Raw genomic sequence first — 144,179 nt, 5'->3', positions numbered from 1 at the left:
CCATGTGAAATGCTGTATTTACAAGGATTATCTATTTAATTCTTACATCTACCTATTTACTAGGTATCATTATTAGTTTTATATTATGGATTAATCAACTGAAGCACAGTTTTGTAAATAAGTTGTTCAAAGTCAGACCGCTATTAGTAAAGATTAAAAATCTTGGAAGATTGGCACTAGAACCATAATAGTAGCATTACCTTGTAAAAAGCATTTGAACTAAAAATCAATAGAGGTGGATTCTGGTTAAAAATTAATAGCAATCATATATTCAGCTCAAACCAGTAAGACAGTTGTTATCATTTCCATTTTAATAGACAAGAATACTATGGATTAGTGGGTTTACATTAATTGTACAAGGCCACACAGCTTGGGATTTGAACCCAGGTCTGCATGATTTCAAAGTCAAAGATTTTAACCATTTGGAAATGTTCCTCCTGGCAGCTCTTGTATTAATTTATTTGAATGGCTTATGACTTTAAACTCGGAGGTATCAACTCTGCCTGGAAAATGATAGAATTGGACTAGGTGGCATCTAGGACCCCTTCTGCTCTGCAATTCATGCTCTAAAAGCATCCCGGAGCCCTTGTTAATTTCTTCCCTTGTCATTCACCTTCACTGCTTTGTGTTGGATTTACTCCCTCAAATAGTGAGAGACATATAAATAAAAATTGTGACCTGAATAAGTAGCTTACAATGTAAGCATGGAGCAGAGTGCAAAGTGCTGGAAACTGGAAACTAAACAAGTAAATGAGACGACGACAAACCTGAAGCCAAGCTCCATACCACCAAAGTATTGGAGGAGAGCACTGGGGAAATGACCACAGCATTTCAAGGTCACTCAGAGGCCCAGGCAGAATCCTGAGGGAATAATAAAACGTATGTTAACCAACTAGTGCATGTGTCAAGTGTGGTGTAGGGATAGGGCTGAGAATGGAATTCAGTGAGGAAAAACCGGGACTTAGTTGATAGTCTGTAGAGACAACATTGTGTTGGAAATAAAGGCAGAAAAAAGCAGGTCAGTTAGGTGACACCTGATCAAGGCAGTTTGTCTAAAATGGAAAGATCACATGCCATTCAAGGACATTTCCTGGGAAATGAGTTTGCAGAAAACCACGCTTTAGTGGACAAATAGCTGGGAAAGCTTTCAGGGGAAAAGATGCAGGTCATGTTTGTGTGGCTAATTACATCATATTTATTTGAGACTTTGAGGGATGCAATTAGTAATTTGCCTTCTTAGGGTTTTCATGTCAGGAAGACAAAAGCATAAAAGATGAGAAAGGGTCAGGTTTTAAGGGAGTGTAGAAAAAAAGGCTTAGTTGGCACATGATAAGGAAAAAAAAAAGTAGGAAAATAGAAACCTTTGTTGTGCAATCCATGTGCAATACAACTGCAACAGACCATTAGGAAGGGAGGCCCCATTCCCAAATGCTGCAGGCCTCTCTAGAATTGCTTAACTGTCTCTGTCTGAAATATTGAGGCAAAGTTATAAAGAAAATGAGTTGTCACAGACCCAGAAACATTCTCATACTGGAATGCTTTCCAGTGTTGTAAATTTGATGAGATTCAGTTCTTTTTAGTAGGGTTAATTTAGTCAAATTTTCAAAACTAAGGACTGGTGATTAGAGATACCCATTTCATTAGCTTTCTGTCTAACTTTTTCCACATAGAATGAGTTTCATTTAAGCAAGGCACATTTACCATATACTAAAGAGACAGAATAGTGCCCAATTAATGTAAAAAATAAAGACGGGAGACATACTGACATGCAAATAAAGGGATAGAAAAATAAAATGTACACTTCTAGGGTCCCAGATGCTATGAGATGAAGTTCTAAAAGTGTGACCTAACTGTGATGGTGACCTAACTCACCAAACCTCTATGTCACAGCTAAGAGTCTTTGAGGATAAAAACAGGAATAACGAAACTGCTTTAGTATGAGTGGTGATATAATGTAAATAGTTCTCAAGAGATAAATATATTAATAAGGTAGAAACTTGAGACACTTCACAGATGTTTAAGTGTTTGGGAAAAATATGGAACCTTCCTTAAGCAAAGTAACACATGTAACATAGTGCCTGATATTTAGTAGATTCGCAGTAAATCTTCCTTTTCCTCCCTTTCTCATCTCTAAAGTAGTGAACAAGGGAAAAACGAGACTGAGTCTCCTTATTCCTCCAATACTTGTATTGGACTGAAGCCAGGTTTGCATAAAGCCACTGTAGGGAAGAGCACTAACACTTAAAGAACCAGGTCTAACACTTTCAGGAATGGGGCAAGCGAATAAGCATATAATATTTATTGAGCACCTATTTCATTCCAGCCACTTTATATCAGAGATTTCATTTATGCTTAAAACAATCCAGTTTCCATTTTGAAGATGAAGAGCCAGAGAATCAAAAGTTTAAAAATTTGCCCAAAGTCAAATAGCTGCAAAAGTGGCAAAGTTGCTCACTGTGTCCAGTCCAAATTGTGCTGTTTCTTAAGCCATGCAATTCTTAAAATTGTCATATAAGCCCTGAAAGGGCAGAATGATCACCTGACTGTTTTGCCTTAGGGATGATATAGAGACATTAATTGCTTTCGCCCCTACATGCCTTTAAGTAAATAATGATATTATTTTTCTTCTTGCGAAGATAATACTAGTTTAATTGCAGAACACTTAAGCATATGAAAAAGTAAAAAGAAAAAAATAGGTCATCTAAATCTTGTCACCCAGAGATAATCAGGGCTAACATTAGGTATCTCTCTAATGCTTTTTCTGTGGTTATATATTTGTAGATATTATACAATTTATGAAATACATACAAATATATACTTTATGAAAAGTGATCATAATGTACATACTTGATTTGCAAACTGATTCTTGCTGATTCAAACAGATTACATATGAAGAAAGTTTTTCTAACTTAAAATTATGAGAACTGGGTATTATAGCAATATTTTGATAAACAATGCCATTTGCATTAATGAAAGTGCTACAATATTTATTAAATTTATTGAGAGTGCCAGAGGAGGAATAAAACCAATAAGAATGTTGAAGCCTTTGTATACCTACTAAAATAATACTCATTATGTGAAGCGTAATAGCCTAATCTCACACAGAATTGATGTCCAATGCTAATATCAGTGCTGAAAGTAGGCAAAGTCCAACTGTATCTCCTTTGAAACTGGAAGTTTTGTATACCCTCAATCAGCAATAGAGAGCACCAGAGTAACTTACTTTCAGACATTAGGAGACTTCAAATTACCTATTATTATACAAGCCCAACTGAGAGAAATAATCAGAGAATACTAAGTGACATGTCACTTACCTACTTCTCTAGGGTACTCTTAAGTTTTATCCTTGAATCATATAAAGTGTATAGGCTATAATGTGTTTAAACATCTTGATTTCACTGACCTGAGGATCCCTGCAAGAAGCAGGTATGTGAAATTCACTCCTACATTTACTGTAAAACTGCTATTGAGGGTAGTGGTGCCACACCACTTAATGCCCCCAATATTAAACTCTTTGAATTTGTTTTAGATTTCAGTACCAGGAAAACATGTCTTGCTGAGAAACATATATGCTTCTTCCTTCATCATCATAGCAGCAATTTTAATGATTGCAATTTCTAACCTCTTCTTCCCCAACCAGGAAGCTTAGAGCCAAATTTGAAGGCAAATCATAAAAATTATGTTAATTCTTAATGTTGGCATCCTCCCATGTTACTCTTTCCTGGTTTTGTTTTCTGTTTTCTTTTTATTACCCTCATTGTTACATTCGTATATAAAGGACGATTCTTCCTTGTTTCTTTTCTCTCAATTTAGAAAGTGAAAGCAAACATCTTTTTTTGTTAAAGAAATGTAGCATTTTCATTAGAAATTTTATTTCACTAGAAATGAAAATACTATTTCACCACCTGATTACTTTGTTCATCTCAATTTGTGTAATCTTGTAGGATTTTTGTCTTGACCCTTGAAATTTAGAAAGTACAGCTAGCTGCAGCACTCTTTTTAATCTTGGCGGCCCCTTAGTGAACCCTTTTGACCTAATGACTCTGACCTCTTTTCAGTTGAGAGAATTTTTCTTCTATTATTTCTTTTATGATGATTGCTTCCCCTTCATCTCATCTCTTCTCTCATGAAGATAATTAATTCTTGGAAATAAACACTTTTAAGGTGGCCAATTCGCCTGATTTGCTTGCAACTTTCCCAGTTTTAGCACAAACCAGATGGTTGGTCACCCTACACTTGGCTAAGCTATCGAATCTCTGAGGATAGTGGTTTTCAAACTATTCATCATAAGAGCAGAGTTTTATATATTTTAAAATCTCCAATCCATTGTGGACTGATATTTTTGAAAATACAATAAAAATAAATACAACAAAAATGAAATAAAAAATATATAAAAGACAAACCCAATTTTAAAAAGTATTAGATTCAACAGAATTACAGTTACTCTGTCAAATTGCTCTGAAAATTTTAAATGAGGACTCTCAGTTTCTATTGGTTGCTTGTAAAATCAGCAGTCACCTAGTGGACAAAACTTTGAATAGTCCCACTCTAGGATTTCTTTAATCTGCTCTGATAATCCCTTGCATCTTCTCCACCCCACATTCCCTTCTCTGCAGCCTGTGCTAAATGCCTCTTTTGTGTTTACATACCCCATTACAGTAAGCTGTGTACTTCCTGAGGAGCAGGGATGAAGTCTTATTTATCTTTCTATGCCCAGCACTCAGCACACTGCCAGGCAAGGAGTTTCTTAGACTGTTGTATATATTCAATCTTTATTGAGGCTAGAAGAAATTACAACCAAGTTTCAGTTATGGTTGTTTTGGGAAGAGTGGGACTGTGAGGACTTTCCTTATTTTTGTACTTTTCAGTATTTTCTAAGTTTTTCTAACACGTGTGCTAAAAATGGGAAGATTTAAGGATTATTTTAACAATTGATATTGTAGAATAAGTGACATCTACCTCATCATGACTTGTGGTCAGTAAAAAGTCCCCTTTCACAGTGTAGTTGACTTGTAGGACAGAGCCCAGTTTGTGTGAGAAAAAGAAAACAACACTAAACAATCCTTGTCATCATTGAGGAACAGGATCCTACTCTCATCCTATTTAGATTAGGAAAGTCATCAAGAGATTAAAATTACTAATTTTGGAAGACAGGGAAATTTTGTACAAAATTCCTCCTAAATATAGAGGATAGAAAGTGTTTCCTTTTCACACTGGGTTCCTTTTCAAGTGGACTGTGATATTGTGAAGTTCGATAACTACCTTGTTTGTATTATTCAGATGCTGGAATAGCTGGATGTGATCATTTAAACTATGAGTGATGGGGTCCTGACTTCCTTACCCAAACAATAGTACTATTTGAACTGGCAGTTAGTCACAGCTTTTTTAAAAGTGACTTATCTGTAATATACAATATGACTAATTTAGCAGCTAAGCAATTTCATTGTGATCTTGGTGTCAGTGGAATTCCTGTCACCTATCCAACAGTTAAGTCATATTGCATAACTGTGGGGTGACATCACCATGCTACAAGATTATTGGCTGTAGACAAGAAAAAAAAGTTTCCTGGACTGTAAGCCTTTCCGGTATCTGAACGAACGACTTGTGCTGTTACTGCGGTACAGCCAGAGAGAAAAGTAAAAAGGGATTTATAGTGGCTGGCTTTTGGTGTGTCATTGGAAATCACAGCCTGTAGCACACGGGGAGATTCTCCAATGTGCCTAATTATGAGATCTCTTCCCTTTGTGTCATATTCCACAGTATCGGTCATTAAGGTATGGAGTGAGACAGCCGACCCAATGGCATTCTCTTGTAATTAGAGCATTTTATTTTTCTAAGAACTTTGTAGTCTTCCCTTTAGAAGCAATACTTTTAAAAAAATGCAGTCCACCATCTGCTATACACATCGAAACTGAAGAGATGGTCAGCTGGGACCCAGCTGAAAACCTTTTATGGCTGAAAGCCCGTTTATTTTCCAGGGAACTGGTAGTACAGGTTAATTACCACATAATACATACATTTTAAGTTTATTTAATTGTATAAAATATCAAGCTTTAAAACTACCCACAGAAATGCCTAAAACCTGGAGCTATAGCTGACTGAAATTTGAGAATATAATGGCTAACATTTATTGTTTACTATTTATTGTTGACCATCACAGTTCTGGCTAAAATTTATTGTTTACTATTTATTGTTTACCATCACTGTTCTGGCTAACTATTACTGTTTACTATTTATTGTTTATTATCAGGTTCAAAGTAATTTAATATATTAATTCATTAAATCCTGTGAAGGCAATACTATTATTATTCCCAGGTTAAGGATGAGGGAACGGAGACGGTGAGATCACAAAACTGGAAAAGAGTAGAACCAGGATGTGAATCCAAGTGGTTCAGTACCACGGCACACAGTCTTAACTGTTGCCTTCCACTGTATCTTTTGTAATAATAATAACAACAATTATTACTACTACTGCTGTTGATACTACCACTGCTACTTTCATCTACTGAATGCTTTTTATCTGACAGACTCTGAATTATAACCATCATATCTCTTTATTAACTCTATGAGGTAGAAGCTGTACTATTATTATCCCCACTTGGTAGATTAGGAAAATGAGACACATAGAAAATCAGTCACACAGACAGTAGGTAACGAAGCAAGGATTCAACCCCTGTCTAGATCCAGACTCCATGCTTTTAACGACCATACTATGCTGCTTTTCAATAGCTGCCATTTATTGAGTACCAACTAATGTGTAATCTTCACAAATATCCTGCATTGTAAGTATTATTAGTCCTAATTTATAGATGAGAAAATGGAGGTTCCAAGAAATCAGGTAACTTGCCAGTTTCTAAGCAGCAGAGCCAGAATTCTTCCGACTTCATTGAACACCACTACACCACACTACCTCTAAAAACTTGAAATAATTCTGATGCAGGATGACAGAATATAAGTCTGTAAAGGGCTGGTATCTCAGGAGTCACTTAGTGCAAAGAGTAGTATCTTGGTCTGGGCATCCCCAAGGGTGGGGCCTGGTAAAAAGATGCTGGAAGTGTCTTACAAGTCAGCAGTCACTGAGGGATGGTGCTCTGATGGAGGGGCAGTCTTCTTGAGTGCACCCTGTTCATCTGTGAATTCTGGATGATCCTCTGAGTGTGGGCAGATTCCTCTCTCTCCCGTCAATTCTCTCTTTCTTTTTTCATTTCCCTTGATATTTCCAAAACGGCACTCCTCTGCCCTCCTTCGTTTAGTAAGGAGTCTTGCACATGCTCAGTTCTCTTGCCTTGTAAGGGTTTCCTCCCCACCCCCAAGCCTCCTCTCCTTTTCTAGCACATATTCAGCCCTCTGGAATGCGGCCACCCATAAGCATGACACACATTTTCAAAGGGCTTTAGAAATGCATGTGATTAGTGAATTACATTTTGTTAAAGGGGAAGTGTATCAATACTGCACATATGTAACCTGTTAATTTCACAGTATGGGCATCCTGCCTTCAAAAATATAATAATTTTAAAAATCTGAAATCACAATAAAAAGCAAAACAAACAGACAAAGACTGAAAAACAGTTTGAATTTTGCAAGAGAATTTACTCCAGAGTTTTTAAGTATAAAGAGCCCCTGTGGTTTATTTAAATTCTTATTCTATTAAAGGAAATCAAATGTATTCATTTATTCTTGGGGACACAGAGAATAAAAATATGTATGACACATCCAGCATGTACCTAAATACTTAAAAAGTGAAGTCAAGGCCAGGTGCAGTGGCTCATGCTTGTAATCCCAGCACTTTGGGAGGCTGAGGTGGGCAGATCACCTGAGGTCAGGAGTTCGAGATCAGCCTGACCAACATGGAGAAACCCTGTCTCTACTGAAAAAAATACAAAATTAGCTGGGCGTGGTGGTGCATGCCTGTAATCCCAGCTACTCGGGAGGCTGAGGCAGGAGAATCGCTTGAACCCGGGAGGCAGAGGTTGCGGTGAGCCAAGATCGCACCATTGCACTCCAGCCTGGGCAACAAGAGCACAACTCTGTCTCAAAAAAAAAAAAAAAAAAAAGAAAAGTCAAATGTCCTAAGAGTGAAACAAATGGTAAGACAGGGTTGTTCTAATAAGGAAGCAAATCCCCTGAAGCAAATTATCAGGGAATCTTCTTGAAGGAGGAGAGACTTGGCTGGAGCTAAGAGAACTGGTAGAACAACAAAAGGTTGATATTAGACGTTAAGGAAAGGACAGCCCATACAGGGAATTAGAGTGATACAAAAAGACAAGAATAAGGGATGAAGCCATGAATCCTCCTTGAGGGTAAATAGCTATTAAGTAATATAGAATATTTTATAAAAATATGCAGGGATTTGTTTGCTTTTATACCAGAGAATAGGAAGTAGTGTGAAAATAGGTCCCATCTTAAAATTAGAAGGGGAAAAGTTTAACATTTTAATGTGCTATGAACTGGCCATCCCCTGGACCCATGCATTTCCCTCTAATGAAGATAGAAGTAGACTCAGCATTATAAGCAACTCAACAGTCCCCAGAAGGTGTACTCCTCTAAAGTTCACTCTGATAACTCTCAGTGGGCAGGGAGTCTACTCCTGATTAGGACCTGGGCCCTAATCAGATGACCTCCTAGGTCATCTGATCTTCTCAGTGACCTCAGGTGAATCATCCCATTTTCCCTGCTCTGAGTTTAAATTCCTGAAAAATCACAAGGTCCTTGTATTCAGATAGTCAGTAAATAATGTGTGGGAACCTCTCTCATGTGCTGTTTGTGGTCCTAATCAGTGTCTGGGGATGGATTTTTATACCCAACACTTCTGCAAGATAAATGAGTTCACTTTGGTTCTTCACTGACAAGTGCTTTGGGATGTGGTCCTGAGGAGATCACTTCACTCACTCATTCAGATGTTGAATGAGTGCCGACTGTGGTAGTCAGCCTCCGAGATGGCCCCTGATGATCCCCTCCTTCCTGGTATGCATGCTGGGTATAGAGCCCTTGGACATTTGTCAGTGGTGTTCTGTGGGTCCAATAGAATATGACAGAGTGATGGTATGTCACTTCTGAGATAGATGATTGGAGAAATTGTGGCTTCTGCCCTGTTCTGTCTTGGATCACTTCCCCTGGAGGTAGCCAGCTGCCATCTCATGAAGACATTCAGTGACCTATAGACAGGGCCATGTGGAACTGAGGCCCTCCGCCAACAACCGAAGAGAATCCAAGGCTTTTTGTCAACAGTTCTGTGAGTAAACCAGCTTAGAAGCAGATTCAGTGGCCTCAGCCAAGTCTTTGGATGATGCAGCCCTGGCTGGCACCTTGAATTGAGCCTTGTGAAAGACTCTGAGAACCCACTCATTGAAACTGCTCCTAGATTCCTGACTTTCAGAAACTGTGTGACACAATTAATATTGGTTGCTTTAAGCTGCTAATATTTGGGGTATTTTGTTAACATAGCAACAAACAACTAATAGACCTACCATTTGTCTGTTCCTGTGTCAGGTACTGGGAATGAATATAGTTTAAGAATTGCCTTCTAGAAGCTAACAGTACTCAGGGAAAAAATAAAAGTCAAAACTAAACAAACCAAAACAAAACCCAGGTGTATAAGTACCTACTTACAACACAGTACAACAAATGCTGCAAGGGAAATCCCTACACGTGCTATAGGAGACAGGAGATATATAATAATGCACTCTATTTGGAGAGAGAAGGGGTACAGAACAGCTTCACAAATAGACACTGGCAATTAGTCTCCATGAAAAATCAGGACTTTTCCAGGCAAAAAAGAGAGAATAAAATATACAAAGACCCAGAGGTGGGAGACCCATGGTGTGCCTTAGGGAATGTGTTCAATTCCATATGGCTATGGCTAAGGATTCGTATGAGGGTTCCCTGCTAGGGAAGATCAATTTATCCTAAGATATGAGAAGCCATTGACAGATTTTAATGAGGAGATTGACAGAATCAGATATATGTTTTAGACCAACAGCTGGTGTTGGATCACAAGGAGGGCCTGGTAGAATTAGAGGCAAGGAAAGATGGAGGCCATATAGAAAACTACTGTAGTTCTTCACAGTAGCTACCCATATTAGAGACTAGTGAGCTTCTGATGTGATTATATCACTCCTATTTTTCACTGATCATATATATGTGTGTGTGTGTATATATATATATATTTTTATTTTTACAAAGTCTCACTCTGTCATCTAGGCTGCAGTGCAGTGGTGCAATCTCAGCTCACTACAACCTCCACCTCCTGGGTTCAGCGATTCTTGTGCCTCAGCCTCCCAAGTAGCTGGGATTACAGGTGTGCGCCACCACGCCTAGCTAATTTTTGCATTTTTAATAGGGATGGGTTTTGCCATGTTGGCCAGGCTGGTCTCGAACTCTGACCTCAGGTGATCTGCCTGCCTCGGCCTCTGAAACTCTGAAAGCGCTGGGATTACAGGCAGGAAGCACTGCGCTTGGCCAAGACATATTTATTATGTAGTATTTCATATTCAGACATAATAGTTTTATTTTCATTTTCACTTTGAAATGATTTCAGATTTATGAAAGAATTTCAGGAATACTGCAAGGAATTCTTATATACTTTTTACCCAGCTTTCTCAAATGTTAACATGTTATATAACCACAACATAATTTTAAAAATTAGGACACTGACTGGGCCCAGTGGCTCACACTTGTAATCTCAGCACTTTGGGAGGGCAAGGTGGGAGGAACACTTGAGGCCAGGAGTTAAGAGATCAGCCCAAGCAACATAGGAAGACACCATCTCTACAAAAAATTAAAAAGTTAGTTAAGCATAGTGGTGTGTGCCTGTAGTCCCAGCTACTGGAGGAGAGGGTTGAGGTGGGAGGATCACTTGACCCTGGGAGATTGAGGCTGCTGTGAGCCATCATCACGCCACTGCACTCCAGCCTGGGTGACAAAGTGAGACTCTGTCTCTAAATAAATAAATAAAATCAGGAAATTAAGATTGATACGCTTTTAATTAATCAACTGACTTTATGCAGATGTTCCTTGTTGTCTGATTAGTGTACATTTTCTGGTTCAGGATCATACCTTGCTTCTAGTTGTCACGTCTTCTTAGTCTCCTTTAATCAATATCTCAACTCTTCTTTGTTTTTCATGACCTTCACGCTAATGAAGACTACTATCCAGTTATTTTGTAGAATGTTCATCAATTTGGGTTTAGTTTATCTAATATTCCTCATGACTAAATTTAGTTATGCATTTTTGGCAAGAATACCATAGAAATGATGTTATGTGTTCTCAGTCCATTGTATTGAAAATCAGATGGTATTGATATGTCTCATTACTGGTAATGTTAATTTTGATAACTTGGTCAAAATTTTTTTGCCCAGGTTTTACACTATGAAGTTTTACACTATAAAGTTATTGTGATTCCTTTGTAACTAATACATTTTTTTCATATTTTTTGAGAAGATACTTTGAGACTATGCACATTTCCTGTTTCTCATCAAACTTTCACCCACTAATTTAAAAATTATTGAATTAAAATTACTTTATTGATGCTTGAATTAATAATTATTTTAGTGCTTGCCAAATGATGAAAATCATGAGATTTTGAATTTTTTGTCTGGTAGTTTCGAAATGTATTCATAAATTCTTTGATATTCTGTCTTTTAAAAAAATGGAGCCTAACTCCCCTTTCCTTGTGTGTGAGTTGTACAGTAGTTGGCACCTCTTTTCTAGTGAACAGTATATAGCTGAAGTGGCTTCCAAGGCCAGATCATAAGAGGCATTGTAGTTTACTTTTTGATCTTTCTCTTGGATGACTCACTTAGGGAGAAGTCAGCTGCTATGTCATGAAGACACTCAAGTAGCCCTATGAGATGCCCATGTGAGCAGAAATTGAGTCCTCCTGCCAACAATCAGCCATAACTTGCAAAACACGTACATGAGCTACCTTAGAAGAGAATGCTTCGGCCCCAGATAAGCCTTCAGGTGACTGCAGCCCTGGCAGACATCTTGACTGCAACCTCATGAGAGACCCTGAGCCAGAACCAACCCGCTAAGACACTGCCCGATTCCTGACCTACACGCATGGGGGTGTGAGATAATGTTTATTGTGTTAAGCCACTAAGGTTTGCTATAATTTGTCATGTAGTAATAGATAATGAATTCATGCTGGCAGGTAGGAAGGAAATCATCAGAGACATGTTCAGGAGGAATTAATACTAGGAAAGAAAGTATACCCCCATCCCCCAAAAAAACCATGGATATGTTTTTATGCATTTAAAAATGCATATTAAAATTATAATAAGATTCTACTTTTCATAAGATCAGCTAAAATTGAAGTCTGATAGTACCAAGTGTCTCATACACTGCTGTCAGAACATAAATTGGTACAATCATTTTCAGAAAACAGTTTTGCATTACCTAGTAAAGGTGAAGTTACACATACTACCAGATAGATTATCAACATCCTACCCTTATATGTGCACACACCAGAAATAAGTGCACATGTACATCGAAAGATATGTATGTCAATGTTCATAGCAGTATTACTCATAAAAACCAGAAACAAGTATCCCTGAATGGTAAGATGTATAAGAAAATTGTGGAAGATTCATTCACTAGAATACTGTACATAAGTGAAAATCAACAAACTACAGCTACAGACAATAATGTGGATGAAGTTTAAGAACAATGCTGAGTGGAAAAGGTCCCACGCAAGAGAATATATATTGTATGAATCTATTTATGTGAAGTTCAAAGGGAGGCAGAGTTAAGCTTTTTTTTTTTTTTTTTTTGAGACGGAGTCTCACTCTGTTGCCCAGGCTAGAGTGCAGTGGCGCGATCTCGGCTCACTGCAAGCTCCACCTCCCGGGTTCACGCCATTCTCCTGCCTCAGCCTCCTGAGTAGCTGGGACTACAGGCGCCTGCCATCGCGCCCGGCTAATTTTTTGTATTTTTAGTAGAGACGGGGTTTCATCGTGGTCTCGATCTCCTGTGATAAGCTATTTTTTTTAAGGGATGATTACTTAGGTGGTAAATCCATAAAGAAAAGTAAGAAAAGTGAATACCGTAAATGTCAGAATAATGGTTTCTTTAGGGAGGAATATAGAGGTTGTGATTGGAAAGGGAATATGGGGTGGGGGCTTTCGGAGGTGTTTACGATATATCATTTCTTTTTTTTTTTTTTCTTTAAAAATAATTCCTATTGGCCAGGCATGGTGGCTCACTCCTGTAATGCCAGCACTTTGGGAAGCCGAGGTGGGTTGATCACTTGAGCCCAGGAGTTCAAGACTAGCCTGGCCAACATGGCGAAAGCCCATCTCTACTAAAAATACAAAAATTAACTGGGCATGGTGGTACACGCCTGTAATCCCAGCTACCCAGGAAGATGAATTACAAAAATTGCTTGAACCTGGGAGGAGGAGGTTGCAGTGAGCTGAGATTGAGCCACTGCACTCCAGCCTGGGTGACAGAGACTCTGTTTCAGAAAAAAAACAAAAACAAAAGCAACAACAAAAAAATCATTCCTATTGAAATTTAACTTACATTTAATAAAATTAATGTAACATTATATATATAATGTAAAATATATACTTATATATTATATATCCCTAATATATATAATACATTGTATGTGCTTATATATTATATATAATACATCTTCTAATATATGTATGTAATATATAATGTAACCTGTGTATCAGTTACACAGATGTTAACTTTACAAAGTTCATTGAACCATACATTTGTATTCTATGCACTGTTTGTTATATATTACAGTTTAAAAGGTCAAAAGTAGAGTATAGCCAGGCACAGTGGTTCATGCCTGTAATTCCAGCACTTAGGGAGGCAGAGGCGGGAGGATAGCTTGAGCTCAGGAGTTCAAGACCTGACTGGGCAACAGAGCAAGATGCTGTTCTCCACAGAAAGGAAAAAAGAAAAGTAGAGTATAAATATAGCATAGGATCTTGAAAATCAGACTGGATCAAAAGGTGAACATGAACTAGCAATTAGGGTTCTGTTTAAAAACAACTAACACATGTTGGGACATAAGAATTAGGGTAGCCCACAATAAACTATCTCCTGGCTTATTTTTTTTTAAACATCACTGGGTGGGTCAGTAGTCTGAACCTGATTGCCAAGACAGTTCCTAAACCTGAGGAGTATGACTTATAAGTTTTTCACCTTGACAGCAGAAAGCAGTTGGGCCCAAGAGAGGGTAGGCTTGATGCCAGCAAAATTATGAAGATGAAGCCTTAAGTAACTTATCCTGTTTGTGCTTGCCCCCTGCTCTGCTTCTCTACACCTTTGGATTCTCAGCAGTCTGTTGCTTTTCTATACCTTTGGATTCTCAGCAGCCTGTGTACTTCTGTACGTATCCCTCTTCCCTTCCTGTCATCTACCCATTTCCAAAGCCAAGGCAGGTCTAAAGTCCTGCTTTGTTGACTCCTGGTTTAGTCAGGGGTGTTTCTATCATATCACACTGGTTGAAGGTATTTGTACCTTAACCTTGATCTCTGATTATGAATGAAAGGTTTTGGGTTCTATTAAAGAAATTTTCATCACCAGTAACTGGTTGTTTGAGGTGTATTTTGGGTGAGGTGGGCCTTGCTGCCCCTGTGGTAGCACCTTGTAAGCTCTGGTATGGTATGCCCTGGGGAGAAGGAGTCAGCTAACTTTTAAAAATCACTCCAGGTGATTCAGATATGACAACCTGTATCCTGTAAGATAACTTGCCTTCTCTCCACACCCTGTCTCTCAATGAGAACCACCTTTTACAGGAAGGCCACTCATAAGCAGATATATCTATTTATTCATTCATTAAACAACTATTTCTTGAGCTCTAACTATGTATGGCTATGGGCTAGCACTGGTGACTCAGGGTTGAACAAAAACAGGCATAGGCCATGCATGGTTTAGTGCAAGACACACATTAATCAAGTCAAGCATATAAATGTAAAGTTACCAGTCAGGTAAGTGTCGTAAGTCTGGGTTTACTCAACATAAAGACAGGTGAATTGAGAGGTAGCTTAATAATTATGATTTTCAAGTATGAGATGAATAAATTATGTAGAGGAGAATATTGTACACTGTAAAAAAGACATAAAAAAGGAAGTTTGCTGTAGCATAAAGAATTGAAGGTAGTGGCTACCATAGTCAGAGGACCTGCTCTGTGCCAAGCATGGTATTATTTTATTTAATTTTTTTATTTTTGAGACTGAGTCTCACTTTGTTGCCCAAGCTGAAGTGCAATGGTACAATCTCGGCTCACCATAACTTCCGCCTCCTGGGTGCAAGCAGTTCTCCTGCCTCAGCCTCCCAAGTAGCTGGTACTACAGGCATGCACCACCACACACGGCTAATTTTTGTATCTTTAGTAGAGACGGAGTTCCAAGTGAGCCAGGCTGGTCTCGAACTCTTGACCTCAAGTGAGCCACCCGCCTGTGCCTCCCAAAGTGCTGGGATTACAGGCCTGAGTCACTGCACCCAGCCTGGTGTTATTTTATACATTAAAAAATTTACATAAATATATTTTACATATTTTTATATTTTTATAAAATGGTGATTATATATTATCATTTATTAAACTCATATATATTGATAAAGCCTCACAGAACTCTACAAAGATAAAAAAATCAATACTTAGAGATATTAGATAATCTGTTCTAGGTCACACAACATATATATATTTAATAACAGCTTTATTGATATAAAATTCACATACCATAAAATTTACCCTTTTAAAATATAAAATTCAGGGGGTTTTAGCATATTCACATACTTGTAAATTACCACTATCTAATTTTAGAACATCTTTATCACTCCCAAAGAAGTCCTGTATACATTAGCTTCTACCTTTCATTCCCCTCATCCCTGCCAGTCCCTGGTAACCACAAATCTACATTCTTTGTTTATGGATTTGCCTATTCTGTAATTTCAGTAATGTTTTCAAGATTCATTCATGTTATAGTGTATATCAGTACTTTGTTTCTCTTTGTTGCTGAGTAATATTCCATTGTATGAATAACCTCATTTTGTTTATTCACTCTTCAGTTGATGAACATTTGAGTTGTCTCCACTTTTTGGCTATTATAAATAATGCTGCTATGAATATTTATATACAAGTTTTCGTGTAGACATATGTTTTCAGATCTCTTGGGTTTATTTCTAGGAGAAGAAATGCTAGATCATGTGGTAACTCTACGTTTAACATTTTGAGGACCGCCAAACTGTTTTCCAAAGTGGTTGCATCATTTTACAATCGATCAGCAGTGTATGAGGGTTCCCATTTCTATACATTCTTGTTAACATTATTTAAGCTATCCTAGGAGTGTGATGTGGTATCTCATTGTGGTTTTGATTTGCATTTCCTCAGAGCTGAAATTCATGACATTCATAATCAAGTTCAGGTCCAAAGCCAGAGTTTTAGCCACCGTGCAATACCATCTCTCTCATGCTCTTAGAAGTAAGGAAGAATATGTTGATAAGATTGTAACGCACTGGATTGAATTTTAATTATCATCTGGGTATTCACCTCTAGAAGCTTTTAAAAACAAGGGCTTTTTTGTTGTGGCTGGTTTTTTGTTTTTTTGAGACAGAGTCCTGCTCTGTCACCCAGACTGTAGTGCAGTTGTGTGATCTAGGCTCACTGCAACCTGTGCAATTCTCATGCCTCAGCCTCCCAAGTAGCTGGGATTACAGGTGCGTGCCACCACACCCAGCTAAGTTTTGTGTTTTTAGTAGAGACGGGGTTTCACCATGTTGACCAGGCTGGTCTCAAACTCCTGACCTCAAATGATCCGCCAGCCTCAGCCTCCCAAAGTGCTGGGATTACAGGTGCAAGCCACTGCACCCAGCCCGGTTTTGTTTTTAATCTAGGATATAATAGTTATGGAGTAAATTCAGTGATGTGCTGGTAAATGGTTGACAACCAATTAGGGGTGCCACAGTGGGGTGGGGGTAGCAGGAGGAGCTCTGATTTGTAGCCGTTGCTTATTACCATGATGTGAATACTCCCATCCATTACCGATTTCAAGCTACCGACTTGATGTCTGTCAGCCAGTTTGCAAAAATCCTGAAAATGTAACAATCAGCTCTTGTGAACAGTATGAGCCTGAGCCAGCTCCAACACACAAATTCTATAAATTCATTAAGGCACTTTTTGAATTACAAATGTCTTTGTACATAAGAGAAAATGAAATGGTCACTGGTTACAGAAGATATAATTACGTATGTAGAAAAATCTAAAGTAATTCATGTAAAATTAAGCAATATGCAGTTTCAGCAATGGGACTAGATAAAATAGTTATACAAAAATTATCTTCTCCCACAAAAATAATTAGTTAGCAAATGTGATGGTGAAGATTTCCCCATCATAGTAGCAATGACACAATAACAGCAACAAAGCCTTAGAATACCTGTTAATACATTTAATAAAGAATGTACAGTTTCTATAAGAACAAACACCAGAAATTCTTCTGAGGGGCATTAAAAAACTTTGAAAAAAAAGGGAAAGATGTATGCTGAGATCTTACAGGAAGACTCAGTATTATGTAATTATTATTTCTTCCTGAAATATTTTAGAAATCAAATGCAATCTCAATTACAATCCCAACAAGATATATTTAGAAAATCAATAAGATGAATAGAAAGTTCGTTCATCTAAAAGAAAAAACAAAACAAAAAGAGGTGAGGCTAGGAAAATTTCGAAAAATAATACAAGAGAAGGCTAATTTTTAAAACAACAACTACATTTCTTTTACAATCAGAAAAACAAAATACAGTTAATTGAAAAAAAAAAAAAAAAGAAAAAGCAAACAAAGAGAGGCCAGCTCAACTCTGGAGTGCAAGAGCATTCCTCAGCCATGTGTTCCCTTCCTTTGTGTCCCAAATGGAATGAAAGTGTGGAGGGAGGGTGTTAAGTGACTTTCTGAGCTGTGTTTTGAAATGTATTTCTCCTTAGTAACAATGTTACAAACAGTGCCGAGATTCCAAGGCTAGCCCAGTTCTGTCATAGGTTAGGTACAGGCTTCTAAGTCATATTTTATAAACTCAACTACCAAATTTAATATGGATCCCACTGTATGGGTTCTAATCTCCAACTTTTGGAATGCATCATTACAGTCAGTAGGGAAATACTTAGACAAGTAAGTATAGTGAATAAATGAAGTATTTTGAGTGTCAATGTGGCATGTTATGGCAATATGTTCAATGTTTTTAATTCTCTTTCACCATGGAATGTTTTTTTGATTTCTCATTTGCTTATTTGTGTAGCTTATAAGACAATTACATATTTAACTTAGCATTGTGAGAAACAAAATTGATAACATTGCTTTAACCTCCTGAATGTATAATATGTTCTTATTTCTGAACAGATAAATTTTTCAGAATATGGAGGAAATAAGCAGTCCAATCTCCACTGAGCTGTATATTTTTTCAGATGTTTATTCTGGAGTGAATACTTATGGGGTAGAATTTCTTGAAAATAAGACATGTCACATTCTTGTTCATATGTAACATTTATTACAAATGGCAAGAAATGGTAATTTAAAACTAACTTTAAAAAATGAGTTCAGAACAGGTGCGGTGACTCTTGCCTGTAATCCCAGCACTTTGGGAGGCTGAGGCATGAGAATTACTGGAACCTGGGAGTGAGAGGTTGCAATGAGCTGAGATCGCACCACTTATCTCCAGCCTGGGCAACAGAGCAAGACTGTCTCACATGCGCGTGCGTGCGCACACACACACACACACACACACACACGAGTTCAGGGAAGTTTAGTTTAGAACTAATTTATAGCTTGAATACTTTGAGGTAATATTTAGATTAATTTATTATTCACTAATTTTGCTGAAAATTTATATCATGACTATTCTGATTCCATCTCAAGGCACAAGGTTACTCTCAGTGGATAAAAACTCAGCTATAGCTGAGGTTATTGAAATGCATATAAGCATCCTGGTTCATTTTCAATTTGCATATGTATGTGGGTAGGGTGTGTGTGTCTGCACGCGTGCACAATCCTTAAAATTACGTGGAATATTAACAAATAATATCCTTCACATCTGATGTTTGTGCAATAATATTAGAGAGAGAGAAGGTTATTCTCTGAGACCCTCCAAGCATCTTGCTGATAACTAGTTTTATCCTTTGACACCACCGTTTGAGGCCACAGCAGCTTGCTGACACTCAAACAGTGAGTTAGTGACAGGCTCTGCAGAGAACAGAGCACTTCTCTGTCCACAGAATTCCGGGCACCAGGACGAACACATATGCACTGTAGACTTTGAGTATTTTTATATGACAGTATAAATGTATACATTCATAGCCTCATGAGCGCATGTCTGAAAATATGGGGTCTCAATAGCTTCATGCATTTTCCTCACTAGCCAGTGAGTTCTCTGGCATACTTAATCAATCCTCTACTATTCTTGGATAGGAAGTACTAAATTTCTGAGATTTTAACAAATACCATATTTCACTTAGGCGTGTAGAAATTATCCCAGTATAAGTGCATTACTATTTTTATGTTTTTGATTTTAAACTTCTATTATTTTTAAAATAACATACATAATGTATATTCATAATGGAAACATACAAAATGCAGATAAGTAAAAAGAAAAATATACCTGATCCCACCATGTGGAGATAATAGCAACCATAATAAATTTGATGTATACCTGATTTAGACTTTTTTCCATGCACTTATATACATGCATAGAATTTTTCACAAAAATAAATCATATAGATGTCTTAAAATCTTCAAACCCTGCTTTTAAATTTAATATACCATAAATACCTTTCAATTTCCAACATAATATTTAATGGCTGCAAGCCAGGAATATTTTAGCTGAATAGGACCAGGAATTCTTTGCCCCGAAGATCTTATATTAAATTGAAACTTAATTATCCCAGGGCCTGGCCTCCTGAGGGTAAGTTGTACCACTGTGACATCAAAAGGTAGTCAAAGGTCACTGTTCAAGTCTGCTGGGTGTCTAGGTGAGTGTGTGCATGTGTGTATGGTACTTCACAGTGTGGAACTGAGCTGGGGATAGAAAGAGGTGTGAACTACAGCCCTGGGCCAGGAACCAAAGGCCAGTGTCTGGATAGACCCACATTGCCACTGAGAATTCTAAATTTAATCCCATCTTCCAGATAATTTTGAAGCTTACATTTTTTAAGGAAAAAAGAGAGAATATTTTTTATTTAGTAGTTTACTTTCATAACTTTAAAACATTTTGGCACGTGATAGGTGTACTGTCCTTCATTTGTACTTGAGGCGGCCCCTAAAAATGTCAGGACCAGGCCTGAATACACAGATTATATACTTTCTAAATTTCTAGAATGTATAATAATTATTTTATATAATAATTTACCTTTCTATATGAATGAAAAGGAGTATTACATGAGTGCTCATTTATTGACTGGCTAAGGTTCAATTTAATATGATATTATTGAAACTTCACCATATACCATATTCTACTGGGTACAGCATGAGAGGCAAAATACATAGGCCAGACCCTTACGGGACTCCCAATCTTCTGGGGACCTCAGACATGTAAAATAATTATCCCACAGAGTGATAAATGCATCAGACAAGTGTGAATATGGTACAGAGCCACAGAGAGAAAAGAGTAGATAACTTTAGGGTCAGGACCCTGGATCAATTAATTTATCTGGATAACTATAGCCTCACAGAAATCTTAAAAAAGCTGTATAAACCATTCCATCCAAGATGAATTATTGTAAACCTTTGAAATAGTTGAACATTTTAAATTTTTGATAAATTTGGTAAGTTGGTCACTTGACAAATTGATCATTCAGGAATTCACTTTCAGTAGATGATTTTCACCTAATCAGCCTGTTTTTTTGAGGGGCTGATCTCAAGGTACATTCATAGAAACTCTGTCCATGCTGGGATTTAAAAAACACATAGGAAGGCCAGGTGCATTGGCTCAGGCAAAGTAATCCCAGCACTTTGGGAAGCCTAGGTGGGTGAATCACCTGAGGTCAGGAGTTCGAGACCAGCCTGACCAACATGGTGAAACCTGGCTGTACTAAAAATACAAAATTAGCTGGGTGTGGTGGTGCACACCTGTAATCCCAGCTACTTGGGAGGCTGAGGCAGGAGAATCACTTGAACGTGGGAGGCAGAGTTTGCAGTGAGCTGAGATTGTGCCATTGCACTTCAGCCTGGGCAAGAAGAGCAAAACTCCTCAAAAACAAAACGAAACAGAACAAAGCAAAAAAACACATAGGAGTTTGAGTGGGAAGGAATGTGGTGAGTTTATGAGGAAAGATACTCTGTGAAGAGGGAACAGCACATGTGTCAGCTTGGAGCACATCATGGAGTGGCACATTCTGAGAAGAGTAGGTGGTTAAAAGTGCTCAGGGAAGAGCCTGTCATATAGAAGCTCTTAATACATGCTAGCTATTATTATTAAAAGATAATATAATTATTATGTTTAGGAGTTCAAAAGAAAGATAGTGATGGTCAGGCAGTGGAGGAGGGTGTGAGAATAAGAAATATAAGGAGTAGATCTGACAGGCCTTTTTGGTGATAAGATTCAAGATGAGGAAGACAGGAGCAAGAACAAGTGGGATGGTGGAAGAGAATTTTGCTTTGGACATGGTGAGTTTTAGATACTTTTGGGTCATAAAGGATATCCAATGAACAGATTGATATGTAGGCCTGCAGCTCAGTAAAGAGATGTGAAGGCCACATAAGCAAAATGCCAGGGTAAGAGACTGATCAGAAATAGCTGCACTGATGTACAAATGCTATTTCATCTATTTGGCCCTTGATGCATGACGTCTGTTAGTACTCAGAAGAGAGGGCACCTTAATAGCTTTCTCAGGTGCAATCTCCACTTAAAAGCTTTGCTTACCAATCCAACTGGGTAGGGCTTCTTTACTCTTACACTCTTTGTTATGGACTGAATATTTGTGTCTCTCCCACCCCACCAAATTCATATGTTGAAGACGTAATCCCCAGTGCTGTGTTATTTAGAGATGGGGCCTTTGGGAGGTAATGAGGGTTAAATGAGGTCTTGAGAGTGGGCCCCTGGTCCTGTGGGATTACTGCCCTTATAAGAAGAGACACTACTCTCTTTACTTGTGCATACACCAAGGAAAGGCCATGCGAGCACACAGTGAGAAGGCAGCTGTCTACAAGCCAGAAGAGAGCCCTCAGAGAAATGATCTGGGGCTTCTAGCTTCCAGAACTGTGAAAAAACTTTCTGTTGTTTAAGCCACCCAGTCTATGATATTTTATTTTATTATGGCAGCCTGAGCTGACTAGTATAGCCTTGTATGAGGGATTCTTTGTATTCCTCCTATGGGTTGGGTCTTTTGTTTCACTCTCTTTATTAGTGTATGTTTCTTTTCACTCCTTCCAGATTATAGGCAGCTTGAAGATAGGTCTTTCCTCATACGTATGTTAGCATTCCCTGTGGTGCCCTGTACAAGGTTTTGCCCAAAGGAGATGTTCAATAAACATTTGATGACCTCAAGATAATGCGGCAATTTCAGTGAAGAAGGTCACAGATAATAAGCTTAGAGCAGGAGACTAGGCAGCATTCAAGACTTGGGCTCAGGTAGAAACAGAGAAGATACAGGATTTCAGTGTGAAATTTGGAGATTAGCAAGGACAGAGGTTCTCAACAATGATCAGTGAGAAGAGTGAGATGGCCAACATGTCTCCATGTAAGGCATATTCTTTTTTAAGTATTTTGTACTATGCAAGCCATTATGTAAAATTATGTTTTGGCTTGGCTGCTTCAAATTGGCTTTGAAAAAAACATTGTTTTTGAGTTAGAGTTTGTCTAAAGCAAATGAGTTTAAAGGCTAAAATCGAGAATGGGTCATGTCCATGATAATTTTATGTAGTAAAAAATATTTTTAAAAGAACTACCAATCAACTAAAAAATCCAAAAATCGAACAATGGCAGCCACTACCCCCCAAAGAAACGAAATGAAACAAAACAAGCAAACAAAAAATATTCTGTTTATTGCACTTCAAACTCTAGTTTATTGGGAACCACTTAAAATTGACATAATATTCTTAAGTGGAGACTCAGGGATGATGATGTGATTCTGTGTATTTTCTGCGGGATGCCAAGTGTGTTTTGGGGGTCATGGTAGAAAACTGAGAGGGACTTTGCCACAAATGTCTCAAGATATCCCTCTGTGAGGATTGAAGAAGTGGGGGAGATTTATTTATTTATTTTCTCTGGAGCATCTTTCATTGCCATCTTGCTAATCTCCTAAGTGCTACTGGAAACAATGACTCATATTTTCTTTTCTGAGCTCTGACACCCACTCTAGGTAGCCCTAAGAAAATCGTTTAAATCTCCCCAATGTCTCAGTTTTCTCATCTGTAAAATAGAGCTAAGAATACCAGCCTTCCTCAGCTATTCAGTGAGAATTAATGTTTGAGATCTTCAGATAAAAGACTCTCTGGATGTGCAGAGGGCTATTACACAAACAATAAAACTACATTTGTACACCACTGGGCATGATTCATACGAGAAGAGACAAATTCCTGTAAGCTCTGCATTCTGTCAAGACCAGGATGTACATCTGTCCATTGGTGGTGTTAAGCCTTAGACTCTGTCCAACAGAAATACAACATAACTCATATATGTAATCTTAAATTTTCAAGTTACCAAATTAAAAAAGGAACAAGTATATATGTTTTAATAACATATTTTTAGCTTAATATATACCAAATGTTATTTCAATGTGTAATTATTAAGCAAATATTAATGAATTATTTTACAGTCTTTTAACTGTTTTTGAAATCTAGTGTATATTTTACCCTCACATCTCAATCTCAGTTTGGATTGACCAACTTTCAAGTGCTCATAGCCAATTGTGGCTCTAGTGGCTCACCTGTTGGAGAACACAAGTCTTAAGAGTTTGCTCCAGGCTGTGACATCCATTCATCCACGTGCTGGTTTCTCTTAGGTGGATAGGTTGGTAGAGTCAGCTTTACTCCATTTTCATCCTCTGTAGTGTTGGGCTTCAGCGCTGATGATACTAGAAAGTCCTTGTTTCTGACCAATCTCTTACCCTGGCATTTTGCTTATGTGGCCTTCACATCTGTTTACTGAGCTGCAGGCCTACATATTTACCAGCAAATAATACCTTTTTTCTCCAATCAGGTGAACTCCATCAAGGTAGGAACCATGCTTTTAAAATACTATTAATATTTCCAACTCGTAAAATGCTGAATGTGCAGTGAATATTACAAAATAGTACAGTAATAGTCATTGTTATCAGATCTAATACCTTTTGGCATTAACTATTAGATAAAGTACAAAAGTGGAAAATACATGGTCTTTCTAATTGTGTGCAATTTTTCAAATTTTTGAGGGAGGGAATCATTGTTATCTCTTAGTTTGAAAGCAGACAAGTAAATCCCACCTTTGATTAGTTCACTTGTTTTTAAAATTTCATTTCCTACTTTGAAGAGAAGACATTGCAAGCAAAAGCATGTTGCTCTAGATTTGGATTCCAGACTGGCAGAGGAAGGACGAAGCTTTGAAACTCTGGTACTCTTACTAACATTCTTCTGTCATCTTCCACTTGTGATATAGATCTCCTTTTATAAACTCAGGCATTAGAGCTTTGGTGAGTGAATTTTCTCAAAAGAGGCCGTCTTTATCCAACTTAAGTAGGGAAGGGAAGGCCATAAGAAACACACATCAGGCTTTCTGGACAAAAGCTACATGAAGCAGTTTTTTTCCCCAGTCTTCACATTTTTTTTTTTTTTTTTTGCACTGTGTAAGAAAGAGAATAAAATCTACTACAGCCTATGATTACATTTCATTTGATTGAGACTGACTGTCAATGTTACTCTAAAATACTGGGCCACTAAAGTGTATGAGTTTAGGAGTAGAACTGGGGAGTTACAGAAACCATTCATTCATTGACTCAACAAAGTGTATGTATCCTGTATTATGTATTCAAAAAAATTTATCACAAATGCATGAGTGAAAGATTTCTCTATCTCCCTAATTCTGCTCCTTCTAAAAATCATTTGAATAAAGTCTATTTTCCACGAATGGTTGAAGGACGTTAATTTTTGCCAATACACAATTGTATATACAGGGGAATATGTTCATATAATGCCCTGTTTACTTTCATTGCTGGTACAGTTAAGCCTGATCAGTTCTCAGTATATCATCTTGTCCTTGTGACAGGAAATATGACTAGAGTGCTGAAAGGTTTTTAATTATACTCAACGTTACCTCAAATAATGATAGTCTACTTGTGGGCACATGTCTTCGAGGAGAATCATAGTCTGTGCTTTGTGCATGAGACAGATTCCTTCATTTCCTTTGCTTTTTGCTTGAACCGGAAAAATGGTTCAGAGAAATTCATGCATACTGCCCTGCCGTCCCCACCCAGCAATGGTGAGGCTGACGCATGACGTATAAGGCAGTGTGAGGAGAGTTTCAATATCTTTGGTATCTTTGATACTCCAGGCTCAGGATGGAATAGGGGTTGGGGAGGCAGGAGTGAGTAAATGACCCCCCAAGGAAAATGCTGCAGACTCCATCTTAGAAAATCCTCTGCAATGCTGGGTGTGGTGGTTCACACCTGTAATCCCAGAACTTTGGGAGGATCACCTGAGGTCAGGAGTTCGAGACCAACCTGGTCAACATAATGAAACTCTGTCTCTACTAAAAATACAAAAATTAACTGCGTGTGGTGGCACACGCCTGTAATCCCAGCTACTCAGGAGGCTGAGACAGGAGAATCACTTGAACCCAGGAGACGAAGGTTGCAGTGAGCCGAGTTCATGCAATTGCACTCTAGCCTAGGCGACAGAGCAAGACTCCATCTCAAAAAAAAAAAAAAAAAAAAAAAAAAAAAGAAAAAAACGGAAATCCTTTGCACTTGATATTTTTATTCCTTCAATGCTACTGAATTCCACTTTTGTGGTGTGAGGGTGTGAGGGTACAGGGAGTAGGAAGGGTGAGGTAGGGGAGATGATATATGCATGTTGAGTCCTTTAAAAACTTCACCCAAATGGTCTCTGCAAATCTCATTGGTCACCATTTCCTGCCATTCAGTTTGCCCAGATGTGTTTATTTTCTGTTGTTGCAAAGCCATTCAGCGCCCCACCACCAGAACAGTGTAATATTGATTCTAGCACATCTCTGTTGGCAGAGAAATCAGGAAGACTTTGAAAAACAGGGATGGTTTAACTTTGCAGTATAATGGATGGTTTTGTAGGCCTTTTTAGCTGACTTTGAAGTTGAGATCTTTTACACAATTAAATCTAGTTGTTATGGATTCATGCCAGTGAGAAAGCATGAAGAGTTATGTTTTTCAATACCTGGAGGAAAGAGGCAGTCATTGCACGGATTGATGCCTCAGAGCCCTATAGTCTAGAAAAAGGTCTATAAAATCAGACTATCTTCATTCTTTCAGTAACTATGCTAAATCTGTAGTAGCTAACCTGCAAGGAAGTATTGTCTGAATGACGGCTGAAGAGACAGTGGGGAATCATTCCAACTTGAATATGTATTAGTAAAGCCTATGCAAAATATAAAAAATTTAAAATGATGATACATTGAAGTCATGAGAATACAATCGTCTTTGAGCAGAATTAATGAATCGATGCCATTTCACAGCAGGAGAAGTGGGGAAGGTAGGGGGAAAATAATAGACTAATGGAATTTCAGGATGTTAGGAATTCAAAAAGCAAATGCTTCCCCTTCTGATGAGTCCTCTAAGGACAATTCCTGGAACATGGCCCGCAGAAATTCTGCACAACCACAGTCCTCTCACTTCTCCAGCAGCAGCAAGACACCGCCAGGGCAAGACCATGGCGCTTTCTGCCCAGGCTCTAATTCATGCCTGCAGAATAACAATCTGCTCTTGGTGCACCAAGCACAATGCAAGCCCTCTAAGCTGCCACTCATGCAGGGCCTGCTAACACTCCCGGCCCTTGTTTCTAATTCTTGGCATTGTTGGGGCAGGGAGTGTGGGGAGAGTCACACACTTCCATGCTGGGAAAGGCAGGGCCCCTGGTGGCCCAGCAAGTCATCAGACAGCCTGGGCAATAGCAGCAGCCAGATGAGCTAGAGGGCAGCTTGCACCTCTTGGCAAAGTTGCCAAACATTGAGGAATCTGGGGACTGTGGTTCCAAAAAGTCTGGTCTCTTTTGGAACCAGACTGAAGCATGAATTTGAGTTGGGGACAAGGGATCCCCCAACTCAAAAAAAAAAAAAAATCCACCTCATTAAAAATTCTTTTGGCATGGCAGATTGCTATAGAGTCTGATTGTAGTGCCAATGTCTTTCTAACACCCTTCAAATGACAGTGCTGACAAATTCCCAAGCAGCCATCAAATTGCATGATCTTGACCTGGTTGGATAAAAAGTGGTGCTAGCAAAAAGGTGATTGATTGAAGATTATGACAGTCAGACAGATGACACGGTGAATATTGGAAGTATTAATAGCAAGCTTATTTCTAATCTTTACACTGTAGGCAAAAGAAGTAACATGTCAAAAATATCACAGAACATTTTTATTATGGGAGGAGGCAAAATGTTCTTAAGCTTATAATGTAGTTGCACCTCATAAGTAAGCCTTAAAGCCTCAAAGCTTTGCTTTAAAGCAAAGACTGGTGTTGATTCTCAGTCAATTTGAAGGGTGAAAAGGGCTGTGAGACTATTTTATGGTAAGAATAATAGCTACTACTTTTTGAGCACTATGTTACAGGGATTTTAAATATATTAGCTAATTTAAGCCTGATGGCAGCCTTGTCAGGTAGGTAGCTTTGTCTCCAATTTATATATGACTGCTAACTCTGAGACAAAGGATAGTTAGAAAGTTCTGCCTGATCCCAAAGCTAGCACACTTCAATTCACTGCAGTAAGCCACCTCTCTGCAGCTGAAAGGAGACACAAACCTAGGGACATGAGATAAATGGATTTTTTTCCCCTAAAGAATTGCCAGTTTTCATGATCTTGGATAGAGTTCTATCTTGAGAAGTAACCACAGTTGCTCTTCACAGAAAACATACAGCAACATCTAATATTGAGAAAAACTGTGAGCATTTCCACTTCTGATTAATGAATCGAAACTAAACCAATAAAGTCTAGCCTTTGTGACAGTTCTTTGTCTCCTCCTTGGCCAAGAATTTCTGCACACACTGAGTCAGAGTGTCAGCACTCTCTTGACTTGGCACACAACTTGACATGAGTCACTAGAAGGATTTGAAACTTAGGGTTGGAAAAAGCCACTGCTGTTAAGTTGGTACAGACAAAAATATTTGGGTGTCAACTCTTGTGTTCCTGGATATAGCTTGCTCATTCATCTACGTGTTGATTCATTCAATAAATATTCTAATGTACCCAATAAAATACAAAATACTAGGTAAAAAGTTTAATTAGTAAAAAAAAACCAGTGAAAAGCAAGTGTCTCACCTCAATGTGCTAGTTTCTCTGCTGAGGGACAATCACTGCTAGCAGTTTCTTGGAGGATCCTTCTAGAGATATTCTAGGCATATATGTGCCTTTCGCTTGGTTTACATAAGTGTTATCGCATCCCTTCAATAGCCTGGGCACTGGTTTATATAAAGTGATGATCAAGACTTGGGCCCTGTCCCTGAGGAGGAAATAGAACATAAACCAACTTCCACCTTATGATTGACAAGTTCCCTGATTGGAGGTACTTATAGGCGGGGTGGTGGTTTGACTGAATCAGGATTGAAATATCAATGTGTCTTATCAGCTGTCACAAGTAAATTGTTGTTATTAATAGTGAAGTGCCAGTATTTGAAAATTATTTTTTAACATCGGATAATATGTATTCCTATGATAATCGACCTCACTTGCATCCTAATTTGCTTATAACTGAGACAGAAAGGTGTGGAGATTAAGCTGTTTCACTGAGAACTGTGCATGACACTGGACACATCTATGGTAGATTCTCCTGTAAATGTGATCTGGTGCATATCCCAGGCAGTTGAACATTTTGTACAATCAGGGTACAAGAAGAGCATAATTTCTTCATTTTCTGGGGGACCACTAGAAAGTTTTCCCTAAATAGTATATGCTTCCCATTTAGTGGGGTATGGTTTTCCTAGTTGCCTGGTTTCAAAATATTCATTCTTACAATGGAAGGGAAGTCAGGAAGTGACAAAGCCTCCCATCTGGATTGAATACAGTTTGGGACAGTAGTTTGTGCATGGTGAGGCAGATAACACTTTACAGATTTAGTAGACAGCTGAGTCTGATGCATGTGGATGCAAGCTACTGGTAGAAGACTTGGAGCAAATCCTTTCAATGCAGCTTGGATTTATGGGAGATTTTCAGGCGCCTGTAGGCTTGGAAGAGGGGTGTACAGTAGTATGTGGTTCACAAAGAGTTCACGTTTACTTCGGTTCACCTGGATTCTCACTCCCAATTGAGTTTTACTTCCAGTATGCTTGTAAACCAACTTCAGACTCGGATGCAAACTCGGCTCAATGTCTGATAGGGAGTTAAAGAGAGAAAATAAAAAATGGCATAAATAAGTTTCACATGATTTCCAGTCCAAGCTATGAGCTGGCTCTGGCTCGCTCAATCAGCCAGGAGCAGAAAAAGTTTTGCAAACTTCAGTGACCCTTGCAAAAAGCCTGGTCTACATCCTGCCATCAGGAGAAAACCCAGAACCGGTTAGATGTGCCCTGTTTTGGTTTCTTTTACAGCTTGCCTTGCAGTCGTCCTAGGAGAGAATATGGCCCAAGTACATTCTCCTCTTGATCTTCCAAACGTGCCCCTCTAAGGGGCAAGAAGGTTTGCTTTCATTATGGCACATAAGGCAAAAATGTATCTTGGAATGAAGTACAGCTGAATTGCTGAGGGCAGGACTATAAAATACAATCTTTCCCAAGGATTTTCTTCCTTAGGAGCTCAAATAGCAGCCTAGCTTGACAGCAGGGGCTCTAGGCTGACTTAAGTTTTTATATCATGTCAGAAAAATATAAATATAATTATCTTCCTTCATTAAAGAACCCATAACCCAAATTTGTACAGTCAGCCAAATTTCAGTTGGAAAAATACTGAAATATGTTATTATCCTTTTAAAAGTCATCTGTACAACACTAGGATATAGGGCATAAGGTTTGAGAGGGATTTTTTCTTCCTTCCTTCCTTCCTTTTTTTCCTTTCTTTTTAAAAGCCATATGAAGCAGAACTAGATCTGAGTGAAATCTTGCCTTTTCACCTAGTTTTTTCCCCTAGCTAAGTTAAATAAAGCACAAAAAGAGTGCATTTCCCAAGTACGTTATGAGATCCTGTCAATTTGTTTCTTCCCCTTGCTTTGAAAACCACCCCTAAAGAGATAAAATTACTTGCATCGATTCTTACAGAAAAGCAGCCAAGGTTTTATTAAAAACATTGTCCTTCGTACTCTTGCATATTTTCCTTTTCTCCCTAACATGGAAGGACATCAAATATAAAAGAAACACAAATGTACAATACTGCCTCTTTCATCTTTGCTCAATTTCCAAAATCTTCCAACCCATTGCTTTACTTTTCTTTATTAAATTTTAAAGCCGAGTGAGTGGAATGCTGCATTTGAATTGTGAGGCCATGGGGGACGTTGGTGAGAGACTATCTGCCTTGTTTCACTCATTCAATTCTCACAAGCTCTTCTCACCCTATATTGGGATTGGCAAAATATTTTTATATCTTGGGGAAGATGATCAAGCTAATTGGTTTCCTTTAGAACTCAGAATTCTGGAAGTTCATGATCCTTGATGTGACTGGATTCTTTAGTAATTAAAAAAAAAAAAAAAAGATGAAAAAGTGTCCTGGATACCTGGTCGAATATACAAACTTTAAGAACAAGTTCAGAGTTTCCTCTCTAATACATACAGTGTATTACAGAGTATTCCTTGGAAGAGCAATCCTCTGAAATACACATGAAAAATAATTTGATAATTAAAAAATCATTTAATGAAAAAATGTGTGATGATCTGGATTTCTTGCTTTTTAAAATTACCAGCTTGATAAAGTTCACTAAAACATGTCCCTGTGAGAAGTGATCTCTAAAAGCCATAGTTGTAAAGCAGACTCTATAGCAAAATAAAGGCAAAATATCTGTGATAATAAGTTAAATGAAAAAAATCCAAAATTTTATCTTTCTTTTTAAAGACTAAAAGGAAACACATCAAAAGAATAGCCTAGAATTACTTGTTATATTTTTCTTTTTTCTATTTTCATTCTTTCTGCAATTTGGAATAATTACCTTTCTAACAACAATAATCGCCAGATCAGCTATAGTCCTTATATTTTCAGTGGGTCTGATTTATCCTGGACTGCCCTGTGCTTAGAGATGCAGACCTCTGATTTTTAAAAAATATGTGCTTTAAACACAGAATAGCTTATCAGAAACTGTAATTGTGTTAGATAAAATCTCGGCCCTAAAAGAAAACACAACTGTACGTGCTGGGATAAGCATTTTGAAACTAAATGAATAACTGAGGTTATTAGTTCAACGATGAGCACACCTGAGTTTTGAGATGTATGACCCAATAGCATATGATGAAATCCTGGATCCACAGAGAGTGTCTCATATTCACTAAACTCATCAGAATGAGCATTTAGTTCCTCTAAAGCAAGGTGCAGTAAATCAGGGGAAAGCTGCAGATCCAGTCAGACCTGTTTGCATTCCTTTCCCCTCAGTGATTCCTTAGTTCAATGGGGTTCATCCTTTGGGAATGTTTTAACACCCTTTGGAAACAGTGCCAAAGTCCAGGGCTTTGACAGCTTGATAAAACCTTATTTTAGGCTGGGTGCGGTGGCTCACGGCTGTAATCCCCCAACACTTTAGGAGGCCAAGGCGGGCAGATCACCTGAGGTCAGGAGTTCAAGACCAGCCTGACCACCATGGTGAAACCCTGTCTCTACTAAAAATACAAAATTAGCCAGGCATGGTGGCACATGCCTATGATCCCAGCTACTCAGGTGGCTGAGGCAGGAGAATCTCTTGGACCCTGGAGTCGGAGGTTGCAGTGAGCTGAGATTGCACCATTGTACTCCAGCCTGGGCAGCAAGAGAGAAACTGTGTCTCAAAAAAAAAAACAAAAAACAAAAAAACAAACAACAAAAAAACACAAAACCAAAAAATCACACCGTATTTTATCCTGAGATGGAGAAAAATGTGCCTCTGGGAGGGGCTAAATTATCAAAGGCAATGCTATGTAGCAGCAGTAAGTTAACTAGCAGATCTTGGAGAGATGAGAGCCCCTTTGAACTTGCTGGGAAGTTTAACAGCGAGAGTACAGATTCCTGGGAGAAGATCTGTTACCAAAAGACGATAAAGAACTAGTAAGTAGCTTTCCAGCTGGACAAAAGGCAGGAGACAGAATCCATCCAGCTGCAGATCCGTGTTTAATTCTTGCACTGGGGGAGGGAGTGAATGCATAGAATTTATGGGATGGTGTTGAAAATATAATAGATGCCCAAACAAGAAATCGGGCAGATTCATTTTTCTTTTGTATTATGGACCGGAATTTAAAGTGTCAGTTTGAACAGGGAATTAACTGGACTTGCTGGGATGACAAGTCATGAGCCATTAGGGAAACTGGTCATTTACCGATGCCAAGGCCAGCTCTCTTCCTGGGGACTCTCTTTGAAGTCAGGAGATGTTGAGAACACAGGGGGTGAAGGAAGGAATGGAAATTAGGGTGAGAACGGGCTTTGTAGTGGTATCATTTCTCCAAAACAATCTAGTGCTTTTCCCTTCTTCATTCATTCAGCAAATATTTCATGACCTCTCTGTGCCTGGCACTCTGCTGGCATTTGGGATTCAAAAATGAATACAGGAGAATTCATCTCTTAAAGAGTCTGGAGGTAATTTCAAACACTGACAAATTTCCTCTTCCTATTCTTATTAGGAGGAGCAGCCTGGAAGACGCATTGCCCCATATTTCTATAATCTTATGTCTCTAATTTAAAGACATTTCAAATTTCATATAATTTTACTCTTTTTAGTAAAGGCAATTCATTAAATACATAAGATGTTATTTGAAATGCTTTTTTTTTTTTAAACCTAAATAAACTCATTTGTTAAAAAAGAAAATTGCCCCAAGTCAGCCAGAGTTTTCATTCTGATTTTGTTGTTGTTGTTTTGGTAGAGACCAGGTCTCACTATGTTGCCCTGGTTGGTCTTGAACTCCTCAGCTCACGCAATCCTCCCACCTCAACCTCCTAAAGTGCTGGGATTACAGGCATGAGCCACTGCGCCCAGATTCATTGTTGTTTTTTAACAATTTAGTTTCTGTATTGATTTCATGAGCCTCCTTTTCCATCTGTTGAAATCCATGGATTGTATTAGAAAGACATTCAACCTATTGGGGGAGATGGATTATTATTGTTTTTAAATCAATTAGACATCTAACTAGGCTGAAAACAACCATGAAAAGGTTTTTGTTTGTTTACTTGTTTTTGCCTGGCAGCCACACAACCAAAGTATAAAGGCTTGTTTAAAAAAAAAATCTGTTTTGCCTATCTAAACCTTTCTAAAAGGAAGGAAATAAAATTTTGTAACTTTCCAAGAAGTGAAAACCAATTAACATTTTAAAGTCACATTACACTCATAACCTCTAATACATTGTTTTCAGAAGAGCTATTTCTGCTGAGTCAGAATATAAAATAGGATTCAAATACCTATTTCTTTGATAAGTTTAAATGACTGTGACTAACAATCTCAATATTTCTTGTTTTATGGAAAAATTTTAGTTTCTCAAGGATCCCGTGGGGATTGGACATGATGGTGTTTAAAGGCCTCTAATGATCCCTGCCTTGGATATGTGTAGTCCCCTCCCGCACTGCATCAGGATTGGTCTGTGAAAACGGCAGAAATGATGGTATGACTTTTCCTAGGCTAGATCACAAAAGACCTTGTGGCTCCTCTCTCTCTTTCTCATACATACGCACATCATTCCATCCAGGGGAAGCCAGATGCTGTGTTGTGAGGACAGTCAGGCAACCCCATGGAGAGGCCCATGTGGCAAGGCATTGAGGACTTCTGCCAATAGCCATATGAATGACCATCTTGGAAGTATGTGCTCTAGCCCTGTATAAACCTTCAGATGACTGCAGCCCCTGCTCAGAGCTTGACTGTAACCCCATCAGAGACCCTAAACCAGAGACACTCAGCTAAGTCACTCGTAGGTTCCTAACCTACAGAAACTATTTGAAATAATAAATGTTTATTGTTTTAAGCAGCCAAGGTTTGGGGTAATTTGTGATGGAGTAATAGATAACAAAGACCCTTTCAAAGTGAGATTAATTGATTCTCTCATTCTCATGCCACACTGGTAATAGCTGCCTTGTGAAATATTCTTACTGGAAGCCATGGGAAGTTTTAAACCTCTCTGGATTCCTGCACATTGCTTGCATTAATTAATACATATACATGTGTGTATCCATATATATAAAGTTAATGCATTTTTTCTTAACATTTTTTGAAATTCATTTTCCATTTTAAAGACAATATATGCTTATTAAAGAAGATGTGAGGAAACGTTAAAAAAAGTTACTGATAGTTCTAACACCGAAAGACATCTATAGTTAGCACATTTGAGTGTACTTCCCCATGTTTTCTTTCAGGGTGTTTAAAAAAGTAGTTGTGATCATGTGCTGTATAACCATATTTTCACCAAGTCAAATCCACTTCCTTAAATAACAGAGCCCAATAATGTGCTTTGCTCATCTTTGTCATTCAGCCCCCTGCTCCGAGTGACAGGTTCTCAGAGAAATCAGATGCAACTATGTCCTGAGCGTGCAGATGGCTCATGAGGGTGTCGTGTGTTTGGAGCCAGGCCCTGGCAGGGAGTGACCAGTGCCGGGGATGCCAGACACATGGAAGATGATTTACATCAACAGGCAGTTTCCTCTGTGCATATTCTTTTTATTTTCAGTACTGACATGTGTGTGAAGGGCCAACCCCTGTCCCCCACTAACTTATATTTATATCCACAAATTTCTTAAGGAAATCAACACTTCCTTATTCTCTGCTCTTCATATAAGGCTGCAATGCTGGCAAAGTGTAGGCATCAGGACCCTCTCCAAGGCCCTGAGAAGGGTTCTATAAAATGTTCAGAGGGTCATACGTTTTTGTAAAATTTGCAAAAATAAAAAAACTTGAATCACAATAGGTTAAGACTGCTACATCTTTCCACTCTGCCCCACCCGCCAACCCAACACACATACACTTTCCTTTTTGCAGGGTGGTGCTGAGTGGTCATGTGAGGGCATTTTATTGTTATAATTTTTTTTTTTTTTTTTTTTTTTGAGACGGAGTCTCGCTCTGTAGCCCGGGCTGGAGTGCAGTGGCTGGATCTCAGCTCACTGCAAGCTCCGCCTCCCAGGTTCACGCCATTCTCCTGCCTCAGCCTCCCGAGTAGCTGGGACTACAGGCGCCCGCCACCTCGCCCGGCTAGTTTTTTGTATTTTTTAGTAGAGACGGGGTTTCACGGTGTTCGCCAGGATGGTCTCGATCTTCTGACCTCGTGATCCGCCCGTCTCGGCCTCCCAAAGTGCTGGGATTACAGGCTTGAGCCACCGCACCCGGCCCTAATTTTTTTTTTTTTTTAAACAGAGCCTGAAAAATTGTGTCAGTTCCAGGACCTAAAAACCTGGATATACCTCTTCGTCTCTGAATTGCAAATATATAGGTAATATATTTTTAATATAAATAGATATCTGTGTGTATTTATATATATATTTTAACAGTTTTTTAATTCTTTGTACAGTGAACATAATTTATTTATTATTTGTTAGCCTTATTTGTTAAGTCAGAGGAAATTTCAGAGCCGTGAGGGTTACAGAATGAGGGATTTCTAATGAGTTCAATGTTCTAAGTGGTTTTATGTGATTCCCAGGGTTGTTTAATCAGAATTCATAGGTTCTCAAGAGGTGCTCCTCCCTGTGTTCACAAAACCCCACTTACTGACTCTGTAGATACTTTTTGCAGAAAATGGCTGCCTCTTCAGTTGTCCACTGTGATCCTTCAACTAGGAAAGAACCAAATAGATTTAACCTACTCAACTCGACACTTTTGAACAAAAAAGAATGCAGAATATATAGCACCAACCAGGTGAGAGTTCAACTCTATAAAAAAACTGTGCTGCTCCCTGAATGTTTATTCACTTTACTTGTTGATAGAGGAATTTATCCTTCTTTTAAAAAAACTTTTGAAATTTTAAAATCAAATCAATGCCTGCTGTAGCAACCAGGAAAATATGCTCTTCAGATGTCCCTTTAAGAGGACCTGCGGCCGGATGCGGTGGCTCACGCCTGTAATCCCAGCACTTTGGGAGGCTGAGGCAGGCGGATCACGAGGTCAAGAGAGCGAGACCATCCTGGCTAACACTGTGAAACCCTGTTTCTATTAAAAATACAAAAAAAAAAAAAAAAAAAAAAAGAAAGAAAGAAAAAAGCCGGGCATGGTGGTGGTGCCTGTAGTCCCAGCTACTCGAGAGGCTGAGGCAGGAGAATGGTGTGAACCTGGGAGGCGGAACTTGCAGGAACTGAGATCGTGCCACTGCACTCCAGCCTGGGAGACAGAGCGAGACTCTGTCTCAAAAAAAAACAAAAACAAAAACAAAAACCTGCTGTGGGGCACATAGCAGAATGATGCCCCTAGCTGCCACATCTTTGGATCTACTGCGACATTCATGCTGAGCCATAGCCCTCTGGGCTGCTCCCAGCCAGTGACTGAACACTGCAGTGGTGCTAGGGTGCAAGCACAGGCCCATCCCGCCTGACACAGAACTCTGCTAATGGGCAACTTTTGCTTAGACAGTCCCTATCAGCCTGGCAAGTCTTTCTCAGAACTGCTCTGGGTTCCCAGGCTATTCCTATCCAGCCTTTCTTTGCCTCTCTCTCTCCACAGGTGGCAGACCTGATCTCAATCCCAGCTCTCTCCCTGTCTACTCCTGCTTCCTGCTTCCTGCTTCCTTTATCCTTCACAGGCTAACCATTAAACATCAAGTAAGTAAACATCAAGTCCCATCTAAGCATGTACTTCTCTGAGCATCTGAACTGACATACATACTCCCTGTTAAAAATGAGCAAATCTGGAAGGGCTTACACGAAGAAGCAACAGTTCCTCCCCTCATTCTGTCCTTCCCCGCATTTCCTCACATGAGGAAACACTTTCAACAGTTTCTCTTATAGCTCTTTGGCAGTTACTTCCATACTCCTAAAATAATAAGTTTATGCCATGTTTATTATTTATTTGATATATATTTTAGATATTTGTTATATACATATAAATATATGTAATATGTTTGTTTCCATAATATGTTTATGCCATATCTTTCTTTTTTAACCATTGAAGTATAATGGACACACAATAAACTGTTTATATTTAATGTGAGCAGTCTGATGAATTTTGACATTTATATATGCCACAATCAAGCTATTAAAAAGGGCAAGGGAAAACTTTCGGGGTGAGCACATTCATCACCCCTGAAAGTTTCCTCATGCTCCTTTTAATACCCCCTACCACCTCTCCATACTCTCTGATCTGTTTTCTGTCACTATAGGTTAGTTTTCATTTTTCTAGAATTTTAAATAAATGGAACCTTACAGTATGTGCTATTTTTTCCTGACTTCTTTCACTCAGCATAATTAATTTGAGATTCAACCATGTAGTTGCATGTACCTAATTCATTCTTTCTTGTTACCAAGTAATATATCTCATTGTATAAATACAGCATGATTTGTTTATTCATTCATCTTTTGGTGGACATTTGGGTTGTTTCCAGTATGGGGCTATCACAAATAAAGTTGCTATGAACATTTTTACACAAGTGTTTGTATAGATTTACATTTTCTTTTCTCTTTCCTTTCTCAATGATCATTGTACTTTATCATGGGGTATCCAAAGTCTTGAGTGCCATTGTTTCATATATTTTATCTGGTATTTTAGTTGTTTCAGGCAGTATGGTAAATCTAATCCTTCTTATTCCACTCAACTGGAAGTGGAATTATCACATATCTCTTTAGCTAATTGTAATCTCCCTTTGAGTGATCCAATACCACTTCATGTATAGTGTATGAACCCCCGGTATACCTGTTTTTTCCCTCCCAGCCTTTGTGCTATGGTTGCCATATATTTTGCTTTTACTTGTTATAAACTCTTCAATACATTATTATTACTTTCCTGTTTCTTTAGTCAACAAGTTTAGACATTATCTGCTGATTTCCATAATGTTGGCTATGGATTTAACTCACTTGTCTTTCATCTTCCAAATCTGGCCTTTCTTGTCTCCACTTCCCCATAAATTGCCACTAGTTTTAGATGTTTTCTGCTATTAACAGTTACCTTTGTAACTACCAAAAAATACACTCACATCCTTACTTCTAATTCCATCGACCATTTGACAGTACCTCTTAATTCTTTGATTTGTGAGGTGAAAGTATGAAAGCTCTTACCCTTTCCTTCATTTCTTGATTCCTCCTAATCTCAACCAAATGCTTAATTTTAACTTATGTTGTCAAGAAAAAAGAAAACAAAAAACGTGAACCTCATTCTGCAACTACCCGTAAGTCTTCCTTTTTAGGCTGACCCTGTGGGTTGATTCTAAGAGTTGAAAATTGATCAGCAGTGATTATAATGTTATGACTATGGAAAGATTGTTCACTGCTTAGCTGCATAAGACACTCTGATTTGATGTCTTTTTTTTTTTTCATAGCTTTGTGATTGTCTTGGAATTTCTAATTATTTCCTTCTCTCCATCCCCATCTTTTGCATTGCTGTGATTTTTTTTTACAACTTGATATTCCAATTTCTTAAAGATAGTATCAAATATGTGGATTACTTCAGGTCATATACATTTTTTCCCCAGGTACCTGCCTTTCAAAGCCCTTGTCCCACCAGCTCCAAACTGGACTGTTCTTCTCTAGATTTATTGAAAAACTAAAACTGAAGAGACAATTAAACCATGTCTTCCTTCCATTTTTCTCCTGTTTGGCTTGTTTCTTCAACTCCATATTTTTCCCTTTTTTGGTTTACTCTCTTGTTTTATTGGAACACATTCTTGAATCACTTCTTTAAGAAGGTTATATGAGAGGTAAATTTACTGAGTCCTTCCACGACTTAGAATAACTTTATTCTACTCTCCAATTATATTGATAATTTGATTGAATGTTGATTTTTTCATTTAAAATCATTTTTCCTCAGAACTTTGAAGGCAATGTTTCATTGTCTTCTAGAATTCAGTATTGCTGAGAAATTAGATGACAATCTGGTTTTTTGGAAAATAAGGCAATTTGCTTTTTTCACTTCGAATTTTTTTGGATAAAAAATCTTGCTATTCTTAAATTTCACCATTCTAGGTCATTTTTCTTTCATTTTGTGTAGTATTCTACTATTTTTTTCTCCTTTTTTTCTTCAGTCTAGAGACTCATGTCTTTCAGCTCTGATAAATTCCCTTTTAAAAATTTGTTTGTATTCTCTCATTTTGTTTGTTCTTTTTGGACCATCTATTCACTGAACATTAGCCTCCTGGATTTGTACATTACAATTTAGCCTTTCTTTCGCATTTTTAATCTATTTGTATTTTCTACTTTCTTGGAGATTTCCTTGATTTTATCTTTCAATCAATTTATTAAAACTTTGCTTAAATCACTATACTTTTAATTTCTAAGAGGTCTTTCTTATTTTGGGTCATTCCTTTTTTATAGTATCCAGTTCTTGAATTACAATCTTAATATTTTAAAAATTCTGTCACAGATAATTCTGATAGTTAAAATATCATTTTCTAGTATGTATTCTTAAAATGTGCAAATTTGTGCATATCTTGCATGGGTAATGAGTGTGGATATGTCCATGGACATACATTTCTCAAGGGTTGGTATTTTAAAAATCTACTAGGAGATGTTATTTTTCCCTTTAGTAGAATGCAACTTTCTTCAGTGTAAGTTGAATTTTCAAAATATGGAGTTCACATGTTCAGAGTATGTACTTTCTCACTGACCTAGACCAGCTGCTGCATTGAATTTGCTTTAGAGAAATTTGTTTTTCTTCTTTCAAAAATTTGGGAGTTCTTTTCTTTTTTATTGTATGTTTATATCTCACATGTCAGTTGATGATCTGAAGCCAAGGGACCAATACTGGGTAATGTACGACCAGAACCAGATGAGAATACTTAGTAGCTGGGACAGAAACTCTTGCAAGTGTTTAGAAACTGATGTCCTCTCAGAGTCATCCTGGAATGTAGATGCAGTGGGAGGGCTGGGGAGAAAGATCATTAATCTGGAAATTGACCCTTTCAGCATCTGCCTTCCTCCAGATATACTAGTTGGGTGATCTAATTGCATGGTTGTTCAGAGTCTTAAAAGTATATGCAAATTGATAAACTATGCACCAAAATAGTAGCCATGCTTATTTGTGGGTTTCAGGATATGGGGTGTTACCTTTCCTTTAAAAATATATATATATGCAGCCGGGCACAGTGGCTCATGCCTGTAATCCCAGCACTTTGGGAGGCCAAGGTGGGTGGATCACGAGGTCAGGAGTTCGAGACCAGCCTGGCCAACAAAGTGAAACCCCGTCTCTACTAAAAATACAAAAAATTAGCCGAGCATGGTGGTGGGAGTCTGTAATCTCAGCTACTCAGGAGGCTGAGGCAAGAGAATCTCTTGAACCTGGGAGGCAGAGATTGCAGTGAGCCAAGATCGCGCCATTGCACTCGAGCCTGGATGACAGTGCAAGACCCCACTGCAAAAACAAAAACAAAAAAAATTCCTTATTTCTAAATTTACTACAATGAACATAATTTATGTAATAAGAAAATAATTTATTTTTAAAGTGTATATATGAATTCTTCTGAATCTCCATTTACTATGTTGAAAGCAGCAAAAAAAAAAAAAAAAAAAAAAAAAAAGCAAAAAAAAAAATTTTAACTCTAGAGCTAATGACCATAGCTGAGATGAAAAGATTAAAATCCTTCAATGGAAAGGGCCAAGAATGTGATAGATAAAGGGGAAGGAGAGTGGGTAAAAATATTGGTGGGGAAGATATAGAGAAGGAGGTGGGAGCAGAGAGAAGAGGCCTCAGGTATATACTCTTCTGCCCTCAACGCTCACAAATGATGGAATCATGGCTTTGGATATAGTCTGGATTTGCAGATGGCATATAATTGAAATTGGACATCTGAATTTTCAGTATTACTGTGGTGGAAACTCATGAGGTAGGTTTCTGCCCTAGTATAATAATTCAGAAATAAGTTATACATGTGGTTGGATGGTATGTGCATCACTGACTGCCCATTTAAACAGGCAATATTCAGATCACCCATACCACCCAGGCAGCCTCTGCTTTGAAGAGGGCTTTTGAGAGAAGGCTGGCTTCTCCCTACTGAGGATCTATTCATTTGTAAAATCAACAAATGCAATGGGACCCGTACTGAGATTTTTACTCAGAGCCCAGAGTTTAAAATGCTGTCAGGATTGAACGGAATGTGAAAACCACATCACCACAGAATTGCATTAATGAATGATCTGGAAGATGGACTGAAAGTAAAATTTTGATGTATTCTCAAGAGAATGAGAGCAAAACATCGGAATACAAAACTGACTTTTGTATTCTCTCTTTGTTAAAAGGAGGATAAATGTTATCCATTAGAAAGAGTCCATTCTTTTTGGGAATCCCTATAATTCAGGAATTTGCATCCATGGGCATTATTGAGAAATGCCAGTGTTTAGAAATCTTGTGCCTTGAATGGCTTGTTGGGCTATATTTTAGTATGTTTGAGTCACACAACCACCAACTGGCCTAAGAGACTTACTTTAAAATTCTAAGCCTGGAGTATCTAAGAAGACTTTGAAACCAACCCCTAACTTTAAGAGAGGTCAAATTTAAGAATTGCAAAATCAAACTACAATCTTATATTGTATAACTGACTTAATGATTATTGCTCAGAATGAATTAACAATACCTAACAATAAATCAAAGGACAAACACTAACTGTGATATGTCTCTCAATATACAACATACCTGTCAAGTTGAGTCATTTTCAAGCTTATGATGAGTGCAATGACTTGTTATGTCTTGTCATACGTTTTTAAAAAAATATATTGTCAGTGTCAGGTACTGTGGCTTCTTTTGTTTTTCTGTATTCTGAGAGCAAGGGTTGCAAACCTCCCACTCTCCAGCCACTCCCCCAAAACAAACAAATATACTCAAACAGCGTAATTTTTATTGGCTTATTCTTAAGGGCGATATCTTAACATCTTGGTATAACAAGAGTTTCAGAAACAGAATAACACCAGCTAATGTGTTTGTGTGCTTGCAGCATGCCAGACAGTCTTCTAAACACTTTACTTGTATTAATTTATTTAATCCTCACAGCAACCTGATTAGATAATATGGTCATTATGGATTGAATTATGTCCCTCCCCACACACAAAAAAAAGATATGCTGGAGTCCTAACCCCTCAATACCTCAGAATATGACCTATTTGGACACAGAGCTTTTACAAGGGTAATCAAGTTAAAATGAGGTCACTAGGGTAGATCAGGCACATGTAGACGGAAGATGACCAGAAGAGATACTGAGAGAAGATGCCATCTACAAGCGAAGGAAAAAGGTCTAGAACAGATTCTTCCTTCATAGCCCCCAGAAGGAACTGACCCTACCTACACCTTAATTCAGATTTCTAGCCTCCAGAACTGTGAGATAAACTTCTGTGAAGTCATCTAGTTTATGATACTGTGTTACAGCGGCTCTTATAAACTAACATAATTGTACTATTATTATTGTCCCCATTTAAAAGTTGAGGAAACTGAGGGCAGAAAGGTTAAGTAACAAGACTGAAGTTTGGCCTGGCATGGTGGCTCACACTGGTAATCCCAGCACTTTGGGAGGCTGAGGCAGGTGGATAACCTGTCACCTGAGGTTGGGAGTTTGAGACCAGCCTGGCCAACATAGTGAAACCCGATCTCTACAAAAATAGAAAAAAATAGCCAGGTGTGGCGGCCAGCACGTGTAATCCCGGTTACTCAGGAGTCTGAGGAACAAGAATTGCTTGAACCCCGGAGGCGGAGGTTTCAGTGAGCTGAGATCGCGCCACTGAACTCCAGGCTGGACGACAGAGCAAGACTCTCTCAAAAAACAAAACAAACAAAAGACCGAAGTTTATGGCTAGTAAATGGGATGAAAACTCAGTCTGCTTCCAAATTCTGTCTTCCTAAATGGCTAAGGTATTTGACCTCTCTAAATTCAATTATTGTAGATACTGCTCTTGGTTCCAACTCTCCCTGCCAACCTCTTTCCACCCAGTGCAGGGCACAGTTATGATGAACCATTGATTAAAGTGTACCCGAAATGAAACAAAACAAAACAACAACAAAATAACATAACAACAACAACAACAAAACATCTAATACATATATTGAGCCCTAGTATCAGGCACTTATTATGATCAGGAACTGATAATATAAAGATAATATTATTCTGGTCTCTGTCCAAGACCTCACACCTTAGAAGGGGAACACGCTCTTTACTTAGGGTGAGGGAGCCCCACAGGGGTGCATAGCAGAGATATGAGTCAGTTTCACCTAGGAAGAGGCAAAGACCTCTATGGAAAATACCCCATGTAGGAGATAACCTTTGAGTTGGGCCTTGATAAGTGGAAAGAATTTGATAGATGGCTAACATAGAGAAACATTTGGAAATAGTTTCATTTTGGTGAATGTAGTTGGATACGTAGGGTTAGTAGCTCTAATTTTAAGAATATATGAATGAAAAAGCAACATTGGAGCTCTAGGCAATTGCTTGGCAAGGCTACTTTTATCAAATGAGAGAAGAGCTGCAGACAGTAGATAGTTTCTACTTTTCACAGTTATACTCCAAAGGCCATTAGCTTAAAGTTTAATAAACCTGCGTGACCTAATGGAAGAAAGACTTGGGAACCTTAATTGGATTTTTCAGGGGCAGTTGAATCTGTACCAGTTGAAACTGGGACCAGTAAGGGAGGCTGATTAAAGTCTCAGGGTCAGGGTAATACTGAAGCTGGAATGTAGTCTGGAATATAGTTTGACCTTCATGGTATTGGCTAACACCGAATGAATAGCTTCCTCATAATATTAAAAATTTCTGTCTTCTCTTAAAAATATAAATCAAAAGATCTGGCAATATTGGGCTTGCATTTCTATAGGGGCTTCCTTTGTGTATTAGTCCAGGCAGGCTATCCTGTGTTGTCCTAACAACACACCCAAACCTGTAATAAATCATCAGAGGAATACATTGTTTTTTATTCATGTCAAAATCCATGTGTTAATGTAATTTCGGTAGCTTTTCTTTGAGTGATGACCCAGGAACCTAGACTTCTAATCTGTAGCTTTGTTCTATTCATCACATGGCTCCCAGGATCTCCTAGGGTAGCTTTTTCACTTCAGTAGGGGGAAAAGAAAGAGTGAATAATTGAGTGGGAGATTTTTCACGGACCAGGCCTGGATGGAGCACTCATTCCTACTATATACATTCCATTGGCCGGAACTCAGTCACATGGCCCTAACTAATTATAAGGAAAGCTGGGAACTATACTCTAGCAGGAAGAAGAGGAAATAGAGTTTGTTAAGCACATAGCAACCACATATGTACTCTGCAGCTCACCATAGCTCCTACTCAGACTTCTTCACTAATTTATCTACCTAGCTTCTGTAGGCATTTGAGTTTGCAATCCCCAGTTTAGGTATTGAGAGTTGCAGTAGAAATTACTCAGATTTGGAGTTAGACAGACCTGTTTGAAAATTGGTTGGCCACAGTATTGCTTAAGATAATAATGCCTTAAGAGAGACCAAAACATAGTTGCTTAAATGAGATAAAAGAAATACTCCCCCACATAGAAGTCCAAGTTGATAGTTATTCTAGAATGGAAAGGAGCCCTACCTCTGAGGTCATTCAGAAATCCAAATTCCTTCTATCTTGATGGTCTGCCACCCCTAAAGTGTGATCCTGGTCCATGTGATTGGACCAGGTGGTTTACCTTCAACACTAATGGGAAGAAGGAAACAGGAAGTGGAGGGCATGACCTGGAAGTTAATCACATCCTGTCCTTCTGTTCACATTCCATTAACCAAAATACAGTCACCTGTCCCACAAAGCTGCAAGGAGATCTGAAAAATGTGACCATTTGCTGGGTAGGCATGCATTAAGCTATAATTTGGAAAATTCAGTTACTAAGAGAAGAATGAGGGAAAACTATAAATAGGCCACAGCCATGTACTATTTGTGTGGCCTTGAAAAATAATAAAAATAAGCAGAGGTTCAGTTTTCTTATATAACAAGAGATCCGAAGGTGGGTTTTTGTTTATCAGGCTAACGATGTTAGGGAAAATATGATCACTGAATTTTCTTTTGGCTTTTCTCTCATGATTCCAAGATAGTTGTTCAAGTTTCAATCATCACATCCAAACTCAAGTAAAGAGGAAGATGAAAGATATACCAGTTGCATCTTTCACATTTATCAGGAAAAGCAAACATCTTCCCAAACTCCCAGGCATTCAGTGAGTGATAAATACATATTATCTCAAAAGAGTTACTTATTTATTCTTTTTTTGTTTTCTTTTTAGTTAACATGTAATTTCACATATTTATGGGCTAGAGAGTGATGTTTCAATACATGTATACAATGTGTAATGATCAAATTATAGTGATTAGCATGTCTATTTTTAATCATTCTGAACCTCAGTTTTCCCATCCATTATATGGGATGCTAAGATCTATCTCATGGAATTGTTGTGAGAGTCAATGAAATAATATTGTTGTCTAGAACACTGCCTAACATATGATAGATGCTCAGTGAAGGGAATAACTTATTATTTGAGGCAGTGAACCTTGACAGTTCTGTGTTTGAATCCACATGACCTTGATTAAGTTGCTTACCTTCTTTGAATCTGTTTCCTCATCTTGAAAGATGGGGATAATTTTATCTTCTTTTTACAGAGCTGTTGTGAAGATTAAGTGGAATTACATATATTAAGCATCCGGCTTATAGGAGCAACTCTTTTAAAGGTTAAGCAGGAGCCACCCTGAATTTACTTGGGGTGAGAGAACAGGAGATGCTGGGTATATGTTGCTGAGATAGCTTCTCCCAGCACACTCCCAGAAGAATGGGGCTGTGTAAACATGATGAACACAGCAAAACACCAATAGGGAGGGATGATGGGAAAGCCAAACACAGGTCAGGTCAGTAAAGGAAGCACAAGTCCAGGGGCCAGTTCAGTCTTCTACCTGAAGCAGAGACAGCACCAGGCGAGTTTCAACAGGGCTCTGGTTACCTTCCCAGGTGGAAGATCAGGCCCTTCTCACTTGTACAGAAGTGGTGAGCTCTGATGGTCTGGAGATGATCAGCAAACTTTGACAGGTCTCTGTCAGTGTCATCCCAACAGCCAGTTCTTAGGGCAGCAGAGGACCCAGGACAGGTCTCTGAAGGATGCCTTCTTCAATGGGGTGGCCAAGCAGCTGCATTGGGACAGGAGTTCATGCAAGCAGATATGGGCGGGGTTAGCCTCATGAATTACAAAGAGGCTGAAAATGAAGGCTTCATTCCTGGGGGCAAATTTGGCCAACACTAGAAGGAGGGCCTTTCCCCTTCATGACTCTTGGGAAGGGTTTGTTGGGGGAAAGAGACATTGAGGGGCAAGATTAAATAGCTCAGTGTTTACCCCAATCAGTTTGCTCCCTACTCTTTGTCTTTCTTTCTCCCTCCATACTTTCCTTCTTTCTTTTTCTCCCTCCTTCTTTCCTTCCCTTCCTTCCCTTTCCTTCCTCTCCTCTCCTTGCCCCTCCCCTCCTTTCCTCCTTACCTCTTCTCTCCTCTTCTTTTCTCTGTTTTCTTTCTTTCTCTTTCTTTCTTTCTCTCTCTCTTTCTTTCTTTCTTTCTTTCTCTTCCTTCCTTCCACTTTATTGAAATATGATTTTTGTATCAACAATATAATTCAGTGGTTTTTAGTATAGTTGTATGTGCAACTATCACCAATACCCACTTCCAGAACAATTTGATCACTCCAAAAAGAAACCCTGTACCCGATAGCAGTCATTCCCTATTCCTCTATCCCCAGCCTCTGGCAATCATTAACTACTTTATATCTCTATGGATTTGATTATTCTGGACTTTTCATGTACTTTTGTGGCTGGCTTCTTTCACTATGTTTGAAAACCTTTGTTTTCAAGGTTTATTCCTGTTGTAACATGTATCACTCCTTCATTCTTTTATGGTCGATGATTTCCCCTCATATGGCGATACCACATTTTATTTATCAATTTGTCAGTTGATGGACAGTTGAGCTCTTTTCATCTTTTTACTATTATGAATAACAACGCTAGAACATTTGTGTACAAGTTTTTGTGTGGACATGTTTTCATTTCTCTTGGGTATATGCCTAGGAGTAGAACTGCTGGGTTATGTAGTAACTATATATTTAGCCTCTGAGGAACTGCCAGACTGTTTTCTGTAGTGACTGTACCATTTTGCATTCCCACCACTGTGTATGAGAGTTCCAATTTCTCCACATTCTCTTTTGTTGATTTGCAAAAGGAACACTAGGTGTCTGAACCAATACTTGTTATTGTCTTTTGTATTATACCATTATACCCATCCTAGTAAGTGTGAGGTGGGACCTCATTGTGGTTTTGATTTCCATTTCTCTGATGACTGATAATGGTGACACCCACACCTTTTTTTTTTTTTTTTTAATACACAGAGTCTCACTCTGTTGCCCAGGCTGGAGAGCAGTGGTATACTCTCAGCTTACTGCAACCTCCACCTCCCAGTTTTAAGTGATTCTCCTGCCTCAGCCTTCTGAGTAGCTGGGATTACAGGCATAAGCCACCAGGCCCAGCTAATTTTTGTATTTTTAGTAGAGACAAGGTTTCACAATGTTGGCCAGGCTGGTCTCGAACTCCTGACCTCAAGTGAACCATCCACCTCAGTCTCCCAAAGTGCTGGGGTTACAGGTGTAAGCCACCATGCCCAGCCGCCCCCACCTTTTTTTAAGAGTAAGCTGAGTGGCTCCTTTTGTGGCAAACAGCATGAAGATCATACAGCTTTTGGGGACGACCCTACCATATCCCAGAATGAATTCTGCAAAGACACAGAGCTTGTGCTCAGTTATTTAGAGAAGGGCCAAGAAGAATTGAGAAGAAGTGTTCTGAGGTGGCTGACAATTTGCTTCTGTTCTCCCAGCTTGGATTACAGAGATTTTAGTTCTCTCTCCCAGGGCTGAAGGATGGTAGCTCCAGCTGTAAGTGGAAAGTTGCTCTAAAAGCCAAGATGGTTAATATAGTAGAATATTCAATAGTGTTAAGCAGCTTCATTTGACTTTGCTGGAAAAAAGGTTTATGAACAAGGTCAGGAATTCATCAAATGCCCTAGCAAGCCTTAGGCAGAAAAGGACTTAGCATTTAGAACTCTGGTTCCCAGCTGCTTGCTGAGTTCTCCTTTTCTATGAGCATGAACTGGTAATTAAAGACCCCAAATTGCTGAAAGTAAAGAGTTTCGTGCCCATCTCCGTGGAGCTAGATGAAACTGCTCCCTTCTCCTCTTGTACCTGGACACCAAGGTCGTGAACAGGCTGCATCAAGTCCCAGGGAAAGAGAGGAAATGAGTTATTTCACATTGTGTGCCCCGGTTTTTTAAAGCACTAAATTCACCTCTGCCTTCCTTGCCCACAATTCCCACTTCTCCCCAACAACCATACAATAAAGCAGTAGATCTGAGAGCTTATGAAATCTTGCCTAAAGTGCTCTTCACAAGGAATATTCTTTGAGTTAGCTCATGGGAGTAGGAAGGAAAAAAGTCCTCTCCCTCTGCTTGGACAGATGAAAGATGGGAAAGGCGGGAATGCCTCCATCGATGTCTGGTAGGGAGGAACATCACAGGAAGAAGTAATAGTATGTTGATTGTGTTTGAAGTGGGAGAACCTGGTATTTTCTGAAGCGCCACCATTTCAAACAGTGTTCTCATGACCCTCTGATGGTGTTTAAAAGGAGTTGAGGGGATAGAAGCTGGTTTGCAAAAGGAATACCAGGTGTCTGAATGATCTGCCCCTTTGAAATGTCTGGAATTTTCCTCTTCAAAGAACTGCTAAGTGGAATCTGGCTTTCAGATACTCTGAAAACGTCTCCAGACTTCAACAACTTTCCCGGATTGTGTGGAGAGCACTTATGTACTTACAAAAATAATAATCTGTAATATCTATTGTACTTGGTGTCTGTTTTGGGTAAATTCTCAGCCATGAAAAGTACAAGCCATGATCTGTGGAGAAGGGAATTGGTTGTGTCTCTTTCTTGGTCAAGGATGAGGAGTACAGGTGGAAGGGGTGTTCTTAACAGGGAAGGAAATGAACTCATGCACATGCTGCAATTGAGAACCAAGAGATTTCCTGACGTGCTGTTGTGCGACTTAGGATGAAATGTGCTTGTAGTGGAAATTAAAAAAGATCACCCCTGTAATCCCAGCACTTTGGGAGGCCAAGGAGGGTGGATCACGAGGTCAGGAGATTGAGACCATCCTGGCTAACACAGTGAAACCCTGTCTCTACTAAAAAAAAAAAAAAAAAAAAAAAAAAAAAAAAAGGCCGGGCGCGGTGGCTCAAGCCTGTAATCCCAGCACTTTGGGAGGCCGAGACGGGCGGATCACGAGGTCAGGAGATCGAGACCATCCTGGCGAACACGGTGAAACCCCGTCTCTACTAAAAAAATACAAAAAACTAGCCGGGCGAGGTGGCGGGCGCCTGTAGTCCCAGCTACTCGGGAGACTGAGGCAGGAGAATGGCGTAAACCCGGGAGGCGGAGCTTGCAGTGAGCTGAGATCCGGCCACTGCGCTCCAGCCCCGGCGACAGAGCGAGACTCCGTCTCAAAAAAAAAAAAAAAAATTAGACGGGCGTGGTGGTGGGTGCCTGTAGTCCCAACTACTCGGGAGGCTGAGGCCAGAGAATCGCTTGAACCCAGGAGGCGGAGGTTGCAGTGAGCCGAGATTGCACCACTGTACTCCAGCCTGGGCAACGGAGTGAGACTCTGTCTCAAAAAAAATAAAGAATAAAAAAAGACAGGAGAAAGTAGTTTTCTGGAGTGTTCTTGGGTGGGTGGGAGGTGAGGTGGAGAAAAAGGACACATGGTATTATGAGACTATATCTTTGTTCTAATGACTAGTATTCTGATGGAGAAATGAATAGCTCAATCCCCAAACTAGTGTCAGTGCTATAAATTTCCCTAGAATCAAGAATTCATTTTTGATCTAAATTAAAATTTTTTTTTTTTTTTCCCAAACATGTTCCCCAAACACCAACAGTTGACTATTCTGTGGTGGTGAAGGGATAGAAGGAGAGGCAGAAGAGGCAGTGGAGAGGCAGTTTGTTATGCTGGTATAGTCTAGGAATCCAGAAATCAAAGACTTTTCTGGTTATACCTCTATTACAGTTAATTCTTTTGGATTCTTAGAAGGATTAAGATAATCTATATGAAAAGGTTTCTTTATCAAACTCACCTTGTTAATCTACTTGCTGGAGGGAATCCATAGTCTCATTAAAAGTTAATAAGTTCTTAGGCTAAAAATTGGAGTGTGTGTAACATATTTGTAACATTTAGCAGAACCGGCCGGGCGCGGTAGCTCAAGCCTGTAATCCCAGCACTTTGAGAGGCCGAGACGGGCGGATCACGAGGTCAGGAGATCGAGACCATCCTGGCTAACACGGTGAAACCCCGTCTCTACTAAAAAAAACAAAAAAACAAAAAACAACAAAAAAAAACTAGCTGGGCGAGGTGGCGGGCGCCTGTAGTCCCAGCTACTCGGGAAGCTGCGGCAGGAGAATGGCGTGAACCCGGGAGGCAGAGCTTGCAGTGAGCTGAGATCCGGCCACTGCACTCCAGCCTGGGCGACAGAGTGAGACTCCGTCTCAAAAAAAAAAAAAAAAATTTAGCAGAACTATGTGGGAGGTTAGAATGCTGTAACCATACTGATTCTTTAAAAATAAAATGATTTACATGCCAAGTTGATATAAAAAGCATTCCTCTGCATGAATAAAAAAATAAACATGTAGTATTCTATGTAAGAAGCTGTGTAAATGTTTGGTAAATAATTTTTTTCACTGAGGATAGAATCATCAATGTATACATTTTCCATTGAAATCCAAGCCATTTTATTTGGAGGTGAGTTTTGAAAAATTATACAAATTTATATAATTGCCAGTTTATACTTAGAAATAATAAAAAGGAATATTAAATTGCTTGTATGTGTTAATTATAACTATAGTCAGTGACCATAGTTTTAAAATCAAAAGTAGGGCACATAGTTTGCCAAATAGTCTTATACAATCATTAATTTTGAATGCATTGCTTGAATGTCTACTGTGTGCCAGATACCGTATTAGTTTCTGAGCATACGACAATGAACTAGAGTCACACGTGGTGATCACAGAGCAGAATATTTCAAATTGAACTGCCTCAGAAAATCCAGGTTGAATGATTGCTATAGTTATAAATCATGCCTAGTTGCATATTATTACATCTTTTCATTGAATTTAATGAGTAATTTATTTCATGTGACAAAATGTCACTATTTGTACATAAATTTCCACACAAGGTATAAAATAGGGTACATAGGCTGTCGTTTATGGGCTTTTGTTAGTGCAAAGTCCCTGAAGCCTACAATTTAGAAGTAGTTTACATTCCAGAAGTTTGTTTACAAGTCACTTGTTCAATGGTTGGTTTCCAAAGCCGATCAGCAAAAAACCTATTTAACCTATAAAGCAGCTGAAACCAAGCACTTGTCTTATAATTAAAACTAACCACTAGGTTTAGCAACGTTTCTAAGGTTGAGGGCATTTAAAGTTCAATTTCAGGTTCTATCCACAAGCACATTTTTCCTGGAAGCAGTATGGAAATGCAAGTGGGAACATTTCCCTAATTCCAAGATAATCAAGGGAGCTACCACCTAAGCAGGGGCGGGTCCAGGCTTTGTGGTGGCCTGAAGATTAGACAACTTGGGGGGCCCTCTTTAAGAAGAATAATACAAAATTAGATATGAGACCTTGGAAAGGGCCCGTGCCAGCTAGGACACCCGAAGTTTAAGCTTCACTGGTATCCTTGGTAAATCTGCCTCTTTAGCTATGGCAGGGTCAGGCCAGGAGTAACAATGGATAGATGGGTGGGAGATTTGTCAGAGGAAGTTGAAGCTCTGTGGGGAGCAGTTAAAGGACTAAGAGAGATAGACTCTAGGCCCCTAACATAGCCAATGTAGAGGGATGGGACATTCAACAACTATGATTGTTCCCATGTCAGAGATGCTGTTACCCTGACCTTTAACGGTCAGAGTCAAGGGCATGTTGTTGGAGGGACAGGACCTTTGGGGTGGCAGGATGGGGCCATATGTGGGACATTAACAGGATTGGTGAAAGGATGGGTGAGACTGCTTCAAAGTGAAAAGTAGAGGGATGGGGATGGGGCAGATTCTATAGCTGAGGTGGGATGGGGCGTAGGGTTTAGGTTAGCTCCCCATTGCTGTGATTAGCAGGTAGAAGGATCAGGCCAGCATTAGAAAAGGGGATTGTGAGGGAACAAGGGAGGTGCATTCTCACCTGCAGCAGATGGAGGAAAGAGGCCACAGGTACAGGGGTGGTAAGAAGGGGTGGAGTCCCCTTGAGTTCAGAAAGGCATGATGTAAGGGACCATGAATAAGTCAGAAGCCATGAATGAGACACAGCCTGTAATTATGAAGAAGGATAACACTCACCAGGCCAGAGTGTGATTTGGATGCATATGAATTGAGAAAACCCAATCATTTCAGATGAATTAGAACAATGTGTTAGCAAACCCCACAGGAACCTATAATCTGCAGTAGTTAGGCTTAGGATAAATTCTGGTGAGCACTCTGTGGTGACAAGAGATAAGCCCATGACTTTTAAATAAAGGCCACTGGCTTGGTTGAGAATAATTGTCTTTCCTGAGGAACAAGTGAAATGAGATTTTGATTTCTTACACCAGAAGAGCTTGAGACAAAGCCAGTTAAGAAATGGTAGAGTCTGCGCATGAGCACCACACAGTCATTTTCCCCTAAAACCTGTGTCTGAGAGAGACTCTGAATATGAGCCTTCTCTGATAGCTCAGCTTGGGTGACTTCTGTGGCCCCAGGCAGCTTGGGCAACTCCTCTGGCCCCAGGAGTTTGATCAGAGAGATTTCCACAATTAATGCTCGAAGTGTTCTTGTTTTGAAAAGAATGCAGTGGCCATTATGCCTATGCATGTATCCACAAATACTGTCCTTTTAAAAGGTTTCTGTAGCATTAAGCAAAGATAAAGAATGGTAGTTATGAAATATAGGGGCGGGGTGCAAAAAACTAATGTAAAGCTAGTATGTTAGGAGTTCTGCAATGTGAATCTAAGACAAGATGTTATGTGAAAAAGTACTGAGCTGTTTTTCTTTCTCATGGAGAAGGGTGTTTCAAAGCAAGAAACAGAAAATGTGAAGTATATCAGTCAGGCCCTCTGGCCAGAAAAACAAGTCATTCCAGGTTTTTCTGATGGGAAATTTGACATAAATAATTGATTACCTGTGAAATAGAAGAGAAGAGAAGCCAAACATGAAATGCAGAGAGAATTCCAGAGATTAGCAACCTTCTCTTACTTTAAGCCCGGAAGAACAATAGCAGGAAGTGGCATTATCAGAGCCCAGGGCCATTCTTTGGGGACTAGAACCATAGTAGAGACTTTCCAGTTGGAGCTGAGACCACAGAGGGGACATTACTGGTGCTTGAAATACCACAGGGAACACAGAGAGAAACGTACCCTGGCTTCTTTTTTCCTTTTACCCCTCATTCTAGTGCTCGTGCCTTCCATTGGCTACGGCTAGCTGGACCAGAGGTCCAAGCAACCTGGGAAATGTAGTTTCTTTCTGCCAAAGCAGAGTACTAGATTCCTAAGACAGCAAATTGCAGGTGGACTGCATAGCACAACAAATTTAAGTTTTGTGTAATGCAGAATGTTGCCAAACTGCCTTGGAATTATTAGCCCTTTATGTGATCAACCCTATAATAATGTCATAAGGTGATTAGAAAGTATTACTGTATTATCAGTGAAATTCTTGAACTTGACCTTCACTATTTTTGATATAAAAATTTTAATAAATAGGTAATACAGGCACATGAAACAAAATTCAAAATTATGAAAGATAGCATGATGCCTCCAGCTTTGTTTTGTTTATTTGTTGTTGTTATTTTTGTTTTTTGCTTTGTTTTGTTTTTGCTTAGGTTTGCTTTTACTATTTGGGCTCTTTTTAGTTCCCTATGAATTTTAGAATACTTTCTTCGAAATTTGTGAAGAATGATATTAGTAGTTTGGTAGGAATAACATTGAATCTATAAATTACTTTGGACAGTATGGCCATTTTTACAATATTTAGATTCTTCTAATCCATGAGTGAGGAATGTTTTTCTATTTATTTGTGTCATCTCTGATTTCTTTCAGCAGTGTGTTGTAGCTCTCCTTGTAGGGATATTTCACTTCCTTGGTTAGCTGTATTCCTAGGTATTTTATTTTCTTTGTGGCTGTTGTGAAAGGGATTGTGTTCTTGATTTCACTCTCAGACTGGATGTTGTTGATGTATAGAAATGCTATGGATTTTTGTACATTGATTTTGTATCCTGCAACTTTACTAAAGTCATTCATCAATTTTATGAGCCTTTGGCAGAGTCTTTAGGATTTTCTAGGAATAGAATCATATCATCAGTGAAGAGAGATGGTTTGACTTCTTCCTGTCCTATTCGGATACCTTTTATTTCTTTCTCTTGCCTGATTTCTCTAATAATTCCGGTACTATGGTAAATAGGAGTGGTAAGAATGGGCATCCTTGTCTTGTTCCAGTTCTCAAGGGGAATGGTTCCAGCTTTTGCCTATTTGGTATAATGATGGCTGTGAGTTTTTCATAGATGGCTCTTATAAAGCCACAGTAACCCAACAGCTTGGTACTGGTACAAAAACAGACACATAGACCAATGGAACAGAATAGAAAACTCAGAAATAAAGCCACACACCTACAACCATCTGATCTTCAACAAGGCCAAGAAAAACAAACAATGGGGAAAGGACTCCCTATTCAATAAATGGTGCTGGGATAACTGGCTAGCTACATGCAGAAGATTGAAGCTGGACCCTCACTTTTCACCATATCAAAAAATAACTCAAAATGGATTAAAGGTTTAAATGTAAGGCCTCAAACTATAAAAATCCTGGAAAACAACCCAGGAAATACCCTTCTCAACATAGCCTTGGCAAGGAATTTTTGCTAAGTTTCCAAAAGTAGTTGCAACAAAAACAAAGAAAAGTGAGACCTAATTAAACCAAAGAGCTTCCGCTCAGCAAAAGAAACTATCAACAGAGCAAACAGGCAACCTGCATAATAGGAGAAGATATTTGCAAAGTATACATCTGACAAAGACCTAATAGCCAGAATCTATGGGGAACTTAAACCAACAAGCAACAAACAAATAACTTCATTGAAAAATGGGCAAAGGACCTGAACAGACACTTCTCAAAAGAAGGCATACATACACCAACAAACATGAAAAAATGCTCAGCCTCACTAATTATCAGAGAAATGCAAATCAAAACCACTGTGAAATACCATCTCAATTAGAACGGCTGTTATTAAAAAGTCAAAAAACAACAGGTGCTGGAGATGTTGCAGGAAAAGGGAAAGTTTATCACTGCTGGTGGGAATGTAAATTAGTCTAGTCACTGTGAAAAGCGGTCTGGAGATTTCTCAAAGAACTTAAAACAGAGCTACATTTCAACCTAGCAATCCCATTACTGGGTATATACCCAAAAGAAAGTAAATCATTCTACCAAAAAGACACATGCACTCATATATTCAGCGTTACGCTGTTCGCAATAGCAAAGACATGGAATCAACCCAGGTGCCCATCAATGGTAGATTGGATAAAGAAAATGTGATACATATATACCATGGAATACTCTGCAGCCATAAAAAAGAATAAAGTCATGTTCTTTGCAGGAACATGGATGGAGCTGGAGGCCATAACTGTAAGCAAATAAATGCAAAAACAGAAAACTAAATACTGCATGTTCTCACTTATAAGTGAGAACATATGGACATAAGCATTGAGCACACACGGACATAAATATAAGAACAGTAGAGACTGTGGACTACTAGAGGGCATGGTGAAGTTAAAAAACTACCTATCAAGTACTATGCTCACTACAAGGGTGACAGGATTTGTACTCCAAACCTCAGTATCATGTAATATTCTCATGTAAAAAATCTGCACATATATCCCCATATCTAAAATAAAAGTTGAAATTAAAAATTAAATTAAATTTTTAAAAGTTACGAAAGGATAATTAAAAGTCTTAGCTAGTCCTCACCCTTCCATATAGCTATATCATATCTATATATCCATATCTTAATCTATATCATATCTATATATCCATATCTTAATCTATATCTATCCTTTTTTCTATATACAGAAGACGTATATTTTCTCTTCCACAAGTAATAGCATACCACATGTGCTGCTCTATTGATTCATTTGGGACCTACCAATTTAACTCCAAAGATATTTCTTCTCTGTAGAAATACAATAGGTGTGCCCACTGGGTCAGACTTGTGCATTTCTATAAATCATCAGGCTTGCAGTCATCCAGTGTTCAACCAGTCAGGCAAAGAATTCTCCTAGGCAGTAATTCAACAGAAGCTTTGTGGATTTGTCAGAATGATTCAAGGGTTTGGAATGACTCACTGGGACTTGGGTTAAGTAATCTCTGCTTAATCACATCACTTGGAGCAAAGGTAAGTTGAAGATTTAAATCCTGGTGGCTCATCTGGACACTGGCAGAGTAATTCTCAGCCCAGCAACAGTGTCAGGGTCAGAAAAACAGCCCCAAATGCCTTGTATTTTTGTATAGCAAGACAATGTCTGCAAGGGTTAAAAAGAGTATGTGCATATGTCTGTGTTTATGTGTATATATGCACATGTAAAAATACATAAATATATTCACATACATATATTTGTACATACTACACAGGTATGTACACATGGGAAGAAAACAGGTTTGAAAATTTCTCAAGTCTCTGGAGCACAGACACCTTTATAAGCTCAGAAATGATAGAAATAATTACAAAAGTAGGAAAAAGCTGAATTGATAATAAGAACATTAATATGTTCTGCATGTAAAAACACAACAACAACAAAAATACAAAACACTGGGAAAATACTTTTCGTAAGTATGACAGGTAAAGGGATGACATCTTAATTATTTAATACATTCATATACAGCTATATAGTGAGTTGACAGTAAGAGACTCAGCTTTGATGTTAGACTTCCTGTGATATGAACTTATCGGGGTCCCAGTTTCTCCTTCTGTAAAATGTTTATCATGGTCATACTTTTTGGAGTTTTGTGAGGTTTCAATGTGATATATATGTAAAATAGTTAGAACAGTGCCTGGCACTTGATAAACACTCAATGGGAGTTACCTATTATTGTTATTAGTAAAAGCAAAATTGTTAAATAAATCAAAAAGGACCTGAACAATCAACTGCAGTTGTAGCACAAGGGAAATGTTCAAATTTATAATCTATTCAAGAAATATATTGTTGTACTTTGGCCAGAGTAGTTAAAAAATTAATACCCAATGCTAGTGAAGATGAGGTAAAACTAATACACTTTTTGTGGCAATAAGGTTAAAACTATACTTTTGAAAAGAAAATTGGCAATGTATATTAAGAGTCATACAATGCTTAAATTCTTGTTTAATTTGATACCTTGGTAATTTATAATTTTCCTTAAAGATATAATCCAAAGAGAGAACACATTATAAACCAATTTTTTTCTGCATTGTTTATGAGAAGAGCATAAAGTCCAAAGCAGCTAACATGTGTACCTATAAAATGGTTGATTACATTCTGGTACAATAATTGTATGTATAGGCATCAATACCAGATGATAGTTATTTGCAACAAAATGGCAATTCATATACTGTAGTTATGTAGTTTATATTAAAAATATAAAATTCAAAGTTATAATGACCAAATAGCAACATTCTTATTATGTAATTTTGAAATTTTATATATTTTCCCCATACTTAAACTCATATTCAAAGCTTGGCAGGCAATACATGTAAATGAAAATTGTTGTGTTTGGGTGATACAGTTATGAGTAATCATTTTTCTTTTTTTAATCTTTAAAATTCTTTAAAATTACTTTTAAATTACAAAAGTAATTCATGCTTATTGTTTAAAAAATTGCAAAGTCATATAGAGCAGAAACTAAAAGTCCCTTATGAATCCCCTCTCCCAATTTTCTACCCTCCCATCTCCATTCCAACTCCTCAAATCTCACACTCTTCCTCAGCAATGACCACTTAGGAATATGTCCTCCTAAATCCCTCTCTATGTGTTTACACATACATACATACATCTGCACACTTACCACACGCATTTTTCTTACATTAATGTGATTTATACTATTCTGCTATTTACCTTTTTTGCTTCATTAGTATATTTTCTTTGGTCTTACTCCTTGTCGGTTCAAATAGAAACATATGATTATTACATTCAAATATGGGCATACAACGATTTGTTTTATCAACCCATTATTGAATAATTTTTGTGCAGTTTATTTTTTGCTATTGGAAATATTGTTACAATCCTTGTACTCTTTGTTAATATGTGTATTTCTTTAGGACAGGTTTTTAGAATGAAATTCCTGGGCCAAAGATTTACCCATTCAAATTTCTAAGAGTTGCTTCCAAACCACACTGTGAGAAGACTTTATCAATTTTTATCTCCATAAATTTTTTTTAAAGAAAATAGTCAAAACCAGAAGTCCAATGAAACTAACATAAGAGATAAGCAAAAGTGTCTATACCCCATTGATTTCCATACCAGAAGTAGGTAACTTAATTTTCGTTTTACTCTTTCAGTTATCCTAATCAATTTGGCTAACTCATGATTCTACCATACCCCTCATTCCTTTTTTACTTTGACTTTACTTTGACATTCTGGTCAGAATGCTCACTTCTAGGTTTTGTCCTAGAAATGTGTTTGAACTGGTTGGATCAACTTAGTAAATAAAGATGAGTAACTTTGTAAATAAAGCTAATTTCGACACTGTTCCTAGAGCTGCTGGGCATGGTTGTGCTGTTTTGCTCTACAGGGACTCAGGGGCACTGACATGCGGTCTGTGCTCCACTCACTAAGCCCTATACCCTGGGTGCAGGCAGGGGAGGGCAGAGTCTGCTTGGAGGAAATAATTCCTTTCCAAATTCATGTAAAGAACGGTTTATTGGAGTCTCAGCTGCCCTGATGATTCATAATTAAAATTTTTTAAATTTAACTGATTCTTTACCTCTCAATAAAGGTTTGCCATATTAAAAGGATGACGAAAAATTTACAATTAGGCTTAGAATATAAAAGGTAAGTATAGTTCAAACATACTTATGTCAGAATCTGGCTATGATGAAAAAAAGTTTTGGTGAGCTAAGGAACCAAATGAGAATACACATCATTAGGAAAAGAACTATAATTGAAAATTCAGAAGCAGTCTAATAATTTCCTTATCATTGACAGATTTTGGAAAATCATAAAATGAACTCATGCATATACTGCCAAAAAATGAAATAGAATCGGGCTAGGATACATCTAGTTTATAACTGTTATAACTGTTGAGTATTGTTCCACTGTTAAATATCTTTTTTTTTTTTTTGGAAAGCCCTAACTGAGATATATTCAAGTAGATATAATTATTGCTGTTCCATAGATGCTAAACAAGATATTTCACGTTATCTGTAATGAGGCATGAAGTAATTACAATTTCAATGGTGAGCACTTGGTAAGTTGTAGATCATCTTCCAATGTAAGAAGACATCCTCACTCCACTTGATAATGTTTAAACTAGAACACACACGGTGTGCCTATAAAAGCAGTCAGCAGTGAACAATTTAAATAGAAAATACTGAACATAGAGTTGACGGACTCTATGTGCATGGATTGGGCAAGGATCGCATAAAAATCTTAACATGAGCTGCTCCTATGGGCCTAAATAACATCAGGAAAGGTTTAGGTTACACCCAAAGGTGGGAAAGAAGAAAGGAAAAGGACAGACTTGCCAAGGGAAGTATTGTTACCTGAAGTTTCCAAGGTAACCAAATTATCTTTTGGGGATACCTTTATAATAAGACACCTGAGTTTATGAACGTGGGCTTTAAAATATATATATATACACACACACACACACATATATGCGCGCACACACACACACACACATATATATATATATATTTTTTTTTTTTTTTAAAGAGATGGGGTCTAGCTAAGTTGACTAGGCTGGTTTCAAACTCCTGGGCTCAAGTGATCCTTTCACCTCAGTGTTCAGAGTAGTTGGGACTTACAGGCATCAAGCGTGGCAATGGCTTTTTTTTTTTTTTTTTCCTGGCGATGGCAGGAATGTAAATTTTAGGAGAGAACGAGAGACTAGCTCTTGTTAGGGATTCTAAAATTCCACTAAATAATTGCTGACTCTGACAGTTAGCAGGTTATATTCTGGATGGGCTCTAATAAAGGTATTAGATCAATATTTAACAAGGAGAATTACTTTTGCTTTGCTTTTTGTGACTTTGGATTCACTCAGAAGGAAAGTGAGGACAGGATGAGTATGGACCACAGCTCTCCTGCTCCTTCTGGCAGCTCTAAAACCATCAGAGTCTAGGACCATCCCTGCCCTTGACTGCATGGGGAGTTTGGATCTACTAACGTGAAGTTGCCAAGTCACAATATCAAATTCAGCCTGGGCCCAGCTGTTGAGTCCATGAAGGTCTCAGGCAAAATGAGAACTGGTAGGACTGGTAAGAACAGAGCATCAGGAGGGTGGGCAGCATGAGATGTGTGTGATAGAAAGAGGAGAGAGGAGGATATGAATGTCAGCAACAACTATTTGCCACATTCTCTGAGGCTGGCAGCAGCTCTGGAGCAAGACATTCTGAGTTACTGGGGCAACAAAAATCAGGCTGGTAAAGCAAAGCCACAAGTAGTTCTTAAATTTTATTTAAGCCTCAGAATCAAGCCTCTTTCTCATCAAACTGCTAAACTGGGTCAGTTTACAAATAACATTGGACTGGTCTCAACCATCTCATTAATTCTCTTCTAGTTTATGTCACAGAAACTAGTCTATGCCTTCTCATGTGTCTATAGGATGATCCCCTGGTTGACTGAATATAGTCTATATGTTTTTATCTAGAAGACATATGTGCTGAGGTGAAAACTCAAATCATAAGACACTCATAATTTACACTGATAAGAAGACAAAGAGCTCAATTACAATGACAATAATAATAGTTAACATTCATGGAGTGCTTATGGTTAACTACTGTGCTGAGTGTTTGTACACATTGCATAATTCAATACGGAAAACATCCACTTTGAAATATAGACTAGTATTTATTATCCTTATTATAAAGTTGAGGAACCTGAGAGATAAAGAAGTTAAGGAGCTTGCCCATGGTCACATCGCTAGTAATGGCAGTAACCAAGATGTTTGGCTCCCATAAGGAAAACCTAACCAAACCTAAGGAAATCCTAACCCTTAATATACTCAAGGAGCAGGCTAGATCCACTTATTTATTGTAGCTTCTTTTTCTTCTCTTTATCCATGAATATAAACTATTTCTGAACATCACCCTGGAAAGATAGCTTTGAGTTGCATGCCTCCTGTGCATATGGTATACACATTAAACTGTATACACCTAGCAATAGAATAACATGAAAGACTGGACCCAGCAGCCTGCTTGGCATACTGCAGTCTTTGAGTCCCCTTGCAGGACGCCCGAAGCAGATTTAGTGCTTCTGGGAAAGAACTGTCCCCTCTCAATCACAGAGTTCTGTTGAAGCAGTGTGAGTATGTAATCCATGACACATAGTGAGGGAGGAAACCAGTATTTATCTATGGGGCTCAGCCCCCAGTGATAAGGGACAATATGAATGGAACTTTTTCTTTCCTCATGGTTGGCAGAGGCCCAGTCAAGCTGCCATCAGCTCCTCCCACGGCCAGAGGCTTAAAGGAACTTCTGAGTCTAAAACACAACAAAACAAAACAAAAACAAAAACAAAAAAAGAACAGCGAAGCAAAGAAAAAAAAAAAAAAGAAAAAGCTAGGTCACCCAATAGGTAGAGCACAGCAGGTGACAGGTGACAGGCTACACGCCCTGCTGCTGGGACTGTGTTCACAGCCTGGCTCACAGCGACTGTGTTCACAGTTAGCAGTCCTTTTGCTAGGGCTGTGAATTTTTGTCTGACAGCTTAATACTTTCGGGTGGGACAGAAAAGTGTTAACGTAGTATAATTTTAGATCCATTTAAAGGAGCTTAATTCAGAATGCTCTCTCCCATTCTTTTGGCTAGGACGCCTGTGGGTCAGCATTTGAGATACAGTTAGATTTGATCCAGCTGAGCAGGGAGTATCTTGCAGCCAGCTAGTGATCTGGAAAATGTTTATGACACCTTGTCCAGTGAAAACAACGGCATATAAAACAGCAGTACGCTTGAAATATGCACAGAAAAATGTTAGAAGGATAGATACCGCCAAGTTAACAGTGGTTACCTCTAGATGGTGGAATATGGGGAGTTTCTCTTTCATTTTATTCTTCATTCAGATACCGTTTGAGTGGTTTTTATGTCTGAGGCATAACAGATTCTCACAAGTATTTTCTTTTGTATTTTAAAACACATACTATACAAACATCTGTTTCTTTTGTAATAAGAAAAGAGCTATTTTTCAAAGACTACCTCATATCTCTAATAAAAACTTTTACCTCTTTAGAAGCCAATTCAGTGCACAAAAATCCTAAACTTAAAAATGAGTAAACTATGATGTGACCATTCATTTTACAAATAGATTCGCCACGTGGTTATTTTTAATAGAGTGCTCCCTTGCCCTCCATATCTGATTCAATTTTCAATAATTTGTCTTGATAACAAGGGAAATGTAAATTCAAACTTTGTAAATTAGGATAAAATTATTTACACGCCCTTTGGTTTAGCTTTTTAATCCGGGTTGGAACCAATAAATGAGAAAAGTAAACTGTGGTGATGGAACGCTCTTGCCCACAAAATAGAGATATGTGTGTAGCAGAGACGGCCTCTTGCCCATTGACATCTTTATCAGGCCTGGCAAGCTGGATCTGCCGCAGGGACCCTGCTACTCCTGCCCCTAACCTCACCCCTTCTCCCTTGCCAACAAGCCTTGCTGCTTTCCCTCATTCATAAGTGCCTTGGCTGTGATGGGGGCCAGTGGATGGTGAGGCGTCTCAGAAAAGGAGAATGATGCTCTGCAGCCAGGTGCATGGCCTAGTGTTAGTGCTCAAAGAACGGAATGAAAGAGGCTTCATTATTTCCAGAGTTAATCACAGAACTTGAGTATCTATCAGAAGGAGTTTTATGTGATCCAAGAGGCTGAGGGAGCCTTGGGTAGAGTGAGGGGTACGGGTGGTGCCGAGACCCCACATTGATCCTGTGGGGATTGAAACTGTAAGGGGTTGAGGGATAGAAACAAGGATCCGCCTATAACCAGGGACAGTAGAAAAGGTGAGTTGGGCCAGGACTAGTGTGGCTTTGTATGCCCACTTGAATCCACTCTATACAGTTCTTATCATGTGCGAGGCTACACACTAGCATGGAAAATACAAGTGTTGTGACTCTCAATTGGGTTTCAAAGCAAGGCAGAGTAAGGGTTGCATAGGTCACAAATCCTATAATATTGGAAGGAGTTAGCCATGGGTTGTGGGAGAAGTGTCTACAGAAAGTCTGAGCATACAGAGGAGACTTACAGGAGGAAAATATTTCCTGGAATGGATGTCATTCAAGAGGGTCAAGGACTCTGAGAGGCAGGAAAGGTGGGGGGGGGGGGGTATAGTGGACGTATTAGCTTAAACAAAAGTGTGGAGCTGGGAGACATTACCTGCTCCTGTCTGGTTGGAAGGTAGGGTAGAGATAGGAGCCCAGCAGTGCCATCTGTACCTGTGCAGGGAAAGTGCCAGCTACAGAACTAACAAGTTTTGTTTTAACTATAGAGAGATATATGTCCATGGGTATCTTTTTTTTTTTAAGTTGGTATTTTAAAAGTGCACAATCAGAGCAACTATCACCACTATCTAGTTCCAGAACATTTTTTATCATCCCCAGAAGAAACTCCATACTCATTAACAGTCTCTCTTCTCTCCCTAGACCCTGGCAAGCACTAATCTACTTTCTGACTCTACCGATTTGCCTATTCTGAACATTTTATTATAAATGGAATCATACAATATGTGGCCTTTTGTGTCTGGCTTCTTTCACTTAGCATAATGTTTTCAAGGTTCATGCATGTTATAGCACATATCAGAACTTCATTCCTTTTTATGGTCAAATTATGTTTCATTGTATGGATATACCACATTTTGTTGATCCGTTCATCAGTTGATGGACATTTGAGTTGTTTCCCCCTTGTGGCTATTATGAATAATGCTGCTAAAACCATTTATTTACCCATAGGCATCTTAAATAAATACACAGGAGTATCCACTTGAGTGAGTGAAATTTCAAATATTTTTTTCTCTACCAATGAATGTGGAAGTCTTTCTAGGGCTTCTCTCTGGCTCAGGTCTCAAAAACCTTTATGTACTCTTTGAGGACCAGCTTGCTCCTGACCAGCTTGCTCTTTTTGCAGGCTCTGAAGTGGATCCATTTCTGGGTTTCTGTTTGGTAGTTTCTTAATCTAAGAGCAGGCATTGCCCCCTCATTCCCTGTGTAAACTAGGTTCAGCTGCCCCCTGCATGTGTCAGGCTGGGCAGTTATTTTGCAGGGAGTATTCCAGGTCTCACATGTGCACTGCTGTGCTCGGGGTTGTCTTGAAAAAGGCAGGATTTTCACCCTGCCACAGTCAGAAGAGAAAAAACTCTAAACTCTGGGCAATCTTACACCATCAAGGCATCAGAATGTTACCTAAATATTTATTTTAAAGAAGGAAACATTCAGATTTATTGTTTAAAAATACTCACTGTATAATATTCAAAACTGTACTTTTGTTCTTTTGGGCACATTTTTGAAATGTATATATTTTATATGTGACCTGGAGTCCAAGACAAGTAAATTGTGGCCCGAATCCAAAGATCATTGCTTCAAACTACTTTTCTTTGTTCTAATTTTTCTTTTGATCCCCTCATTCCAAACCACAGCCTTCTTTCTCCTGTTCACCACTCAATAACTCTAGACCCTCCTCTGAAAAAGTCCCTAAATCATAGCCTCTCTTCTTTAATCTCCCTTTCCAGACCTCACCCCCGGCCTTTCTAGTTACCTCATCCTCCAAATCACAATTCTCCCTTTCAAAACATTTAAAACTCATTTCCTAAACCAGCTTCTTTTCACAAATCCACTTTCCTGAAAACTATAGTTTACTTCTTGGAACTGAAAGACACACATGTCCTACAATCAGTAATGGGGCTGGGACTGTTTCATGGAGAGAAGAAACCAGAAAGCTATGAACTTTGGAGGCTGTGGAGACACGTGTACAGGTTGCTGTAGGCAGAAATTCAGAAATTCTAGAAACATGACTTCAGGGCCCTCTGGATAAGCCTGGGGCTGTGGGAAGCTGCCCTCATTTTGCTGAACTTTGATTTTCTCATCTGGCATGTACTAAGCCTCTGTTTCACAGGAGGTCTCAATAATAATATTTGTTGACTTGATTAAGTGGTTGAATGAAGGACTAAGACAAGGTGACCTCTAAGCTGCTTTCAGCTCTATGTAAAACTCTAATATCCATGAAGTCAAGATGAAGAGGATCAGCAGAATTTTTGAAGTTTGAATTATCCAACCAATTATTTTCATTTTGTTCTTCACTTTGCTTGTGTACACTAAGTCTTTTTTTGTTGAGGAGGAAAATGAGTTGAATTTTCCTGGGAATAGATACAAGACAGTTTACTCCCCTCTTTGGACTCCAAACTCCTTGACTATATATCTGTCAGTAGGTAGCTAATGAAAGTAACTTTGGTTCCATGGAAATAACTGTGAGGACTATGAAATCCAGGGATGTGAGCTGGGAGTACAGGACGTCCAACCAGGATTGTTCTAAAGTGCTCAGAATGTAGTAATGAAAGTGAAATGCCATGGCTAATAAATATTTGTTGATTGATTAAAGAACATCAAATGCTGGATATACCTCTGATAAAAATATCTTGTAGCTCTAAGTTTATACACAAGGACCAAATGTAAATGAGCATGCTGGTTTCAATTAATGAGTAACCCCTGTCAAAAAGTTTGAAAAATTTTTTTAACTCAAAATGGGTCACAGATCAAAATGTAGAAAGTAAAACTATACAACTTTTAGAAGAAAACATAGGAGAAAATATTCATGAACTTAGACTAGGCAAAGAGTTCTTAGATAAAACACAAAAGCATGATCCACAAAAGAAAAAATGGATAAACCGGTCTTCATGAAAATTTAAAACTTTGCTCTATAAAAGACACTCTAAAGAGAGTGAAAAGACAAGCTATAGACTAAGACAACATTTTCAGAAATCACATATTCATAAAGAGCTTGTATCCAGGGTATATAGAGAATTCTTAAAATTCAACAACAACAACAAAATGGCCAAGAACAGTGGCTCATGCCTGTAATCCCAGCACTTTGTGGGACTGAGACAGACGAATCACTTGAGACCAGGAGCTTGAGATGAACCTGGACAACATGATGAAACCCTGTCTCTACTATAAATACAAAAATTAGCTGGTTGTTGTGGCCTGTAATCCCAGCTACTCGGGAGGCTGAAGCATGAGAATTAACCCAGGAGGCAGAGGTTGCAGTGAGCTGAGATCGCACCGCTGCATTCCAGCCTGGGTGACAAGACCCTTTCTCAAAAAAAAAAAAAAAAAAAAAAAAAGGAAACAAGCAACCCAATACAACTGAGCAAAATATTTAAACAGATGCTTCGCAAAAAAAGGATATATGGATAGCATATTAGTACATGAAAAAGTACTGGAGTATATTAGTCATTAGGGAAATGTAAGTTAAAACCACAATGAGATACTACTACACACTTATTAAAATAGCTAAAAATAAAAACAAAACTGACATTTTCAAGCGCTTATGGAGCAACTGGGTTTTCATTCATTGGGAATGTATGGAATGCTGGTAGGAATGCAAAATGGTACAGGCACTCTGGAAAACAGTTTGGCAATTTCTTATGAAATTAAACATACACAAATCAGATGACTCAGCAGTCATACTCCTAGGTGCTTACCCTAGATAAATGAAAATTCAAGTTCACACAAACATCTGTATCCAAATGCTTATAGCAACATTATTCATAATTGCCAACAACTGAAAACTATTAAGATGTCCTTCAATGGGTGGATGGATAAGCAAACCATGATCCATTCATACAATGGAATACTACTCAATAAGGAAGGACTGTTGATATGTACAACAATATTGATGATTTTCAGATGTGTTATGCTAAGTGAAAGAAGCCAGACTCAAAAGGTTACATAATATATAATTAAATTTATATGACATTCTGGAGGAGATAAAACTATAGGATGGCATTGCCAGGGGTTGGGGGTGGGTGAAGAGTTTGACTCCAAAAGGGAAGGATCAGGGACATGGGGTGAGAGAATTGTTCTGTGTCTTAATTGTGGTGATGGTTACATGACTATGCATTTAAGACGTTCACAGTTGTACACCCCCACGCCAAAAGTTAATTTAATGTATGTAAACAAAGAAAAAACTTCTCTAAGTAATGGAAGGGAAAAAAATTTAGTCATCAGAGATCTACCATAGGTTAGTAATGAGGCTTTAATTTTTACTCAGAATAATCTTGTTTTTGATGCTTAACTGACTGTACAATGGGTACAAATGAATATTTTCCCGGTACTATATTTACATAGCAGCCAGGATGACCCTTAAAGACATTCTCAAACACAGGGCAGCTGTATCCCCTAGCTTTCCTAACCAAGCTATCTGACACTCAAGCTCCTGTAACCTCGGAAGAATTATGACTGCTCAGCCAAACAAAGCGTTGATAACACCACACCCTGCACTTTTCACCTGAGCAAATGTCACCAAGATCTCATGCACGTCATCTGCCTTGGTGAGTGTGCCAGCCTGAATGCAATCCACGGGAGGTTTCCACATCCTCCTCACCAAGTGCTTCCTGACCTTGCCCCACTGATTAGATCCTACTTTGATGACAGCTGAGATGCAACCTGGGTGCTGCCCCTGGGCGGGACTCAGCTTTGACAAGCCTGATTTAGCGCTCCATTTCTTTCCCTTATAAATCCTGTCTTCAACCTCAGACCATTCATTGTTTAGGAATTCAAGGTCTCCTTGGGAGTCTCATGTCCTTGCCAAGCCTTCGCCAGGCTCTCGCCACTGCTGTTCCTCTGCCAGCCCAACGCTACATTCTGAGGCTCTAGGAACACAAGAGAGAACTCCAGTGCTCACATCCCATATTGACCCTCTCTATGTTCTTTAATTACCACCTACCTGAAAAAGCCTCAAAGTCTCAGGGGAACATTCTGTAGTCCCTGCTGCCAAAGAGGGTTTTTTGAGTTTTAGTCGTCTTCCAAAGTTTATTGTATGAAGTCTTAGTGCTTCACTGGAGTTTGTCATATGTCTGGATAATAAATAAGTTTCAAAAATGTAACTAACATAAGTTCCAGTTTAATTTCCAAGGCTAGTAGAATTGTGGTCTTCTTCATCTCCCTTTCCATCCCTCCCTGCCTCCACCAACTGCCACAGCATATATTAAAAGCTGACGTGCCAAACTTTGCCTTCCGGCAGAAATTACCTCGGAAATAAAGCTAAGATTCCAGGGGTCCTGGCCTTGAAGAGAATCTAATCCAAGAAGACAAGCGGAACTGAGAGGCCTAGGAAGACTTAAAGTTGGAAGGAAAGAATTCACAGCTAATTTGGAGGATAAACAGAAAAGTAGTTCAGCATAATGTGAACATTTTTCCATGTGCTACAGCAAAGGAAGGGGATTTGGGATATTTAAGGAGGAGAATTGCCCTTTCCACCTTAGCCTTATTTTCTCAGAGTTAGCATTCAACCACCAAAACAGCCAGAAACCAGAGGGCTGTTCCCACATCCACAGTTTATATAGTTTTACTCCATTCATAGCAGGTAGGTATCGAACGACACTAAGGCTTCCTACCAATTTTTTTATAATTTCATTTTATTGCTCATTATTCCCTTTTGTTACTTTTATCAGCTTTGTGTCCTGGAATTTCACTTAGCCTGGCAGGCCTTCCCTCTGCCACAGCTAAAAGTGAACTCAAATAGACTTTGTCTCGGGAGTGGGACATGACCCAGCCATCTGGGGTAGCATATATCCCTTCCCGTACTAATTGTTCTACTGATTTTTTAAATCCTTACTTTCAAAAGAAATGTAATCCTTATGTTTCTACTTCATTTACACTCAATTTAGGAAAGCCCTCTTTCGTAAGAGCTGTGTGATGTCCAAATAGCCTTCTTGACACGCATGCCCCTTTTCAAGAGCCTCCAGTAGTCTTCCAAAGTCAGAACCAATGCCTTCTGACTCTAAATTGAAAATCCAATTAAACACGCAATTTAGGTGAATACTGGAAAGTTTAGCCTTGAATTTTCAGCTAGCACCTACTCACAAAAATATTTGAGAGCATCGAAATTCTAGAATCTAGAAAAATAATCTGTAGTGTGTGCTAACAATTCACTTCTCTAGCATCAATAATTTCTGACCCTGCGGCAAGTCCCAGCACCAGGAAGTGATGCATTTGAATTCCATAGGTCACTTTAGCATCTAGTAGCAATGCCCAAGACATGGGCTCCAGAGCATACTTTCTGCATTTGAATCCTACCTTTACATCATAAGTTATTTGTAAATATCAAATGAGTCAAAGCAGGCAAAGCACTTATTGTAGTGCCTGACATAGTCACTACTCGGTCCCATTACCTGTGATCACTAGGCTTTTGCATACTGTTCTTGATGCTTATTGGGAACAATATAAGACTTTACTGTATCTACAGGAAGACATTTATGCAATTTTTGTAAAACTACTTTTAAAGATACTGCTCATTTTTCCTTTTAATATCCCGTCTAGTAAATAAACCTTTGTTAAATTCATGTTAGATTACTCAAGCTAGAAAATAGAAATGTGATTAACTAGTAGACTTCCTTTAACTTTAATATCATAAACACAGATGAGTGACTAGTTTTTAATTCTTATTTTATTCTTTGCTTTGGCTGTCAAAAAGTAAGGGTTTATGTTTGGCTATAGTAGCAATCCTGAGTTTAGCAATAATAATAGCTAAATAATAGCTCTCATTTATTTACGAAAAAAGTGCTAATGTTTAAGAGCAATTTGTAAAGTTATTGTCTGATTTTTGCACTCCAAAAATAAAAATTAAAAGAGGGCAGTTCCTGCAAATAAATATACCTGAAATTAATACACAAGAACTTTTTGAGCCACTTGCTTTATTCCTGTCCTGGCTCTGACCTACGTTATATTCTGATATAAACAGGAGAAAAGTATACATAGTCTAATGTTACAGATTTCAACAGCTGTTAAAATCACACAGTAATTGTTCCTTCACACTGTGTAGAGTTACACCATGGTGAATTTGCTGCTCATATGCAAGGAAGGAAATCAGAATCTAGACATTGATGAGTACTCGTTAAATCAGACACATATATACACAAAATGCTTTGATGCACTCTTTTTCTTTTGTGTTTTACTCTAGTGCCATGTAAAATATACAGCCAAGACTTTCTGGAAGTTTCTGATTCTCCACTGCTTCATGGAAACGCACATGAATATAAAGCATACGAATGACCAGATCTGTGGCTGCACCCATCAACTGCTTACTATCTCAGACACCCCAGTCCAGAGGACCACCAAGGGGAGCACAAATTCAAATTACAGTTCTTAGAGGTTCCAGATGGACTTTTCATTTATGATCTAAACTGAGATAGCTTTGAGAGAAAAAGAAGGCACAATTAATAATTTTGCCAGGACTATAGGTGTAAATATATACTAGACAAATTAGGATGCGTAATCACCATACCTAACAGGCTCAGATTATTTCAAATCTACCATTGTAATTGCTGGTGGGCTGAAAAGGATGTTGAGCCAAAATATTTCTGCACCTCCCTTTCCTTACTGATGACTTAAATTTCGCCATTACGGATTCATTGCTTTGGATTAGAAGTTGTCAACCAGGGATAATTTTGCCACCAGGGGATATTTGCATAATGATATTTTTCATTGTCATGACTGGGATGGGGGCTGTCACTGGCATCTAATGGATAGAGAACAGGGATGCTGCTAAACATACTACAATGCTCAGAACAGTCCCCAACAAAGAAGAAATTATCGAGCCCAAAGTGCCCATAGGGCAGACTGAGGTTTGGGAACCCTGCTTTGGATTACGCAGTCTCTTCTGTTGCTCCCATTTGAAGATACATGAAGGTCAAGAGAATGATACGACAAGTCACAGTCTGGGAGAAAATATTTGCAAAAGAAATATCTGAGAAAAATCTGTAACAATTATCCAAAACATACAAAGAACTCTTAAAACTCAACAATAAGAAAACAACATGAATAAAAAAATAGGTAAAAGACACGGACAGACACCTCACCAATGAAGAGCTACAGATGGAAAATAAGCATATGAGAAAATGCTTAACATCATATGTCACTAGGGAATTGCAAATAAAAACAACAATGATACTATTACACACCTATCGCAACAGCCAAAATCCAGAACACTGACAACACCAAATGCTGGAAAGGATGTGGAACAACAGGAACTCTCATGCATTGCTGCTGGGAATACAAAATGATACAGCTGCTTTGGAAGACAGTCTGGCAGTTTCTTACAGAACCAAACATTTTTACCGTAGATCTAGGAATTGCACCCCTTGGTATTTACCCAAAGAAGTTAAAATTTATACAAGTTTTATTTATAATTGCCCAAACTTGGAAGCAACCAAGATGTCCTTCAGTAGGTAAATAGAAAAATAAACTGTGGTACATCCAGGCAATGAAATAGTATTCGGTACTAAAAGGAAGTGAGCTATCAAGCCATGAAAAGACAAGGAGGAACATTAAGTGCATATTGTTAAGTGAAGGAAGCCAATCTGAAAAGGCTACATATTGTACAATTCCATCTATGTCACTTGTTTGAAAAGGCAAAATGATGGAGACAGTAAAATGATCAGTGGTTGCCAGAGGTTAGGAGGAGGAAGTGATGAATAGGCAGAGCACAGAGGGTTTTTAAGGCAGTGAGATTATTCTGTATGATACTATAACAGTGTATACATACCATCATACACTTGTTAAAAGCCATAGACTCTACAGCACCAAGAGTGAACCCTAGTGTAAATTGTAGACTGGGTAGTAATGATGTGCCAATGGAGGTTCATTGATTATAATAAATGTGCCACTGTGGTGCAGGATTTTGATAGTTGGGGAGGCTGTACATGTGTGGGGGGCATATGAGAATGCTCTGTATCTTTTGCTCAATATTGCTATGAACTTAAAACTGCTTTTAAAATGGATACATGAAGGATGCACGTAAGTCCTTCATACTTCATATCAAATGATTTTATCAAATGGTAAGAGAAAGTGATAAATGCAGGAGTAGTAAGTAAAAATATTACTGTCTTTAGAATACTGCCTATGCTGACTCTGCTATAGTGGACTGGGAGTGGTTAGGAGATGAGGGAGGTGACTGCAATTAGCTGATGTTTTGAGAGAGGTTATAAAAATCATATATTCATTTATTCATTTCACTAGCCAAATTTTATTAAGCCCTGCTGTTGGCCAGAGCCTTAGGGATTTCCCATAAGCCTCCCATTTCCATAGTGGAAAACAACGTAAAACTTGAACTAGTGAAGCCTAACATCCTGGCCATTCCACTGCCCCCAGAGGCCACCATTTACCGTATAGTCACTAGACCTATGCTGGCATCATCAAAACTTTGAGTATGAACCTTAAACTGAGGCTACAGCTTCCCCAAATGTGACATGATTGGTTTTGCTCAACGATTATGCATTCCAGTTATTCATCTTGTAAGCAGGTTCAAACTGCCGCAGTACCCTGAGTTTTAGTGTGTAGAATGGGTCAAGTATGTAGGCCAGAAATGCCCTATATCCTGGATCTTGAAATGAGTGGGAAAGAAGGAAGACATTTATCTAAAGAAGCATTTCCCTTAGTGTCCCATGCATGCCAATGATTGGCTTCTGTACTCTTCTAATGTCCTAACCTAAACTATAGAGTTTGTCCTGTCCCCCTAACTTCAGACCTTAGAGACATACAGGGCATATCCAAACAACAACTAGTAATACCAACCCTAGTTACACTGATGACACCAAGACCCTATGCAGATGCCTCAGAGTGAATGTTGCTACAGAAAGACAGACTAAATCGATGATGGGATTAGCATGTGCTGAACTCTGGCAAAAGCAATTTATTTTTTTTGTCTCATTCCAGGCAGCTGGTGAGATTTTTCCCCTCCCCAGCCCCCAAAATAGATAATCCTTGGTTTTCCTAAAAGTAGCATAATTTTCCTGATGTAAATAGTAGATACCGCCATAATCTCTTGTCAAAGATTGCTTCAGAAGGGAATAATTTTTCTGTGAAACTTCAATTAAGGAAAGAAGTAGCTCAGTGAGTATGCAAACATATAGGAGGTGTAACTCTGAAACTTCCACTGCAAGTATTATTCTATGCAAAATATTGTTTTTTCTTTTTATATATGATGCGGAGGTAAGATTAAGAATTATTTTAGACACCATTAAACCACTCCCACGGTCTTTACATTTCTTCTAGTTATCCTTTCATCTTCTAAGTCCCTATATTTTGAAGTTTTCAATTCCCTTTTGTTTCTGACTTGTGTTTCTAGTTTTTCATAATCCTCCTTTCACTGCTTTTCTTTTGGTTCAATCTGATGCCTTTCTTATTTCATTCTGTTTACTACAGCATTTTCTTTTCTTTTTTTTTTTTTTTTTTTTTGAGACGGAATCTCGCTCTGTAGCCCAGGCTGGAGTGCAGTGGCTGGATCTCAGCTCACTGCAAGCTCCGCCTCCCGGGTTTACGCCATTCTCCTGCCTCAGTCTCCCGAGTAGTCGCCCGGCTAGTTTTTTGTATTTTTTAGTAGAGACGGGGTTTCACCGTGTTAGCCAGGATGGTCTCGATCTCCTGACCTCGTGATCCACCCGTCTCGGCCTCCCAAAGTGCTGGGATTACAGGTGTGAGCCACCGCGCCCGGCCTACTACAACATTTTCTGTGTGCACTTTTGTACTTATTTCCACTGCCTTTTTGCTCCCAGTTTTAGTGTCTAATCTCCTTCATCTGTTGTGTGTGTATGTTTTGCTTTTTGCCACCGATGATAATTATTTTTACTTCTGAGGATTGCTGCTTTCTTTTTAAAAAAAGAGTTAGAATGTGAACATTTTATCTGCTCTCATTTGTGGTATCTTTGTTTATTTCTTGAGTCTTCCAGTTTGGAACTCTCTCTCTGTGCCACAAATTCTGCCCTTCAGAAACTCTTTTACGACATGCCATAATGTGTAGCTCAATCTAATTAAGAGAATAGGGGAAAAAACCCAGATGGTAAAAAAATTGGGCTGAGATTATCAGCCACCAATATTTCGGTTTGTTAGAGGACTCTCTCCTTTTGTTTGAGGGGGTGGAGGGGCTGTCCACTGCAAATATGCCTCTCTATGCCTTGATGACATGTGCATTGGAGGAGTTTCTGGAATAGACATTTAATAGCCTTCAATGGTCGCTGAAGGAAATTAGTCAGTGTTGCCAAAAATATCAGAGAACTAAGCAGAAGAGTAGGAATATCATGGAGAGTGGGCTAAGGGATTAAGAAACAAAGAAAGAACTGGAATGTTCAATTGGTTAAGGAAAATCTCAGTATGGATAAGAAACACAAAGCTTATGTCTGTGAATGTCCTAGAAGCTGTGTTATATCACTTCACCTGTCACTTTGATGAATTACTATTTACTGTAGTGAAGCCACGTTACACCATTCACGTGGGTCAATCTTCCTTTTTAAAAATCTGACCTCAGGTTCCCAAAACCTAGTCTCCTAAGGAAGAACAGCAGGAACTTTACTTTGTACTTAGGAATTAACAATTTGAATTTTTCCTGTATGTGACTCTGCAGATACATCTTTTTAAAAACTCACCGAAATTAGGCAGTTTCTAATAATTTTTAAATAGGTAGGCCACTGGCTTGGGATGGAATTGTTCCTACGTGTATTATTTATTTGGAAGAGAATTTGCCTGAGCTAACTAGGTTGGAAATCGGCATGTAATGTAAATTTATTGAGGGTTAGAGGTGTGTCTTTTACAACTGTATATCCCAGGAGAACCTACTGCAGACCTCTGTACATTGTTAGCACTTAACAAATACTTGTTGAAACAATGCACAAAAGAATAAATAGCAAATTTCGGTGAAGTTGGAAGGGACCCCAAGTGATCAGCATGTGCTTCTCCATCCGGAATGAGGTAAATGGACAAGTGCACACGAAGGTTTCTTTCTACCTGGATTCACTTTTAATATAGGAACAACAGGGTCAGCTCCTTGTTCTTGAGGATTCATGGGGATTGGAAATTACAAGCCAAGTTCCCAATTTACAGAGTGTGTGGAAACAGTTTGATGGACAAACTCTGTAACGACAAAAGTGTATCACTTATCAATCACCTTCAGCAACCAAACTGGGAGCTCAGAGCAGCCCTTGTTAAGTAACCATATAGGTGAGGCAGCACAGGAGATTCAAACAAAATCAAATGTGAGGAGACTGCAATAATGCTTTCTGAGAATTGATATTCCCAAGTTGGCATACAGATCTAGTTAGACACAAAGCCATTCTCTTTCCCATAAATTCAGGGAATACTAAGCTAAACCAAAAGCCTGTCTTATTTTAGTTGATTGGACAAAGTGGGGTTTCTAAATGTTAAAGGAGACAAAATGAAAAGACTTCATAAGTATTGTTAGAGAATTTACAGCAGGAACCAGCAGTTCGTTTTTCCTTCCGACTTTACAGCCTGTGACTGATGACTAGTTAGTGAGTAAGCAAGTGTAGAGTAAGTGTAAGGAAATGATAATTATTTCTTATCGATACTGATAATTGTATCAGTTTAATAGTAAATAAGTGTGCTGTGTGTTGGCAAGACTCTAATTCAAAGTAGCATTTCTATCATATGGACCTTGGGATTACTTTTAGCACATTCACCACCTTGTAAGCAAGACTTTGGCCCTCTTCATGGCACGGATATTTACTGGGCAATACCTTGCCACACACACTAGGCACTGGAGATAAATAAATCAAGGAGGTAGCAACTGCCTTGTGGAAGGGGGGTTTCGTCATGCCAACACAACCTAAGGTAAGCTCAGAAATTCCATCCTCAATGGCTTTTTTTTCCCCTAAAAGCATAACACATACAGTAGTTCCCCCTTATTTGTGGTTTCTTAGCTGTCGTCAGTTGAGGACAAAAAATATCAAATGGAGAATTCCAGAAATAAACAATTCATAAATTTTAAATTGCCCATTGTTTTGCGGTGATGAAATCTCTCACCGTTCCACTCAGCCCTGCATGGGACATGAATCACCCCTTTGTCTAGGGTATCCACATCCACGCTGTATTAGCTACCTGCCTGTGGGTCACTTAGTAGCCACGTTGGTGATCAGATGGACTGTCATGGTATTGCAGTGCTTGAGTCCAGGTAACTCCTATATTTCTTAATAATGACCTTAAAGTACAAGAGCAGAGATGCTGGCATATTGTTATAATTGTTCTACTTTATTATTCCTTACTGTTGATTTCTTATTGTGGCTAATTTATCAATTAAACTTCATAATAACTATTAATGTATAGGAAAAACATGGCATATATAGAATTTAGTACTATTAATATCTGCAGTTTCAGGTATCCACTGAGGGTCTTGGAATGTATTCCCCAGAGATAACAGGGGATTACTGTATATTGGTTGATTTGAATGGATTTCCTTCCCCCACCTTGCCACCTGATTCCACCACAGCCTCTTTGAATAGACCCCATAATTCAGACATGACAATGTCATGGTCTCTAACATGACAGTATTTTTTAAAAAGACTTTTAAATAAGTCTATATGTTGGCAAGTGCAATTTCATGTGTATTTTGCTTGATAAAGTTTGATTAGCTAATGAAGTATAGCAATACCTAATATTTATAATACCTCGTAATTCAGCCTCATATAAAAATTTAAATTAAATATTTAACATAGCATGTTGTGGTTACTTTGAAATATTATGTGCTGAGGTAGGGCACGGATTTACTAAGCACTGACAAATATATTATGTTTTATTTACTCTCAGTATCACTTTATTGTTGCCTTACTTCCTTCTACTTCAGTTATGTCTTAAAATAACTGTTCTGTACTTCAGCAATAACACATACAGCAGAAAATTCGGAAAACCAATAAAAACTCAAAAGAAACAGGAAAATAAGTTACCCCAAATCCTGTCGCACGTGGGTGGCTTCCATTATGTTTGGCAAAGCCTTATAATGTTTTTTTCATGAGTCTTATGTTGCTTGACAAAAATTGTATCACATTATATTTACAGCTTTGAACCTGTTTTTCTCTTAACAACATACTGGGGGCTGTTTTCCCATGTCAGCAAAGATTCCGTTAAATGGCTGAATAGCATCAAAGTGTGTTATTCTTAAATTGCTGCATGCTGCCTTGCCATGGACCAGCGGGAATACAGCCCCAGAAGTAGTGGTTTCATCCAGACCAAGAAGTCATTCTTTGCATTCTCGGTGGAGGGTCCTCCCCTTAGGAATGTGGAGCTGATGATGCCAAGTGTGTCCTTGACCTTCTGGGCAGGATGGAAAGCTCTTCTATTTTCTCAGGCTTCTGCCTGATAAGGGTGATCAAACAGCAAGATTCAAGATTTATTACTCAGGAATCTAATTTATTTGCAGTTGTTTAGAGCTTTCATTGGTGTCCTGATCCTTTTATCCATTTGCTGCCTTATTTTAGAAACTCATCAGTTGAAGCCAATATCAATCAACAAAACCCCAGTTTGCACCCTATTTACAATTCTGAATCAGTTTCTTTTCTGTTTTAGTGCTTCTCTTCTATGTGATTGTTCCTATAGTGGTCAATATCAATATATCATATTTGGCTAGCACTTATTTCTGCAAAATGCAACTAAGACATGTTCATTAGTTGTTTAAAAATGTAAATTCAATAGAAAATTTACCTCAAAATTTGACTGTGATGTGAACGTGAATGAACGTATTTTCCTATATCTATCATATTGTTATATATGTAATTTTTAATAATGCAAGTTCCAATTTTTAAAAACATTTTTCTCTTGAGTATATCAGTTATAAAATGCCTAAAGTTATTAAATCCTGTGACGTGGCATCTTATGTGTGTGTGTTTTTTTTTTTTTGAGATGAAGTCTTGCTCTATTACCCAGGTTAGAGTGCAGTGATATGATCTTGGGGTCACTGCAACCTCTGCCTCCTGGGTTCAAATAACTATTCTGCCTCAGCCTCCCAAGTAGCTGGGATTACAGGTGCCTACTACTACCCCTGGCCAATTTTTGTATTTTTAGTAGAGATGGAGTTTCACCATGTTGGCCAGGCTGGTCTCGAACTCCTGACCCCAGGTGATCCACCCACCTCGGCCTCCCAAAGTGCTGAGATTACAGTCATGAGCCACCGTGCCCAGCCAATGCATTTTAGAGTCTAGGTTTTGGAAGTCCTAGAAAAGCTTATGATAATCAAAAACAATAAATTATTTCTAAACCATGACGTAAAATAGCAATAATGGACAGTTATGACATTCATGCCAAGTGTGCTCTACTTGAGCACTTTTCATATTTTATTTCAATAAACTTCTTAAAACAACCCAAAACCAGTTACTATTATAGGCCCCATTACTGCAGATGAGGGAAACCCAAGTGAGAATTTCTTAAAAGCCTAATTTTTCACTACCTTTTTCCTCTAAGAAGGTGAATATGAATCTTGGTGCTAATTGCTCCCCCCTTAAAGTTAATAATCACACTATTAATAGCAATATGAGTCATCATTCATTGGGTACATATCATGAGAAGCAGGTACTTTATAAATATTATTCCTAATCGTCACGTGGTAGATTGTATTTGTAGCTACAATAATCTCTCCTTTCCACATGCTCCTCTGCAATGTGACCTAGCCAATCTCCCATCAAGCCCCTCCAATCTCCACTCCCTCAATTTCTCCACCCCCTCCAATAAGGGTGGGCCCTATGACTGCTTTGACCAAGAGAATACAGCAGAAGTGACATTATGCCAGTTTTAAGACCTAGGCCTTAAGATTTTACCTGCTTCCACTTCCTGCCTCACAGAATATTTGCTGTGGGGACCTAGATACTGTGTAAGAAATATGACTATCTGGGACCACCATGTCATGAGAAACCCAAGCTGTATGGAAAGGCGCAAGAGTAAGGGTCATCAAACTATAGCCTGTAGGCCAAATCTGGCTCGTCACATTCTTTCTAGCTAAGAATGGCAGGGAGGGGCAGCCAAAAGAATAACAACAGTCTGTGATACGTAAAAAGTATATGAAACTTAAATAAAATGTTATTGAAACTATCACACTTATTTATTTACTTATTGTCTGTGGCTGCTTTCATGCTACAATGGCAGAGTTGAATAGCTGTGACAGACATCATATGACCCTTGAAGCCTAAAATATTTACTATCTGGACCTTTACAGGAAAAGTCTGCCAACCCCCAGCCTCAGAGGATAAGAGGGAGAGGCCAGGAAGCATCAAGGAGCTAATACATATAAGTATATAAATACGCCATGTATCTCAAACCTTCCGCCTCCAGCCAATTTAACTGATGCCACGTGGAACAGAGACAAATTACCCAGCTGAGCCCTTCCCAAATTCCTGATCAACAATAGCAAAAGCAAAATAAATGACTGTTTTAAGGCATTAAGTTTTGAGTAGTTTGTTACATAGCAAGAAATAACTGAAACACCTTACAACCATCCTACAAAGGAAGATGTTATGCAGATATTTGGATGAGGAAATGGAAGCTCAGAAAGATTAAATAACGCACTGAAGTTCACACAGCTGGCAAATAAGGAGCTCGGATTTCAACCCAGGTCCTTTCAATTCCTAAGCTTTATTTGTGATACAGTAGCCCCATAATATTCAGCCTTTACTCTATTGCAATACATTTTATGCCCATGTCAGTCTTCATTAACTCAAAAAAAGTGTACTGACAATTGTCACCACAGGTAAGCACTGCACTAAGCTTTGTGGGGAAACAAGAGATATAATTTAGATGGAATCTGAAAATTTTACTTAACTTTTTACTTAGCTAAGAAGACCAAGGGTTATTATAATGTGATGATGGATGAAATATTGTAAATTAAAATTTGACACATTTACTCTGAAGGTGGTGGCCTACAGAATCCCATTTTAGGTAACAAAACCTTCAGAAAAGCTATTTGTTTGATCTTTATGTCACAGTTCTAGGACTTTCCTTTAAGGAGCAAGTCGTTAGCAGTCAGTGAAGAGATGGCATGAAAGCTCATCCTGCCTACCTGCAAAGTTAGTTACACATTAGTGTTTTACTTTGTTTTTTCATTTCAGATTAACTGTCCTCTTCCATGTTCAAACCATATGTAACTGTAACTGAATGGAAGTTAAACATCTGGAAACTGTTAGGATTGAATAGCAATGAAAGGCAGGAAACACAAGACTATGGAAAGTGGTTTTGAACAACCAGGGTAAGGAATGTAAAGAAAACTAAGCATATTCCAAGTTGTCTGCCATTATCATACATTCTCAAGGTCGTTACTGGAGATGGGTCCCTCTCAAGTGAAGGCTGTCAACTAGGAACACAGCTAGATGAAATACAGTATGGTGAAAATGGAGGCAACTATGGATTTAAAGGTCATTTCCTTGTTTATCAAGGGCCCTACTTAAATGTAGGCTGCCTGAGAGCCAAAATATGTCACCTTTATAATATTTGATAGCCAGTGGTTTGTTGGGACTGGGGCATACCAGCTTGCAACAACTGATTACATTTTTAGGAATTTTTGTGAGCCGATTGTTGAACTTTGCCATGATAGGAGCATTTACACCGTGGAATCTAGCAAATAGAATAAGTCAGGGCTCTTTTTTAAGACAGCCAGTTTGCCAGCACACCACTGAGACAGAATCAATTAAAAATGATTAGCCAGTAGTCCAAAATTCTTTAGAGTGTGTGATAAACTATAACACGTTCATTACATTTATGCTTTTCAATAATTTTTAGTGACACGAGAAACAAATCTGGAAGCAAAAGTATAGCTCCAATATAGTCCCCAAAATGCTAAAACATATAGCTATATGTACAAAATTATAAGAAAGAAAATGTATCAATGTCTGCACAGTGGTTATCTTTGGGCTGTAGATTTACGAGTAACTGTTGTTTCATGCATTATATCTTTCAAGTATTCTATAAGCATTGCTTTCTTAATTAAAAACCATTCACAATAATGTACCTAAGTATTAACCTTTTTAAATTTTGTGTACAGGAATGACAGAGGGAGGGTTTACAGGAAGAGAGGTTGGAAGAGGAGGACTTTCTCTTCTTAACACATTCAGTCCTGTGAGAAAAGGATTGAGGAGAAACCATTATGATTGAATTGGAGCTAGGAGTTGGGCTAGGGTCACAGAGGGAATGAGTAGAGAAGCAAAAGACGAATAGAGAGAGGCAGGAAAAGGGAATACTAAAACAGGGATCAGAAACTGTATCCCTAGCAGCTATATAAAGAAGCCATGTCATAGTCATTTCACTTTTTGAGCATCAATTGTTTCATCTCCAACGTGTGCAGGCCACACTAGAAAACAATGCACAAATTTCATTTTAATCAAGATGTTCTAAGTGAACTTCCTCTTAAGGGCAGCCAGCTCTCAGGGTAGGTGTGCAGCAGCATGAGACTCACCTGGCAAAGGAAAGTAGAGGAATGTTTGCTGGAGAGGAAGGAAGGGAATTGTGCAAGATGAGAGTAGAGGGATGTCGTTTAGTGAGGGTGCTGGAAGAAAACTGTCCTAATTGTAAAACCTCAATGGTAGTATCAAAGGGATGTTTGGGGACAAAAATATGACTCCACATTTGTTTTATTTTATATGTAGATAAAGAAGTCTTGCTCCTCACAGACAAATTTCTAACTTCTACCAAGGAATTTCTGAATGTAGTCTGTATGATAAGATCCCTGATTATGTGTTATAATGAGAAAATCAGGAATCTTCATTAGAAAGTTTCTCTGCAACTGAATAAATTTTGTTTAGTAATGTTTTAAACACATCTCTTAAGGTCCAGATTATTTTCTAGGATCACATTATAAAAAAGATCTTAAAAATACAGTAGAATTTTTTTTTTTTTGAGATGGGGTCACATTTTGTCACCCAGGCTGGAGTGCAATGGGGTGATCCCTGCTCACTGTAGCCTCAACCCCCTTGACCTCAAGCGATCACTCCTGCCCACCCCAAGTAGCTGGGACTACTGGCGCATACCACCAAGCCAGCTAATTTTTGTATTTTTCACAGAGACGTGGTCTCATCATTTTACTCAGGCTGGTCTTGAACTCATGAGCTCAAGTTGTCCACCCACCTTGGTTTCCCAAAGTGCTAGGATTACAGGTGTGAGCCACAGCACCCAGCCTAGTAGAGTTTTTATTAGTTGTTAACGCTGACACTAATGTAGTTAGAAAGAGGTAGAAACTAATGGCTCAGTATATTACTTTATCTGTGGGTTCCAATTATCTATACAAAGTTGTTGCTTATTTCTACAATAGTTTCATGTCTATTGTAGTTATTCTCACTCATCTTGAAGAAAAAAAATCCCCTGATGTGATAAAGTACAATAGTTCCAACTCATATATTTACAATGTAATTAAAGCTTAAACTTTAATCTTTTTATAAACCTTAATATGATTTAACGCGTATTACTTTATCTGTGGGTTCCAATTATCTATTCAAAGTTGTCGGTTATTTCTACAATAGTTTCATGTCTATTGTAGTTATTCTCACTCATCTTGAAGAAAAAAAATCCCCTGATGTAAGTACAATGGTTCCAACTCACATATTTACAATGTAATTAAAGTTTAAACTTTAATCTTTTTATAAAACTTGATTTAATGCATGCCATGTGTGCCTTTTTTTCAAGGAGATCTGTATTTTTTAAATGACTTTGTAAGTCAGTCTCATGTACACATATGATGTTGGAGCTAATTGGTTATCTCCATTTTAATTGTATTTTTGAGACATTATAAGAAAAACATCAATGTTGCATTCCACTGGATCCCTCTTCCCAAACAGACCTGGATGAGTCTAGCTTTGCCCAGGACCGTGGACTTCCATGTTATGTGGGGCTGGGTGCTGAGGACATCGACACATCTGTAACCAAATCAGTGAACCTCAGTGGGAGCTGAGAGCCATGTCTCTGGAATGAGGGCCTCTCATTCCTTTGTTCTCGATATTTCCTGGCAACGTGTACACAAGCACATGCTATTAACAGATGGTGGAAGGCATAATTGGGATTTTTATCATAACATATCCCTCATGCTTCCACCATGCGCCAAAGAAGAAGAGATGCTTGGACTAGCTAGCTTCGTCACAGCAGGACTAAAACCCCCTACTGTACTGCAAACCTCCCAAGACCCGAGTCCCTCCACGACAGACTCAACCACTCAGTGAGATGTGGTTTTCAGTCAGAAGTGCAGAGCCAACTTTGGCAGATATGTTCCTTCAGATTCCTTTTAAGATCAATTGTTAATGTGAGAGAGACTGGAGCCTAGTTTATCTGGTAAGTTGAGGCATACATCTGCGCTGCAGAGCTGAGGCCTATGGGATTGGCAGAGAGCCCTAAACTTTGTACAGACAACTGTGCCTCATAACCCGCACAGATGAAAAGGTCTCCTTTGCTTAACCCCATAGCTATGTGCTGAGCAAGTCAGAAAGAAAGCAGGAACAAGTATGGCAAAGAACTTAGCCAAAGAAGCTTAAGAGGATTAATTTTGATTTTTTGCTGTTGATGTTCAAATCTAGTGTGTGCCTTCTCAGTTCAAAATTGATTACCCAGGTCTGCTTTATAAAAGCATACATACATAGTGCATATTTTTAAGAGAAAATTAATTCTTCATAATTTCTAAGTCTCTAAAGAAGTATAGTTTATAATGTTCATATGACTCTTGTGCATTTATGCCGCTTGCATCATCTAAAGAATTTGAGGGGTTTTGTTAAAAGTATCTGCTGGCTGGGAATATTTCACATTACACGCAGGATGATTAAAATCGCAGGGCTACCCTTTGGGCACATGCCTGAGCATTGTAATCAGTGAGGTTTATATTTAGTGGTCAGTAGCATAGCTAAAGAAGTACCTCAGACAGCTTGAAATCTAACATGGTGGTGGTTATAGCTGGAGGTTAGGAGCTGGGAATCAGATGGTTGGGTTCAAATCTGACCCTTTCTCCTATCAGCTAAGTGACTTCGATCAACACACTCAACTTCTCTAAATCTTGATTTCCTCATTTGTAAATAGGCATGAAAATATTATCATGGGGTTAATTATATCATTATAAAATATTTTAAAATGTGTAAAACAAATAATTATAAAATATATAAAATACCATATGGTTGTGAGTTTTAAATGAAGTAATATGTGAAAGTACTTACCATAATACCTATTGCATAATATGTGCTAAATAAACATTAGCTATTATTTATACAAAGTGATGAACAGGGCTACATAATTTTCTAGCCCCACAGCAAAATGAAAATGTGGAACCCTTTGTTCAGAAAGCAAAGCAAAAAAAAAAAAAAAAAAAAAAAGTGCTGTTAAAGGTACTTAAAAAAAGCTTTTTATTCTCGTTCATGCTCTCTCTCAGCTTGTGATGGTGATATTGTATGTAATTACTAGACTTTTCCGATTTACCAAAAAAAAAAAAAAGAGAAGGAAAAAGAAGAAAATGGAAAGTGGAGTTCTCATATTACTCCCTCCAGGTTTCCACTATTATTAGCATCTTACATTAGTGTGGTACATTTGTTATACTTGACAAACCAATATTGACACATAATTACTAACTAAAATTCATAGTTTATATTAGAATTCACTCTTAATGTGTATAGTTCTACATGTTTTGAAAAATGCATAATGTCATATATCTACCATTACAGTATCATACAGAATAGTTTCACTGATCAAAAATATCCTTTGATAACTGGTTAATCATATGCAAAAAAATGAAACTGGATCCCTATCTTTCACCACATACAAAAATTAACTCCAGATGAATTAAAGACTTAATTGTAAGACCCTAAACTATAAAAATCCTAGAAGAAAACCTTGGAAACACCATTCTGGACATAGCTTTGGGAAAGAATTTATGACTACATCCTCAAAAGCAATTGCAAGAAAAACAAAAATTGACAAGTAGGACCTGGTTAAACTAAAGGGCTTCTGTACAGCAAAAGAAACTATCAACAGAGTAAATAGACAACCTGCAGAATAAGAGAAAATATTCACACACTATGCATTCAACAAAGATCTAATATCTGGAGTCTATAAGGAACTTAAAGAATTGAACAAGCAAAAAACAAACTCCATTAAAAAATGGGCAAAAGACATGAGCAAACACTTGTCAAAAGATGACATACAAGTCACCAACAAACATGAAAAAATGCTTCTCATCACTAGTCATCAGAGAAATGCAAATCAAAACCACAATGAGATATCATCTCATACCAGTGGAAATAACTATTATTAAAATGTCAAAAAACAACAGATGTTGGTGAGATTGTGCAAAAAAAGGGAATGCTTATAAACTTTGGTGGGAATGTAAATTAGTTCAGACACTGTGGAAAGCAGTTTGGAGATTTCTCAAAGAACTTAAAACAACTACCATTTGATCTAGTAATCCCATTACTGGGTATATATCCAAAAGAACACAAATTGTGCTACCAAAGGGACACTTGTACTTGCATGTTCACTGCAGCACTATTCACAATAGCAAAGACATAGAACCAACCTAGGTGCCCATCAGCGAAGGGTTGAATAAAGGAAATTTGGTACATATATACCACGGAATACTACACAGTCATAAAATAGAGCAAAATCACCTGGCCAACATGGTGAAACCCCATCTCAACTAAAAAAACAAACAAACAAACAAACAAATTAGCTTGGCATGGTGGCAGGTGCCTGTAATCCCAGCTACTCAGGAGGCTGAGGCAGGAGAATCACTTGAACCTGGGAGGCAGAGGTTGCAGTGAGCCGAGATTGCGCCATTGCACTCCAGCCTGGGTGACAAGAGCGAGACTCTGTCTCAAAAAAAAAAAAAAAAAAAAGGGAACAAAATTGTGTTCTTTGCAGCAACATGGATGGAGCTGGAGGCCATTATCCTAAGCAAATTAATGCAGGGACAGAAAACCGAATACCACATATTCTCACTTATAAGTGGGAGCTAAACATTGAGAACTCATGGACATAAAGGTGGCAACAATAGACACTGAGGACTATTAAAGAGTTGAGGAGGGGTTGAAAAACTAACAATTGGGTACTATTCTGTATCTGTGTGACAGGATCATTTGTACCCCCAACCCCAGCATCATACAATATAATCAGGGAACAAACTTGCACATGTACCTCCTGAGTCTAAAATAAAAGTTGGAGCCGGGCGTGGTGGCTCACGCCTGTAATCCTGGCACTTTGGGAGGCTGAAAGGGTGGATCACTTGAGTCCAGGAGTTTGAGACCAGCCTGTGTAACCCTGGCGAAACCCTGTCTCTACAAAAAAATACAAAAAACTTAGCTGGGCCTGGTGGGTGCACCTGTAGTCCCAGCTACTACTGAGGCTGAGTTGGGAGGATCACTTGAGCCCAGGAGGTGGAGGTTGCAGTAAGTTAAGGTTGCACCACTGCACTGCAGCCTGGGTGACAGAGTGAGACCCTGACTCAAAAAAAAAAAAAAAGTTGAAAAAACAAAAAAGATTCCTTGTGCTTCGCTTCTGCATCCTTTCCCCACTATTTCCCCCAGTCCCTGGAAACCACTGATCTTTGCATTGTCTCTTTTGCCTTTTCAGATGTCATATAGTTGGAATTAGATAATATGTAGCTTTTTCAGACTAGCTTCTTTTAATTAGCAATATGCATTTAAGCTTTCTCTTCCATGATTTTTTATGGCTTGATAGTTTATTTTTATTGCTGAATTTCATTGTATGGATATGCCACAGTTTATTCATTCATCTGCCAAAAGACTTCTTGGTTACTTCCAATTTTTGACAACTATGAATAAATTTGCTATAAACATTCATGTGTAGTTCTTTTTTGTGTGGGCATAAGTTTTTAATTCATTTTGATTTTGGCCATTCTAATAGGTATGCGGTGGTATCTCATTTTTGTTTTAATCTGCAAATTTGTAACAGCATATGACGTGGAACATTTTTTTATATGCTTACTTGCCATCTGTATATCTTCTTTGCAGAGGTGTCTGTTCAGATCTTTTGCTCTCTTTCTAATTGGATTGTTTGTTTTTTGTTGTTGAGTTTTAAGAGTTCTTTGTATATCCTGGGTAACAGTCCTTTCTCAGATATGTCCTTTGCAAATATTTTTTCTGTCTGTGCCTCATCTTTTCATCATCTTAATGAAGTTTTTCACAGAGCAGAAATTTTTTTTTGTAATGGAATCTAACATCAATGTTTTCTTCTAGAAGTTTTATAGTTTTCCATTTAGGTTTGTGATTCATTCTAAGTTAATTTTTGTGTAGTATAAGGTTAGATTCTATATTCATTTTTTGCATGTGGATGTCTAATTGTTCCAGTATCATTTATTGAAAATACTATCCTTACTCCAGTGAATTAACTTTGCTTTGTCAAAGATCAATTGACAATACTGTGTGGGTCTTTTTCCAGATTCTCTATTCTGTTCCTCTGCTCTATTTGTCTGTTCTTTCACCAATACCACATTGTCTTGATTACTGTGGTTTGTAGTAACTCTTGAGGAAGTATAGTGTCAGTCCTCTGACTTTGTTCTTCTTCAATATTTTGTTGGTTATTCTGGGTCTTTTGCCTCCCAATGCAAACTTCAGAATCAGTTTGTTGTTCACCACAGAGTAACTTTCTGGGCTACTTTATTGAAATTGCATTGAATCTATAGATCAGCTTGGGAAGAACTGATATTTTAACAACATTGAGTCTTCTTATCCATGAACATGGAATATCTCTTCATTTATTTGTGATCTACTTTGATTTATTTCATTAGAGTTTTGTAGTTTTCTTCATATACACATGAAATCTTATAGATTTTGTTAAATTTATACATAAATATTTTATATCTTTTATTTGCTATTTAATGTTGTTCTGAGTGTAAAAATTAAAATGTAAATTTTACCATTCATCTCATATCATGCAATTCCAGTTTTAAGTGCAAACATAAAACATTTAATTCATATGTAGAATCACCAGAATTACACAGTGGAAAATCTGTACAGAATGTATGTGCATGAAAACAGCCCAGCTGATAAATGAGAAGTGGTGGAGATACAGGCAGTACAGCTGATCACAGAAGGATGTTAACTAACTAGAGAATAAAGAATACTTCAGCTGGAAAGGAAATAATGTTGATCTCTAGTTCAAGAAACTAGGTCCCAAATGAAAAGTGGCCAGGGTCACACAGGTAAAGACTGATGAGAACTTCTCTTACCATCCAAGCAGCATTGTTGAAATTCACTATGTAATATTAGTTCAGGTTTCTTATATACTGGATTTCAGGTCTACTGACATTCAAAGTTTTATTGAGCTTGACTAGGTACCTCTGGGAATATTCAGATGTACACACTGTGAGTCCAAGTAGAATCCCAAAGCAGTTACGACTGTCCCAGATGTAGCAATACCTTTGGCCCCAAAACTTGTTGAAGGAGAGACTAAATTAGAACTAGTCACACTGACATGTTTTTAATATTATGCATTGATTCTGCTGGGAAATAAAAGAGGCATCTTCCTTCATGGGGGAGAAAAGTGACTGGTGTGTATGTGTTCTTGGCAGGAGTTTTTGCCATCTGAGCCAGGCTCAGTTGGGGAGAATATCAGATTCAGAAGAGACCTGAAAGATAAACTCATTCAGTGGCTTTTAAACTGTGTTCTAGGGATCCACACACATTTCATTACATTTATTTTATTATTTGAAAAACTAAGTTAAAAAATGCTTACTACTCAAATATGTTACAGATCAAAGCTTGACATGGTGGAAAACACAGATCATGATAATCTTCAAATATCTCATGAGGAAATGCTATACATGGTACCTTATGAAATAGGTATACTACTTTTATCTGTGCTATGTATTAGGGAGCCATACAAGACTTCATTTTATGAAAGGATTCCCTTGCACAAAAGTTAAGTTTGAAAATCACTGATCTATTCATCCCCCTCCAAATAAGCCTCTAAGAACTGTTGATAGATTCATAATACATGTTTAACAAATTTCAGTCATCATTATTTCCTACAGATAGAGAAATTGAGGCCTAGGTTGACTAAATGACTTGCCCAACACATCCAGATATTTAGCAGCAAAGCCAGAATTTTACCTGTGTCTTGACTCCTAGATCATTTTTCTTTTTACTCTATTGCAATTGCCTCCAGATTCCATTCCCAGCAAATAGCTAAAATATTAAGTCTTCCAGGCATAGGCTGTATTTCCTGTCCCTTTGATCTATCCTTTTCTTAGTCCTGGGAGCCAGGAGGGAAAAAGAGAGAGAAAGAGAAGGGGGGCGAGAGAGAGAGAGAGAGAAAGAGAGAAAGAGAGAAAGAGAGATCTCAGCAGAGGACTCACCAAGATGTTCTTATTTTGACATCTTTAACACTTGGGCCAAAAAAGTGACAATCCTGCTTTTAAATGTTTATCCCATTTTCCTTATAAAAACACTTATATGTGGCAGACCATGGATCCCAAATTTTGATCAGAAATGTGATCTTTCTTTCAGAGGTCCCAAAGATAGCCAATTATTTACAGCCTAGAGGAGAGGTAAGAACCCACAGCTACCATGAATGAATAAACGATGAGTTCTGACCATCGTTCTCCAACTCTACAAACTGTGGCACTACACACAAATTTAAGATATCCACAAGCCCCACTTCTGAAAACTTTCCAGTCACTTATGCGGCCTGTTCTGAAGATACTTTCAAACCATTCCTTCTCCCTCCTTCTCCCATCCTCTATACATTGATATACTCTTGTCTATGCCTATCTTTCTAGTCTTTGAACACCTCCATATTCAGGCTTAGAGTAACAAATGAGTAAATGGGGGAAAAATGAAATCCCCAAACCGCTTTACAAAGGCTTAAATGTATGATTAGAATATTACTGTAATATCTATATGGCAAATAATAGGAACTCAATAAATACTTGAATTAATAAATTTGTTTTACATATTTTTATGGAATATTTCTTATTTTCTGCTTTCAAGTTAAAGGGATTGTTGAAAAGCACACAGATTGATAAAATGAATAACGCAGTAAGCAAAGCTGCCTTTATAGGGAGGTTCGGACCATGTCCCGCAACACTAGGCTACTTACTGGTGGGCTTTAATGATGGTGATGAGTGATTTACCTGAATTCAGCCATCTTTAACCTACTCCCCCTTGTGGTTAGTGTGAGACATTTTAAGGTGGCTGGTGTGGCTTTCACTCCTTTAGCACTATGTTCTGACCTAGAGATAAAATAATTCACGGACAAAACCAAACTCAAAACCAAAACATTTTAAGAGTGGACTAGACTAATGTGAATGCGGGAAGACCTAGAGAGCCAGGCCCTTTTCTCTTGATCTCTTTCTTTCCTAAGCAGCTCCTTCACCTTCATCAAGACTCAGCTCAGGACCAACCCCTTCCAGAAAGTTTGTTCTGGTTTCTTGCTCTGTGAGTTTGAGGCCTCAACTTGTGACTACCTCTATCAAAGAGCCTATCACTCTGTGTCTCTGCTCACTAGTCCCTAGTCCCCAGTGGACTGTGAACAACTGGAGGTGGGGGCAGGAACTGTGCCTTGCATTTCTTTATTCCAAAATGTCTTCTTTTGCCAGCTATGGAGTAGATGTTCAATAAATGTTTGTTGAAATAAATAAGTGGTTCTTGCCACTAAAAACTTCAGACAATTGGTATAATATCTCAGGTTGCAATTTTCTCATTTATTTTATTAGGGATTTAGGACTTTAAGTCCCTAAAGAGTCTGTGTGTCTGGAATTACATTTATTATCAAAATATTCTGTAAGAATTGGTCCCCTTTTGACTTTCAAGTTCTTTTTTTTTGAGATGGAGTCCCGCTCTGTCACCTAGGCTGGAGTGCAGTGGTGCGATCTCGGCTCACTGCAACCTCCACTTCCCGGGTTCATGCCATTCTCCTGCCTCAGCCTCCCGAGTAACTGGGACTACAGGTGTCCGCCACCACCACGTTGGGCTAATTTTTTGTATTTTTAGTAGAGACGGAGTTTCGCCGTGTTAGCCAGGATGGTCTTGATCTCCTGACCTCGTGATCCACCCGCCTTGGCTTCCCAAAGTGCTGAGATTACAGGCGTGAGCCACCGCACCTGGCCTTGACTTTGAGGTTCTTTTATTTGGGGACTTTTGAATCTTTTTGACTCTATGGAATTGTATGTCATGGTATGTTAATATTGGAGGTGGGAATGGAAAATAGCCCAGTAGTTACTAGCAAAGATGGCATTGAAGAGATTTCTTCATAAGTAATTGTCTGAATGATTATTTTCCAAAGAAAATCATCTATTCCATATAGACCTCAAATAAGTTTTTATTTACATTTTTTATTTCATTTCAAGACATACCAGCTTATGGAGAGGTCTAGAAGTATTTCCTCCTCTTGGCTTGGAGTTCCCAACATATCAAGTTTTAATAATATTTGACTCAGGACCGCAAAGCATTATTTAGCAAATATACAGTTTGTGTTCAAGACATTTGAGGAAAATAAAAACAGGAAGAAAAAATTATTAAGCTTCCCCCAACATGGTTTAAATTTCTATGTTGATTCAATGAGTAAACATTGAAAAATGTATACGACTGTGAATCTAAGAATAGTAATACTTAATACAGACTCTGCCATAAAACAAAACTTTGTCCAGGCTTTTCTCAAAAAGATAATGGATAAAAGTGTTGGCAAGGGTGTGGAGAAAGGGGAACGTTTGTACACTGTTGGTGGGAACGTAGATGGATGCAGTAAGTATGGAGGTTTCTAAGGAAATCAAAAGAAAAACTACGAAACTACCGCATGACCTGGCGATCTCCCTTCTGGGCATATACCCAAAGGAAATGAAATCACCACCTCATAAAGATAGCTGCACTTTCATGTTGATTGAGGCATTACTCACAATAGACAAGATATGGAAACAACCAAAGCACTGTCAACCAATGAATGGATAAACTGTGATATATATAGTATGATGGAATAGTATTCAGCCTTAAAAAAGATTCTGTCATTTGACACAACATGGATGAATGGAGAGGACATTATGCTAAGTGAAGTAAACTAGACCACAGGAAGAAAAATACTGCACGATCTCACTTATATATGAAATCTTTTAAAACATTGAATAAATAGAAATGGAGAGTATAATGGTGATTGGAGTGGGAGGACAGGGGAAATGGGCAGATGTAGGTTAAAGGGGACAAAGTTGCAGTTATATAGGATGAATTAATCTAGAGATCTAATGAATAACATGAGGAAGACAGCTAAAAATATTACATACTGGAAATTTGCTAAGAGAGATTTTTGGTACTTTTACCACACACACAAAAGTGAGTATGTGAGAGGATGAATGTGTTAGTTCACTTGACTATAGTAATCACTTTATCATATATGTGTATATCAAAACATTGTGCTGTACATCTTAAATATACACCATAAAGAAAGTGTTCAAACTGCCTAAGATCTAGAAGACATCAGAGAGGATTGTATACAAGTCTGGCAATGAGGCAAAGTGAGAATTCATTGTCTTATCCCACGTCTCTGTTTTGTTTCTGTGAGAATTTGGGTCTATTGGAGGCAGAGAGAGTGGTGTGCTCTAAGGATACTGACAGCTGGAACTTTTGTTCCTCTAAAGTAGGAAGCACTCAGAACTGGGAATGTTTGCAGGAGACAGTCCTTTCAGAACTGAGGTAAAAATTTTTCAAATTAAAAAAAAATGTTTTGGAGGCCATGGAAAGAAATTGATATTTTTAATGAACTAAGTTAGGACAGGAGGAATCTGCAACTGGTCAGAAAATAGAATTTTAAGTAAAGGGAAGAAAAATAAATCTTGTAGATACCAGGGTGTTTGTTGCTAAGCAATATTTTTTGGGTGTGTTTGTGTTGTTGTTTTTTGAAACTTACTGCTAGTTTGTAAAGAAGGACTCTTTGATTATAAAGAAAACTGCAGGCCAGGCATTGTGGCTCACGCCTGTAATCCCAGCACTTTGGGAGGCCGAGGTGGGCGGATCACCTGAGGTCAAGAGTTCGAGACAAGCCTGACCAACCTGGAGAAATCCCATCTCTACTAAAAAATACAGTAGTAGCCGGGCGTGGAGGCACATGCTGTAATCCCAGCTACTTGGGAGGTTGAGGCAGGAGAATTGCTTGAACCCGAGAGGCGGAGGGTGACGTGAGCCGAGATCGCGCCATTGCACTCCAGTCTGGGCAACAAAAGCAAAACTCCATCTCAAAAGAAGAAAAAGAAAACTGTAGTTTGAAATGTAAAATGACCCCATAATGAGGCCTGTATTTGCCTTTACTGCAGTCTTTTCAGGAATGTAGGCACAGGTTAATCTGTATGTAAAGGATTATGTTAGCCTCTGAGAGACTCTGGGAAAGGGGTGTCCTGTTAAAGTCATAAAGGCTCTTCTTTTCCTTCAAAAGGTATTTTTTTTTCTATGTAGAAAATCTACCAGAAAACCTTGCCAAATGTCTAAGGATGGCAAAAAGAGTTATCTCAGATCTTCTATTCGTGTTTGGGAATTCTAATAAACTGAATTCATGTTTTCATTTATTTATTTGTTTCATTTTAAATTTTTGTGAATACATCATACATCTATATATTTATAGGGTACATGGAATATTTTGATATAGGCATACAATGCATAATAATCACATCGGGGTAAATAGGGTATCCATCATCTCAAGCATTTATCCTTCTTTGTGTTTCAAACAATCCAATTATAGTCTTTTAGTTATCTTTAAATGTACAATAAATTATTGTTGATTGTAGTCACTCTGCCATGCTATCAAATACTAAATTTTATTCATTCTATCTAATTATATTTTTGTACCCATTAACCATTCCCACTTACCCCTCACCCCCACTGCCAAACTATCCTTTTCAGTCTCTGGTAACCATCATTCTACTATCTCCATGAGTTCAATTGTTTTTATTTTTAAATCCCACAGATGAGTGAGAACATGCAAGTTTGTCTTTCTGTTCCTGGCTTGTTTCACTTAACATAATGACCTCCAGTTCCATCCATGTTGTTGCAAATGACAGGATATTATTCTTGTAATGACTGAATAGTACTCCATTGCGTATATGTACATTTTCTTTCTCCATTCATCTGTTGATGGATGCTTAGGTTGCTTTCAAATTTTAGATATTGTAAACAGTGCTGCAACAAACATAGAAGTGCAGACATCTCTTTGATATACTGATTTCCTTTCTTTTGGGTATATACCAGCAGTGGGATTGCTAGATCATATGGTAGCTCTATTTTCGGTTTTCTGAGGAACCTCCAAACTGTTCTCCATGGTGGTTGTACTAATTTACAGTCCCACCAGCAGTGTACAAGGGTTGCCTTTTGTCCACAACCTTGTCAGCATTTGTTATTGCCTGTCTTTGGATATAAGCCATTTTAACTTACGTGAGATGATATCTCATTGTAGTTTCGATTTGCATTTCTCTGTTAATCAGTGATGTTGAGCACGTTTTCACATGTCTGTCATTTGTATGTCTTCTTTTGAGAAATGTCTATTCAGATCTTTTGCCCATTTTAGAATAGGATTATTGGAGTTTTTCCCTATAGAGTTGTTTGAGTTCCCTATATATTCTGGGTATTAATCCTTTGTCAGATAGGTAACTTGCAAATATTTTCTCCCACTGTCTCTTCACTTTGTTGATTGTATCCTTTGCTGTGCAGAAGCTTTTCAGCTTGATGTGATTCCATTTACCCATTTTTGCTTTGGTTGCATATGCTCATGGGGCATTATTCAAGATATCGTTGTCCAGTCCAATGTCCAGGAGAGTTTCTCCAATGTTCTTTTTTTTTTTTTTTTTTGGTAGTTTCTTAGTTTTAGGTCTTATATGTAAGTCTGTAATCCATTTTTATTTGATTTTTGTATACTGTGAGAGATAGGGGTCTAGTTTCATTCTTCTGCATCTGGATATTCAGTTTTCCCAGCACTGTTTTTTGGAGAGACTGTCCTTTCCCCAGTGTGTGTTCTTGGCACCTTTGTCAAAAATGAGTTCACTGAGGTGTATAGATTTGTTTCTGGATTCTCTATTCTGATCCATTGGTCTATGTGTCTGTTTTTATGCCAGTCAGTACCATGCTGTTTTGGTTTCCACAGTTCTTTAGTATTATTTGAGGTCAGGTACTGTGATTGCTCCAGTTTTGTTTGTTTTGCTCAGGATAGCTTTTGGCTATTCTGGGTCTTTTGTGGTTCCATATAAATTTTAGAATTATTTTTTCTATTTCTTTGAAGAATGTCATTGGTATTTTGATAGGGGTTGCACTGAATCTGAAGAATGCTTTAGATGTATGGACATTTTAATAATATTGATTCTTTTAATCTATGAACATGAAATATCTTTTCATTTTTTGTGTATTTTCTTCAACTTCTTTTATCAGTGTTTCATAGTTTTCATTATAGAGCTCTTTCACTTCTTTGGTGAGGCTAATTCTTAGTTTTTTTGTAGTTACTGTAAATGGGATTATTTTCTTAATTTTTTTTCAGATTGTTTGCTGTTGGCATATAGAAATGCTACTAATTTTTGTACGTTGATTTTTTAATCCTGAAACTTTGCCAAATTTATCAGTTTGAATAGTTTTTTTGTGTGTGGAGTCTTTAGATTTTTCCAAATATAAGATTATATCATCTACAAACAAGAATAATTTGACTTCTTCCTTTCCAGTTTGGATGGCCTTTATATCTTTCTCTTGTTTGATTTCTGTAGTTAGTACTTCCAGTACTATGCTGAATAACAGTGGTGAAAGTAGTCATCCTTGTCATGTCACAGATCCTAGAGGAAAAGTTTTCATTTTTGCTTCATTCAATATGATACTAACTGTGGGTCTGTCATATTTAGCTTTTATTGTGTTGAAGTATATTCCTTTATACCAGTTTTTTGAAGGTTTATTAATCATGAAGAGATGTTAAATTTTATCAAATGCTTTTTCAGTATCAATTGAAATGATCATGTAATTTATGTCTTTCATTCTGTTGATATGATGTATCACATTCATTAATTTGTGTATGTTGAACCATCCTTCCATCCCTGGGATAAATTCAATTCAGTCATGATGAATGATCTTTTTAATGTGTTGTTGAATTCAGTTTGCTAGTATTTTGTTGAGGATTTTTGCATCAATGTTCATCAGGGGTTTGGCCTATGTTTTTCTTTTCTTTTTTTGATGTGTCTTTGTCTGGTTTGGTATTATGGTAATACTGGCTTCATAGAATGAATTTGGAAGTATTCCCTCTTCTATTATTCAGAGTAGTTTCAATAGAATTGGTGTTAGTTCTTTTTTAAATGTATGATAAAGTTATCATGTTGTTTCTGAGCTCTGACAAATAATATAAGCTTGTTTACTTTGTAACAACAAAAATTTGTTTTTCTAGAAATGCATATGCATTCCCATTTTTACGCCTGCTCCTAGAAAAATAACTGTGTATTCACATAGCAGGGCCATTGGACTTTTTAAAAAAATAGGAAAAACAGGCATAACTTTATTTTTAATTTGTGGGGCACTGTTAATAAACCTAGTACATTTGTAGCACTACAATGATGTTGAAGCAGGAAATTTCCCTGACCCCTCTGTGGGCAAGAACTGGAACTAGTTGGCTGCTTCAGCACCAGAAGGGGCAAGCTCTACTCACTCGAACCCACAGCGCTTAACCCGTTACTGAAGGGAGCATGCAGGTGAGGAGGTGCACGAGCTGGGGAGAGTGTTTTGGAGTGCCAACAGGAACAAACTTTGTACCGGTCCTGTGGCAGTGTTTTGGGGATGTCCATGACCCCTGAAGCCCCAGAAGGAGTGTTACAGTCAGTGCTCTTTTAGCTTTGCCATCCATGGACAGCTTAAGTGTTAACAGCTCAGTAGAGAGTCAGTGTGACTGCCTTTTGCACCCACACCTGGGTTCTTATCTGGCATCCAGGAAGAATGTTGCATAAATGAATTTGAAGGATGGTCAATATGGGGGATTTTATTGCCAATGATGGTGGCTCTCAGCAGAAAGGGGAGCTGAAAAGCGGACAGATTGGGGGAAGGTAAGCTTCCTCTGGAGTCTGGCTGGGGATGACCAAACTCCTCTCCAAAGCTGTGCCATCAAGCTGTCCCTCTGAAGTCAAGCCGCTTCTCTCCAACTGTAGTTTCTGACATCCAACTGCATCTCCTCTTCTCCTCTCTCTGCTGGCTGAGCTTGGGGTTTTTATGGGCACATGATGAGGGGCAGGGGGATCATGGGTGGTTTTGGAAAAGGCAACATTCAAGTGGGAAAACAGGGATGTATGTTCTCACTTTGGGCCACAGTTCCAGGCTTGAAGGTGAGGCCCTCACTGGGGACCTGCCCTCTTCTGCCCAGAATTTTCCTGTCTCCTGTCCCTATCAATGTGAAAATTGGTTTTGATCTAAAATGATTGAATATCAGTTAACAGAATCAAAAGTTTTTTATTGGTAGAAAGACTTAAAAACTAGATTCCCCATTGATCTATTTTTAGGCTTTGGGGTGACAGAGCCTGGCACCTAAGGGACATTCAATAAATATTTGTTGACTCATGATTGACAAGTATCAATTTTGAGGCTAAAATGAAAAGTCCACTTAGAGTATAAGAAGTTTATATAACTTATCTTAACCACGGTAATGATTTTAGCTGAAGTTTTCATTGTTCTTCCTTCATTTGGATTTCCTGACCTCTGAAAAGTGGAAGACAACTTTATATTAACAAAATTATCTCTAGGCCAGGCATGATGGTTCATGCCTGTAATCCCAGCACTTTGAGGCCAAGCCAGGAGGATTACTTGAGCCCAGGAGTTTGAGACCAGCCTGGGCAATATAGCAAGATCCTCTCTCTACACACAAAAAATTTTTTTTAATTAGCTGGTTATGGTGGCACATGCTTATAGTCCCAGCTATGCAGGAGGCTAAGGTAGGAGGATCACCTGAGCCTGGAGGTCAAGGCTGCGGTGAGCTGTGATCTCTCCACTGCACTGCAGCCTGAGTGACAGAACAAGACCCTGTCACAAAAAGAAAGAAAGAAAGAAAAAAACCCTTTAAAATAATGTGATGTCTGGGATTAGCTTCAAAATAATGAACAAGATGGGCTATAAGTTCATCATTGTTGAAGCTGAATGATTCATACACGGGAGTGCGTTATATTATCCTCTCTACACATACATATATATGAAGTTTTATATATATATATGTATATAACTTTTCAATATGTAAGGTTAAAAAAGGATTTATAAGATTGAAATGTAGTTCCTGTGTCTTTCCCAAATATTTATTTCTCATTCTGGGTCCCTTACTTAAAAGACAAATGAGGTTGGGGAGAGCATTTCCAGGCTCCAAAAATTTGATAGTATTGCTTATCTCCCTAATCCTAGGCCTCCTCTTTAGAAGCTTCTGGACAGGAATGAAGGCTTTTGGAAGCTTCCCAACACTTATGGTTGAACAGCCTACTTTAGTTTCCATTACCTTCTTTTCTGGGTGGAGAAAAAAGCCCTTTAGGTTCAACAATTTACAAGGATGTGACAGGGGAGGTGGTTTTCCATTGAGAAAGAGATAATGGCAGCATTCCTTGCCTGAGAAAGGAGTTGCAAGGTGCTGTTGCCTCAGGGCACACTCCAGACAACTGAAACCAGCTGTTGCTGACTGGGCTGACTTTTAATTGATTATTTTGGTACTTGTGTTGGCAATTTTCCCTTTTCCTCAGTCTTTGAAAAAAAAAAGCAAACACATCTGTTTATGTAACTACTAGAAGAAACGCAAGGTTCTTAGCAACTGACCTAGTGTACCTTGACGGAATTGTATTATGTTTTGCGGGCATGGACTGCCGTATAATTTGTGAGTCTTTTTTGATCACTCGGGTTTTGCTGGTAATATTTCAACAAAGGAGAGGAGATATTCGGGGCTGTCTTTGCTCTTGCCTTGTGAGATGTTCTCACCCTGCTCCGGTATAATTGAGCCAATATGAGTTTTAATCTTTTTTTCCTCATTAAGAAATGCTCAAATTTATATATAGAACACTGAAATCCAATATATATTTAAGAAGTTATCTCTAGGCAGTATAAAAGAAACCAAATACGTTTGTAACACTACAATGATGTAAAAATTTGTTTTGTTTGACTTAAAATGATTAAATATTGGTTAAAAGAGTCAATACTTTTTTATTGCTAGAAAGACTTAAAAAAACAAACCCTGGAGATTATTCTATCTGAAAGTTCTTATTTATGCAATAGAAGTTACTGATGCCCAGAAAAGCAATGTGACTTGTCACTATCACAGGTCCCTTTGAGAAAACTTTTTTTTTGTTTTTGCTCTCTCTGAAAAGCAGTTTTACAGGGCCTGACAAAAAAATTCACTCAGCACAGCCATAGTTCAAAAGTTAGTGAGCCATAGGAGCTATGGCAGAGTAGAAAAATGAATTTGCTGTCATCTGCTGTTTTGTTTTATGCAAGACACATACCATGGAACCTCCAGCTTTAGGGTTCTCAGGGAGACAATGTAATGTAATGTTTCTATTACAGAAAAAAATAGAGGAAACTCAGCCATAAAGGTTCCAGTTCAAAAATTCAGTTAACGTGCATTTGGGAAATCAAAATATCGTTCTCATATTCAAAGAAAATAATTGCTGTTAAAGTCAATTTGGGGGAAATCTGCTTTTAATAACACTCTCTTTAGAGAATAGTCACTCAAAAATTGAGAAAATAGATTCAGCTTCAAGTCAAATATTCTCTATGCACTATACTGATAAGACAGAAATCGGGGGCAGGGGGAGTCTTTTAGAAAAGAATCAGTAAATGGAGAATATATTACCAAGTGAAATGCATCTAACATTTTATCTCTCCTGAAAGAATATTTATAAGAATTAACTTTCGTCTGTGTATGAAGTGTATATTATTTATAGCTATTTAAAGCTATTAAAAGAAAATTGAAAAAGGTAATTTAAAAGTGGTTACTTTCTCTTAACCTTTTTCATTTTGACTTATTCCAACCATTGCCACCATACATAGAAACTTTCCCATTCTAAAGGAGACAGAGACCACTTTGTAGAACAAAAGTGGCTTTAAACACTTATCTTGTGGTCTTGGGAGAGTGGAGAAAAGGGAGGGGAGGGGAGGAAAGTAAGGAGGGTAGAAGAAAGGACTCCTTTCTAACAAACCTTTTAAGAGCAATATTCTTAGAAATATTTAACTCCTATAAACTTTGCCTCACATATTTGCCAAGTGCTTAAAAAAAAAAAAAAAAAAAAAAAAGAGTAAAGGAGACAGTAATAATAGTGGGCTATAAAGGTGGAAGGAAGACAACAAAGATAACTCCAGGAAAGGAACAATGCCTGTGCACTGACCCTGGGGAAGGAAGCAGGGGCGTATCGTCTGCACCCTTGAGTTGCGAAGCACTTGACCTTCAGTTTCTCTGTGGACGATGTGAAATAAAGAGCATCCGCCTCTTTTTATTTTAATTCCAGTTAACCTAAGTGCATGAAACTTGACAACTGGGTCATCTTTCCCCTTAGTGCTAATGAGAAATTTTGAACTGAGTAATTTCACATGTATGAGCTGAATTATCTATCAAAATGATTTCCTGAAAAAATTGGATAGTGATATACTGTGGATATTATTTATACATAATACTATTGACATACTGTAGATATTATTTTAAAGGGCCTCAGAACTTTTCTTTGCACACGATCCACTGTAAGAAATACATTTTATATCACAACACACATATGCATACATGTAAATCTAAATTACTGAAATGGAAGTTTCATTTAAAAAATACTTTCCCGGCTGGGCGCGGTGGCTGATACCTGTAATCCCAGCACTTTGGGAGGCCGAGGCGGGCGGATCACCTGTTGGGAGTTCAAAACCAGCCTGACCAACATGGAGAAGCCCCATCTCTACTAAAAGTACAAAAATCAGCCAGGCGAGGTGGCATATGCCTGTAATCCCAGCTACTTGGGAGGCTGAGGCAGAAGAATCCCTTGAACCCGGGAGGCGGAGGTTGCAGTGAGCTGAGATCGTGCCATTGCACTCCAGCCTGGGCAACAAGAATGGAATTCCATCTCAAAAAAACAAAAAAACAAAAACATAAACAAACAAAAAAACTAACAAAAAAATACTTTTCCTTACTAGGCGTGATGCATTTTGATATTTTTCCATTTCACTGTATTTTTGTTTTTTAATTCTGGGTTCTAATCCATTAAATTGATTTTACCACCTACGAAAGAATTGAGACTCAGAGTATGAGTCAGAATCACAAACATAAACAAATCAGGGTGCTGGTTGTACTCGAGAATAATATGAAATTCAAGTATATTTTATTTGAAACAAACAAGTCTGGTAGAATCCAGAAGTTACCAAATTTGTGTTTTGTTTGTCATAATGTAAAACTTCAAATTTTTCAGAATCACGTATTCTTCCAATTAGTATGTGGCTTATGCTGGTAAAAGACGATTTGGCAGCAAAACTCTTTTAAATATTAGACATTTTGCAATGAGAAGAATAGTGACTTCTCAGTTCTGGGGGCTCTTAATATAAAGTTGGGGCCTTAGATAAGACAGAAAAATCTTCTAAATAGAGAATTGCAAGAAGGAACTGAAAACAATCTGGAGATAGAAAAGGGTTCTTAAAAATTGAAAAATGCTAACTAACACATTGCACACTTACCATTGAATTTAGCTTTCCACAGGATAATGAACACTTCCAAGAATTTCACAAAGTATCTTAAAGTTTTGTGTTCCAATGCCCTGCTCAATAAATGCAGGATTTCCCTCTGTGTTATTCCTTCAATCATTAAAAATATATTTGTTAAACATGCACAATATGTCCAGAGATGCGGAAAGCAATAAAATTTAGAAAGCTGTCCTCAGGGCTCCTACAATTAGTTAGAAGGGATAAAAGATGAGCAAAAAAATCCTAAAATGGATGCTCATCCCCAGTAAGCGGGGAGCTCCCCCTATTTCTTTTCTCTTGCCACAGAAACTCAGTTCCTTTGATTACTGGCTACTTCTTTATTAGACAGCTCTGGTTGTTTTTACATTGAATGGTTCCTTCAGTGACATCAGTCCAAATTCCATTTCTGTCCTTGGTGGCCATACAGTTAAAAAAGAAACAAATTTAGAGTAAACCCCGCTTTACCAGATTGACATCAAGAGGGGAGACACATTCCTAAGACCCCGTGAAAATCTGAGCAGGACACACCCACTGGCATCCCAGTTTGAGAAAGGGCAACTCCTGGACTGAATCCAGCAAAATCAGAACCATAGACTATTTTAGTTGACAGAGACCCTTCAAAGATATTTATCTAACTTCTATAATTCTTTAAATAGGAAAATGAGTTTGCAACCTAATCCACTGAAATATTTTCTAGGAGACGTGATTCTGATTTCATCAAGGACATCAGTGGGAAAATAGGATTCACTTTTCAGAAGTTTAATTAAGTCAACTTTGCTGCAACAGATTTTTTTTTACCCTTGAGGCGAATATTTCATATGGTTTAGCCTCTAAAGTAACCTTAAACATAAGGCTCTGGGCTTTTTGATGAAGAATTTGTGTATGTAATATCCCCAAGTGAACTGAAGTTAAGAAGAACTAGTATGAACAACTAATAAATTGTAGTACAGGCTACAATTTAAGTAGTACATAGCTTTTTCAAGCTATGGATTATTATTGTTATTATACTATAGTCACAGTTTACAATGCGTGTTCACAAACCTGCTCTTTTTAAGCCTTACAATAATCTTTGAAGTAGGTTTTCTAAACCTTTCTTTCACAAAAGGAAACTAAGAAAGAATTCCTCTTACACTCATAGCAAATGAGAACTGGAATAGTATAAGTATTTTCTAGTTTAACCCCTTGATTTCGTAGAACCCGAGGCATGTAAGGGTTAAGCAATGTGGTAGATTTAAGACTAGAACTCAGGAATAAGACTCTCAGGAGACCTCTTTGCTCGATATTCTGCACATATTTGCCAGAATCCTGTGGGAGTAATCTGTAAATCTCATCAGATTCCTCTAAACATTTATAAATTGGACCATGTTGTACCTTGTGTTACGCAAATTTGTTTCCTCACTTGGCTATAACTTGGACATCTTTCTATGTTGATACCTATGTTGCGATCTCATTGTTATTTTTGAAGGGTGAATTAATTGGTACTCAGTAAGTATGCTCCAACTCAGGGATACCTATTATTTGTGCCAGTGTCAGTCTTGACTTGTCTGTGCCTCTGCCATATTAGTTATTAAATATTTTGAAGAATGATTCCTAGTCCTTTCTCTGTATTCCAAAACAGAGCAGCTGTATCTCTCAAGTCTTGAATGTAACCCACCATATTTCTCAACAAACCTAAAGCTCAACAAAGGCTAGAACTATGTGACAAGCATGCAGATCTTCACAATGCAAGGCAGACAATCTGGTGTTCTGAGAACAAGACTGAGGTCTTTCTGCAGATGCCTAGGCCATATGTGGAAGTTGACACTTGGCAACAACAGGTAACTTTTGTTGTTTTATTTTCCACAAGAATTCTGACTGTTAGAGAACCTTCCATGGGTATTCTAATCATTTCTGCTCTTATGGGCAAATTTAAAGACATTGTAATCTTTAATGATAGTCTCTGAGAAGTGAGAAAGCAGGATTTCTTCCTCCGTACCATCCTGAGTCACAATTGCACATGCGCAAACAGTTGAGCAGAATATCCTTTGATGAAGTCACCAAAATGGCTGAAAAGGGCAATGATTTGATTGATGGCAAAATCAGATATTTGCCATTTGATGGTAGAATTGGATAAGGAAATATTTTGGAATCTCCTCTCAATTTTCTCATCAAGTATAGTTTTGACAGAATGCAGAATGTAAAGTGGTTTTTTTTTTTTTTTTACTCCTAACTTCAAGATAGAAAACTTTCACCACCCTTGTGAATTCCTAATGAATTCGGTATTACTAAGTTTCATGTGTTGCCAACATTTATGCCTTTCTGAAAAATAAGCAACTCCATAGCATTTAAAATTAGATATTTGTGATTTTGACTCATGTGTCTGTCAAAATGACAGTTACAGTGCCACTTTGGACTATTGAGATTTACAGCATGTTGGAAAATCGAACTTCTTCCTTTGCAGTAAATGTGAAACCATAATTGATGTGAGTTCCTTTTTTTTTTCCCTGTCATCATCAACTAACTCCCAAAATAATAATAATGTAATCATGAGGAGTACTGTGGGAAAGTGTCTGGTCAGGCTGGTTGAGCAATGAATGAAGGTGATAGTGGTGATGGGTGGTGTAGTTGTTTTTTCCAGGGAGTCAAGCTTTTTAGATCTCTGACAAATGGAATTACTCTTTTTTTTTTTTTTTTCATTTACACATTGGCTCACAGCATAATACATGGCACCACTATTACCCAATCTAAACAAATTTACTTTAATAATCCACTTATTTCTGTAATCACGATGTATTCAACTTATGGGCTAGAAGAAATAGAAGAAGAAACAAATACATTTTGAAAGTCTAAAAGCTCCTATTATCATGTTATCAAGGCATAACTTGATAGGGCCTAAAAGCCCTATTTTTGCTTTATCAAGGCAAACTTTAAATGAAAATAAAACTTATACTCATCTTAAAACAGAAAACATTCTGCTCATGGTAAGACACAGAGCAGTGTGAATTACACACACGCATGATGACATCAGAAGTAGCCAACAAACATGCTCCGACTTGAATTAATGTAGGACCAACTCTCAATGTGTTCTCATTCAAACTTCAGCATGCTGCACCAGTCTATGTGATTTGGTTTAGGTTTTCTTATTTTAGGTACGTTTATGATAATGACAGATACTTCTTTTATCCCCTTCCTCTCCTGCCCCTCACCCAACATGCACACAATTAAATTATATAATTGTGTATTATTGTCAAATGACAGATAGTCTATTTCCGGAGGTTTGGTTACACTACCCTCAATTTTCTAGTGTACCAACAAGCCTATTGACAACATCTACATATTTGCTCTTAGATATTCCTTCTTTGATCTAAGGAACTGAATCCTGTTTAAATGAAAGCAAACACCCCTCAAAGGGGTAATGTTTAAAGATTGTATCGGTCATTAACACCATAGCATAAATTGTGGAATTCAGGTAATTAGCATTTATTACAGGGCTTTTGAGGGCCTGTGTCAGGTCCAGTGACAGTAAAGACATGCCCTTGAGGAGCTTTTGACTTTTGTCATTACTTCATTTGGTAATGTTGGACAAGTTGATTCACTTTTGGGCTGAAGTTTGTCATCTGTGAATTGAAGGGACTGGATTAGAGTAATGGCTTTTTAAATATCTGGGGATTTCCAGGCTCTCCCTCTGGAAAGAAAAGGGGTTGAAACCAGTATAGCTCTTGGTTCACTTATTTATACCTTAGGCCTTTTTGAAACTTTTTTTTTTTTTTTGAGAAAGAGATTTTCAGCTAAAATATTAAAAATTAACAGTTCTGGAAATAACCCTACTGGATGATTTTCAAGATTTTTTAAAAAATTGTTGCCTCCAGTGGCATTCAACATTCTGTAATTTGACCCTATTTTCTCTATTCACAATAGGATAACCTCCTAAGAGGACATTTTCACTGAGAAGAGAGAAGTCCAGTAGGGCACTCTCTGGGGGTTTCTTGACATTGGTCAGACAAAGACCTAAAGTGTTTAGTGCTGTGTGTGCCAGTGTGGATGTGCAGGAGGTTGCACCCAAGCTCAGCTTGGCAATTTATCAAATTTGCCAAAGGTTAGGCCTGGGGCTCACCAGAGCCTGGGCCGCCAACTTTGTGAGAAAAAAATTTCCCTCTGAGGAACTTAATTTCCACCAATTCTTCCACTTCAGAAATGTCATTTCTCTCTAAGAAGTGCATTTCCTGCTACTTTTCAGAAAGAAGTTTGGGGCTTCAATAATTCCACTGGCTACATTTCAGCAGGCAAAATGTAGCTTAAAAATATACATAGGAAAAAGGAACTTTCAACACAATAATCTCATCTGATATGGAGAAACTTTAAATACAAACCATATTATGCCTTGGCTCTTTTCCTCCAGCCTCAACTTGGAATATTTTCTGGAATTGTTCCAAAAAAACTCTCTTAACAATGTCAAAAGAAATGTTAGGACACTCTTTCAACAGTCCTTTAAAATATTAGGAAGTGCAGAAATCACTAACTGATTTGAACTGACCAAAACAGAGAAGGGTTGTTGTTTGGCATTATTTTTATGATGCTCAGATAAAATCTCTTCTTGGATTGACAGTATAAATGGAAAAGATTGAAAGCTATCTGGAATCTTTTTATTGGGGGTCATAGGGTTTGAGGCTTGAGAAAAGCCCCACACTTCCTTAACTTCCCACCATTAAACTCTGAACTTTAGGACCAAAATAAAATCCACGGGGCAAATTTACAAGGGTCTCAGAATGGCTATCCTAGTGGGGGAAAACACAAGGGGAGGGAGTTGAACCTGGGAATCTTAGCATCTTCATGTTGGTCCTGACTGCAACTGCATGTATGGTTGGGGATCTGAGATACAGTCTCTACATTCCAGAGAAAAGAGGAATATCAGTAAAGTAGGAAGATGTCCCAGAGACTGGAGAGATGTAGGCAAGTAAAGGTAAGTAAACAGTGATAGTTAGCTTGAGGACTAAGGTAGAGGTAAACTGGAATTGTCCATGCCCAGCCCTCAACGATCTTTGAAACTGCTCAGCCTTTTAAGTGACTTCTGGTCAAGAAGCAGCCTGGATTTTCGTAGTGTGGCAGGTGTAGACTTTATTACATGCCATTGTCTCTGAGGCAGCTTTTTATTGAAAGAGGAGGAATTTTAAAATATATCAAGTGTATTAGTCCATTTTCACACTGATGATAAAGGTATACCAAAAACTGGGTAATTAATATAGGAAAAAGGGATTAATGAACTTACAGTTCCACATGGTTGGGGAGGCCTCACAATCATGGCAGAAGGCAAGGAGAAGCAAGTCACATCTTACATGGGAGGCAGCAGAAAAGAGAGAGCTTGTGCAGGGAACTCCTCTTTTTAAAACCATCGGGTCTCGTGAGACTTATTCACTATCACGAGAACAGCACGGGAAAGACCTGCCCCCATGATTCAATTACTTCTCACCAGGTCCCTCCTACAACATGTGGGAATTCAACATGAGATTTGGGTGGGGACACAGCCAAACCATATCATCAGAATAATACAGATGCCCAGTGAGTTCTAATGATAAATATTTTCCTCCAGCTAGGAGGATCAGAACAAGTGTGAGGTACTTGACTAGAGCCATGGGTTGGGCACTAAGAAAAAATCTTGCTTCACACACCAGACTATGCAGATGAGGAATGGTCTTTCTCTGATCTTTGTAGTCCTTCTTGGAAAGGTATCATTCATAGTGACAGTATCTAACTTGGCTCAGACTTAGTCCTCATTGAGGCAGTATTTATAAAATGATTTTATTGCTAGTTGGTAAAGATGTTCAGAGGATGTACTCTGTGCCAAATGTTGTTTGTTTGGGGTTTTTTTGGTAAGTCCAAGGTAGGCATTTGAGTGTCACTTCTTTCTATCAGTTCACTCTCTTTCTTTCTTTCTTCATTTCATTTTTTTTTTTTTTTGGTGGAGTTTCACTCTTGTTGCCTAGGCTGGAGTGCAATGGCAGGATCTTGGCTTACTGCAACCTCTGTTCAAGCGATTCTCCTGCCTCAGCCTCCCAAGTAGCTGGGATTATAGGCATGAGCCACCACACCTGGCTAATTTTGTGTTTTTAGTAGAGATGGGGTTTCTCCATGTTGGTCAGGCTGATCTCGAACTCCTGACCTCAGGTGATCTGCCCGCCTTGGCCTCCCAAACTGTAGGGATTATAGGCGTGAGCCAGCATGCCCAGCCAGTTTTCTTTCTTTATGACTTTTCTTCATATGAAGGTGTAGAGTGTGATGTTTTCTATATACTTTGAATTTCTTTAAAAAAGGCTATTTTTTTATAGGAAAAAAGTCAAACCACAGTATATTTGTGCTTTTAAAATAATACAATACTTTCTATTAAATTGATTATATTGTGTATTGCACAATACTATTTTATAATTCTGCTGACTCCTAGTAATGGATCTACAACCCTGTGTTGAAAGAAGACTGTGTTCTCATGAAGAACCAAAACGATAGAATCTCATACAATGGACCTGTGCCTCCAAGTACATTATCAGTGACTTCTGATTTTTGTGGTATCTCTAGTCAATGAAACTACAAAGTGAGATCATTTGGAACTTACGGAAGGCTAGATAAGAGAGAAAGCAAAACTTCAAAATATGAGACTGGTTTAGTCAAGACCAAGGGACCATGAACTGTTTGGGACTCAGAAGGAAAAAAGGGGAACTTGAAAGTGACTATAATAAATAGGCCCCAATCTACTGTTCCGAGATTGGCTTCTACTTGATGGGAAAATTGTGGTTCCCCAAAGTAAAGACAATAAATTTGATTAAGGGATCTGCCTGGAAAAGGGAGTGTACTCTGACCTCTGGGAGAGGGTTTTGCCTCACCACATCCTATGTGTACACTGGATGAGTAATATTTATTATTGAGCCATGTGATGGAACGACGAACAAAGGTTGTTCCTGGTCATCCTGTGTCTATCACTGCAATTGCTCCTCTTGTAAATGTGATATATTGCTGGCCACCCTCAGCTGTTTTTGAAGCAGAAACAAATGCTATTTTGTAAATAGAGCTTAGAACCCCTGGACATGTACTAGGACAGCTTATCAAACATATTGCATGTTCACTCTCGTGCTCAGTTGCAGAAGGATCTCCCAGGACTTCCTTTGCCATGGGGCTATGCTTTGATTGGCTGTGAATGATGTCATCACACTGTTTACTTTTTTTAGTGAAGGCAAAGATCTGAATGTGATATGCATGTGCACACGTTAAGTAATGGGAGAAACTCTACCCATAGATTTCGAGCCATGTTGTACTCATTTACTATGAGCCTATGATGTGACAACTCGGTAAAACACAAATCAATTGTGTGTCCTTTGGTGATTTACAACTTTTGGAAGTTTCTGTTTGTCTTGGATGCTTCCTCTTGGACTATCTTTGTAAGTTTAGTATTTGGGTCCTACTGTTAACAAACTGATTTTTTTCTGCAAACATAGGGCAATCTGCTAGGCACAATTTGAAATGAAATTTACAGATAAAATTCTGCCGTGACAAAATTTTAAGACAAATAGGCTTTGTTTGTCATTGACAGTTGAATTGACAGGTCTTTGCAACTCATTTATACAAAGCAGAAAGTTTCTGGGAGAAAAGATATTTGACTAGGTGGTATAAGAAAATTATTAATGCATTTATTGAGCTTAGAAAAGATTGGATTCCTCTCTGGCATTTCTAGGGAGGTGGGAAAATGTTCAGTGTTAAGGTCAAAAATAACTGATTAAATCATAGAATTGAATGTATGCAATACTGGTCAGCGGATGTCATGGAATAGACCAACAAATTTTCAGGAGGGATGAATCCTACCAAAATGTCTTCAAAGTTTTGGGTTTTTTTTCTAAGTATGATTTCATCCTGCTCTATGCCAGGTATATTCCAGAAATTTGGGTTGCACAGTTAAAATAAGAATAATAATATTTTTACAATTACTTTTATTATAATTTGAAGGTACAAAGGTACACTGTCCAATAAAAAGCTAAGGGCTCTAGTTAAATAAAAACTAGGCTTAAGAACCCAAGAGGGCATCCTGAGGCAATGTCAGTTTTGGACATTTAAGGCTTTCATATCCTCATTAATCCATCCACACGATAAGCCTAACAAATATTTGTTGATGCTGATGAGGGCTATTTCACATGATTTCAGCATATTCATTAGAAGCATCTACATACCAAAACATTCCTCGAAGTTGATTCTTGATTCATTGACAACTTTGGCTGCTACCACGGGATTTCCAGAAGTTGCATTGTTCTTTCTGGGCATTCAGTGTAACTCACTCACTTGAAACTGCTTTCGTGGACAAAATGTGTTTCTAGGTCTAAGGTGAGAGAAAAATAAATAAATGAATAAGTAAAAGAATTAAATGTGTTATACTTTTATTATAGCACACTGATTTTCTAAAAGGCTAAATTATATTATATAGATAGATATAATTTTGGGTTCTCGTTAGAATGTATATTTGTCTAGAACCTATTAAACTTCTTTAAAAGATTTGTAGGCACTATCCAAAAATTCTCTAAAATATCTAAAATCTTGAACTTAGATAAAATTGTTGTAATATTTGTTTAAAGTTAGGAAGTTCTGTAAGGGGTTGTAAATTGCCAGCTTGCTCTGTGCTTTGCAGAATCACAGCTTGAACAGGGCCACGAGGACTTCAGGATGATCTATGACCCATAGCATCCACTCTGCTGTCAGACACTGCCTATGATGCAGAACTTACCTTTCATGATAAGCCTTCCACCTTTATATGTCTTTCAGAGGAAATTTATTTGCTTGGCCTTGGGTTACAGGTTTAACTTTTCTGAGTCTCAGTTTTTTCACTTGTCAAGGTGTTCAGTCATTTTTGAATTTCTACTGCAATCCCAAATCCCAGATATTTTCTTGTGGGGGCTGGAGGAGGACCAAGGCAGGGTATACATAAGCAGAAAAATGAAATGAAATAATGTGCACAGAAGTTTTAGGCATTAGGAAAAAAAGTTAGCTTTCCCAGGGGAAAGGCTGGAACATTAACAGTTATGAAGACACTATGGTGAGCCATTTAATAAGGTCAAGGAATTCTGAGGACACTGAAGAGCACTGGGAACATCACTATTTGATTCTTTAGCAGCTCCTTCCCCTCCAAGCTCATGAAGCTGATTTTCCTTAAAAACAGGTTAGTGGCTCTGTTCTCTGGATCAGGATTTCACCCTAGGTACTCCCATCCATTCCCTCCGGAGTCCCCTAGACTGTACATGCCCATGAAAGCAGGGACCCCATCTATTTAGTTCATCTTTCATTCATATCACCAAACCAAAACCTGACATGGAGATCCCAACAAGTATTTGCCGAATAAAAAAATACATGGACCATATCCAGAAGGTGAAGGGGAGCTACTACAGGAAGTTACACAAAATAGTGACATGCTTTTTCTCTTCCCTCATTAGGCCACCTGGAAGCATAATTCTGGTAGCAATGGGGACGTGGGTCAAAGGGTACTTGAGGTAAGGAGGCCTTGTAGGATGGTATTGCAATAATTCAAGTAAGGAGTGATAAGCAGGTGAAATAGGGCGATTCCAAGGATACTGGGGTTAGCCTTGATGGCTTACTGGCCATCTGTATCATTTGGATAAGCATCTTGTTATTGACAGTTGAAAATATCCTAATGAAAACAGCTGGAGCTATACATTTGGTAGTCACCGGCCAGTGGGTGACTGCTAAAGCCAGGGATGTTACAGAGACTGCCTGGGAAAGGTAGGTTGAGAATGGAGTTCTGTGCACTTTATGTTTGTGATTGCATTCAATTCTGAATTCTAGCCTATGACCCAAGAGGCCCTAAAGCATCAAGGCACATCTTCTTCCACTTAGTTTGAAGGTTATTGTGTGGAATGAGTGAGATAATGTAATGTGCTTAGCACATAGTATTCAATAAAGGTTACCTGGCATGATTATGAATAATTTAATATATAATTTATAGCTAATGATGGAAATACACCAACATATGTGCTTATTTAATTTTTCTTCTGCTTGCTTTAATTTGCCCCTCACTTCCAAGCAGAACGTTCCCCCTCCCTCCCTCTCTTTCTATCTGCCAGGGACAACTTAACCATTAGACACAGTGGACCTGGTGCTTAGGCCCACAGCACTTTTAGGAGCACACAAAAATGTTTTTATTTCTTTCAAAATCAGAAGAAAAAGATGAACTTTCAGGTTGAAGAAAATATTTTTATACATAATGTAATTGTATTCATCTTCATTCCAATGCAGTAGTAAAATAGAAATTTCAATTTTTTTTTCATGGAGAAAAAAGCCCACAAAAGTCAGGATGCAGCCCTGTTGCCTTTCCCCTTTGAGTTTCTGTTTTTCTCTCTTTGTTACTCTCTCCGTCTTCATCTCCTCCTTGCCTTCAACCCACTCTTTACTGTTGTAATTCCTAGCATTCTTCTACTTCTAGCATTATTTGGCCTATATCCATATGACTCCTTCATATTAAGTGAAAAAATAAAATAACAAAAACTAGCATTTTCCTTGCATTGGTTTTCCTTTCCTGTGTCTTTAATTTCTCAGGTTATCAGCTTTCAGAGTGAAGACACATAATCCCTGTTAGAGTAGAAGACTTAAAATCGAGTTTGAGACACACCTTCTGAAACTGCAGCCTCTTGGGAGCCTGATTACCAGTGAAGAGTGTTGCTGCTTTGCATTTTTCACACTTGAACACAGTGAAGAAGATGAACATTAATTAGGATTATAATGCCATGAAGGCTTACTGTGCTGTGAGAACTCACAAGAAGGAAAATGCCATTTCTTTTTTTTGGATGCAATTCTGAGTGTCATGTATGTATTAGTTCTTGGGCCCAAGCCAAGTTACTTTAGGGGTGATATACAATCTGTTATTTTTAGATCATATTGGGTAAGGGTGTAGGCTATTATTTTAGGATAGTAAGAGAAGATAAGTTTGTCTAATTTTAGATGATCAAGTTTCCTAATATGAATCTTCCTTTAGAAAGTATTTTTGAAATGTTATCGTTTATAGTTCAAGCTTATGGAGAACTTAATGTTGGAAGCATTCCTTAGTTCAAGGGGATTTCATGCCTGGGTGATTTTCGAGTTTGATTGTTTTCTAGCTTACTTGCCTGACTTAGGATCCTTACTGCTTCTTAAATTTCACAAATAGTGAGTTAAGGAAAAAAAGCAAACACACCAAAAACAAACCAATACTAAACTCCCTTCTCTAGCAACCAGACTGTCCTAGGGAGTTGTATGTAAAGTTAAAAAAAAGTGGCAGGATTCCTGTTTCACAAATAACTTGAATTCTAATTATTTTTTAAAGACAGATTTAAAACAAAGCATTTTGTGAATAATGTACAGATCATTAAGACTGTAATCGCTAAGCTGTAGTATATAATATAAGCCTCTATTTCACCACAAAAATTCACACTGATTACCCAGGATGATTTCCAGATGTTTACTCTCTGCATGTAATAAAATGTTGGTTAAAATTGTAACTTAGCTGCTATTTAAAAAAAAAAAACAAAAAAAAAAAACAAAAAAACCCTAAACTCTCAACAGACACATGAAATTTTCACCAAGACTTTGCCCCCATAGAGTCATCCCTCTCACGACAGAAATCTTCAAAAATCTCTGGCTTACTTAAACCCACTTTTAATTTTAACCAGGGAGAGAAAGTTGAACTATGAAAGGTGATGAATCGATCACTTCACATACATCAACTGGGTGGAAGTTTCCACAGAACTTGCATAACTAGAAAATTGGTACAAGTAAATTATTGGGTCTGTATTCACAGATGCGAAAGGGAATAGGAAAAAGATTAAAATGGCAGTAAAGTTAAATCTTCAGGGAGAATCAAAATATCATGGTAAAACAGGGTATGAATACTGTCTTTTTATGTGTCGGGAACTTGAAATTTGTGAAAATATGCAATGGATCCACTTGGAGCATGACAGTATCATGTACAGCAGCTGAAGAAGAGACAGGTGCCACATGAGGAAAAAGGGAACAGAGAGTCAGGTAGTTCAAAGACAGGAAAGTAGTTCAAAGACATATATTATGTAGAAGTCATTAAAATATACTAAAGAAGGAGATGGTAAAATAATAAAATACAGGATAATAAAGTGGAAGGGTAACACAGTGAGGGAAGGAGGAGGAGGTGAGATAATTTGAAAAGAGAGAAGAGATGAAGAGGTAGAATGAGAGCACGCATGGGTGCGATGATTTTGTAATGACTTGTTTCTCGTGAAAAACACATTATCCTTGAAAGGAATGATTTTTCTCCTCCCGCACACTACTTTGATTTGTGTGTTTACAACACGCTAAGCCCACTGGGATGCAGCTGAGGATTCAGAGCCTTTAGAATGATCAACCAGACACTGCTATTCCAAAAGACACCAAATGCAGTGTAAATAATTAAATATCCATACAAGTCAACTAACATTTATTGAGTGTGCAATCTCAGAATAACGAGGCATCAGCCTTCTGATAGACCTTAGGGTCTTGACAGAAAGCAAAAACCCAGATGAATAAAATGGTGATTTGGGGAAGAGGGACTCAAAAAAGGCAAAAGTAACTTAGCCCAGTAGGTCATAACTTTTTTGGGATAATAGACTTCTTTGTGAATCTGATGAAAGCCTCAGAGCTTCACCCAGGAAAATACACATTTGTGTGCAAAATAAAAATTTTGCTTATGTCATGGAGATTATAGATTTCCTCAAGTTCAATTGTGGGCCCCCTCGTTTAAGATCCTATAGTAAGTGCTGAATTTAATAGATGCATAATTTTTAACGGGCCACTGTTTAAACTACATACAAATTCACTTCAGTTAAAACCTTAGGAATGATTGGAATTCATGAATTGAACTAAAGAGAGGGACCCAGATGCCATCCTCCTGTGAAACTTTAATAAACCAACTAGTTTCTCCATCCTCCAGTGGAGCTAAATTTTGGGGGTTTGTTTATATGTTTATTTATGCCTTGCCATGCTCTGGAAAAATTTTAACTTATAAAAGTACATATAATACAAAAAACATAACAAATATTTTAGGAAAATAAACATCAAAACATATTTAGGATTGAGAAAGTTGAACTAGCAGAACTTACAGTGGCATGGTAGACATAGGTTACAATTTTGTAACTTTCTGGTGGCTAAAGTTAAGATGAAATAGGCTTAATTGCAAGACTAATAACAATCCATAAAATAAAAACTAATCTGGTTGTTAGATTATTGGTTAGGATACATTAGGTTGCAAGTAACAGAACACCTAACTAGGAGTGGCTTACAGGCATTGTTAGGATTTTTTTCTAATATCACAAGAAGCCCAGAGGTAGGCAGCTGTTCAGTCATATTATCAATGATGCGGGTTTTCATATCTGTCATCTCTGCTATCCTTAGGCTATTGGTCTCTGTCATACTTGTAGCTTCATTGTCTCAAGTGAACTGCTAACTTGTGGCATCATATCATGAGCAAGGCAGGGAGAAGACTATAGAGGTCTTGTCCATCTGTAGCTTTCATCAGGAAGCAATTGCCACCCTCAAAGCCCCCTTGTAGACTTTCTTTTATGTTTCATGGCCAGAACTGGATCATATGAACATCCCTGGCTACAAGAGAGACTGCTAAATTAGTATCTGCCATTTTGGCTTTTTTAGAGCAAGGAGGGCAAAGGAGGGTCTTGGGGATGGCATTGGATTAGTATCTTTTACAAAGGATATGAACAGTTTTTCCTGATATTGAGCAACCTTATTCCTGGGTGTCATCAAATGAAGATCCTGTGTGATACATTACACCATGCCCTAATGTCAACCTATACAGTAAATATAGTAGTGAGTTCTATCATGTACCATGGAGTTTCATGGCTCTCTCTGTAGGCTGATGGCTTAGACCAAGGCACAAACTGGGAGAAGGCAGGTCTACAGGAAATCAAAACAATGTATTCAAGTACAAAGCCTTGTTATGATCTAGTTTAATCCAACGGTAACATTTAGCTTATCTAGAGTCATGTATGAACACCAATGCCCTTGAACCACCTTTCCATAAATATTATTTATCACAGCTGGACATTGAATAAGAATGGGTCCACAGGGAGTTAAAGGCTGTAATCTCTAACACAATCCTACCTGGAGCACAAAAGCCTGCATTGTTGATAAGGACAGATACATATGCTTTGACAACCAACCAGGGAGAAAGTAGAGTTAAGTGCTGCTTATAAAAATTCAGAAGCATAACCAAGACATGTGCCTGTTAGACAAACAATCACTGGTGGTTAGACTGGTGGAGGTGAGCACCAAGAAGAAGTAATTATTCTTTCCACTATCTTCCCTTAGAGTTTGTCTCTATCTCCATGATAGTATGTACAGCCCATATTTATGTAGTTTGCTGGCTATCAGCCTACTCATTTTGTAGCCCCTGATCATGTTATCTTTTATATAACAGACTTGGGTCTAAATTTAGAAATATTTGGAAAAAATATCATTTTATTGAACAGTGAATAGTAGTTGCTTAGGTAATATTTGGAGGGACAACTTTGAACAAAGAAATCAATGACAACTTACTTCATTCTATTTTCAGTACTAATTATTTGACATCAAAATATTGGCCAAAAAAACCACAATGACTTTTGAACCAACCTAATATCAAGCATTACTTAAACTCTCACTGCTTAAAGACCAGAATACTTGGTGTAATGGACTAGACACTAGCGGTTAAAAGCTCAAGGGAAGAAACATATGTGCCTTCCCTTGATGAACCTATGAACTAGCTGAACTGGAAGAGCATAGAAAACATATCTGAGAAAGGAAACCAGAACATTTATAAACACTGTTGTTTTAATAAAGGGTAATTCTACTTTTGGAAGAAAAAGGTACAATTTAATTATAATGCTTTTATGTCCAAGTCTATGTTTAAGGTATTTGCTTGATTACAAAGAACAAAGGTTTATGACTTGCTTTATAGTTGGAGGTGTTCATAAATGAAGAGAGTTGGTGAATGGAGTTTCCCTATGTGAAATTTTTAAATGCATCTGTGAATATGTTCTTCATCATTTATACTCAAGCTACATCTTTTACACTAATTGTTGGTTTACATTAGAAACACAGAAACACAATTTGCGAATTGTTTTTATTGCTATAGACATAAGGAGACATTTTCATCTTATTGGTGGTTTAGTAACAAATGGAAAATTACATGACACAAATTACACACTTAATTGCAAGAATAACAGGAAATGAAAGATGATTGACATGTGGCAATAACAAAAACGCTTATTTATTCTCACAGAAAATTAAAGAATTAAGAACTGGAATGTCAGCTATCTGTGAAATGTGAAATTCTGGACAAAGAAATTTAGATATTACTCAGAGAGTGATTGGTGCTTTTTATATTTTTGCTATAAGATTATAAATTATTTGAGAGCAAAGCCTGTCCTCTGGTTTTACATCTATTCATTCAATAAGCACTATGGCACTATGTGGGGGATCAAAAATAAATAAGAAATAATTTCCTTTCCTCTGTGGAACATGGTCTACTTTGGAAGAAATAATGTTTATACAAAAAAAAAAAACCTGTTATAGAAGATAGACTGTTCTAAATCTCACACAGGAGATTAAAACAAGTTCCCAGGATTCTGGGAAGAAAAGAGTATCTCCAGCTGTCTTGTGTCAGGAAAGGCTTCACAGCGGAGGTGACATCTGAGCTGGGCACTAAGAGGCCAGCAGTACTTTACCATAGGGAGATGGAAAGAAGGACATTCTGGGGAGGAAAAACGTTGTAACTAAAGTGCTGATGGCCGAAAAGAGAGGCTCATGTATAAATAATGGAAAATCATCCAGTTTTCCTGCTCCACAAGAGCTCAGTAAGCAGAGAAATGAGAGATAAGATTTAAAACATGAGTTGAGGTCATGAAAACATGGAGAGTCTGTTATGTTTAAATTAAGGCCCTTGGACTTTGTTTGATAGATAATGAGGAGCTATTGATGGTTTTTTGAGTACCTGATAGACATTAAACATAAGTTTTTTGAGTGGATGAGGTGTCAGGTGATCCAAACCATGCTATCATTCTGTACACTCTGAAGTGCCTAACACAGTGTTAGCACATAATAACTGTACAACAATAGTTTTTAATTGGCTATAGAAAAATACATAAGCAGGAGAGCCATCAAACAAGGTATTGAGAATGTCTGACAGCTTAGAGATAAGCCAGACATGCTCTTTTGGCACTCACTGTTCACATCCACCCCCTTCTGCACACTCTTGTGTCGTAGGGGCTGGAAGGCTGACAACTACATTTCTCAGGCTCCCTTGCTGCCAGGGTCTGAGGTGAAGTCCAAGAAATAAGATCTCTCCCATGAGATGTGGGAAGTGAAATGTTGGTGGAGCCCGTTTTTATTTCTATGGTAGTGGTAAGCCCTGGCAGAAATGCATTTTGTAGTGGACAGTCTTCACAATCACTCTACAGTGACCAGCTTCATGAATGTGAAGCAACTGTGAAATTGGCAGCAGTTTCTTGACTTCTGCGTGTTGACAATGATTTCCTGACCTCTGGTTCATAGCCTCAGGGTTATAACCTTATAACCTAGGATCAGCATGATCTGTCTAACAGGACCTCTTCACATGCATTTCTACAACTCTTCCAACGATTTTGTGGCACCCCATTCCCTGTATTAAATTCCTTTCTACTCGAGATACCTAAACCCTTTTCTATTTCCTGCACCAAATCTTTACAGGAACAAAAGATGAGGAACTTTGCATGGCAGAGGGTAAAAGTCATTCAAAGGCGAGTCAATGTGGGACCGAAGAAAAATACTTCAAGTCCAAGGTTCTTTTATACTACAGAGGGTGTCAAAGTGCTTTTCAGTCTGTGTCAATGCAGGCCCTTGTCCTCCAGCCTCTCCCTTACTTACCTAAAAAAGAAACTTTTTTTTTTGCCAATTTACAAATATATATATACACACATGTATATATATACACACACATATATATTTCTGTATTTCCTAAGTTTTCTACAATGAGTAGAAACATGTATATATATGTGTGTGTGTATATATATACTCATTGTAGAAAACTTAGGAAATACAGAAAATTATAAAGAAGGAAATAAAAAGCATCTGTAATTTTACTAGTGGGAGGTAACTTCTTGAATCAGTAAAGATGAGGTTAAGCTGTAAGAGACAGAAAACTCAACATGCAAGCAACTTAGGTAGACATTTCCCAGAACGAGCAACATTGCAAAACTCTGTCTCTACAACAAACAAACAAACAAACCCCACAAAAATTAGCCAGACATGGTGGCGTGTGCGTGTAGTTCCAGCTACTGGGAAGGCTGAGGTGGGAGGATCATCTGAGCCTGGGAGGCCAAGGCTGCAGTGAGCAGTGATCGTGCCACTGCACTCCAGCCTGGGCAACAAAGCGAGATCCTGTTTCAAAAAAAAAAAAATTTTTTTTAAGTAGAGATTTCATTCTTTGTTTCTCACATAAAAAAGTGCAGGAGTAAGTAGTCCAGGGATAGTAGCTCTAAGGTCATCAGGAATCCAGACTCCTTCTCTCTTATAGTTCTGCTATTCTTGACGCACGCTTACACTTCTTTAATCAAGATGACTGCTCTAGCTTACTCTCTCATACTACATTCCAGCCAGGAGAAAGAAAAGTAAGAACATATCCCCTCTTTTTAAAGAAGTCACATGTGAAATTTTGCTGTGTCCCTTTGTTCCCTGTGGTTATACCTATTTGAAGAGAAAACTGAGAAATGCAATCTTTATTCTGAGCAGCTGTATACTTAGGGGAAAGCTGGGGGTTTCCCCCGAAGAAGAAGGTGCACATGGGTATTGGAGGACAGTTAGCACTCTCACTCACTTAACTGTAACTAGCCAGTCCTCCTTCATACAGAAGCGTGCAGTTTTCTCTTTCTTGGCATCTCAGGTCCCAAAGCCACCCTCATTCCAGGTACTAATCTTAATGTTTCTGCTGATACCATATTTTGTCACTTTGGCCTGTTGCCTTTTCCTGAAGCATTTTGCCCAGACTAGTTCTATTCAGATTAGTTACTTTTATTTTTTATTTTTATTTTTAGAGATGAGATCTTGCTCTGTTGTCCAGGCTGGAGTACAGTGGTGTGATCATAGCTCACGGCAGCCTTGAAATCCTGGGCTCAAGCAATTCACTTGCCTCAGCCTCCCAAGCAGCTAGGACTACAGATGTGCTCCACCATACCTGGCTCATTTATGATTATTATTTTTTTAGAGACGGACTCTTGCCGTGTTACCCAGGCTGATCTACAACTTCTGGTCTCAAATGATCCTCCTGCTTCAGCCTCCCAAAGTGTTGGGATTACAGGTGTGAACCACCATATCCGGCCAGCATTATTTATTTTAAAAATTCTTTCTCTATCAGACCACCCCAGGCCACCTGACCTTTCTCTTCTCAACTTATCTGAAAATGTAACACCCCAATGAGTCCCTCAGATCAAACTTCTTTTTTTTTTTTTTTTTTTTGAGACAGAGTTTCACCCTTGTTGCCTAGGCTGGAGTGCAATGGAGCAATCTTGGCTCACTGCAACCCCTGCCTCCCGGATTCAAGCGGTTCTCCTGCCTCAGCCTCCTGAATAGCTGGGATTACAGGTGCCTGCCACCACACTCGGTTAATTGTTTGTATTTTTTAGTAGAGATGGGGTTTCACCATGTTGGCTAGGCTGGTCTTGAACTCCTGGCCTCAAGTGATCCAGCCATCTCGGCCTCCCAAAGAGCTGGGATTACAGGTGTTAGTCACCATGCCCAGCCTACAAATGGTCATTATAGAAGTTTGATCTGTCCAGGCACGGTGGCTCAAACCTGTAATCTCAGCACTTTGGGAAGCCAAGGCAGGCAGATCACTTGAGGCGAGGAGTTCGAGACCAGCCTGGCCAACATGGTGAAACCCCATCTCTACTAAAAATACAAGAATTAGCTAGGTGTGGTGACACCCACTTGTAATCCCAGCTACTGGGGAGGCTGAGGCATGCAAATTGCTTAAACCTGGGAGGTGGGGCTGCAGTGAAGTGAGATCACGCCACTGCATTCCAGCCTGGGTGACAAAGTGAGACCATGTCTCAAAAAAAAAAAAAAAAAAAAGAAAGAAAGAAAGAAAAAAACCATTTGTAAAGCCACCTTGACCTGTATCTGAGTCCTTTTCCAAGAAGGGCTGCAGGCTGTATTGCCTGTCCTTCCTCTGACCCACCATTCTATCTTTCCCTCTAAATGTCAAGCTGTTCTTTAAAACAATATTTCTGGATTAATTGCAGCTCTCATGCTCCTCACAGGAAGCGCCAATCAATGTCCCTTCTTCTGTGCATTTCCAGGGCTGCAAATTATTTTCTGTTCAGTACAAACTGTGTTTCTTCTGATTTTTAGCCAGTATTCTTTCTGGGTCCTTTAGAGTCTGAGTTTAACCATATTCTTCTTTTTTCACTTTTTCCACTATTTTTTTTTTTTTGAGACAGAGTCTTACTCCGTCACCCAGGCTGGAGTGCAGTGGCACCATCACGGCTCACTGCAAGCTCCACCTCCCAGGTTCACGCCATTCCCCTGCCTCAGCCTCCCAAGTAGCTAGGACTACAGGCGCCCGCCACCACGCCCGGCTAACTTTTTGTATTTTTAGTAGAGACAGGGTTTCACCATGTTAGCCAAGATGGTCTCAATCTCCTGACCTCGTGATCCGCCCCCCTTGGCCTCCCAATCCACTCTTACATTAAAAGCTGCTTAGGGACTACAACCTCTGACCACAGAAATATATGCAAATAGACACTTAATGCAATCTGTTGGTGAATTTCTCTCATGGCTTCTTTTAGGCTAAGCAAGACTCAATGAGCATCTTCTTGCTTCTTTCTTGGGATCTATTATGGTTCTTTTCTACAACATCTTGGGTTTCCCAAAGCTTGAGGATTTGAGATACAACCATAGACAGTTGACTTCCAATGCTACTCCCTAGGAGAAATTCCCTAGCTGTGAGAGTTCCTTGCTTAAATAAAGCAGGGGTGCTTTCTCAAGGAAGTCAAGGATCATTTCACTATCTAATCTCTGCTAGTGCAATTGGACAAGGAAAGGAGTCTTTGGGGCCTGTAGCAGTTAACAATAATCTAGGTTATGCTGCTATAATGAACAACAGTCAAATCTTAGTGGCTTTAAACCAAAATGTTGATTTCTTGCTTATGTTACTTGGCCCTTGTGGGTTGGCAGGAGGACTTTGACATAATAGAGTCCCCATACCAGTGACCCTCATTCCAAAGAGGAAGAGTTCTGGAGCATCTTGCATCAATAATTCACTATTCCAGCCAGGAAGAGACCCACATCACTTCTGCTCATTGGCTAGAACTAGTCACATGGTTCTGTCCAAAGAGACCAGGAATTACAATCTACCTTGTGTTTGAAAGGAAGGGGAACTGGAAATATTTAGAGAACAGTACTAATGATGTCCACAGACCCAATTGTAATGATTAACATTCACAGGCTAGTATTTGACCCAGACTTACTTGAGGCAATTGCAGTCAGCATTTCTAAACCTCTTTGTATTTCAATCAAAAGAAATCACTTTCAACATTTTGCTTCTAATTACTCTGTATCCCTCTCAAATTGTTCCTGCTTCAAGGTGAAATCAGTGAAATGTTTTGAGAGCCCTGGTGCAGAGTTTCAGGCCTGTCACAGCTTCTTTGCTAACATCTTCACCTTGGCACTTGGGTTCTCCTTGAGTGTCCTCCCCACCCCCTTCACCAGCCTCAACCTCACTCTGCCTACCTCATCACCCTGGGAGCTGCTTGCATGCATCACTGTTTTGGTGGATGGCAGCAATACACAAGGGCACCTCATTGTTGGAAAGGAACTGCCTTCCGCCTGCCAAGGACAAATGCAGACACACAAAGCAATATCAAGCAAGACTTCACATCAAAGGGAACCCTGCCCGGGCTTGCCAAGAGCAGGCTGCCTCTGTGTCTTTCTCTTCAGCCTTGTCAGTATTCTTAGGGCCCAACACGCCTATGGTGTCCCTGCCAGGCCGCCTCATTCAACCAGCACTCCTGTTCACTCTGACACCAAAAGCTCAGGGCTCTCCCTGAATCTGGGCTCGACCACTTGAACAGAGCACAATGCCAAGTGTTTAAAAATGTTGCGTGATTAGGAAGGAAAAGCACTGAGAAATATTTACTCTGTGAACCCTATATGAGTAGGAGAACAGAATGCTTTACCTTGTTCAGTGAAGCAACACATAGAAAGTTAAGAAATTCCTGCCTAAGACCTAGGAAAGATTACCTAATGAGGAAGGAAGAATGCTCTATAAGCAGAGGTCTGGGAACATTGGAACCAAACTGAAATTGACACTGGCTGGCCTGGGCATTCAGACTTGACTGGAGAAGTCGTGTGACAAACAGAAGATCCAGAGAAACTTTAAGTTCTACTTTAGAACCAACAGAAGAATTCAGGTTCTGTTGCTTTAAGGAAAAGAACATGTTTGTTTTACAAAGAGTATGAGGGAAAAATGGAAAAGAGGGACTGGCAGGGACAAAGAAGGGGATTGAAACTTTATTTTAGAAAACAGGTAAGCCTATCTGTTCTGGATGCTAAAGGGATGCTAAAGAACTCTTCTAGAAGGATACACTCATCATCAAAATACAATGGAAGTCAAAAAGTTTTAAAGTCAAATATTGTGAGAGCTTGAAAGGGGAGATGGTCTTTTCCAAAATTTTTTTTTTTGAGTTATGAAAATCTAAGGCTCAGGAGTGTCAAGGGGCCTTTTCACAGTCACACAGCTGCTTAGTGACAAAGCTGTAGCTAGAACTCTGAGTTTCTGACTCTCAGGCATAGGTTGTTAAATCACAGCGTGGTGTAATGGTGCTACGTGTGACACGTGATCAGAGAGCACAGGTCTGCAACTTCATCAAGTAAGGTATTTTTAACATGGTGACTTCAACCCTTTGACTAAGCTCTTCCACTGTAGCCAACCCTACTGCACTGTTCCAACAGCTTCCCAGAATGGTAGTAATTAGAGCAAAGAAAAAAAATAGGGCCCAGAGAAAATGTAACATTTCTTAGTAGTGGGAGGAGGTGGAGATAAATGCATTTACATAACTTTCTACTTTCAGAACACTTCATGTGACCACAGGTTATTAACCTAGGGTCCATGGAGAGAACTCAGGCATTCCAGGACAGGAAAAAAAAATTACATCTTTTACTGAACTCTCACTGAAATGCGTCATTACCTTCATTATGAAGGTAGGCAAAAAACCACAACAGTATTTGCAGTCCTTGGACTTTGTCACTAATAGAAATAAACAGTTTCACATTATATTAGCTGTTGCAGGCATCTTGACATATCTTTACCTTTTTTATCACTTTGCTATGATGGTAGTTTTTAGATCTGCTGCTAGATTTTGTTAAATAATGTTTAATAAGCACCTATATTACTATACCACAGATTTTCATAAATGTTTTGATAATAATATTTCAATATAATTGGATTTTTTAATAATTCTATGTATGTATTTATTTTAAGCAGTTAAAGGCATTATTCTGAGAAGGGATCTGTAGACTTCACCTGTCAGAGGGATCCTTGGCATGAAAGTTAGGAACTCTGACATGTGAGGGGTCAACGAGTGTCAGGTTGCCAATGGATACCCATGTTACTAGGTCCCCTGTCCCAGCACCATCATCCTGTGGGCTCAGAATGACAGGGATGCTTGCTTGTCATTCTGGGTTGGAGAGCTGCCAATATCTCTTGCTACAGACTGTGTTTGTAATTCCAGGGTGTGCCAGCCTTTGAAAGCTGACATGATTATATTGCAAAACGTGACAGAAAAGAATCCATTGTTTGGCGTTATTATTAAAATTAAGGCTGATATGGAGTTGGTAATATTTCTATTAAGAGGGCTGTGTTCACATGTCCATGGAAGTTGACTTTTCTGCGGGAACTGGCACTTTAAAGTCTAGTCAAAAGGAAGTCAATGTTTTCAAAGATGACAAAAACTGATTTGGCCTGGTCAATACATGTTCAGACTACTATTAAGTAAGAAAAATAAACATTTTAAATATTAAGGCACCATTTCCACCTCTCAAATAGGCCAAGAGTTTTAGAGATGGCAATTCTCAGGATCGATAGGGTGTAATAAAATAGATATTTTGCTAAACTACTCACAAGACCAAGGCTTGACATAACTTTTCTAGATGACAGATTGGGCTTTATGTTTTAAGTGAGTGTTTTTCACCCAGTCATTTCACTTCTAGGAACTGATTCTGCAGGCAGAATTACAAAGATATTCTTCAAAATGTTATTCATAACAGTAAAAAAGTTGGAAACAGCATGAATGCCAACAACGAGAGCTTGGTCAAATTATGCTACATCTGTAGGATGAATTATTACGTAGCTAATTTTAAAAATAGCCATTCTGACAATAAGTATTGATATGAGGAAATGTATAACAATAATGTAGACTTAAAATGCAACACATAAAACTGCAAGTATAAAATAATTCTGTTTTTTAGTTTTAAAATATTCTTCGTATTTCTTTGCAATCTTACTTATGTACATATACCTATAGAATATGTATGTGTAAAAAACTAGAAGGAAATATATCACAGTGTTAGGGTAGTGGCATTTTAATTATTGGGTAGAGGCATTTTAATTATTTTTATTTACTTCTTTATGTTTTTGGAACTACTGACGTTAGGAAAAGCACTAAGACACTGTTTTTAAGAAGATGAGCTGGTGCCACATGGGCTGATGTGTTTGCTGTGCCTTCTTGTTGCTCCAGACAAAAGTTTGTTTTGCTGGTTGCTACTGAGTGTTATTTTTCTTGTAACCTTTGCTCTCTTTCCCCACCATTGGCTTCCAGATGTCTGATTTCACCAAGTTCAGGGCACTTGACGCATGTGCATTTTCCCCTCTAACTTGAACAGGAAATTCAGAAACTGCCTTAAGCCTGCCAGCCTGATAGAGCCAGCACCATCGTGAATATCAACCCCAAACCTCTTGACCTAATAAAAAATAGCTTGATGGGGGAATCTGAAGCTTTCGTAAAAACTGGTGACGGAGTTTGAGATAGGAAAATAATTTTAGAAGGCATCTGCCTCTCTTTCCTCTTGGTCAATGATGGCTTCTGCCTAGTTGTGCTTTCTGCATGTTGTGGGCGAAGAACGGAGCTAAAAAGTAATTATTCTACAGCAACTTAACCTTTTGCTGATATTTGGTAGAAAGTGATGAACTTTCAACTTTCAGTCATTATTTAGCATGTAATGTATAAATTAGCTGGAAAAAAAGTCTGTTTGACTAGATGAAGACATATTTTCTATGGATTTTACCTTGAAAGTGAGAAATACAAAGATAATTTTCTGTTTGGGAATGTTTGTTTTAGGATTCCATTATTTGCAGTGCCATTTAGAATTTTGGAAACATTAGAGTCTATATTCCATTCCTCCTCTCTTTCTTAAACTTGGATCAATTTTCTCCTGGGTGAAGTTTAAAATAATAAAAACTGGGAAACCATTTACTCAATGCCTCCTGTTGCATAGCAATCTAAACAAACAGGCCCCTTTCCTCTGTTAAGAACTTCCAATAAGACAAATCACAAAGCTTGTGTTTAAAAAAATCATTTCCAAGTTCCCCACCCCCAACCCCATTTTAAAGCTCCCTTTAAAAAAAAATAGAGGCAAAAGATTGTAAGCAAGAAACTGAATTGACTTTTTAGTGAGTCACTTCTCATGCTACTACAGGGATTAGAAAACTCTTTTGTTTGTGGTGAGGCCAGAGGATCTGAGCTGGACACATAAAATACCAACCCAGCCAAAGCAGGACAAATAATAAGAAATAATAGTAACCGTCAGGTGATCAGTATCTTCTGTGTAGCAGACACAGTGCCATATAAGTTATCTAATCTTATAACAAACTTCCTGTGTTGGATATCTTACATTTGCACCCCCAGGTCCTCTCTCTACTCTTCTGCATCCTGTTCTCTGCCCAGGGAGGATGACCTATTTAGACAGCAGCAAAGGGCTTGCTTACCCAAGGGTACTGGCAGGAGAGAGGAAGGAGGAGGTAAGATCAGAGTATGTTCCTGGCCCCTTCTCTGCTGGTTCCGGCAGGTTGGCTGTGTCCCTCCACCTAGAGATACAACTCCTGCCAGGCAGCCTTTTCCATTCCACTCCCCTCCCTGGCTTCCAAGAATGGCTCCTCAATGCTTCATTCAGGTCTAGTGGTGGGAAGAGCTCCCTGTGGTTGCCAGCTCCATATCAAAGTGAACTCTTAGGCAATGTCTTCTCATGCAATTTATTGGGAAATCAATCAGAGATTGACCTTTGCTAGACAACCTCTAGTGTCTTGTAAACGTTATTTAAATTTTAAATTATTTGTCTTTTCAAAATCATGGGCTTTGGCACTAAGTAGTTTTGGCCTTGACTGTAAGCATTGTCAACACTGAACACCTGGATAAAGTATTAACCTAGCAGAGACTCAATTTACTAAAAATTAAAGAGTAACAGTAATATCTACTTTACATGGTATCATGAGAATTCAGTGAACATATATAAAATTTTATTACAAGGTACAGCACATAAATATAATTTTATTCCTCTTTTTTCCCTCTTTTTTTCCTCCAACTAGGGGCCAAATTTAGCTAACATTTACTGAGTGATTATTATGTGTCATGTACTAGTTTAAGCATCTTATACATATTAATTTATTTACATCAGTTCTGTATACTATTGTTCTCTCTTTTACAGATGGAGAAATCAAGGCGCAAAGAGGTTAAGAAGCTTGCCCAGGGTTTGCCGGGACATAGATGGGAGTACTAATTCACAACTAGATGGTAAACTTTTCAAGGCAAAACCAACTGTATACTAAATTTCTTTCTTTCTTTCACAGGGCCTAGCATGATGTCATCCATACGTAGGTGTTCAATAAGTGCTGATTTTATTCCAGGAGCAGAGGCAATTAAGCTAGGGTTGCAATAGTTAGGGAGCCAGGAGATCCACATGGTCAAAATAGCAGCTGCTTTCACCAAGGGCAGTAATGTGTGCCTCTCGAATGTGGATGCAAGGTCCTGGTAACTGAGGAATGGGCTGCTGTCGGAAGATAGAGCAGAGAGCAGCCAGCTATCTTGGGGAGGGGTGAGGAAGGAAAGAGAACTTGAGCTGGGAGGCCAGCAATGGTGGAAAGCTCCCCAAGTGAAGCTTGAGCTCCTCTCTCAGCAGTCCTCCTGACCTTGAGGAGACAGTAAATCTCACTCCATCCTGTGGTTACACCACTGAAGCATCTTTAAAAATACTTAGTCCCAAACGATGGGCCCTTTCCTGCTGCTTTTCTTACCTGAGCCAGCAACCTCAGAGCTTTCTGGGATTTCTGTTAAAAACACCAAGATCCTTCTCTACCAACACAACTGTCGCTCACGCCAAGCATGGGACATATGGCCGAGCATCTGGGAGGGAGAAGATGGGCCAGGAGTGCTGGCAAGCGGCACATGCTTTCATTATAATGGATGTGTCACAGTAAATCATTTTGTAAATGTCCCCCTCCTCTCTGTGCTGCATAGCAAAACATAAAGGAAGACGAATTACCCACAGCTCCACAATGCTGGTTGAATATGCCAAAGCTTGTGCCTGAGACACTCACTGACATTTCCTTAAATATCTTTTTAATATCTTGGCCAGGTCGGGCATACCAATGGCATTACAGAGCTTGCAAATCAATACCCCAGCTGTTTTGGTTTTTTAATAAAACTGAATGTGATCTATTTTAAACGATTGCCTTCCGCCCCTCTAATTTTCTACAGGGCTTTCAGAGAGCAAGACTGTGGGCAGCCCTGAAGTCAGGACTTGGCTCTGAAAGGGTAGTTGTTCCTTTTGGGGGTAGGGATAGAAATTAAACATTTGCTGGATTACTGTCGTCATTTTTTCCTAGTCCTCTAGTCTCCCAAATCTAGTGATCTACATGATTTATAGGACCAATTTGTGGTTTGCTGCTGTGTTTAAAAAATGAGTTTACCAAAATGTTGCGGAAGAATCTAAAGGGTTTAGCTTCCACAAATCAAATTGATTTCTCCATTTGGGATCAGTCCAAGTGATTTATTCATAATTTTATTAGAGATCTTTTCCTAAGGAAATTCTTTGTCTCTCATTATCACCATAAAGAAAATGAAAAGAACTTCTACCAAGAATTCAGTCGTATGCATGTGACTTTTGCCCCTTGGAAAACTGGAATATGTAAAACTGTCATCAACAGTAACCATCTTGGTTACTGGACATCCACAGCCCTCAATAACAACAAGAATTCCTCATGCAAATAGGGAGGTGGTCCTGTCACATTTGGGGTCCCAGTAGGCAGAAAAGCCCAATCAAAATACCTATAAATCAGAGTTTTATAAAGATATTAGTTGACTGCTACTTATATGGGTCATAAATGTGACACCACAATAAACAATCAAGTTTCTTTGAGGATGTATTTGAGGACTCTTTTATTGGCTTTGAGAAATCACAGTACTTCCATCAGGAAAGTCTCATCTGCTTGTGCAGTTTATTGCTTTTATTTTCTGTAGTTTATACTAAGTGTCTAAGCTTTTTTCCTTCCAGTATTTTTCCTGGGCTACATTAGTGCAAGTCCATGTTTTCCCTGGGCCAGCAGGACCACAAACCAGATTAAAACAAAAAGGGAGCTGGAGCCTCGGCTGGGCCCCTGGAGAGGCCTCCTCCCTCTGCCTTCCCCACCCCTGACCTCTCACAAACCAGCTTCGAAGCAACTGAAATTTCTCTCTTTCTTTCTTTCTTTTTTTTTTTTCCTGACCACAGGCAAAATCCTGTCTCCCTGGTTCTCTGAAAGTTATCCATTCCTGAATTTTACCCTTAACCACAGCGGAGGAAAGGGAATAGCTGAGGTCAGGAAATATGGAAAGAATGTTAACAATTTACCACTAAAATATACATTAAGATTATTTTCAGCAAGTGTAATCCCCACGTTGAACTTCTAAATCTAGAATTCTCCTGTCATGTGACTATATTCACATTTATGTGTGCCCCTTTCAGCCTCAATTCATCCCTTCCTGAATGAGCTCTCTGTGAAAGGTAGGACTGAGTGAAAATAGCCAAGTGAAATCTCCAAGTTTCCCTCCCTAGTCAACACTGATTACAAATGTTGAAGTGGTTAGATGAAAGCAGTTGTCTTTTACGTGAGCTAGCGCACAAATATCATCAGAGATTTTAAGAGGCATAAAAATAGAAGTAAAAATAGGCACACAGGTCATACTTTCAATCAGACAGCTAGTTCTGTTACAGAAATCCAAAATCATAAATGTTTAGATGCTGTTAAGAACAAAAGGAATGAACCAGGGATATCTCATCTCGGGTACTTTTAAGATCGTCACAGAATGTTAGCATTAGAAAGAAACAAAGAGAATCTTTCATTCAACTTCTTCGTTTTATATAGGACACAATTAACAATAATTACTATTGCCAGTGTATATGTATTTTTCTATTTAATTATTACAACAACCCCAGAATGTGTCACTTCCATTTTGTGGAGAAGGAAAAGAGAGGTGAAGGAACCCACCCAAGGTGAAGTGGTAGAGGTAGGATTCAAACTTGCGCATTTTGGTTCCCATTCAAACATCAAATTAGAGGCCCTCCAAGGACTTGAACTCATTTCTCTCAGAAACCAAGCAGTCTTTGCCCTACTGGGGCAAGTAGATGGCTGCTAACTGCCTGACTTTATCCACCCCTGCTTTGCACCACGTCTCACCCTCACGCTGGCCTCAGGTTGGTTTGGAGTGGCTGTCATGGTCTAAGATGGATCTGCCTTTCCCCAAGGGCTGGGGCCAGTGCCTCCCCAGACACGCATGCTGCGCTGCATCTGTCGCTAATGGGATTTCCAGATTTCTGCCTCTTCATGAGTCCCCATTTGGCAGCATTGCATATCTGTGAATCTAATGTCTGTGTGTAGTCGTGCTCCTCAGCTGTTCCAGTTTGGCAAATAAGTGATGACGGCTGTGGCCAGGTTAAATCTGAGGGCAGAATTACTGTGAGTTTAGTTTTCTGAGTCTATCTTTGCAGGGACTGAAGCTACCTTGAGAATGTGATGTGTGATGTAATCATGATGGCCCTGGACATGTCCTAGACTCATCTTCTTCAGTTACTAAGCACTTCATGTATTGTTTCTTTGTAGGTGAACTTTCCTTAAGGGGTGTAGTCCCTCTTTTTCCCTTTTTTTCTTAAGTGACATAGTTTTTTTTTTTTTTTTTTTTTTTAAGTGACAGTACCTGGGAGGTCACTGTCTTGTTTAATTTTGTCTCTCTTATATATTACCTAGCTTACGGCATCAAACTTTGAAAATCAACAAATGATTATTACATATAAGAAGGAATAGGCCGGGCATGGTGGCTCACGCCTGTAATCCCAGCACTTTCAGAAGCTGAGGTGGGTGGATCACTTGAGGTCAGGAGTTTAAGACCAGCCTGACCAACATGGCAAAACTCCATCTCTATTTCAAAAATACAGAAATTAGGTGGGTGTGGTGGTGCATGCCTGTAGTCCCAGCTACTCGGGAGGCTGAGGCAAGAGAATCACTTGAACCTAGGAGGCAGAGGTTGCTGTGAGCTGAAATCATGCCACCGTACTCCAGCCTGGGCAACAAAGCAAGACTCTGTCTCCAAAAAAAAAAAAAAAAAAAAAAAACAAGGAAGATTGTTGTGAAGTCCTCTGACCCTCTGTGTAGTAGACATTTGTTATTTCATGGCTACTCACAATCCCAGTAAGCCCTGCTTCCTGTTAGAGCATGGTCTCCTCTCATGGCGAGAGCTCTTAGCAGTCAAAAAATCGAAGTACACTACCCATTTCCCACTTCAAAAGCTGAAGGGAAAAGTTTGTTTCATATGGTTGTTATGAGTATATTTGATCAGTTAATTTAGAAATAACAGATAAAACATGTGGCAACTGCTAGTATTAGCTCTTCTACTTGTTCTTCTTCTTCATCCTGTTCTTGTTTGCCTTCTCATTTTTGTTGTTATTAGTAGTAGTATTATCCTCTGCACAGCCAGGACAAGGGTACTTGACCTAAACTTTGCCACTCAGATTCCTTGGAATATTGAATGTTGTATGGTTGACACAAGGACAGAAGATACAGTTAGTTTTTTTAATTGTGAAATATAACACAAAAATGCAAAAGCGACATGAAAGATTTGCAAATAACCAAAAGCAAATGCCTATGTAGCAGCATTGTCCAGTTTATTAATCCACCAAAGTCTTCTATATGCTCTTCACCAGTCAAAACCATCTTCTTCCCTCAGGGACAGCTTCAAGGGTTTTGGACCCTGCAATCATACAGGGCTCCGTGCTCAGAAGGGTCCCGTGCTTGGTTTAACATCTGCAGTTGCCTTCTTGAAATTTTTTATAATTTTTGAGCAAGTGGCCCTGCATTTTAAGTTTGTTCTGAGTCCCACAAATTATACAGCTAATTCTGCCTTCACTCTTAAGGTGACCATTATCCTGACTGTTGTGAGGATGATTTTCTTGCTTTTCTTTATAATTCTACCACCTGTATGCATCCGGAGCTCTTTCATCCTCAAGGTATGTTCCGACATGCTATTCCTGCTTAAAGTCAGTCAGTTCTATGATTCCTGCTTCATAGACCACAGATGTTCCAGTGACTGACTCTTTCAATATTCTCCTTTGCTTAGATTTGCCAGTGTTGATTTCTGTTGCTTGCAACCAAAGGAACATAACTGGTATCGTCTTTTTTCTAAAAGACTTTTGATAGAGAAAAAGATAGCGTGTAATAATTGTCTTTGTTTTATTCCTTTCTGCACAAAGTCTTATGAAAGTTCCACAGATGTAAGATTTATTTTAAAACTAACATTCTGACAAACTTATTTTCCAGTAGAAAACGTTAAAACTTGAAGCTGTTAACGTAGTTACCTTAATTTAGAAAAATGTTACCTTCGGGACAAGCCATGAAGCCCAAAATGCCTGCCAATGACAATTTGTTTTCTTCTCAGAAAAGTTGCCAGAGGTTGCTAGTGGATCACCACAGGTTGCTAGTGGATCACCACAGGTTGCTGGTGGAGAACTCCTCCCCATGACATGTGGTTGAGATGGGATCCCCAAATTGCTAGCTACACATGTATCCTCAGCCTCCTGGCCTCAGTGATTAGAGCAGGGATAGGTGAATAACCCAAACAAAACCAATAACGATTCTCCCGAGGAGTTTTCTGCCTTGAGCTATCAGGGAAGATGATTTCAGGTCTTTGGGTTGGGGCTCAGGGTGTCAAGGTATGGGAAAACCCTCCTACAGCAATAGAGACAGTAGAGACTAAAACCGAACAGCGCACACACACATAGTGGTAAGCAGAAGCCATGAGGCAGTAAAAGCTATGAGGTGTCAAGGGAGTTAGTAGTTGAGATGTTGGCACAAAAGCAGAGGCAGAGAAATGCTGGCTGCCAGACTTCTCTTGAGTCGCTGGGGTTACTGTGATGCCTTTAGAGATATTTCAGTGCTCTATGAAGCTTGGCGTGGCCAGTGTTAAGATGGCTTCCTCTGCTTCCTTACTTCCCTGCGCATCCTAAAATAAACTTCCTACATCTATCTCAGCCCTGATCATCAGAATTGGTGTCTATAACGAAACATATGTACAAACCTTGGCACTGGTTAACTGGACTTGAGACCTAAAATGAACCCTTCTCCATGCTTAGTCAACCATTGTTCTTTCTAAGAGTGGAGCTCATTTATGCTCAGTCCCTACAACTCAGGGGTAAGTGAAACAGCTGAAAACCAGAAACATCAAATGATAATCCAATGAAGAGGACCTAGAAATAATTACCTGCTACACTGGAATGCTGACCTGGTGATTCTGGAATTCTTTTTTCTCCATTTCTACTCTCTCCATTATATTTTAGGCTTCCAGAAAGCTTCCCGTGGATTGAAGTGGGCCTCCCTGCTTGCAATATTGCTCCTTTTAAGTCCATTCTCCACAGAGCAGTCAAAGCAATCGTGATCAAATTAATAACAAAGTGACTACCTATTGCTCTCAGGATGTGGCCCAAAAATGTTAGTTCACATGTTAGGTTGTTTATGATTTGGCTCTTGTTTACATTCCCAGCCATATTCTTCCCACCTCTCCTCACCTCTATACCATCCCTTACATTCTCTGCTCTAAACTTGAACTCACTCTTTTGTCTACTTACCTTTTGCACACATTTTCTTCTGCCTTGAATGCCTTCTTTCACTCCTTCCCCTTTCCTTCTCCTACTCTTCTTTAAGGCCTTAGTTTAAATGTCCCTTCCTCCAGAAAATTTCCCCTGAATTCCAAAGACCAGGGTTCACAAACATGCGCTCTGTAGAGTTCTTTTTTAAAATAAAATTGCCCTTTAACTTGTCAGTCTTTAACTTGGCTGTAAGTTTCTTTAGGATGACTGGCACATAGTTGATGCACAAATGAATTTACAAGATTAGAGGAAACAACAGAATGTTTCTACTCTTGCAGCCAGAGTCCAGGGCTATGGTGTGGGTGAACAGAGATCAGAGAATTGGACTAGCAGCTGGGGCAAAATACGAGGCCAAGAATCCCACCCACTGATCTAACAAGAACGCTAGGAACCATGAATTACTCAGGAATTACCATCTTGATTAGTTTAGTTTAAGGCAAGTCCCCAAACCCATCCATCTCCTTTTCTTGCATATTTTAGCTGAAGGCAAATAACAGCTTTTCCCAAATGGTCAATACTTACATGTAAGACAACTTGTCTATTTCATAATTTCTCAAAACAAAAGCAAAATCAGTCCAACTAGGATGCCTGGTGAGCTGTAGTTAGAAGCTTGGCTTGGGAATCCATTGTTTTGAAATTGATTGGACTGGCAGTAGAACAAAGTACAAATGGTTAAGCAGATTCCTTAAATTCTGCTAAAACAAGAGGAAAGATAAGAAAACCAGGAATGTCACCTCCATCCTGGCCAACGTAGAAGAGGTAATAGGTGAATGACAGTATATTTTGAATCCATTACAGAATGTTGGTTTGTTTTCTTGTTTAATGGCTTTCTTTCTTTAGGAGAACCTGATACAAGCAAGCAGAACTCCGGAAGGCAACATCTTGAGGGCCCTGAAGTGACAATGGGATTCTGGGAAAGTCAATTCCTGGAGCCCAGTCTCTTTATCTGCAAAATGGAAATAATTATTACAATGGAGCCTCTCCTGCCTGCTGGGCGGCATCACAGGAGACAGTGTTTTGGAAAGTCCTGTGTATGTTCGAGGTAGCATTAACACCACCTCCCCCTGCCCCCAGCCAATAAGGGCCTACAAAAGAAACAGCCAGGGAAACTGAGTCAGTAAGCACTGGATTTGGGAGTTTGAGTATTTCCAAGCAGAAGTCATGAGGTCAAACTTTGTAATACTAATAAATAGGAAGAAGCACAGGAATCCCATTTCTTTGATCAATTTATTAACTTTTTAGTAAATTCTCTCTCATCAATTGTGCTATAATGTTTTTGCATCCCAGATAGTTTTATACAATATCTTGTGTTTCATGCTCCTTGTTCATCAATATAATGCAGTTAGTTGGCAAAACAGTTACAGGAACTGAGGTTACCCTTTCTATTCAGCTCAGAGTGGAGATACGGAAGGAACGTCCAGGAATATATTTCTGCCTGGGTTTCGAGTAAAGGTGGCCACTGGCACCAGTTAGGGCTGGAACTCTGGGTAATTATGGGGCATGCACACAGCTCCATCCCTTTACCATAGCAGACATCAGTGATCTACCACAGCACCTTTCCCCTTCTTAGACCTGGAGATGGCCTCAGAGCCCTTCCCAACACAGTGGTAACTGGATCAGATCACAGTGAAATGCATTCGTCACGCCATGTCTAGGCACTGATCAGAAGCCATGACTCTCATTATCAAACTGTTAAGCAGCTATTAGGTGATGCCCTAATGCCCTACTGAGAAAATTAAACCAGTAACTTACAGGTTTATGACTTATTCTTTCATTTTTTGAGCTCTTACTGGTTGCACTTAATTCAAACAAAGAAAACAGGGTAGCAGAGTTAAACCAAATGCTTGGGTTATAATTCCAAAGTTCTTTTCTCTTCTTCCAGCCACACAGGATATTTGATCCTTCTAATGCCTTTAACTGTTGGCTTCAAACAACTGTGAAGAAGAGAAGGAAATCTGACACTTTAGCTGGATGATGTTTATACAGATGCAGCTTCTTCCTTCACATATTTGGTTAGGAGGAGCTCAGTGAGCTGGAGGCTGAATCTCAGGAATGTTTAAATAAAGTGACATTGACACAGACCCTGAGCAACATTTGCAAACTCCATTCTAACCTCACTTAGAGTTGAGGTTCTTAATCTTTATTGGACATGTATTCCTTTGGCAGACTGGTGAGGTTTATGCATCTCGCTCAGAATACTATCTTTATATAAAACAGTAAAAGAAAATCGGGTTATAAAAAGAAAATACACTGGGTATACTATATAATGCATCTGGGTATACTGAAATACAGTTATTAAAATATTTTTTTAAATCTATGATAAAGATTTTTATATGTTCTTATTTATTAAATATTATACAAAAAGATCTAATGGCAAGTTAAGTAACTTCCATAATTTTGCAATAGCTATCAGGGCAAATATTTTGAGATATCTGGGGTAACTATAATGTTATATGAAATTATCTTGATTTCTATTGGTGACTAAGCCACAGGTACCAATAAGACTACTGTAGTTTGTTACCATATTTAACTGATAGAAACAGATACTACGCTTGATCTTAGCCAAAAGACCGAGAAGCAATGTTACCTTATTTAAAATAGAAAACTTGATAAATTTCAGAGAGAGGTTAGTGGAAATAGTGATTCCTCCCCCAATCCAACTAGTCTGTGAACCCTTTAGATTATGTCCAGGGATCCCAGTAATAAGCCTTGGACAAATTTGAATGTGGAGACTTGTGAGCGATCAGGTGTAACATTCCTACCACTAATTCTCCACTTAGAGAATTCCTGAGGTGGCTGGGCACAGTGTAATCCCAACACTTTGGGTGGCCGAGGCAGGTGGATTGCTTGAGCTCAGGAGTTCGAAACTGACCTAGGCAACATGGCGAAACCCCATCTCCACTAAAAAAAAAAAAAAAAAAAAAAAAAAAAATTAGCTGGGCATGGTGGCACCTGTAATCCCAGCTACTTGGGAGGCTGAGGCAGGAGAATCGCTTGAACCCGGGAGGCGGAGGTTGCAGGGAGCTGAGATCGTGCCACTGCACTCTAGCCTGAGAGATAGAGCGAGACTCTATCTCAAAAAAAAAAAAAAAAAAAAAAAAAAGGAAAGAATTCCTGAGGCAAAAGAAAAGGATCTTATGTGGATTGCTTTGTTTTGGTGTGAGACTGCCTTGCCCTTCTCTTCAAAAAGAGGATCTTCTTTACTACTAGAGCTTTTTCCTCAAGGGTAACATGGGGTTTAAATATATTCTCTAGTCTAGAAACTGAACGCCCCTGTGGATGTGAGGAAATAGGAGACTACCCAGGTTAAGCGACCTGACCCACATAAACAGTGGGAAAGGCCATCCACATTTTCTATCCCTGGCAAGTTGAAAAGTTAAGGTGGCCCCAAACTCTTGCTAGGTCTGACATGAACCAGAGGTTGAATCTGGGACATATGATCTGGGACTCTGTGGTCTAGTGGGGTTGAGCTCAGTTCTCAGTAGCACCAGATAACCTTAGAAATTTTCTGCAGGCTTCAGTAGGGGAGACGCTAAAGAGCGAAATGACCCCTCAGCCCATCTGTTGTTGGTGGGAGCTGCTCTAACAGTGTATCATCTAAACATTTGTTGGTGCTAGATGTTCTGCTTTGTTATTGGCTTCGTACTAGATAACAAAATCACGGATGTGTGACAGGCATGTGTGCTTGGAGGTGGAAGCTAGGTAAGAAGAGACATTTTAGGCTGGGTGTGGTGGCTTATGGCTGTAATCCCAGCACTTTGGGAGGCCTAGGCAGGTGGATCACCTGAGGTCAGGAGTTTGAGACCAGTCTGGCCAATATGGTGAAACCTCATCTCTACTCAAAATACAAAAATTAGCTGGGTATGGTAGCAGGTGCCTGTAATCTCAGCTACTTGGGAGGCTGAGGCAGGAGAATCACTTGAACCTGGGTGGAGGTTGCAGTGAGCTGAGATTGAGCCATTGCACGCCAGCCTGGGTGACAAGAGCAAAAATCCGTCTCAAAAAAAAAAAAAAAAGAAGACACATTTTAGAAAATATTGCCATTGGGATAATGTGCTTCTTACATATTACAATTTAAATCCACATTGTAATTTAGCTTATATTCTCTATGAGAGAATTAAAGTTGATTCATTATTTATTTGATTACAATTTCACTTCTTTATTTACTCAGAGATGATCACAAAAGGGCTCCCTAGAGTTACTTAATGCTAGAAAAATATCTCCTGAGAGTCAATCAAATTAACCATCCCTTCCTAACAATATAGAATCCAACTTACTTTTGTTCTCTTATTTGGCATTTTGCGTGATGACAGTTGCAGAATTTAACTTCTGGGCATTTTGGTTTCTCCCCAATTTAGGAGAATGCCCTAATGCAGAAACATGAGAAGAATGAACAAAACAAAGATGACTTTATAGGTCTCCTTTGAAGAGCTTTGCGTTTCTATTCAATTGCTTTCTCCCCGCCTAAAAAAAAAAATTACCTCAGTAATACATGCTCAGGTAAAAATATAAACAATATGGAAGCGAATTGAGCAGAAAGTGAAAGTCCTTCTTTGCCATCCTCCAATCCCACTTCCCTCCCCAGAAGTTAAGAATCTTCAGACTTTTTTCCTATGTGTTTATATATGTGCATGTATATAGATGCACAAAAATACATCACCGCAAGATGCACATATTTCTTTACATAAATGGGAACATATACACTGTATATATTTTCCTATGACTTGCTTTTTTATTTACTAATATTTCTTGGATGTCTCTCTGTACATATAGAGCTATCTTTTTTAAAAAAACTACATATTATTCCATAATATATATGAATGTACTGGGTTTGTTTAAGCATTTTCCTACGGATAGACATTCAGGTTGTTTGCGGATTGGGTTTTCTGATTTGTTTGTTTTGTTGCTATTAGAAACAGTACTCCAAATTTATTCTACCTCCTTTAAGCTGATAAAAACCATCCCTAGATGTGGATTTTCTCTTTCTATTTCTGCAGGAATAAGAGTGCAGATGGGTAGAAAAGAGACAGAATGCAATCCCTTTTCTTCCTTCTGACCACCTTCTTCCCACCTCCCACCTCCCACCTCCTTCCTGTCCACAATATACAAAAAGAGAGCTCCCTCTACTGGGAATGCCATTCCCTTCCTCCCGCTCACCTGGGTAACTTCTTTCATCCTGCAAATTGCACCTCACTCTATCTCCCTGAGGTCTCCAGCTCACCACCCGGGAGGTCAAGGGCCTTCCTTCATGCTTCTTTGGCCCTCTCTGTATCCGACATCATATTAAAGTTACCCATCCAGACACCTGCCCCTGAGGGGAGGGAAGGAACTCACCATGTATCCTCAGCACCTAGCACCGGATCAGCTGTGGCAGGAGCCCTGGGGCATACCTGGTGACCTGAACTGAAGGACCTTCAAGTGAATAGATCTCCACATGGTGTGCACTTGGTTTAATTACCATTAAATCCATGTTGAAGCCAACAGCATTAAATGATGAATCACTTGGATAACATCGGAGCCTTGGACAAGGTGTGCAGACTAAGAATGGGATTTCAGAAACGTTAAAACAACACACATCACACCAGCATTCGCCAGTCCTTTCTGTGGCCTTCCCCACACTCATCATATTGGTAGGTATCACTCTGATATTGGCAGCAGGCCTTCGCCAACTGAGAAAGAGCAATACCTGTTCTACAGGTTCTATTTTTAATTTTTATTAACATTTTTACCTGTGCCCTGCTTGATCTCTCTCAGGCAGGCTGCTCTGATACAACTGGTTTAGTTATGTCCTTTCCCTGGTGCATTTCTGCCCAGAGGGAAGGCCAAATGCACAGAAGAGCCTGGAGACAGGTCCATCTGGAGTAGCCAGTGGATCAGACCACAGGGCTAATCCTGAAACTAGACTATCAGGTATCTTGGAGATCAGCTAGTCAGTACTGGAGAAAAGGGTGGCTTAGAAGGGATGGATCTCATTTTATGGAAAGCACAACAAACACTGGTCCCCCCTTGCCACCAGCTTGCTGCTCCCTAACTCAACCTGTAGAGAAATTCTGAAGAAAACTGGCAATCAGCCAAAACCTCCCACTCTGGCTTGTACAGCTGAACTCTGATATCCACACAGCTGCCCCAACAGTGAAAGAGAAGGAAGAGGGATGAGGAGAGGAGATGGTGGAAGGAGTGGTGTGGACCAGTTCTTCTTCCTACCCTTCATTCTACAGAGAAGCACACTGACACCCACAGAGGTGAAGGGTCTGAGCCCCTCACTGTTGAGTTGGCGGCAGCCCTCTGAGAATTCAGCTCTCCTCCATGCCAGTCTGCATGCTGTTCCTATGCCCTGCATGTTGAGTCGGTACAGTAGTTATCCACCACACTTCTCGTATTATCTATGGCTAGGTGAGGGATCTACTAGGCCTTAAATGCCTCCTCCACTTGATTTGCCAATTTCCCATATGAAATGATGGTTTTATTCATTGGCTCTTTTATGCAAATACCCCTGGGAGAGGCAACATAGCCTTAAAGGATTCATTAAATCTTTTCTGCAAAATGGATGAGCAAAGTGAGTTGGGGGCTAATAAGAGCTTGGGGATAGGGGTGTGTGTGTGTGTGTGTGTGTGTGTGTGTGTGTGTGATTTCCAATTTTCCAGAGGGACTACAGATGTCAAAGGGTCTGAGTTTACTTTTTGCATAGTAACAGGTTTGGTATCAGAGCCGTTTCTCTTAAGAGTGCTCATGGTCACTCTGACCACCAGGTGAGATGTAGACTCACCGTAGTTCATGACTGGTCTGGCTGCTGCTACAGCTGTAAACTCCCACTGACCTAGATTCTTCCTGGCAGCCCACAGGAAGATGAGTGTGCGATGCCTGGCAGATTAGCTCTTTCAGGTGGAAGACTGCCAGAGAGATGTGCCAGCACTCTCCTTGGCGGCAGAGGGTGGGAGAGCTTGCCTTGGAGTGAGGTGTATCCTCAGGCTCCTAAATCACCTGTGTGTGTCCATGCCTCCTCCTTCTCTCCTTGCGGTGGATTCCTTAGGTCTTTGCCAGCTCCAAAAGCAGGGGTGCCTTCAAACCCTGACAGCTGCACTGATCTGGTGGTTCTACCTTTAATAGCTATTTTAGGTTCCTTCTAAACCTTATCAAGTCTCCACACTTCTACTTAGTTGGAGGAACCTAGAGTGAAAAACAGTGTATATACAGTAGCCCCCATTATCTGCAGGGGTATGCCTGAAACTGCAGATAGTACAGAACTTTATACAGACTGTATTTTTTTCCTATACATACCTATGATAAAGGTTAATTTATATACTAGGCACAGTAAGAGATTGGCAGCAGTAAACAAAAATAAAATAGAACGATTATAACAATATACTCAAATAAGATTTATGTGTATGTGGTCTCTCTCTCTTTCTCAAAATATCTTATAATACTGTCCTGCAGGTAACTGAAACCACATAAAGCAAAACTGTGGATTACGGTGGGGGAACTACTGTACCATGTACATTACAGCAGCTACAAATTCTAGGAAGATTGTTTAAAGAAGGCTGGCCCCCCTCTTCCTCTTCGAATTCCCTTGTGAGGATGAATAAAGGAAAGTAATGCATCCGAAGCTCACTGAGCTCCTTGGGGAGAGGGGGAATGAATGCCCAGATTCTGTGGTTTTACACCGGGCATTTATTAATACCACTGACAGCTAGACTTTCTCCTCCCTAACAGAATTTGATTGCATGAATCACCCAAAGGTCTTCTTTGCAATAGAATTTTTTTAAAGTCAATGAAAGTGGAAAACATCATAGTCTTCCAGTAATGACTGACAACAGGCAAGGTTCTGCTAAAACTGGGGGAGGGGGTACATTTCCTATGGGACATGGAGAATTCTTCCTCTCTGGAAACTCTCAAAGACCGGAGAGGTAATGGGAAACACAAAAGCGAGTCTGACTACTGAAATTTAATAAGGCCTGACATTTCTATGCCTAATCCTCATATATATTCCATTATGGTGATTTTCAAGACAGGCCACCAGAATGAGGCTGTCTTATGCATACAAAAGGGAGGCAGAAGGCAAGGGGAAGGAGGTGCTGCACTCACTCTAAAAATAAGAGTAATCACAAATAATCCCAACAAAACTTTCGGAAAAACCAGTACTGATTTCCATTTCTCAAGAAATTCTCCCTTTAAATTATTCTGCCAGGTTCCAGTGAAATCCTAAACTAAGTTTTTTATAGGCTTAAAACACAAAATCCAATGTAAAACTAAACATTTTAAAAATAGGTACATGAAATGACATTGTGGAAAACCAGGAGAAAGAAAATTTGGTAAGTCAACTCTTTCTAAAATATTTCAGCCTGCCTGGATCTCTAGACAAGGAAGGAATTCAGAATCCAGCTGCGTAGCTTCTCTCTGTGGCTGGTCAGGCATTCTTCAGTGGCTCTGGTGGCAAAAAAAAAAAAAAAAAAAGCTTAAAACTTGCTTCAGAAAAACAAGCAGCTCCCATCCGGGACTGTTAGAAGTCAGAAAACCAGGCCTGTGTTCACACTGGGCCAATCAGTGACAGATTACATGTCTCATATAAGGCTGCAGTACCATCTACCCTTGAATAGAATGACTAATTTTGTGCTATTTTTGGATGGTGCAGTGCTTTAAAACAAAGTGATAAATTAAAATGGCCTCAGTAATGCAGCAAAAATGTTAAACCGTTTGAAGGCAAATGGAAAATGTGGACTTAGTGTACAAAGAAGGAGCCAGCAGATGGAAAGGTTTGGAGTCTCTCAACTGAGTAAAGAAGAATGGCAGCCAATCAGTCTGGTATTGAATTTTGGAAACTGTGCTGTTCCCAGTATTGTGCCCGGGCATGAGGAATTACTAAAGAGAAATTATTATTATTTTTTTGTTTCTAAGTCCCCAGTTAGATTATTCCTTGAGGGTAGGTACATCATTTGTTTTTCCATAATAAGACCTAGACTTGTGTAGCCAAGTTAACACCTCACCTTCTACAGATCAACGGCCTATTTTGGTCACTGCCGGCATCCATCAACTCTTCCCATTCCTCTTCAAGTCCAGGCCCGATTTCTCCACTTTACACTTAGCCAAATCCTACATCCCACACATCCTCCAAGGTCCAGCTTACACCTCCTTTTGTTTCCTCATGATTTCAGCCTGTGCTGGTTGCTCCTTTCTCTCCTTTCCTATTGCACTTATACCACACAAGGGTTTAGATGAGCAGCGGGGAGCCGGGGTCACCCCAGGAACAGCATGGGCAAAGGCAGATTGGGTGCACCTCAGTGATGCTAAGATGATGCTAAGAAAGGAGAAGAAAGGGACAAAACGGAGGGAGCAAGGAGGAACACGATAGATTCAGATCTCTCCACTCTTGAGCTCCATAATATTGGACAAATGATTTTCAAGTCCCAGAAACTCAGGTTTCTCCACTCCCAAAGACCTCCCACAAAGGGTTTTCATGAGTGATCGCCTGCAATATCTGAACATAAATAAATGAATTTGTGTTAGACTCATCTAACTGAAGTCAAAATGGCACATTGGGATGAAGAGGGTAAGACCATGAGGCAGTAATAATCTTCATCGTGTTTGGCTCAAAAGGGTGTATCTTAATAGCAAGATTTATTGAGTTTTTATTATGTGCTAGGCACCATCCAAAGAACTTCACACGTGCTAATCCAATTACTCCTCACAACCGTCCTATGAGGTTGGTAGCACTATTATCCTCATTAGCTGGGGAAGCTAGGATTCCAGCCAGTCTGACTTGAGAGCTACTAGGCTTAACC

The 144,179-nt window shown here is 38.7% G+C and overlaps 3 long non-coding RNA genes and 1 pseudogene across 3 annotated transcripts; 2 read left to right on the top strand and 2 right to left on the bottom strand.

Moving 5' to 3' along the window:
• Nucleotides 1–27,005: 27,005 nt before the first annotated feature.
• LOC105463678 (uncharacterized) lies at nucleotides 27,006–111,923 on the bottom strand. The gene is made up of 4 exons (XR_976467.3): nucleotides 111,787–111,923; nucleotides 110,945–111,031; nucleotides 110,397–110,542; nucleotides 27,006–29,469 (listed from the first exon to the last, which is right to left on the bottom strand). It is a non-coding gene; the product is annotated as an uncharacterized lncRNA (long non-coding RNA).
• Nucleotides 79,651–113,290, top strand: LOC139361895 (uncharacterized). Its single transcript, XR_011619801.1, has 3 exons — nucleotides 79,651–80,819; nucleotides 111,648–111,704; nucleotides 112,768–113,290. It is a non-coding gene; the product is annotated as an uncharacterized lncRNA (long non-coding RNA).
• Nucleotides 113,291–125,864: 12,574 nt separating this feature from the next.
• LOC139361894 (uncharacterized) lies at nucleotides 125,865–137,306 on the top strand. Its single transcript, XR_011619800.1, has 3 exons — nucleotides 125,865–127,255; nucleotides 127,939–128,024; nucleotides 135,244–137,306. It is a non-coding gene; the product is annotated as an uncharacterized lncRNA (long non-coding RNA).
• On the bottom strand, nucleotides 136,847–136,985 carry LOC112423481 (U2 spliceosomal RNA; annotated as a pseudogene).
• Nucleotides 137,307–144,179: the final 6,873 nt, after the last annotated feature.

Source organism: Macaca nemestrina, chromosome 2 (genome assembly GCF_043159975.1).
Source record: "Macaca nemestrina isolate mMacNem1 chromosome 2, mMacNem.hap1, whole genome shotgun sequence".
NCBI lineage: Eukaryota > Metazoa > Chordata > Mammalia > Primates > Cercopithecidae > Macaca > Macaca nemestrina.
This window is presented reverse-complemented; position numbering and strand designations above follow the sequence as displayed.